The following is a 104,792-nucleotide window of genomic DNA, read 5'->3' as shown; positions in this document are numbered from 1 at the left end:
GGAAATCCAAATTCATTTTTAATTTATAAAGAAGGATTGATTTGCTAATTGTATATATCTCCCATGAATATATTATAAGAATAAGTTGTAATTGATGTCCCTCTTCCACTTGTGTGCTATAGATCCTGAATTCTATAACACAAGAAGTCCTTGATCACACGGGTACCTTCCGCAGTGTACTGGACCAGCTGGACTGGATAACAAACAAATTTAAAGAAGGTAATAGGAAGTAAATTTGTCTATTTTTAGGGTGAAGCTAGGCATACACTTCTACTTCTTCATTTATTAGTTTATACAAAATTGAGGATTGCTTTAATAATGGCAACTCTCTCAGTGCTGATTTGGATTTCTCCAAAATAATTTGTCCTTTCTTTTTCTATGAGCTTTTTCTGTGAACCTCACTTACCTAGCAGGAATTACTCCTACTGCCTTGAATTTGTGTAGCCAAAAGCCTCTTATTTCAGAATAATTTCAGGTTTTGTGCGGTCAGTGTGAAGTGCCTCTGGTTGATTGATAGATCTTTGTCTGATATTTTTATATTGTTTAATATTTTTATAAAACGTTCTTATTTCTTTATTCTGAGTAGAGATCACTGTATGTGAATAATTTCATATACTAAAATCTGTGGAGTGGGAAAAAAACATTTTTGTTATTGTTTAATGTGATTGTTTTGGTTATGTGAGCATTTCAGAAAATTAGAAATAAAATTATTTAGGTTCTAACAATTGTCATTTAGTCATTGCTTAAGAATTAAAGGGAGTAACTGGTTATGCTTAACTGATTTGATGGATAATTTCAAATTTTTTTGTATACTCATTAAAATAGATGTCTACGTGGTTATATATATATTTATATATACTATATATAATATACTTATATACATTATATGCAGGCATACCTCGAAGTTATTGTGGGTTTGGTTCCAGAGTACCACAATAAAGCAAATATCACAATACAATTAGTCATACGAATTTTTTGGTTTCCCAGTGCATATAAATGTTATGTTTACACTACACTGTAGTCTATTAAGTGTGCAATAGCACTATGTCTAAAAAAAAACAATGTATATCCCTTAGTTGAAAAATACTTTATTTGTTGAAAAAGAAATGCTAAGCATCATCTGAGCCTTCGGTGAGTTGTAATCTTTTTGCTGGTGGAGAGTCCTGCCTCGGTGTTGGTGGCTGCTGACTGATCATGATCAGGGTGGTGCTTGCTGAAGGCTGGGGTGGCTGTGGCAATTTCTTAATATAAGACAGTGAAGTTTGCTGTGTCGTTGACTCTTCCTTTCCCAAACAATTTCTCTGTAGCCTGCGATGCTGTCTGACAACATTTTACCCACAGTGGAGCTTCTTTCAAAATTGGGAGTCAGTCCTCTCAAACCCTGCCGCTGCTTTATCAACTAAGTTTATGTAACATTCTAAATCCTTCGTTGTCATTCAACAGTCTTCACAGCATCTTCACCAGGAGTAGATTCCATCTCAAGAAACCACTTTCTTTGCTCACCCATAAGAAGCAACTCCTCATTCATTAAAGTTTTATCATGAGATTTCAGCAATTCAGTCATATCTTCAGGCTCCACTTCTAATTTTATTTATTTATTTATTTATTTTAAAGATTGGCACCTGAGCTAAAACTGTTGCCAGTCTTCCTTTTTCTTTTTTCCTGCTTTTTTCTCCCCCAATTCCCCCAGTACATAGTTGTATATTTTACTTGTGGGTCCTTCTAGTTGTGGCATGTGGGACATTGCCTCAACATAGCCTTGTAAGCAGTGCCATGTCCACACCCAGGATCCAAACCAGCGAAACCCTGGGCCACTGAAGCGGAGCGTGTGAACTTAACCACTCGGCCACGGGGCCAGCCCCTCCGTTTCTAATTTTAGTTCACTTGCTGTTTCCACCACATCTGCACTTACTTCCTCCACTGAAGTCTTGAACCCCTTAAAGTCATCCATGAGGGTTGGAATCAGCTTCTTCCAAATTCCTGGTAATGTTGATATTTTGACCTCTTCCCATGAATCACGCATGTTCTTAATGGCGTCTAGAATGGTGAATCCTTTCCGGAAGGTTTTCAGTTTACTTTGCCCAGACCCACCGGAGGAATCACTATCTATGGCGGCTATAGCGTCTGTGTTCCTCGGGTGGTAAGACTTGAAAGTCAGAATGACTCCTCGATCCATCCATGCAGAATGGATGTTGTGTTAGCAGGCAGGAAAACATTAGTCTCATTGCACAACTCCATCAGAGCTCCTGGGTGACCAGGTACATTGTCAATGAGCAGTTATATTTTGAAAGGAATCCTTTTTTCTGAGCAGTGGGTCTCAACAATGGCCTTAAACTATTAAGTAAACCAGGTTATAAACAGATGAGCTGTCATCCAGGCTTTGTTGTTCCATTTATAGAGCACATACAGAGTAGATTTAGCATAGTTCTTAAGGGCCCTAGGATTTTTGGAATGGTGAATGAGCATTGGCTTCAACTTAAGGAAACCAGCTGCATTAGCCCCTTGTTAGGGGCTCCTTTGAAGCCTTGAAGCCAGCCATCGACTTCTCCTTTCTAGCTGTGAAAGTCCTAGATGGCATCTTCCAGTCTAAAGCTGTTTCGTCTACATTGAAAATCTGCTGTTTGGTGTGGCCCCTTCATTACTGATCTCAGCTAGATCTTCTGGATAACGTGCTGCAGCGTCTACGTCAGCACCTGCTGTGTCCTCTTGCACTTTTATGTTATGGACACAGCTTCTTTCCTTAAACCTCATGAACCAGCCTCTGCTGGCTTCAGACTCTTCTGCGGCTTCCTCCACTCTCTCAACCTTCAGAGAATTGAGGAGAGTTAGGGCTTTGCTCTGGATTAGGCTTTGGCTTAAGGGATTGTTGTGGCTGGTTTGATCTTCTAACCAGACGACTAAAACTTTCTCCGTATCAGCAATAAGGCTGTTTCACTTTCTTATCATTCGTTTGTCCACTGGAGTAGCACTTTTAATTTCCTTCAAGAACGTTTCCTTTGCATCCACAGCTTGGCTAACTGGTGCAAGAGGCCTAGCTTTCAGCCTGTCTTGGCTTTCGACTTGCCTTAATAAGCTGAATTGTTTCCAGCTTTTGATTCACACTGAGAGGTGTGCAGCTTTCCTTTTCACTGGAACACTCAGAGGCCGTGTAGGGTTACTAACTGGCCTAGTTTCAGTGTTGTGTCTCAGGGAAGAGGGAGGCCGCGGGAGGGAGCGAGATGGGGAATGGCAGGTCCGGCCGGCTGGTGGGGCAGTAACACACAACGTTTATCGATTAAGTCTGACATCTTGTATGGGCATGGTTCGTGGTGCCCAAAACAGTTACAATAGTAACATCAAAGATCACTGATCACAGATTACCATAGCAAATATAATAACAGTGAAAAAGTTTGACATATTGTGAGAATTGCCAAAATGTGACACAGACACAAAGTGAGCAAATGCTCTTGGAAAAATGGTGCTGATAGACTTGCTCAGCATGGGGTTGCCGCAGACCTTCAATTTGTAAAAAAAAAAAACGAAACAGTATCTGTGAAGCACAATAAAGTGAGCTATGCCTGTATATAGTATATATTATACATATTATATATAATATTGTAATAGAATATATTTATACAAAATTTATAGTTATATAAGAATATTTTATGTAGACGTAGATAATATAAATATGTAATTATGAACTATATAATTTTATATTTTTATAATTAAATGTAAATAATATAAATAAAACATGAAATAATGTAAAATATGTATATATTTATAATATAAAACATTTTATATATTTATATGTCATTTAAATTTTTATATATAATTTAAATACTGTTGGCTGTGATAGCTTCTAGAATTGAAGGAACCTTGAACTTGCAAAATGCATCATCTCAGAATCTTTGTCACTTTATTATCGTTCTGCTTCTACCCTCCAGTGGAAGAGCAATATAGTTGTTCTCTCTACAAGGCTCATCCTCGATCATAGATTCCAAAGGTCCCCTTTCTTACCAACTCCTGAGAGACTACCAATGGCTTTTTAACACGTATAGGACTTCTTCCATCTTAAGAAAAAAAACTTACCTGATTCCACTGCCTTTCCACACTGTTTTATTTTCCTGTTTCAATGTGATTTCAGAGTTTTTGAAGACATGTCCTGCCTTCTACTTTTTACCTATTTCCTTCTTAATTTCTTGCTTTTGTGCTTTCTGAACTGCGTGCTTGAGGATCACCTGTAATTTCCTTTTTACTAATAACCTCATTGACCTTGGCTTATCCTTTATCTTGATCTCTGCAGTATTTGATGGTGTTGATAACTCCATCCTCCAAATTCTTTCTTCATTGACTTTTATGATATTTTACTTCTCTGACCTTCCTGATGCCTTGAGCAATATCCCAAACACCTCCCCTCCCTTTTTTTTTGTCTACTTTAGCTTTGTGATAATCAGGATTTTCTATATTATTTCTTAATTTGAGCTCTTTTGTTTTGTTTTTGTGTCCTCCCCCCTTTCCTCCCTCCTTGTAATTCAACATGCACAGATTCACCTCCAGTCCAATATGCATCTTGGCTTATTTTCTATGCCTTATTAAAACTACTTTCTTGGGGCTGGCCCAGTGGCACAGTGGTTAAGTTTGCACGTTCCGCTTCAGCAGCCCGGGGTTTGCTGGTTCAGATCCCAGGTACAGACATGTCACCGCTTGTCAGGCCATGCTGAGGCGGCGTCCCACATATAAAGTAGAGGAAGATGGGCACGGATGTTAGCTCAGGGCCAGTCTTCCTCAGCAAAGAGAGGAGGATTGGCAGCAGATGTTAACTCAGGGCTCATCTTCCTTAAAAAAAACAAAAACTGCTTTCTTTGTGATCTGATTCAAGTGCTAACCATTCCAGTTAAGTCTCTAGCCATGGTCTCTAGTGCCTGCTGATTCCAATGAAGTTCTTTTATTTTAGGACTTTAATAGTGTCTTACTTATTTTGTGAATGACTGCGTTATCTTCTTAGATAAACTGCATTCCTCTAAGCAATGGTTGTTTTGTCCTATAATACTTTGACATATTCTTTAATACTTAGCATTGTGTGTGCTAGGGACTTCACAAATACTGAAAATAATAATTGAATTCTCTTTCTTTTTAGATTCTTCATTAGAACTCTTCCTTCTCATCCACAATTTGGATAGTCAAATGTTGAGAGGAGACAAAAGCCAGCAAATTATCGGCCAGTTGTCATCTTTACATAACATATACCTCATAGCATCTATTGATCACCTCAATGCTCCTCTCAGTGAGTTAAATGTTACTATTTTTCTTTCTCAAGATATCAGTCTTACAAAATTAATTTTCTTAATGTTGTAAGTCACATTTTTATTCTTTTTCAGTACACTTTTCCTTTGTTTCATGTTTGAGGACACAGGTTACCAAAAATATAGGTGTTCTCAATCTGATTTAGAACATAAATAACAATTCAGGTTGTAAAGGGAGTGTTTTACACCTGAAGTTTCATGAAGGAGAGGAGACTCCTGATTTTGGTCTCTTTCTACTCTTCGTGCTATTGCAGCAGTTTTTTTATTCATTTAATTCAGAGACATTGGATAATCCTATAAAACAAAATGTTAAATTATTAAATTTTTTTAAAAGAGACTTGGTAGCACTAATATATTTTAATTTGTATTTAATATACATGTAAAGATTCAGATGTTGATTGACAGTGAAATTAGATTGTGAGGTACTGATTTGGATGGGGATATGGCAAAAATGAACAATTTCAGAATTCATTTTTTATTTAATGCTTTCTGATTCTTTCCTAAAGTGGAATGTAGTAACATGACAACAATTGGTAATTCTTGGTTTTCTTTGATCCTGTGCTCTAGTGTGGGACCACGCAAAGCAGAGTCTTTATAACTGGCTCTGGTATGAAACTACTACATATAGTCCTTATACTGAAGAAACCTCCTATGAGAATTCGCTTCTGGTTAAACAGTCGGGATCACTACCACTTAGTTCCCTAACTCATGTCTTACGAAGCCTTACCCCTAACGCAAGGTAAGAGGGAAACTGTAGTTTCTGTCTTCAAAAACTCTGTACATTTTAAGATATGCACTCTTAGGTTTTAATGGCAATACTAAAGTGCCTACTTAGTTTGAAAGATTAGGAGAAATAGTAGTAATAATGTTGCAGTACTGGGTATACAGTAGGCAGACTAGTCAGTTGCCCAGTAATAAAGCAGGAGTACTAGCATTCTTTTTCTTAATAGATTTTTATATTTCTGAATAAGAACAACTCGGGGATCATTGTGGAGGAAAAAGCAGAATTTTGATGAATTTTGCTTAAATTCGATGGTTATTTTTTTCTTTTTTTATACCTTTATTGAGGTATAGTTAAGAGACAAAGAACTGCACATATTTAATGTGCATAATTTGATGAGTTTGGACATATGCAAACATCCATGATGTATTTGATGATTATTTTTAATTAATATTGAACATTTTGATTCAAACATGGGATGCTTTACATGAAATAGCTCGTTTGATACTCATAACCACTCTAAGGTAGATGGAAAAAGGCATAGAGATGTTGGTCCAAATCTACCTGGCTCAAAAGCGCACGCTCCTAAACATCTTTGTCTGATGTCTCCAGGGAAGCCCTTTCAGCAGCCTAACCAGGAGGCATGTCTGAATTAATAAAAGCTCTGAAAAGCTGAATATAGCATAGGCCTGAAAAAAATAAATTTTGCGTGATAATTAACCTGTTGAAAGAGGCTTTTAGTAGCAAACTTCCCCTCCCCCAAAGCATAGAATGCTAGAACTATTTTTAGCAAGACGATGTGTTAGAAAACAACAAACCGGGCACTGGCCCCATGGCTGAGTGGTTAAGTCTGCGCGCTCCGCTGCGGCAGCCCAGGGTTTCGCCAGTTCGGATCCCAGGCGTGGACATGGCACCACTCATCAAGCCATGCTGAGGTGGCATCCCACGTGCCACAACTAGAAGGACCCACAACTAAAAGTATACAACTATCTACTGAGGGGATTTGGGGAGAAAAAGAAAAAAAAAAAAGATTGGCAAGTTATTAGCTCAGCTGCCAATCTTTAAAAAAGCAAACAAAAAAACACAACAAACCTTGTTGAGAATAGATAAGATTCCAGTAGATGAAGAGAAATATTGTGTTCTTGCATGAGTGAGCTGAATGTTATAAAGATAGCAATTTCTCCCAAGTTAGAAATGTATTAGACCTATAAATTAATCAAAACATAAACGATATTTTTACGTTATAAATTTGACAGAAAATTCAAAGTTTCTTAAAGAATAAACAGGTGAGACTAGCAAAGACTTTTTTTTCTTTAAAGCGCAATGAGAGGACACTTCTGGTCAAGATGGCATAGTACTTTCACACTTTAATTCATCCTTTTTTGTTCCAAACATCCAGCATAAAAGATAAAATGTGAAACAACAAAAATAAAAAGATATAGCCTGGCTCCAAAATATGAACATCTCGGTGGAACAGACTCGTAAAGCAGTGAGAGAGTTGAAACCACAGCCTCGCTGTGTTCTGGATCTAGAAGCAGCATTGGCAGCCACGAGTGTGACTTATGTGGGGTAACAGCAGTGTGACAACATCACTTAGTGTCCAAAACAGGGCAAATGCTAAACCAGACAGGATGGTAGATGGAAAAACAAAAAGCATGTAAAACAATACTATATAGTGTTGAAATTTTATTATTTTATTATTTTTTTCCCCTTTTTTTGGTGAGGAAGATTCGCTCTGAGCTAACATCTTTTGCTAGTCTTCCTCTTTTTTTGCTTAAGGAAGGCTAGCCCTGAGCTAACCTCTGTGCCAGTCTTCCTCTATTTTTGTATGTGGGATACTGCCACAGCATGGCTGATGAGTGGTGTGGGTCCACAGGCAGGATCTGATCACATGAACCTGGGCCGCCAAAGCAGAGCGTGCTGGACTTAACCACTAAGCCACGAGCCCAGCCCCTGAATAAAATTTTTAAATGTACATGGAAACAAAAAGTACCTAATTCAGGATAGTACTGACCCTGGAAAAGAAGGGAAGGGAGGGTCAGCCCTGGTGGCCTAGTGGTTAAGTTCAGCACGTTCTGCTTTGGCATCCTGGGTTTGGCTTCCTGGCTCGGACCTGCACCACTCTGTTAGCAGCTGTGCTGTGCTGGCGCCCCACATACTAAAGAATAGAGGAAGATTGACACAGATTTAAGCTCAGGAGGAATCTTCCTCAGCAAAAGAAGAAGAAGAAGGGAGGGGAATAGGTGGAGGACGGGGTACACAGGAACTTTCAAATAGATCTTTCTCTTTTCTTTTGCTAGCACTTTCTTTTCCATTTAGTTACTTTTATTTTATGTGTATCTGGTTTTTTAAAACCTTTTTGTTTTGAAATAATTACAGATTCACAGGAGGTTACAAAGAAACGCGCAAGGAGGTCCTGGGCACCCCTCTCCCAGCCGGCCTCCGTGCCAGCGTCTCCCGCCAAGCGCCAAGTGCAGTCCTGAAGCAGGCAGCTGGCGCTGGCACAGTCGCAGGGCCCAGTCAGGTCCCGCTGTGGGTACCTGCACTCACTCGTGTGAGCGTGAGCGCTAGCTCTGCGCACTTCTGTCACGTGCAGCCTTGCGTAACTACCACCACAGTCGAGATGCTCAGTTGTATCATGATAAGACTCCCTCGTGTTAACCCCCAGATGTTCACTTTAATGAGTTTTGTCACTCTATAAAGTTGTTTTTGTACACTTTAAGCTAAGCATTGCATTAAACTGAAATATGCATCAAATAGGTATCTAATCAGAATTTTTGATGGAACTGGGAACAGAAAAAGTCTTCGTTCAATTTTACTGTTACACTTACTGCTAATGGACCGTCGCAGGTCGTTACATGTGAAGCTGGGCATCCACGCAGTAGGAGCACTCATGGCGTTGAATGTGACGCTGACTGCTCTAACGCAGGTGTTTCTCAGTTTGGCATACCTGTGTGTCTGCGTGGTAGCCTCCAATGCTTTTTGTTTTTTAATTTAAACTACTTTGAAATTTTTCTTCGTTTTGCAACGTTCAGTATCGTTTAGTCTTTACTTGGTGTGAATGTGACTGATCAAAAATCTCTTTTTTTTGAGGAAGATTAGCCCTGAGCTAACATCTGCCAATCCTCCTCTTTTTGTTGAGGAAGACTGGCCCTGAGCTAACATCCGTGCCCATCTTCCTCTGCTTTCTATGTGGGATGCCTACCACAGCATGGCGTGCCAAGCAGTGCCATGTCCGCACCCGGGATCCTAACCGGTGAACCCCGGGCCGCCAAAGCGGAACGTGCGCACTTAACCGCTGCACCACCGGGCCGGCCCCTGATCAAAAATCTTAACCGAAATGTAGCTGTAGATTCAGAGGGAGTACTTAATTATAAAGTGGTCGTTCAGATGATCTGAAATGTTTACAGTAATTATTCTAGATGATTGTAAAAATGAAAATGCAAAGGTTTAAAATTTTTGCCACACCCAGGGATTCCTGGGAATCTTAGTTTGTGTAACACTGCTTCCAACCCCATAATGCCACTTAGCACACTCCCCTACAGAAATAATTCCAGACATGAAAGAATATTTGTGTACAGTTTTCTTTAATGTGGAGTTATTTTTAATAGTTAAAATTGGCAGTACTGTAAGCATCAAAGCCAGTAGGGAAATGGGAAGTTTACGATACAGTAGATGAGCAGCCATTAAAAATGATCTGGGAAGAGTTTTTAAAGACATGGAGAAATCAGTAAGTGAAAGGGTGAGGTGTACACGGTGTGAACCATATAGAAATGCATGAACTCGTGTGTCTCCACCTGCCTCCGAGAGAGCGGCACAGGCGGATAGAATCTCCACGTCAGATGTTAGTGGCTGTTATTTTAGGGTTATGGGATTGATATTTTCCTCTTTAGATTTTATTATGTATTCCAAGTTTCCTATAGTAAACTAACCTTAATTAAATTCAACTTAATTGAAAAAAGTACTAGATTTTCCTTAAAAGGAAATTAAAAAGCTTCTTTTTAAGAAGGCCAGGATATGATGTTCCTTGGAGAAAGGAACAGAAGATAATGTAGACAGGCCAAGTATTTCACACTCTTTTTGTGTGTCTTTTGATGTTAGCAATTTGGATTTGAATTCCTGTTTGTTTTTTTCCTTAGGGGAATTTTTAGGCTCCTAAGCAAGTATCAGCTGGACAACCAGGAGAGCCCGTCTTACGCTGGTACCCAATCTTTGTGATATTCAGTTGTCTGACTTTTGTTTTACCCCACAGATTGCTTTTTCTGGAATCTAGTAACAGCACTGCAGTTTTTCATAGTAGTGAATAGAAGGTTTGCTCTGTGCTCACTGTGTCTGCCACGTGGCACATCTCCTGGCGGCCCTGTAGAGACACTGCTGAGCAGGCTGTTTGCCAATGTGAATCGAAAGGCAAACCTAGCTTACCTTTTAACTTTCCTATGCCAACTATGGATGGGTCTACCAATTACATATATTTCATATGGGCATCTTAGGAGATTTCCTTCCCCTTGAGTAAAAATAGTGTGTTAATTTAAACAAACATTTTAATAATCATTCAGTTCTCATGACTTACTAGTTCCCTCTTTAAAAGTCAACTTTATTCGCACTGTTTAAAACTGCCCACAGGATTATGTTATACTTGGTCACAGTTGACTACTTTGAACCAGTCAGTTCTCTTTAAAAAATATAAGCCACAGGGTATAACACCTAAGTATTCTTCCAGAGGTATCTCCTTTTTTAGACCGATGCTTACTGTCTGCCTTGACATACTATGGCAACAGCATTTTTTTCTGTGTTGCTTGGTGTGGGTATCCATATACTGGGGTCATGTCTTAAATGGTGACTTATGTTCACTTAAATGAAATTCTGTCTCCTTTTGAACTCTCCAGGACTGTCTTTTCAAGATTTTTATCAGCAGTGTCGGGAGGCCTTCCTTGTCAATAGTGATCTGACACTTCGGGCCCAGTTAACTGAATTTAGGGACCACAAGCTTATAAGAACAAAGAAGGTGAGACTTTGCTGTTGTGGCAAAGGTATAGTGTATTGCATTTACTCAGGGACAAGTATGCCTTTGACCCAGATCTGATTATGAAACTGAAGTTCCGTGATGGGTCACAGGCATCTCCTTAGGCAGTGTGCCGCTTGAGTTCTGTAGAAACAGAGAGGGTGGAAGTACTCTGCCGCGGAGCCGAGCAGGAAACTTAAAGTTCTAGTCCAGATCCTAGGCCATTAGAAGTCTGTGGTGAGTTAAATAGTTCTGTTCCCTCTCCCTCTCTTCCTTCCACCCCATTCATTAATCTGATCTATGCTTATTGAGCACTAACTATGTCAGATATCACACGAAGTATTAGGATACAGTAGTAAGCAAAAACCTAAGTCCTTTTCTCAGAGAGCTTAAAGTCTAATGGAGGAGACGCACATTGGTTGAATAATCACACACACGTAAAATTTTAACTGTCGTAAGTCCTATGATTGGAAGATACATGGTTCTGAAAGAGCACATTAAGGTAAGTAGATTTGACCTCGTTATGGTTATCACAAGAGACCACTGAACTGAGATCTGAAGGAAGACTAGGAGATAACTAGTTAGAGAGGGAAGGGAAGAGCGTTCCCAGCAGAAACAGCAGGTAAAGAGACCCTGGAACACAAAGAGGACCAGCATGGCGCACGATGAGGCTGAAAGAGTAGTGATGTAAGGGCTAGACCATGCGCGACTTTTAGGCCAAGGAAAGGACTTTAATCTTTGTTCTAAAATAATGGCAAGCATTAGAAAAATTGTTCTGACTCTGGTATGGAGAGTGGAATGGGGTGGAGTGGGATGTGGATTGTCAACACTCGATGCAGAGGGACCAGCTAGGAAGGCGTTAGTAGTCTGGGTGAGATGATGGTAACCTGGACTAGGGTGAAGAGAGGAAAGGGTTGGATTCAAGAGGTACTTGAGGCTAAACTGACAACAATTGTTGATGGTTTGGATATGGGAACCAAGGGAAAGGAAAGTGTCGAGTAATTCCCGGTTTGTGGCTTGCACAACCAGAGAGATGTGGGATCATTGGATGAGAAACTGGAAGAGAAACATTTTTGGGGAGACAGATCATGAGTTCATGATCTCAGGGTGTTTGGATTTATCATGAACTCACTCTCAGCTTCCTTTGAGATTCCTCAGAGATGTCAACGAGGCGGTTGGATTCCTGGACGAGAAACCAGAGCAAAGATCTGGGCTAGAGATACAAGAGTTTTGATTCCTACGTATTTAGCTTGCAACTGAAACCAGGCATTGGTGCGACTACCTAGAGAGGACATATATTGAGATTAGTGGGCCGGGAACTAAGTGTAACATTTACTGGCCAAGTAGAAGATAAGGCTCCAGAGGTGAGAGAAATAGCCAGAGCCAAGAAGAAATGCTGTGATGTCAGCCAGGGTATGATGTCATAGAAGCCAAGAGAAGCATGTTTTAAGAAAAAGTCAGGTGCTGCCAAGAGACCAAAAAAGATGAAGAGTGAAAATACCTATTGGATTTAGGAACGTGAAATTCCTCGGTGGTCTAAGCAGAGTCTCTTTTGGTGACATGATAATGGTGGCAGTGGCTAGGTTGGACTGGGTTGAGTGAAAAGTGAGGAAAAGGAGACCACCCTTTACAGACAGCTCCCCTGGGAAGGTGAAGAGGTTGCGTGACAGTTGGAGAGGAATGAGGAGCCTGGTGAGGCTTACTTTAAAATGGGAGGTACGTGAAAGGACTTAAAAGCCAATGGGAGCGATCCAGTCGAAAGGGGGATAAAAGAACCAAGAGATCAATCGTGTAAGATTCTAGGAAGAGCAGGCAGGGTGAAGAAAATAAATACCCACCCACTCACCCTCTAGTCTCCTTTTCCACTATAAAGTGGTTTAACTATAAGCTCAGTGTATTTAAGTAGATATATATGCCTGTGTGCCCTTTTGCCTTTTTATACTTGTGTATTTATATAACATACTGAGGAAACCAAATCCATTTTTTGTTTGAACCTACAAGAGGATTCACATATCTCTCTTCCAGATGACTAACACCCAGGGTCTCCTTGCATCTTTCAGGGAGCTGATGGAGTGGAATATTTATTAATTCCTGTTGACAGTGGAACGTTGACTGATTTCCTGGAAAAGGAGGAAGAGGAGTCTTGAAGCTGTCCTTCCTCTTGAGTCTTCTGCGAAGGGTCGATGTACTCCAGCTGCCACTCCTCTCGTCTGAAGTGTTGTGTTGCCATCCAATGTTACTTTTTCCAGTGTACGAGATTGAAAATTGGGAGGGGGAGTGTCCTCGGTTAGAACCTTGGTTAGCCTGGCTGCTGGACTATCGCTAGTACTATGCACGGTCCTCAAGTTGGAGAAAATGTGCCTTTCATTCATTACCTCTCTGGAGACATCTTGCTGGAATGAACAGTATGCTCAGGGACTATTTGGAACTGGATGTTTTTGAATTCTTTTATACTAGAGATGATATTATTCCTAATTTTTTGAGGGCCTTTTAACACTTCTGGAGCTGGTTGTTTGCAAGTGTGCTTGTTCCAGAGTGTGGAAGTACAAAGACGTTGGCATCACGTCAGTCTGCTTTATTTGCTGTTGTGTGTCAGGACTGACGAGTGTCATGGAGAGGGCAGACCATCTCTTGGTGTTCCTGAAATGGCTTAACGAAAGGTGGAAGACTGGGAAGACGCAGGTGACTCGGCTTTCTCCTTTGGGGTTTAGGCTACATACTGGGGCGGGGAGAGGGAGCTTGACACCATTCAGTTGGGATGGTGGGAAAAGCCTAACGAGTGTACACGGTGTGCACCCAGCGTAGCAAGCACACGAACAGTCACAGACCATGGCGTTCGGCACAGTTCAGGTCTGTGCCGTCACCTTTTGATACAAGTGAGAAGCCAGGCTAGAAAAAGACAATCCTGAATTACATTTTAGTCATTGTTTTCAAGACAACAGAAAATAAAAATTTAATTATTCTTGTATATCAACATATTTTTGTTTTAACATGCAAGCGAGTAGCATATTAATGGCTGGCTTTAAATTTATCTTGATTTTTCTATGAAGAAGACCTAAAACTCACTGTAAGACATTTCAGTTTTTTTCTTTATTTACAGAAGCCTTTTTTCTTAGGAAAGGAAAATTGGCTAGCCTTGGCCAGTGTGTCCGCTCAGTCTTCACATACTCCCTGATCGGTTTCCAAGTGTGAAACTGTTTGTTTAAACATCACTGTAATAAAGTATGTACTCCATCAGCATTTTTCACTCATCTCTTCTCTTATAAAGCTCTTTCATGAAAATATTTCCCAAAATGCTCAGAATTTTTTAAATCATTTGTTTGTGGCATATAATTTTGTTAAATCCATATACTAAGTCTTTAGTCTTAAATATAATTACTAATCAAAATATTTAATCAGACTGTACACAAATATGATTCTAAAAAATTTTAATTGTATCAAAGGATATTCAGTGAAGCATGAGTCAGCTTCCCTCCCCTGCTCGAGTGCCCAGGCAACCCTGCTGGCGGTTAGTGCTCCTGCAGAGGCAGCCTGTGCTCGAGTAAGGCACCTGTCTCTCCTTTCAAAACACAAGTGGCAGCACATGATACTTGCTGGTTTGCACCTTGCTTTTTTTGCTTAATATATTTAGTTTATAATAATTTACAGTATAAAAGAGTATACAAAATCTTTAATGACATAATTTGCAAACTGCATGTGCCCTTAAGTATCTGGTTTATTTTTATAATTTTTGTGTCTATACTATACTATTTGCAGGCAGTGTCAATAGTCTTTACTACTAAATAAAAAGCCAATTTAGATAAAATCACTTTTTTTAAATTATAGTACTGGTTTTTTACTAAAAATATCTTGAAGTGTTTCCAAACTTTCCTGAGTACGTCTTCCAGACCTGAGGCAGCCCTTGCCGCGTTGTGAGCTGCTCCTCACTGGCCTGCTGCAGCGTCGGTGTGCGCTCTGTCAGTGAGACTCGGCCGCTGAGGCTGCATCTTCCGCTGCTCCTCCCTTCTGGCAAGATGGAACAGACCTGAAACCTTGAAAGATTTCTCTGGCTGCTCTTTTAATAAAATGGCTAAATAAATAAATAGGCCCCAAAAAGGCACTGGGTATGCAGACAGACGTTTGCAGACTCGGCACAGTGCTGAATCCTCGTGCAGCGAGTGCTGCGTCAGTTCTCGATACTCCGGAAACTGCACTTTCTCAGCATCACGGTTGTCACTCTAATGTACGGACACTTCATTCTTATACAAGATCAGTGAGTTCGGGGGATTGGTAAGAGATTTTGCTTAACTTTTTAAAACAACACAACTTCAGAAGTCTTTTTTTCCCCAGCTAACTCAAATGCACAGCCAGGAGCATGGTTCAGAATGTATTTTCCTACATTCTAGGAGGTGAGAGGACTCGTGCAGCCTAGTCCTGAGAAGCCATCAGCGATGACCGTGAGTCATGAGGGTCTGCCCTGTCACAGACTCTGGCTCCAAAAACCCAAGGGACGAATAAACTGTCACATAAATGGCTCTGTCCTCAGGCTTTCACACTGCTGTTAAGCCATTTTAATTCATGTTTATTGAGCTCTTATTAGAAGGCTCTGTGCCATACAGGAGTTGTGTGGATATGAAGATGAAATCTGAAATATCTATTTAAAGGTTTTAATAGCATTAATTGTCACAGTATCCTTAATGTGCTGAATAAAGTAAATTTGAAATAACTGATGCTATGGAAAATACAATTTTAAATGTGAGTATAACAAAGCTCATTAGCAAATTTTCTTAGCAATTTTGGCATATATCACCTTGGGCCCAAGCATTCCCAAGTATTTAGGTCACCATCTTTACTTTTGCTACTCAAAATGTGGTCCTCAAAATGGCAGCATCTCTTGGGAGCTTAGAAATGCTTAGGCCCTACTGGAGCATCTGAATCAATCCGCATCTTAACTACAGCTCCAGATGTTCTTGTGCACGTTGAAGTTTGAAAGCAATGATATATACAACTAAGCAACACCTTAAAGTTAACAGTTCAGAGAACTTGACAAGTGCAAGTAAAGAATAATCTTCAGCAATACTTTAAGAAACTACAAAGGATGTGTTTGGGGGTATTTTTAGTTATTTAGAAATGCTAGCGTGCCAGTAAAGAAACTTTAAAAATTTATTATAGGGCCGGCCCGGCAGCACAGCAATTAAGTGCACACGTTCCGCTTCGGTGGCCCGGGGTTCGCCAGTTCGGATCCCGGGTGCAGACATGGCACTGCTTGGCACGCCATGCCATGGTAGGCATATAAAGTGGAGGAAGATGGGCACAGATGTTAGCTCAGGGCCAGTCTTCCTCAGCAAAAAGAGGAGGATTGGCAGCAGATGTTAGCTCAGGGCTAATCTTCCTCAAAAAAGTAAATAAAAATAAACATTTATTATAGAAACAATGTCATCCTTTAAAAGAACACAAAACCTTAACAATAAGTATGTCCAATCATAAAAAAATCCTTTAATCCATTAGCCCTTCTGGACCTCTATCCAAAGGAATTAATCTACAACCTTCAACTCCACAAGCTCCTTGCTGCCATCGTCACTGTTACAGATGAAATCACCTCACACCTTAAGTGACCTAAAGAAAAGGTTTGAGAGTCACTGGCCCCAGGCTCGCTCTTCAGCATCATTTCTGATCACATCTTTCCTGCTTCCTGCCTTCCACCCTGACAATAAAGAATTAATTCCTTCAATGTATTATGCTGTTTCTTTACTTAGTGCATTTGTTCAAGCTGTCCCTGTTGGCTGAGTTCTACCCCCTTTTCCTAGAAAACTTTCCCCGTAAACCCTATGCCTATTCTTAGCGTAGTTACTTAAGAGTTTATTGTAATTATCATCCACATTTCTGTCCTATTCTCCCATCTCTATGGGCCCCACATACAGAAAGCGAACGATAAATGACTGAAGCAAATGCCATTACGATGGTCTCTAGAGCTGTCTGCTAGCTCATTCTCTACTTGACGCTGCTGGCCACCGTCATCACAACTTTCTACTTCTTGGCTTCTGACACTTTGCTGATTCTCCTCCCCTTTCCTTCCTTGGCTCCTCGTCCAACTACCTGGGGGCATTTCATAAGGCTCAGTCCTACTGGTTATTTCTGTAGTGAAGCAATATTACAGGTGAACCACCAAGAATAATTTGAAAGTTGGGATCCCAAATCCTCCAGGAGGTAAGATTGATAGAACAGCATCCTACAAAAGAAATGTAAAATTCTGTGCTTTCTCATACTAGTATTTTACCAAAGTAACAAGCTCAGAAGAGAAATTGGAAATATGTATTAAAAGTATTTAAAAAAGCATAACCTCCCATCACATCACCCAAAGAAGATCACAGTTAAAATGGGTTTCTTTTCCTTCAGGATTTCTTCCATACCTCTTCCATCAGTTTTATCAACATATTTGATTAAGAAGTAGGTAAGCACAAGGCCTGGAGCCAGACTGCCTCGAGCTGTGTCCTAACTCCAGCATGTTTTAGCTATGTGGCCTGGGGCCAGCTCCTAAACCTGTTTCAGTTTGCTGTCTGTAAAATGGGAAAGGACTCACGGTGTTCCTAATGCACCTAGCAGGGTGCCTGGCACAAAACTAATACTGTGTAAGTAATCACTAGTATTTTGAAGGCTAACCATCTTTACATATTACTAGTAAGATTACAGGCGAGCTACCTAAAAAGCAATAAAACAATAGTTGTATGAATAACGATCATGCATACTAAAAAAAGAAAAACCTCATCCTGAAAAATCTCATCCTGATTCTGAAATGTAGGTGGGACATTAGTGACCCAGGAACAGGACAGACAGACCTTATCACTGCTGGAGGCTACCACCCAGAAAGAAATGCTCTAATCCCAAGTTTTTAAAGTGTGTGTTTAAACTAATCCAGGGCATGGAGCTCGAGAATGGCACATCCCATCTATAATTAAACTAAGGAGAGGATTATAAGCATGTTAAGTAAAAAGATTTTAGTCGATCTTTCCTCGAGTTTATAATGAATATATACTTTATACATCAATATTATTCTTGAGTTTGTCCTTTATAATGAACACTTGTTCTTTAATGGTAGTTATGGTGCAGTTTTCACCTTATGAGCTACAGAACATTTGGTGAAGCAGGTTAACAGACCAGAAATGATAATGTACATTCTTTTTTTTTTTTTAAGATTTTATTTTTCCTTTTTCTCCCAAAGCCCCCCTGGTACATAGTTGTCTATTTTCAGTTGTGGATCATTCTAGATGTGGCGTGTGGGATGCTGCCTCAGCATGGCTTGATGAGCAGTGCCATGTCCGCGCCCAGGACTCGAACCAGCGAAACCCTGGGCCGCCGAAGCAGAACGTGCAAACTTGACCACTCGGCCATGGGGCCGGCCCTGATAATGTACATTCTAAGACATTCTTCCGAAGGATACCAAACCAACTCCACTGATTCATATTATGCATTCGAGCTGGGTGCCAATCAATTTGCGGACTGTGTCATCCTGTTGTTCCTGTATGCATTATACCACATGAAGAGGGTCCCTGTCTGTCTCTGACAGGATAATATTAATCTTCTTCTCCAAGTGAGCACCCAGCATATCTCGAAGATCAGAAAGAAAGCCTCGTTCAGTGTTGCTGTGTTCACAGAGGATGACGTTTATTCCCTGGGAAGCAGCATCCAGAATATCGTGATGGGACATCTCACCTGCCAACACAGGAAAGAGCAAATACATGTTAGAGTCTGTGGAATGCTGAACTGTAACAGGAGAAATGCCAAGTTTGCATTCTGTATGAAGCAAACAGAATACAGCAGAACTTCTCCTATAAATCCAGTCATTCTAGACTTAGTAGACATCTAACATGTCCTCCAATTTAAAAAGGACAGAGGCCATCCTACTGAAAATCCTTCTCTTTGGGAGACCCCACTATCCAAACTCCCACATCCAACAGTATCTAACACTGCAAACAGACCTGTAAAAAACACCCATTCAAAATGTTTCCGTAACAAAATGACCACTGCTAAGTAAAATGGGGCTTTCAGCAAGTTTCCTTCTTACTTAAGTATTAAATAACAAATGTGTCAAGAAAATCCTCGGTATGCGTCCAGAAGACTCCTTCATGCTTTGTGAACACCAAAACTTTCAGCACCGACCCTCGTCTGATTCCTAAGGGTGAAATGAACTTAAAGTTCTTTCTAAATTAAAAACAAGGTATTTTCCTTTGACTTAGGCAAAATTCCTAGACATTCTGAAGTTACTGGTAGAAGAGGATCTCATCTTTTGGGAAAAGATTTTGGGAAAACTCAAATGTTTTCAATTTTTAAAATCTGATGACTTCTAATTTAAGAGCAAAAATATATTGTGCACAATTTGGCTTATTCATAACGAAGCATAATTTTGAGATATATTTAGAGACATAAGGCATAAAAACTAAGGGAAAAAATGTTTCTAGGAACAAAAGGGTTTTTCCCCCCCAAAATTTTCAGGTCCCCCTCCCCACAATATGTGCCACTTCATTGCCATCTGTAACAGTAAGGGAAAGTAAAGGAGACACTAAGGTGGCCTGGCTGGAAGCCACGCCTTAGGAGAGCGCCACGCACTGGCGGGGAAAGGCATGACAGTGGGGAAACCCAGGAAGACCCCGCAGTAAGAGCCGAAGGCAAAGGAAAGAAGGCTCGCTCACGATGGCGGCTGTGGGAAAGAAAAGGCAAATGAGAGAGAATTTATATCTGCAAGGAGCAAGCTCCCTGTCTGCTGATCTTTCGAGACATGACCTTTAACGACCTAATACCATGCCAAGCTCCAAGGAATGAGGGCAAACGTCAGCAGAGGCCTGTACTTGGTCTTTCGGCTGTTGCTTCCCATCCCTGAAGTTATATTCAAAATGATGCCTCACTGATCAGAGACATCTAAAGTTAGCCAGATAAAAAGGTATTTTCGGGGCTAGCCTCATGGCGTAGTGGTTAAGTTTGGCACTCTCCACTTTGGCAGCCCAGGTTTGCATGTTCAGATCCCAGGCGCAGACTTGCACCACTTGTCAGCCACGCTGTGGCAGCATCCCACATATAAAGTGGAGGAAGACTGGCACAGATGTTAGCTCAGGGCTAATCTTCCTCAGCAAAAAAAAAGAAACAAAAAACGAAAGATATTTCCTGTTTCCCCAAGTAACCAGATTGGAAGGACATTTTAACATTTTGGAATTGTGTGAATTTAATTATGCACATATTGCTTTATAATTAAAAAAAGTTAAAAAAAACTCATTATTTATGAGGAAACAATCTGACACTCCAAACTGAGAGATATACTACAAAGCAAATGGCCTATACTCTTCAAAAATGTCAATGCTCTGAACACAAAGCTGAGGAACAACTCCAGGTGCAGTGTGTGATCACAGATTGGATATCGATCAGAAAAAGAAATACTACAAACTTTGACCAATTGGCAAAAGTTGAATACAGACTATGTACTAAATAAGTGTTTTAACAATATTAAATTCCTGAATTTGATCACTGTTCCCATGGTCATATAAGAGAATGGCCTTGTTCTTAGGAGATATATGCTGATGTATTTTGGGGTAAAAGGTCATCATGTCTGCAAGTTATTACAAAATGGTTTTGGGAGTTAATACATAAATATTGATATTTATATACACACATATATAATATGAACAGAGAGAGAGAGAATGTACAAATGTGGCAAAATAGAACCATCAGTAATCTGGGTGAAGGGCATCCAGGAGTTCACTGTACTGTTCTTGCAACTTTTCTATAGGCCTGAAATTCCTTCAAAGTAAAATGCTAATTAGGTTTAAAATAGTCACGCACCACGCTGTAAGATATTCCCTCAAATTGCCTACACATTGAAAGTTTATTTCAATCTGGTACAAGTTTGAGGGCTTATAAAAATCCTACATCTTCAGAAGGATAGAAAAGAAAGAGGTAACACTCACGTACATTTTCGGTTGGTCAGAGCAAGGACTCCGGCTTGCTCAGATGCTGCACCAATCCTTCAGGATGTGACAATGTTTCAAGTGCAGCAGCCTTTCTAAGAGTGTGCGCTAGACAACGAGGCACAGGTGTGGGGGCAGGAGAGGCACAGAAGTAGCCAAGGAAACGGCCAGAGGGTTAAGACCCCTGCACCTGGTCCTAGAAGTGGGAAAGCAATCTTCAAGTCCCTCTCTCCCAAACCTGGGGAGGAGCAGGAGTGGAAGTGCAGCTGGTAGCAAGTGTACACAGGGTCTCCAGCTCCTATGTAGGAATGATGGGCCATGTACCTATCAGGTACTGTCCTTGGGGACACAGTTACTGTGCCCAGCCTGGAAGCCAGTTACTGTCCAGTGGAAAGGCCTACAGGAGGGTAAGGACGCAGTGACAGGGTTGGAGGAAGGCACGTCCATCGGGGCAGGCCGGCCAGTGTCAGCAAACGCTTCTTGGTGGAGAGATGTTTGAGCTCATCAGGAGAAGCACAAAGGGGCCAGGAAAAGGCATTCTAGCCAGAGGGTCAGCATCCACAGAGGCTGCAAGACAGGGTGAAGTCTGGGCTCCTCCAGGACAGATAAGGGACTCACTGAAGGCTTTTAGCCAGAATAATATTATACACCATCAATCTGTACTTGTGAAAGGTAGTTTGGGGAGAGTGTGTGGAAGATTGAGAGGCTGATAAAGTACTTCAAGTAGAAGATGATGCTGGATGGGCATAAGGGAGAAGGTTCTAGAAAGATTTTAGAGCTAGAACTGATAGGAACTGATGAAGTTTAGGGCTGAGTAAAAGGAACCATCTTTTAGCTAAGGTGACCAGGTAGAGAGTGTTCCATAAGTGACATATGAAATCTGAGGAGTCATGTTTAGGAAGAAGGCAGGTTAAATAAATGCTGAACATCAGTTTTTCAGATAAGCTAATAACAAATTGTTAAATGATTTTTTTTCCTCCACAAAGAATATGGTTTGTCCCCAATTTTGGTGTAGTTCCTGTTTAGTTCAGTTCAAAACACATTTGGGTGGAAAAGAGATCGCAAGGCTGTCCTACCTGTGAGGTAAAGGTCGGCCTCCGCCCCCTGCAGGACTCTGCTCCCAGAACCAGCGCACAGGGCCACGACTTTGACCTGGGACTCTTCAAGACAAGGAAACAGGAGACCAACTCTTTCTAATTCCCCTTCATTTTAACATTGTAATTTGTACCAAGAAGCCTAAATGTAATGCAGATTTCACTCCAGGTTTCAGAACCAGTGTATGAATTCTGCTTACCAAATTTTAAAAAATAACAAAACATGTCCTCATATAGACAGATTATCCCTTGGTACTGCACAGCTAACTCAAGGCAGGGCTATGACTCCTTCGGGCGTACGTGGCTGCACAAGCCCACGTAAGGCACACCAGAGAGTGCAGACAGCGCAGCTCTGCGCCTCCCTCGACGCTGCCAGGGAAGCGACCGCACCAGGGCTCCAGGCAACAGGGAGAGGCAGGCAGCTACCACCTGTGTTCTCAGGTAAGGAAGCTGTGGAACTAAAAGGGCTAGTCAGAGGAGGGCTGCAAATGGATCTGACACACACTTTTAATACTGTATTTATCCTAACAGCGCATCTTCTGCAGAGTGAAATAGAAACTTTCAAGCCAAAATCCAACAAGTACTTGGCAACTAGTTTCTTGAATGGATACTCCATTAGTGGTCACTCCATTACCGGCATTTCAAAAGGGGGGCTCTGAAGTCGGATCAGAAGCCACATCTCATCTCTGCCATCCATTTTCTTTGGATGCTAACTCCCATGAGTTGTTTGATCCAACTGTGGACTTTGGGAAAGTTACTTATCTCTCTGAACCTCAATTTCTTACCTGTACAATGGTAATAATAACTCCAACCACAGAGCTAACAATAGCTCGCATTTACTGCACGTGAGGTGTGCTAGTCACTGGGCCCCGTCATGTGGATTATACCACCACCTTGATGAGTCAGGTTTTATTATTCCCGCAGTTTTTACACATGAGGCTACCAGGACGCAGAGGGGTTAAATAACTTGTCAAAGTCATGCAGCAAATGGGACTGAAAGATTTGAACCCAAGGCATTTAGAATCCACACTCATAACAACTGCGTTCCACTCCCACCTTTGCAGTGAGAACTCATGTACTCAGGACACTCAATATAGCGCTGGGCTCACCGCAGGGGTCCAACGAATGTTCCCGTCATCCCTTTTGTCCTGAAAGTATGGGGGAAAAGCTACAAGACTCATAAACTGCAGTGCATCGCTTCACTTAGTAGCACCTCATGTAAAATATCACCAGTATTGTAAAATGCAAGACCACATTGTAATCGGAGCCATGATAATTTCCAGCTTTCTTCCTGGCACATGGTAGGACTGCACATCGTGCCCTCCCTGGGTCGTGTTGGGCAATGTGACTAATTCTGGACAATAAGTTGAACAGAAGTAATAGACGTCATTTCTAGGCTAGAATGTCTAACTGATGGCTGAAGACCCTCCAAAACTCTGCCTCTGCAACAGCAACGAGTCTACAATGGGCAGCCTTCCCCTGCTGACTCAAGATGAATGTGGACAGTGACTGAGAAGTAAACCTCGTTTAAGCCAGTGAGGTTAGAGCATGGCATAAGCTAGCCCACCCGGACTGATGGAAGCTGCTAACGTGATTCCCATCACTTACAGTAACACAACCAAGAGTTTCAACTTTTGCCCAACATTATCCGTAGGTAGACCGGACAAATAAAGGAGACACATTTACCTAAGGTTCTCCCCACACCAAGAGCAAGGCGGACATGAGACAGTTTTAGGTGCCTTTTGATTCGCTCAACCATGGTGGCCAAGGAGACAGATTCTTCCAGTGTGCATAACCGTCCCATTCCAGTATGCAGAAGCAGAGGCTGAAGAGAAACAGAAGTTAGAAAACTACCTCTGAAATTAGAAAATTATTTCTGAAATAATGTGCTTTTTTTTTTTTCCACTGTTTATATTAATACCCACTAATATGGGGTATTAGGAAGGAAAAAAAAAAAAGCATTCTGAGCCAGCGCCAGAAAGTAAAGATAAAGGGACCATCAACAGAATGGCTATCAAGCTAAAAGAAGTGAATCAAATGGTCCAAGCAGAGAGTATATAAAATAAGAGACAGACCCTGTAACCCTATAACCGAGTCTCTAACCCTGAAGTACTGGTAAGTTTGAATGTTTGTGTCCCCCAAATTCATATGTTGAAATCTTAACCCCTAAAGGTGACGGGATCAGGAGGTGGAGCTTAAGTCACAGGGAGGAGCCCACGTGAACAGGATGGGCGCTCTATAAAAGGCTCCAGAGAGCCCTCGTCCTTCCAGTGAGAACACAGGCAGGGGCACCGTCTGTGTGCCCACCCAGGAAGCGGGCTCTCACCAAACACCACCCCAAATTTGGCAGTGCCATGATCTTGGAATTCCCAGGCTCCAAAACCGTGAAAACTACATTTCTGTTGTTGATGAGCTACCCAGACTGTGGTACAGCAGTCTAAAGGGACTAGGACAAGTGCATTTCTTTCTTCCTGGAATAGCTCCCTTTCTCCATATACTTCCCAAGGCATATTATGGCCTCATCACCGCCTTGTGCTTCTTTAGGTAACAGTTAATAGACTGCTGATCTAAGAATTTACAAATGAATTTGCCAAACAAAAATGCACAATATACGACATTTTGATTACCTTCTCCAGTGACACAATTTCAGTCTTCTGATAAAGCTGTGTGTTCTGGGACAGAAAAGCCACAACCTCCATCAAAGCCTGCTGAGTACAATTCAGACTGATCCGTGTCTGGTCTTCATCCTCAGTCCTAGAAGCAAAGTCACTTGTTGGTTTAGGATAAATATAAACAAAATGTATTTTAATAATCCACAGTTTACAACCTCCTATCATAGATTAGATTTATATGGAATTTAGGATTTAACCTAAACCAATCTATTTTCTAAAATAATGTTTCTCAGACTTTAGTATGCCTCAAAATCACCTCATGGACTTACTGAAACAGATTGCTGGGCCCCACCCCTAGGGTTTCTGATCAGCAGGTCTCAGCAGGGTCTGAGAACTTAGCTGGTCCAGGGATTTCTCTTTGAAACTGCTGTTTTGGAACTGTTCTTAATCCAGTTGTGCAAAAGAAATCTCCTACTAGCTTCTTAAAATGACAGCTGCTGGACCCTTCTACAGATCCAGTGAAAGTGAAGATCTATGAAGGGGGCTGGGGCAAAGCGAATTTTCTTAAAACCCAGAGAAGTTAATTTTCAAACATCATTGAATACAAGAATCTCCCAAACAGATTCTCAGACAAAGCCCATTCTAATTACATAGATCCAGGATGAAGCCAAAACTCTGCATTTTTCATAAGCACCCCATTAACAATGATGCAGAGAGTCCTCAAATCACCCTTTGAGAAGCAATGCCCTGGAGCCTCTCCAAAGACTGGCAGCAAGAAAGTTTTGTATTTAACTATAAACTCTATTTATAATCATAGAATTCTAGAACTAAAAGACACCTTAAAAGATAATCTGGAAGTGTAGGTGTCAACATTGGGATCATCTGCGTGGCTCTGAAAAGAAAAAACAACACCTGGACCCCAATCTAATGGTAAATCCCACACATTATCTGGAAAAACTGGAACCAAACTAACTGTGCATGAGTTGAAACAAAAAAGTCCCTCAGTGAGGAAGAGGAACGCTCGAAGGAACTGCAGTACATCCCTACCACTACGGAGCAGGTGAGAAGGAAGAGGTCTGATACACCTACAACTCTGTAAGACCTCTGAGACACTCTAGGTAAAAAAAGGCAAATACAGCACACCATTTAATTAAGAAAACAAGTAATAAAACAAAACTATACATTTCTTCGTGTGCCTGTATGTTTGGAAAGATATCCACTTCTCTGAAAACAAAGGAAACGATGACTTGACTTGAGGACACTGGGACTGAGGAGAGGGGACAAGGAGGACTTTTGTACTGTTTGAATTTTTCATGCTTTATTTGTGTGATTTTCTTTTAATTTCAGTTTGTACAAAGTATTTCAGTATGGTAAAAGACATCCATGACTGGAATCTACGCCAAGTGCTATAAATAATTTTTCTTGAGATTCTTGAAATTCCCCAATACTATTAAAGGACATTTGCAATGACTTTACGGTCTCTATAATCCTTACTTTAAAATCACTCATCAAAGAGCCACTCTTTGGCGTAGGCTGACATAGATTTCCATTTTATTAAAAAGTCATTATATTTATCCTTGTTTTTAAAATAATTATTAAATCCCAGCTTTGTATAACTTGTCGTTTATGATGCTTCAACAGGTATTAGGACAAATTAGCCTAAAAGAAAATCTCCAATGAGGCAACATTTTGGTACCTCTGCCCTAAATAAATAAATGACCTCCTAAGAGGCACTTTCATGTATTTTTCCTTTAAAGTGCTTGGGACTCACCGCCTTGCTGGGAACTGATCAGTGTAAACCGATGTTCTCTGTGTATCACTAGGGTTTATCTATATGCCCTAAAGTAAAACAACGCCCTGTCAACACTGCCAGAGGATTAGCAACACTGCATGTAAAACGTGTGGCATCATCCCTCCCACACGGAAAATAGTCAATAAATGTTACTTATCATTTTTACTGTTTTGAAAAGATCCCATAGTTCTCCTTCTTGAGGACCCACATGCAAATGAGAGGCGTGCTGCTTTGCAAACTCGCCCCGGGAAAACAATTTGTTTCAAACCTGAAGACCAAGCTTACAGAATTTGTAAGATCCTTACAATAAATACACACAAAAAAGAGAAAGATATACTGTACCTAACAGAAAAAGAAGTGACAGAAACACCTGCAATTCCTTTCACTGCAGAAATGACTTTGCCCAGGTCTTGGGTGTGGCTAACGCTGAATTCTACTCTGTGCGTTCCCTCCGTGAGGCAGCTGGCAGCTTTGGAAGGATGTATGGGCCTGGAGGTGCAAGCTCCTGGAAAAAAAATTGTGGGGAAATGGAGATTTTGTGGTAGTTGCTTTTTTTTTTAAATTAAAAAGACAAACTATTATGGGCAAAACTTAAATCAGTATTTTTTTAAAAATTAATTCTCGGATGCTTATATAATATACACACATATACATCCAACAGTTCCCATAATGTAGGGATTTATTATGGATATACAAAATCAAAATTATTTTCAGAATTATAAAGTAGAGGAAGATGGGCACAGATGTTAGCTCAGGCCCAATCTTCCTCAGCAAAAAGAGGAGGATTGGTGGTGGATGTTAGTTCAGGGCTAATCTTCCTCAAAGTAAAAAAAACAACCACATACAATGAATTCCCTCATTGTGCTGGGTGTAAGTAAGCTTTCAATAAAACTCTGATGTCTATTTGACTGACATGTGAAGCATATTCTGGAGAGGCCTGGGCTTTCGATTCAATTTAACAAGCATTTCTGGAGTGCCTGGGTGCTAGGCACTGTGCCACATGAGAGAGGAACCACAAAGCTCAGTCCAGCAATGAGGATTTCCTATGTTCTCCTCATTCATTATGGATAAAAATGTCATTTTTAAAATGCAATTTAACTGCCAGATTTCAGCAACATGATTTTTTTTTTTTGGTAAGGAAGACTGTCCCTGAGCTAACATCTGTGCCAATCTTCCTCTATTTTGTATGTGGGATGCTGCCACAGCATGCCTTGATGAGCGGTGTGTAGGTCTGCGCCCAGGATCTGAACCCACGAACCCCGGGCCACGAAAGAGAGCGTGTGAACTTAACCATTACGCCACTGGGCCAGCCCCAACATTTTTCTTGTTGTTGAGAAAGATTCAACCTGAGCTATCATCTGCTGTCCATCTTTTTTTTGTTTCCTTTTGCTTGAGGAAGATTAGCCCTGAGCTAATATCTGTGCCAATCTTCCTCCACTTTGTATGTGGGACACCTGCTACAGCATGGCTGACAAGTGGGGGAGGTCTGCGCCTGGGATGCAAACCCATGAACCCAGGCTGTGGAAGCAGAGCGCACCAAACTTAAGCACTACACCAAGAGGCTGGCCCCCCAATGTTATTTTTAAATAAATAAAAATAGAATAATGGTCCCCTCCCCCACAGCAGTTCAAGCTCTATTGGAAAGACATTCTAAAATTTCAAAGCATCTGTAGGGAAAATATTAAACATGAAAGAAGAGTCTTCTCACCAAGCCCTTTTGCCAACCAGCTGTTGACTCCCTGGGGTGCAGCATCATAGGCTGTGTGAGGAGAGTAAATACCAACTCTATTCTCCAGAGCCTGGATCACCAGGCGCTCCTTCCAGGTTTTCCAGGTTATGCGCTTCATGGGTCGGAAAATAGGTGGATGGTAAGAGAGAATGAGATCCGCCTTCTTTTGCAGCGCCTCCTCCATCACTTCCTCGGTCAAGTCATTGGTCAGGAAGAGTGTGTTTACAGTGTGTGGTGGGCTTGGTTCCACCAGTAATCCAACATTGTCCCAACTCTCAGCAAATGAGAGGGATGCAAAGTCATTCAAGGAGGAAAGGAGAGCCTTCAAATCCATGAAGGAACGGGAAGAAGTGCTGATCAGGGAACGGACCAGCTGAACCGTTGTGGGGAGCAGGTGTACACGAGATGACAACATACAGAAATGAGGTAAAACTGAGTATCTGGAGTCAAAACACAGAAAATGGTACACATGCACACCTCAGGCCTGGACCTTTGAGGTAGCAAAGCAAATGGGCAAAAGAGCTATAGTCATACATACCTGGGCTCAAATACTGGCTCTGCCACTTACCAGCAAATGGTATCTTAGGTAAGTAATTTAATCTCTCTGAGCTTGTTTTCTCATCTACAGAATGGAGATAGCATAACCTACCTCACAGGCCATCAGAGGAGCAAATGGATTAATATACGTAAGTCACCGAGCACAAGCCTGGTACATAACACACAAGTTCATCCCCGCCTCCCCAGCCCCACCCTTGCTTCAACCACCCTCCTCCCGTCTCCATTTCTCTAAATATTACCCTTTTTCCAAGTCCCCTTCAACCTCCTAAATAAAGCTTTTCTTGACAAACCTTCCTTTCCAGTGTCTCCCACTCCAGGCCTCCCCGGTCTCTGCCCTGGTGCTCTCAGAACGTTACACTCCTGTGTGTCTATGCCACGGCTGCCAGAGAACAGGAACTCTCTTTCATACATCTCAGTATCACCAACAGAGGATAGCACTACTCGCTTACTAAACAGACTGACACAGTCCCCTCCGCCCACCACAGCAGACTTTGGAGCTGGGGTGGCATATACTGGCATTAAAGTGTTTTACAAAAAAAATAAAATATTTTTAAAAAGTTAAGTGCTTTACCAGCAGCCAGAGTCATGGGATGTACTGATGAGTCATGCTACGGATGGGCAGCAGGGCAGGAAAAGGCAGGAGCTGCTGCCCCCGGAACCAACACCTGCTACACAAAGGCCAGGCTCAGGAGGTGGGAGAGGGGGCGGTCCGGTGGGGGGCACTCTGCCCACACAGTCTGTAACCCCTGAGACAGCCATACCCAACACAAAAAATAACACTGTCAATGCCATTCTCACGTTTACTATCCATGAGCATTTCTGTTTTTGAAGAAAAGCATTTCACAGTATGCATGATAACTAGCAAGAAAGCATAGCCAATTGTAAATTTAATGAAATATTCATAACCCAATGATTTCAAAAGCAGATTTTTTTCAACAGTTCTACAGCAAAAATACTTAATACGAGGTGTGAGTACTTATTCAACACATGATTTGTGATGCGGTGCCTCCAAAAACCACTGGAGCCCGGGGCCTGGAAGGTCTTCTAAGGGTCCTTATAACACGTCTACTCTCCAGATTCCACGCCCTGATACTACTCTACTCTCCAGAGTCTTCTAAATCTGGCAAGCACGAAAATGAAGCTCCAGTGGGTACCACGCCAGTTCTGAGTTATCTAGTGTCCTATCTGAAAGGGCACTTGGCGACAACAGAACACCCACCATTTCAGAGATTAGGAACCCGGGATGCCGCGTAGCTTGAAGCCAGAATTAACAACAGGAGGCGGCAGAGCCTGGCGGGTAAGAGCACCGACTCCCAAACCAGACTGCCGCCCAGGGCCCCAGCTGCGCAGCCAATCACTTAAGCTCCGCGGTTTCCGCCGCTCCAGAATGGAGAGGCCAGCCCACAGCACCGTCGGGGGAGCGTCCCTACGGCTGCGAACGATGCCTGGCCTGGAGACGGCACTGATGGTTACTGTTAAGTAACGTTAGCGGGGCCCACTTTACAGCCTGCGAACTGCATCCTCTTACCTCATCCACTTTCACTGCAGTCCCACTTCAGGCCTCTTCCAGGACAATGAAAAGCCCGACTCAGGACCCCTGCCCCACCGTGCCCTACGCTCTCGCGCGGAGGCCAGTTTTCCTCCCCTGTCTCCTCTCCTGCCTCCTGTCGCTGCAGCACCCCCATGACAGCCGCAACCTGCACGGACCACGCCGGCCGCGAAGGCCTCACCTTCCCACGCGGGAACTCAGATCGCCTAACACTCACCAGTCCCAGGCGCGCTCCTTGGGCGCCACTTCCGGTGCTGCGCGGAACCTCCTGGCGTTGTGGCAATGGACCTGGCGGAAGTGGTCCTTCCCATTTCACATCTGAACCCCCGAGGCACTTGTAGAGGTTGCCCAGAATAGTTCCGGGTTACTCTTGTTGTCCTAGTGTAATTATTAAAAGAATTCCCTTTCACGGTCAAAAGTGTTCCAGGTGGGGATAAATGACACTTCTCTCTACTTCTAGTCCTTTTAGTTTGAGAGAAGGAGACGGGGGGAGGTAGAAGGAGGCGAGCAGGTGAGGGGCGTTCTCTCTAATGGGTGCCGTACTCGACTTCCGGTGGCCCGAAGAAACTAATTTCAAACCTACAGACCCGTGGGCGCACCTGCGATTGCATCTTTTCTGTTTTAACAATTGTGCTGATCGAAGTGGCTAAGTAAGTACGAGGTAACGTCACTCATTCTTCCATTCACTTATTCAAATACTTGCTGAGCGCTGCGTGTTTTAGTTCTTCGGCTGCTTTGAGTGAGCATTCTGGGCGGGGAGGGTATTGTTGAAACAAGAGACTTAATAAATTAGTCAAGGATATAGTATATTAGTGGCAAGTGCTAGGGTAAAGGGAAATAGGGCAGGTACTAGGTTGAAGGCAATTTTGAATAGAGTTATCAGGTCAATGAGACCTGACTCCTGAGCAGACTTGGAGGTGAGGAAAGCAGCGGTAGACCTGTCTGCGTGTCAAGGTTCCCGGCAAAGGGAACGCCCAGCGCCCAGACCAGGGCGGGCATGTACCTGACTTGTGGGGATCCAAGGAGGACCTGAAGAAGAGGAAGCAGGAGCAGTACGAGATTGAGGGGCGTGAGTCTGGTAGCATCTCCTCATCACTTCCATAACCGTATTTTTATTACTTTGGGGGGTTCTCTTTGAGACTTTTTCTTTTTAACATGTAGTGAAGTTGTGCACATGTGAGTTAAGAGAGGAAAATGAAAATTCTTCTTCTTTTGGGAATAGACTCATTTTTGAACTTCTCTTGATAAGACTGAGAAATTAAGAGTACTTCCTGAAACCATCAAAAAAAAATGGTAAGTTTTATAGAATTCTTATGAATGTCTTTCATTATAAGTAATTTTTAGAAATTTAGTCAAAAGAAATAAAACTGCATGGAAATTTCAATGGCAAGACAGAAAAATGATAAGCTGTAGAAGCATCCAGTGTAAAATGATTCTAAACAACACAAATAAGCAAAATTACTTTTTGTTTTAAAGATTGACACCTGAGCTAACAAGTATTGCCAATCTTCTTTTTTTACCCCCTGCTTTTTCTCCCCAAATCCCCCCAGTACATAGTTGTATATTTTAGTTGTGGGTCCTTCTAGTTGTGGCAAAATTACTTTTAAATTCTTTGTTTTCACCTAAAACACAGAATTTACCTTTTATGGAAAAAGACATTACAAGATAGAGATGGAAAGGGCGAGTTGGAAGAGGAAGAGTATAGCCAGGCATGATCATTTTAATTGAATCCTTTTGGTCTGGATCTAAGGTGGGCAACTAGAGCTTACAGTAGAAGAAAAGCAACGAGAATAATGCCCTACTCCCACCCGCAACACACACACACTCCTGTCCTCTGCCTGGCCATACTCTCTGTTAGATATTACTGTAAGAAGAAAAGAAATGACAAAGGAAGCCTCAGAATGGCTTTTCCCCCCTGTGAAATGGGGAAACAAAAGGAGTAGTTAAGCTACCAAAACAATAGATTCAAAAAAAAAAGCAGGCAAGAAAGAGTACTCGTTACTGCTGTACATTTAGGATCTAGAAGCACTGATGCTTTTTATGTCTCTTGTCTTTAGTCAAGAAAGGAACTGTTTCTTAACCGTGTCTCACACAATTAAATTACATAAAGAGGGCCAGCCCCAGTGGCCTAGTAGTTAAGTTTGGCACCCTCCACTTTGGTGGCAAACATGTGTTGCCAGTCTTCCTCTATTTTGTATGTGAGTCACGGTCACAGCATGGCCACTGATAAATGTGGGGTGCAGGTCCAGGCCCAGGAACTGAACCCTGGCCACCAAAGTGGAGGGTAGCAAATCTTCCTCAGCCAAAAAAAAAAAAAAGGTACATAAGGGAAATGGTGGAAACTATGTTTTGAAAAATCATTTTCTTATTTTTCAATAAAAATGATGTTGGTGAATTGCCATTTAATCAATAATACTAACATAATTTTTATTTTTATTGATGAAAAATTCAAACTTAAAATAATTATTTCCATCACAATGTTTGCTCCCAAATTTTTAGCAGAAATACCATTGTACCTTAATATTTATATTTGTCTTCTGGCGTTTTTTTCTACTGCTGATATAAATTTTGAAGAAGTACAACTTATCTCTCAGACCTGCTATGTGGGTGGGTCATCTCTGAAATGGTGTTTCTTCCTGTCTGTTTTTATTCAGTTTGTCATCTTTAATATCTAGTTAGGGAAATAATACAGTGCATAAAGTCACCTGAGGAAATTTCATTTGTTCTCTCATCTTCTCTTTCTAGTCTGTGACACTGCATACAGATGTAGGTGATATTAAAATAGAAGTCTTCTGTGAAAGGACACCTAAAACATGTGAAGTGAGTACCATTATGTACATAAAAAAGTGAGTTAATATAACAGGATGACCATTTGAAATTGAATCATCTAACCTAAAAAAACAACATCAAAAAAAACTTTTCTATAAAACCATCGTCAGGAAAAACCAGCCATCTTAATTTCTGGCCTAATTTCCACTTACCTTTCCTGATGTCAAAGGTGGATCAAAGAAAGGGTAGATAATTTTCCTCTAACCATAGAGTGACTGGTATCTTTCTTTTGGCTCATTTTCCTCAGGAAACCTAAATAATCATTAGGTATTACATAAGAGAACTATTCCATCCATTATTTCACTTGTTTAAATCAGCTACAGTCATTCCCTCAACAATTGTAGGTTATAGGCCAGCATCTGGGAATATAGTGATGAACAAGAGACATCGTGAAGTTTGGACATTGTGAGCATTGCCTTCATGTAGCTAATATTTTGGCTGAGAAAATAGGTAGGGGCGAAAATTCATTATAGAAAAAAAGTAATTCTAGAGGGTGATAATGCCTTGAAGGAAATAAAGTGTTGAGATCAAGAATAATGGGAAAGGAATTATTTAAAAGCAGGTGAGGGCAGGCCTAGCCAAGAAAGTGATACTTAAACTTAGTGTGAAAGGTAATGCAGGCATCTCCGTGGAAAAAGATACAAAAAGAACATTCCAGATAGAGAGATGGCAGGTGCAACGGCCTCCAGGTGGGGAAGCCTGCCTATTTGGGTGAATTTTCAGAAGGCTGGTGGGGTTAGCATGGTTAGCAACAGGGAAGGGGTTATCCCAGGAGATGCAGAGCTGGATCAGGTCATGCAGGGCTTGTTAGGATCGCTGAGGATTTTGTGTTTTATTCCAAGAACAGAAGGAAGCCATTCAAGTGTTTTAGGAGGGGAGTGACATCATCCAAAGTAATGTCTAAAAGACATAGTTTAAATATGCTATTATAGTGTTTTCAGTAAAGTCAATTGGTTCTTTATCTTAAATGCATTTCTGTTATATCATTTCTCAATGATTATTTTTACTCTCTTCAGAATTTCTTGGCTCTTTGTGCCAGTAACTACTACAATGGCTGTATATTTCATAGAAATATCAAGGGTTTCATGGTTCAAACAGGAGATCCAACAGGTAAGTTATTCCATTCATATCTAGGGAATTGGGTATATAGTGTGAAAAAGAAGGTAGACAAAGAATAGAAAAATAAAAGCATGCAGAGTTTTTATAACTGGGCTACCTTACCACAGCAAGAAACTTTTAAGCAGAAGCTACTGGCACCTAGCCCGAAAATATGACAGCTATTGATAAGGAGGGTTTTAGTTTCTGTAGAGATATTTTATTTTTTTGGCCTGTAGAGTAAAATTTTGGGAAGGAAGAGAGGCCATATCAAATTTTATTTGTATATAAAGAGTTATACTATAAACTAGCCCTTAAGTTTTAGAAAATGAACACTTTTCAACTTTAATTAGAGACTTCTTTTGTTTGTCTTGTAATATAGGGACTGGAAGAGGAGGTAACAGTATCTGGGGCAAGAAATTTGAGGATGAATACAGTGAATATCTTAAGGTATAACCCTAGTGCTTCAAAATCGATTTTCTCATGCCTTATTTACGCTTGGAAACTTTGATATATGTATTGTAGTAACACAAGTTAATGTCATCAGTAAACAAATATACTTTTTTGTAGTTTTTGCACACTTGATAAATGATGTCAGGGAGAAAATACAAATTATCAGTTCTAGCCTAAAATATATAATGGAATCTCACCATTACATGGATCTTCATATTACGTGAGCTAATCTTTGGGTCCAACCTGAAATGTTTAATCAGTAATGCATCAGAGGAGCTTAATGTCTCACATAAAATTCATGTTTTATATGAATCATTGGCCTTTTCTGAGAGTGGGGAGGAAAGACTGTCAGACCTTCTGGTTGCAGTATTATCCATTATCAGTTTCCAACTTTTATCATCTTCTGTTAGATGTTTGAATATTCCTCTATTAACTTTACCTAATGCCTGTGGTACATCTCAACTAGGTGAAAGAGATGTGTGTATAAATAAATCTTCAGCATGGTAAAATTAGGGATTTTTATTTCCTTTTCATATTTTTTCTGTATTTTTCAAACTTTCTAAACAATCTTCTTTTTGTCTAAAATTGAAAAACTAATGCATGCCAGTTTAAAAAGAAAATCAGTTCCACTTCCCAGAGATGACATCAGTTAATTTATCATATGGTCTTTTAAATTTTGTATCTGCATAGAATGATAACTTTATAATTAGAAAAAAAGAGAGAAATTCTCCTCAATCAGAATATGTAATTTAGTATATTGTATTTCAGTTACGTTAAAATATACCCAGCAGGGCCAGCCCTGGTGGCCTAGAGGTTCAGTTCAGTGTGCTCCGTTTTGGTGGTCCAGATTCAGTTCCCAGGTGCAGACCTACACCACTCGTCTGTCAGTGGCTGTGTTGTGGTGGCAGCTCACATACAAAAACAGGAAGATTGGCAGCAGATGTTAGCTCAGGGCAAATCTTCCTCAGCAAATAAATAAATAAATAATAAAATATACCCAGCAAAAGTTCTGAAAAAAATTAATTACAGTGTTTATCTCTGGATGGTGGGACTAGGAGTAATTTATGTTCTTTTTGCTTTTCTATCATAAAGCGATATTACTTTTGTTATATTGGAGTTGGAGTTTGGGAGGTGATAAATTGTTTTTAAAAACTCCTTTTCCTGAATTAGAAAAGAAATAATTTCTTAGGCATTAATTAATGACTGCCTCCATAACACTAATCTGTCATCCTATACCAGTGGTTTTCAATCTTGGCTGTTAGAGACTCATCTGTGGAAGTTTTAAAAATACAAAAGATTAGAGCCTTACCCCACTAAATCTAGAGAAAAAGTCAGTAGGACTGATTAGAACCTTCATTATATTCTAAGGTTCCCTGGTGATTCCTACACAGCCAGGAGCCATTATTTTACATACCAGAGTTGAGAATGTATGTTGAATATTCATGTACTCTGACCCAATGTTACATTCCCAAATGCTTAGCCTAGAGAAACTCTTGTACATGTGTACCAGGAGACATGTACAAGAGTGTTCCTAGAGTACTACTTGTAATAGCAAAAATCTAAATCAACCCAAATGTCCACTGATCATAGAGTGGACAAATTGTAGTATATTCAGTAGTAGAATATTATACAGCAGTAAACAATCAGAACCACAGCTACATATACATGTGTGAATCTAAGAAACATAATGTTAAGTGTAGAAAGCATTTCTCAGAAGACTATAGATAGTATGATACTATTTTATAGACCTCAGAAACAAGCAAAAGGAAACAATATATTGTTTAAGCATGTATAAAGATATTAGAACAGTGGTTACCTCTTGGAGAGGCTGAAGTAATAGCTGAGAGGAGCACACAGGCTTATTCAACAATTCGTAAATTTTCAGTCTTAAAGTTTGGAAATTGGTTAATGGGTGCTTATTTTATTAATCATAAGTAGTACATATATTCTTATGTATGTATGAAATACTCTATTTGATGGAGGTCACCTTTTAGGCACACAATAAAGCATTAATATCTTGATGTGACTGCATCTCTATGGATTGTCTCATTGGTGGTGTCCCCTGATGAATAGCTAAGATAGTAATCATTGGAGTTACTTGTAGTGTATTTTATATCTGGGCACCTCCCTATACTATGGTTGTGTCATGTCTTCAAGCTTATCAGTAAAGTCCTTTTAATTCCTGTACACAGTCCCTTACGTAACAAATAGAATCATGAACATTAGAGCTAGACAAGACCTGCCTTAGATCATCCAGTCATGGGCTTATAAACTGACCACTCGTGGGTGGAAGACCTACGCATGCATTCTCTGTGGCCACTGGTTAAAAAAATTTGTAAAGGTCAGGAGGCAAGAGATACACTATTCCTTTTGCCAGACTCCACCACTCCGTGATGTTTACATTCTCCCCAAGTGTCAATTTATTATCTGCTGACACTTGTGAGCATTTGGATTACAAATAAACCCCTGAACTAGTCCAACCTCGCTTGTTTTACAGATAAAGAAACTAGCCAGAGTCCAGTGTATGTGTGATGAGATTATGCGGATTTTGGTTTTGTTATCTGCCTGATCGTTTCATGCCAGCACAATGTTCCTTAATATAAATGTAAGGATTATTTCCATTACACATTGGTATTGCTAAAAGTGTTGGTGGCTGTACTTCTCGCAAAATGAAAATGAAATTAATTGGGGAATATGATTTGATGTATAAACAATTTATATACAGAGATACAGATAATACAGAAACTGAACATTTGGGTTAGCCCTAATAGAGAGAAGCTGATGAAATGTTTCCTTGCTTCCTCAAATAGTGGGAAGGTAAAGAGCGCATGTCTTGTGTCAGTCCTATATTCGGAATATTTATATAAAAAGTTAAATTAATACTTTGGTCTGTCTTTTTCAGCACAATGTTAGAGGTGTTGTATCCATGGCTAATAATGGCCCAAACACCAATGGATCTCAGTTCTTCATCACCTATGGCAAGCAGCCACATTTGGACATGAAATACACGGTATTTGGGAAGTGAGTATTCTGGTTATGGTTTTCTTCCTTGGAATTTCAATGCAAAGGATGTATATGAGTGGCTGTGACAGTAGCATAACTAATATTGAAAGAGCAGTATGAGAGCTAAAAATATCTGGAATTTAAGTCCACCACTCACCAGCACTGTGACCTTGGGAAACTTACAGCCTCTCTGAGCCTCACTTTCCTTATTTTGTAAAAGAAGGGCATGTACTGTTTTTTCAGGATTGTTATGCAAGTTAATAGTAACATATCTGTTTTCATTAAGAATAGCATCTTGCAGTAACATCTGAAAAACAGTGGCTTAAACAAGATGGACTGGGATGGTGGTTCCATTATGTCACCAATGTTCCAGGTGCCTTTGTCTTTCTTCTTGATCATCTTTAGCTTCCATCCTCAGGCTCACCTCATGGTAATAATATGGGCGGCACAGCTCCAGTTGGAACATCTGTGTTCCAGGCAGAAAGGAGGAGGAAAGGCAGAAGGTCCTTGCCAGCTGAGTCAGCCACTTTCTAAAGAGCTTTCCTGGAAGACCCAGAAGTTAGCAGTGTGGCTTCCTCTTACCTCCAAGGGAGGGCAGGAGATGTTTTCCAGCTGGATGTACTGGCCCTCTCCATAAAATCAGGTTTCTGTGAGAAACGGGGAGACTGGATCCTAGGGAGCGTTTAGCAGTCTCTGCCAGAATATCCATTACAAGCACTATACCTGGGAATTGCTTTTATAAACCAAGAGGAGGTCAGTTTGTCAACAAATATTTACTATGCTCAGTAAACCAAGGCACAGTTCTTGAGTTTTATTTAACAGTTTGGATGCCAAGTTAGGTTAATTAAAAACAGAAGATGCCACAATTTTTTTCATTCGATATACTTATGTCTAATTTATAGAATAATCATCAATGACATTAATGAAATAGTACAGCCTTTATGTGAATAATCCTGGTTCTCTTCCTTTTATTTTCTTCCTTAACCCACCATTCAGAATTATCAATCAGTAATTACTAGGACTTATTTTATAGGATCTGTAACAAAACTGTAGCGTTTAGAACAAGGATTTAACCTTAGGTCATTAACTCCCTGAAATTGTGTGTTTTTTGTATATGCACACACATTTTTCTAGGAAGATGGTACATAGCTTTCCACTGGTTCTCACAGGGGCCTGTGTCCCAGATGCCTGGCTAGACTGACTTGCCTCAGTTCTACATGCCCTTTTTTGCCTGAGATCTGTTTCCTGTATCCTCTGTTTCTTGCTCTTACTGACCCAGATGGTGAGAAAGTCTTTAAAACTTAGAATTTAAAGACCTTAACTGTCCTACATTTAGGAGTAAAATCAAAAGGTTTTGACTGTAGTGCCATTTTAGTGGAAATGCTAAATAAAATGTAAATCTGTTATCTTTTTTTTTTAAGTGCATACGATAAGTCTTGGGAATTGATTTGAGTTGCACTAAGAGGTATAATCTAAAAAGCCACCTTTTCTTAGCAAATGCTTTAGACTAACTTTCCAGAACATATTTAAAGAATAGCTCTCAATGTGGTTTCCCTTGGTGGAAACATGAAGTGGGCTTGCTGGAAGTAGGCTCAACTGTCTATCCTCTCTTCTCCTATTTTTATTATTATCGCTTTTCGATGTCATCCAGAAGCAAAAAGTCAAAACACCATATTTAAACAATAAAGCACAAAGTGGCCACCCTCTTCAAGACGTTCCGTGTAGGGCAGTACTGATAATAGTGTCATCCTTACACACTTTCTCTGGGTATTTCCTATAGCAAAGAAAATCTTACTACTGGTTGTATTGGCCCCATTTGTAGCTATGCTGTGTGAATGGGGCAGAACACAACCTTTAGATACTTAGGTGGAATATTCCTATCTATTGCTACGGTTGTCTAAAGGCATAAAAATGAATTTTTGTTTCTGAATTTTGGCCCATATCTATGGCAGAAAATCAAATCGGTAGTTTATTGTACACTCAGGCAATTCAAAGAACTATGAAACATGGTCCTTTTCTCTTAAGGAGACTATAATTGATATAGACATTTGGATATTATGTTTCAATCTGAGGAAATTTTCATACATTCTGTCATTTCTCTTTCAGGGTAATAGATGGTCTGGAGACTCTAGATGAACTGGAGAAGTTACCAGTAAATGAGAAGACATATCGACCTCTTAATGATGTACACATTAAGGACATAACTATTCACGCCAACCCATTTGCTCAATAGCTATAATAGACCTGGACAAATATTTGGCAAACTATTCAAGCAACACACCCATTGTGGTTTACCCAGTTTTAATTATGTCACAGATTGCATCATCTTTCTGCTTGTTTACAACAAAGATCTTCTATGAGTGGGTCATACCAAGGGGAGCCAAACAACTTTTACTCCCATTCTTAGAGCATATGTTTTACTATAACTATTATCCAATGTATTTCCTTAAGTTAAAAAAAAAAACCCTCCTGTTTAATTTTTATTACATGTAAACATTCATTTTTAAATGCTGAACCTCAAATCCAGGCATTTTTGAACACCTTAATTACATACTCCTACCATATCTAGTCCACATCCTGGAAGTATTATTTTCCATTAATTATTTACTTTCTGCAGGTGGAAAGAGGAAGGAAAAGATAAAGAAATGATCTAGAAAGGCCAGCTACTCCATTTGTTATTTTCTCTGGTCTTTAGATTTACAGTAAAGGCTGAGAGAAGTCCTGGAGTACAGTAAACACTCAACTTTCCATGGAACATTTTTGTAAAGCATATCTTTTAAAATATTGCAGGACAGAGTTCTAAAGATGATCCATTTGAAAAATGCAAGGAGTTGGTTAAGAGCAGAAGTTGTAGGGTCCTGGTCTGTGTTTGAATTATAGTTCTGCCCCCTACTAGTAACTTTAGACAAGTTAACATCTCCAAGCTTTATTTTTCTCATCTATAAATAATATTCCCGGGGCCCGCCTGGTGGCACAGTGGTTAAGTTCGCATGTTCCACTTCTCGGCAGCCCGGGGTTCGCTGGTTCGGATCCCGGGTGTGGACATGGCACCACTTGGCACGCCATGCTGTGGTAGGCGTCCCACATATAAAAGTAGAGGAAGATGGGCATGGATGTTGGCTAGGGCCAGGTTTCCTCAGCAAAAAAGAGGAGGACTGGCAGTAGTTAGCTCAGGGCTAATCTTCCTCAAAAATAATAATAATAATAATAATAATAATAATATTCCCTCATGACACTATTGTGAGGATTAAATGAAATCATGTGTAAAGCTTCTGGATGTAGTAAGGGATCTGTAGTGAGTAAACGGAAGCTGCTCTCCTGCATTATTTCTACCATAGGGCTCTCACCTAATCAGGCCATTTATCAGACCCTACCATTGATTTCATCAAGAACCATGTTCCTCTCACTGCCTAGATCACCTTGATTAGATTTAGGGTATTCCTAAAACTGATAACAAACATTTCTTGGTTTGTCTCATTTCTGCAGATGGCTGGTCTAATTAATGTTTTGATTCTTAACTGTAGTTTGGGAGTTAGCTTGCAGCTGTCCTCTTGTTACAAGCATCTATACCTCCCACTAAACTGAAGTGCCAGTTCTACTAATGCCCTCATGCTTTGTTTCACCCTTTTAACTTAATCATTTAGTTTCTAGAAATATTAAAGCCTCTTTTTTGGCCAGTTTGTTTTGCCACTTCTTATACCTGATCTCTTCCTTCTCCAAACATTGAATTTTTTTTGTCATCACTCTTGAGAGGCTTTTACTGATGGTCAAGATGTTTTTGTACTGATGGGCATTCTCTCAAATTTTATTCTAAACTTGGCCATTTTTTTTTCAGTGGTGCCAATATGGTGACTTTTTGGTTCTTAGAGCTCATTCTAATAATGTGTGCTCAGTTATAGCCATAAAGATCTCATAGATAGGGAGGTATACTGGCTGCCCACCTTGGGCCTATGGTAGGCACCAGGAGAATCAAGATCCAAACACTGATTTCTGTCCACTCCCAGTGGGTTGACTGGTTCACATTAATCACATCAGCAGTTGGGTGACTGATATTCTGTTCCATGTATTAATTGGCAGTAAGTATAAACCACTAAGACTGGAATATTGCAGATCAACCCAAATTCTCTTTACAAAGAAAGTAATATGGTTTCCCATCTAGACCCGAGGTTGGCAATATACAGCCCTCAGACTGACCACCTATTTTTGTAAATAACATCTTGGAACTCAGCCATTCCATTTATTTATGTATTGTCTCTGGCCGTTTTGTGCTAAAACAGCAGTATTAATTATCTGTGATAGAGACCAAATGGCCAACAAGCCTAAAATATTTACTGTCTGGCCTTTTAAGAAAAAGTTTGCCAACCCTTGATCCAGAAGTTGCCAGATAATCATGATTTCACAGCAAAGGAAGGTGGATGAGCTTAAGGGATAGTATAGTCAAACGATGCCTGAAACCTTCACCAGTCTAGAATTGTACCTGCACTTAGGCATTAGAATATTTGGATCCTGTTAGACCTTGGTTTGGAGCTCTCTGTTGCGTAGACGGCTTGAAGACTTTTTGGTTAATGGCAAATTGAACAGTTAACAATTTATACCCTGGTTGAACTTGGGAATTTCCAAATCCACTTAGCAACACATTTATAAGCTCTCTCTGTTGGGTATTTCTGAAGACATGTATTCTCATCTATTTTTGAACAACTAAAACTAGTCCAGGCATACCTTGCTTTATTGTGCTTTGCAGATAGTAATTAATTTATTGAGGTTCTTCCAGGCTTGGATACAAAGGTGCTTTGGACACTGCCTGCTCTGCAGGAGCACAGTCTAAGGAAATAACAGACATGTAATTAGATAAATTAGAATACACAGAACTTTTCATCAGTTCAGCAAAGTGGTTAGATTAGTTACTATTTCACTAGTGAATTGAAAAGAAAACTGATCATTCTTTTCCATTAAATCCTATTTGTACCAATTGTGGTAGTAGAGGTAGGGATGAGACTTGATATAATACTTCTAAAGCAAATCTAGAAGAATAAATGATAATGGTAACCATGAAAAAGGGATTAGCCCCAATCTTTATAATGCTGCAAATATTAAAACTATGATGGTGTGGGGGATAAGGCTAGAATAATAGAACAAGAGTAGAAACGGTATTATTTATATAGGAGGTTAATATATAATTAAAGCAGCATCCAAAAACATTAAAAAATAGAAGGATTACTCCATAAATTGTGTTAGGGTAAGTGGTAAATGATATGGAGAAAAATAGCAAAAGAATTTCATTTCACACATCACAAAATTCCAGATAAGTTTCCTTTTTAAAGAAAACACAGGAAAACTTAAAAACATTTTAGAGAATTCCTCTGAAAAGAATTTTTCAGTTTACAAACATGACAGAAGTAAAGATGGAACAGCTTTAACTACATGAAAATTGAAAACTTTACAATTAAAAAACAAAAGGACAAAGAACTGTACATTCAAAAAAGTAATGAGGTGTGAATGTGTCAAGTCACAAGAGAAGAGGAAATGTTCAAATTCATTAATTAGAAAATAAAGTTTCAAGTTTCGTTTCCACCACGATAACTTTTTTTTAGAGTTATACACTATATTTGTTAGGGCTGTAATAACAGTACCAGACACTGGGTGGTTTATACAACAGGAAATTCCTTCACGCTTCTCGAGACCGGAAGTTGGGAAATCAAGGTGTGGGCAGGGTTGTTTACTTAGAGACCTCGCTCCTTGGCTTGCAGATGACCATCTTCTGTCTTTAGATGGTCTTTGCTCTGTACACGTCTGTATTTTAATCCCTTTTTATAAAGAAACACCAGTTACTGGATTAGGGCCCACCCTAATTACCACATTTAATCTAATTCTCTCTGTTAAGGCCCTATTTACAAAGTCACATTCTGAGCTAGTGGGAGTTAGTACTTACACATGAATTTGGGGGGTTATAGCCCTCCAAACAGCCCATAACACGCACAGAAGGACACACTAAAATAGTTGATTTCATAAATGAGACTTTGGGTATATCCCAAGTTAACGATTGGCTGGATTTGGGCTTTGCTAATTTTAAAACCAGTCTGGAAAGCAATTTTGGCAATATGTACAACGTTTTTTCAACGTTCATTGTCACTCATCCTGTAATTTTAGTGTGGGGATCTCTCCTAAAGAAATTATTTAAACCCCCTAAATTGCTCTGCACACAGTCGTCCCTCGCGGCCTTTACCTGTAACAGCAGAAGACGCGCGATGCCCATCTCGTGCACCGTAGTTAGGGTCCCTGAGAACCTATGCACAGGGCTGCGAGGTGACGGTCAGTAGCTTCGTCCTCCTGAGACCGGGATTCCGTAGGTTTGCTTAATTAAACGTGCTGCTAACTGCATCCTGAACAGCTATCCATTTCCCGGGTTACTGTGACGAATTTCTCCCTTTTTACCTTATATTTAGTGGTCCTGGCCTCGATGTAAGGATTTAGGTATTAATGGTTTCAAGCACTTTCAAATCCTTTAAGGGGCTTAAGAAATGCAAACCACCATAGGAATTTGGGGAACGTGTTTTCCTCATCACGTTACCCCACAATCGTTGTGCATCTGTACAGGGCAGGTTATCTGCGTTGTTCTCCTGTGCAAACATGACCAGTAAAATTATGCTTTATCGTAATAGGTGATAATTTTATGTGCTTCCGACTAAGTCTGGAACGAGTGAGGATGTTTTTCAAGTGACAAAACGGAGGCGGGCGGGGCGCGGGGGTCAGGATCGGCACCTCGTTCCGTCAAACCGCAGGCGGACGACTGTCGTCGTTCAAAGGCTGTTCCCCGACGCTCGTCTTGTCCTCGCGCCCTCCGCTCCTCCGGGCGCAGTTATTCGGCCTGAACACTCAGGCCCCCCAGGGAGGGAACGTCGTCTGACTTCCTGAGTCCAGCTCCTGCTCACTCATTAAACTTTTAATTCAAACTTTCGGAAAATCTTTCCAAACCAACGTCAGTGCGTGTGGGTCCCAGCCAAGAATGACTTAACTAAGTTTAAATACGTCTCAGACCCTTAGCGAACGCCCAAATCCAGACAAGTACTACGTGGGGCTATTTGACGCAGGTAATTTTTTTAAGCATCCTTTTAGTAGTTACAATCCGGGCGCAGGCTATTTTGCACCCTGCTTCCCTCGCTGTTCTTGTTTCTGGCGTCCACAAATACGGCTTTTAATGGGCAGGGACGAGGCTGCCCCCCACTACCTGACGTGTTTTCTCAGAGCGAGCCAACATGGCCGCCGTGAGGCCCTTCCTCGGTCCTCCTCCAGGCTGCCAGCTCCCGACGCGGCGCCTGCGCACTCGGCGCCCACACGCGCCGTCCCAGCCCCTCCCGCGGGGACGCGCTGTTCGCCCCGCCCCTCGGCGGAGACGCGCTCGCAGCGTCACCGGTGTTTTCGAGCAGAGTCTCGACGCTGCGGCTGTCAGCTCCATTTTGTTGTCGGAGCTCGTCGCGGGTGGCCACGTCTTCTCCGTGGTCGCGTTGCAAATTTTGTCGCTTTCGGCTTGGACTCTCTAGCCAAGACGGTAAGACGCAGGAGGAAGCCGGATAGGTGTCGGGGCCGTTTTTCTGTGGCTCGAGAGCGCACGGAGATGCCCGTCTCCGGGCTTGTTTGCCCCCCGCTGTCTCCGGCCTGACGGCGCCTTCCCCGTTCCCCCGGGCTGCACGGAGGCGGCCGGCTGGTCCTCCCTGCTCCGCTGTGCCTTCGCCGCGGCGCCCTGGCGGAGGACGGTGGCAGTGCTGGCTGGGCGGGGAGCTTCCCGACCTTCGCCTGCCTGGGGGCGGGGAGGCCCACGGCAGTCCGTGGGCGCCATGTTGTCGGCGGCGGCCTCGGCCGCGCTGTAAGATGGCGGCGGGGGGCGGTGTTTGCTTGGGTTCTGGAATGTGCGTGAGTCACGCTCGTGAGGAACGGTGTTCGCTGCAGAGACAGAGGAGGGCGGAGCGCGTTGGTCGGGTGGAAGGCCGTGTCGTCTGTCGTGTGGTGGAGCCTCAGGAGTGGAGGGAAATTGGCGGTGTCTCCCCTGGTGGTGCTGAGCGGGCGCGCGGGCGGGGTCGGGCGGCCGGCGGTTGTGTGGAGGAGCTGCGCGCCCGGGGTGGGGCGGCTGGGGAGCCGCTGGAACGCTTTGACTCCTCCGAGTGTGGGCGCGGGCGGCGAGGCGCCGCGTCTGTGTAACGTCCTTCCCAAGTTGGGCGTTTGTGTTCGAAGCCTTTCTGAGAGGAAGGTGGCTCGCCCTCCCCCGAACTGCGTCAGCCTGCCCTTAGCGGGGCTCGGTGTCCCGCGGTCCGCGCTGGGGCCTGGTACGCACAGGCCGGGGTGCCGTAGTTGTGTTTCTGCTGCTTCGTCGCTTGCTGTGTGCAGTGGAAGGCTCTGGCAGTTGGATCGATTGACCTCCTTTACAGAAATGTAGTGTTGGTTGTGTTGCGGAGAACATCTGTGATTGCTTATGAGTTGGAGGCCGGTTTCTGAGACACATTTAAATGGGGAGAGTTACGGGGACCTGTAGTAAATTTGTGCTGCTGGCAGGAAAGGAGTAAGATTTTGCCAAAATTGATAAATTGGGATTTCCACCCCCACTCCTTTTTTACTTTTCCCGAGTTCTTGCAATAAATCCGAGCATGACGTGGAAAGTGCGGAATGTCTGTGACGAAAGGTCAGGCTCACGTTATGGGGCAACCCAATCCTGGGTTTATCAGTGACTTCAGATAGGGTACCATTGACTTTTGGACTTCGATTTGAAAGAAGAATTTAAAACTTCACAACTAGAGAGAATTTGCAAAGAAGAGTGTAATTAGGCTGCTCAGTGTTGACACGTGGGGCAGCATTTAACTGAGAAAAATGTCTTTTGTGTAGATGAGACACTCGAAAAGAACTTATTGTCCTGATTGGGATGAAAAAGATTGGGATTGTGGAAAATGGAGGAGCAGTAGCAGTCATAAAAGAAGGAAGAGATCACACAGCAGTGCCCGGGAGAACAAGCGCTGCAAATATAATCACTCTAAAACATCTGATAGGTAAGGAGCATAAAGTGTCTCAGTATAAAAATAGGTTTTCACTACAATGCTTTGTGTCGATTATATCTCAGTAAAACTAGGGAACAATACATTTTCATGATTAAAACTAGTATTAAAATTTAGCCTGATCACCGTTCCCTTTTCCAATGATGGCTTGTAATGGTTGATAAAAATCGTGTGGGGTTTGTTTGTGTTTTGGTGGAGAAAGCATAAAATGTTACTAGGATTACTGTCTTGAGAGGTTTACTGAGAATTTGAGGCTATTTGGTATTAACATAGAGCATTGAGAAAATATTTAATTTTTCTAGCTATTATTTGGAAAGCAGATCCTTAAATGAGAAAGATTATCACAGTCGACGCTACATTGATGAATACAGAAATGACTACAATCAAGGATGTGAACCTGGACATCGCCATAGAGACCATGAAAGCAGATATCAGAATCATAGTAGCAAGTCCTCTGGTAGAAGTGGAAGAAGTAGTTATAAAAGCAAACACAGGATTCACCACAGTACTTCACGTCATCATTCACATGGGGTATGAGCTCTTTTAAAACATCTTGAAAATTTTATTTCCCATGTGGAACAGGAAAACTGTTGAATTTGTGCTTGATCATTTGAGAAAGTTTTGTTTAAGATGAAGTCATGCTAATTTTAACTTGCAGGATTTTTCAGTGTTTGTGCATTTGATAGGAAATTCCTGAAATAGAATACATGTTTAGCTATGTAATAACAGATTTTATTACTAGTTGGCAGCTAATTGTCATTCCAGTGAAAGAGTGAAAGTAATTAATTTAGGTTAGTTTAGAGCAGTGATTACAAAATATTCTGAAAGATTTTTTTGTGGTACTTCCAGAGTTCTGATTTGTTTTGATAAATTGAAGCTCTTATCACAAAAATAGAATAGACATTTTATTTTTGTATGATTGAGGATTAGGCATGCCTGTGTTCTCGCAAAGCATGCTCTAATCCTTTTTTCACTAAACAAACCACTTAACATATTTGAACATTATGGGTTATGTGTTAATTTGCAGATCAGCTCAGATGACATTTAAAATGCCACAGTGTTATTAAATGCCGAAACTTTTTCTCCCTAAAATTAGGACTTTAATTTTATTTACTGTTTTGATAATTTGTTTTCGTAGATTAGCTAGGAAATCTTAATTTGGCCACTTTGACAAGTAAATACTACATCCTACAATTTTGCAACATTAAATTAGGACACTAGAAACTTAAAATTATGTTTCAGTGAATACAACTAAGCATTTTTTTAAAAAAGAAAAACAATTGTATTATGTTTGTTGCCTTGCCACTTTGAGTATCTTATCTGAAAATCTGTTCCTTGCCATGTTTTTCTCCTGTTAACATAAACTATGTGCCCTGTGAATTTCTGGGGACTGAATTTGAAATTGCTCCTGCCAACCGTTTGTGGCCTGGCGTGTATCTGAATGCCTGAATATCTCCCCGCTGAATGAATTTCGTATTCTGCCCTGAATTCACTCGGGTATATTGATTGGCTGGATGATCTTGGTGCCGCCCACTTGACGTTTCCAGAAGAGTCACCGAAGGAAAAGAACCAGGAGTGTAGAGGATGATGAGGAGGGTCACCTGATCTGTCAGAGTGGAGACGTACTAAGTGCAAGATGTATAGAATATTTTTCAACACTTATTAACTTTTCAGATAACATAATCTATATATAGATTAAGATTTCAGGGATTTGGAAATCTTTTTCTTTCTCTGTTTTTTCTGTTCTGTTTTATTTTGTTTTTTCCATTTCTTTTGGTGGGGGGGGATTGTGTTTTTGCTTTCTTTAGAAGTTTAATGTTTGTTATGCAAAACTTCCAAAACAGTAAATCAAGTTAATGAAATTAGCTTAAGAATGAAATTAGACCTAAACATAGTTATATATGTTTTTTGATGGTGTTCACCGATAAAATATCTAGTGATAAAGAAATTTGTAGCATCGAATAGAATAATCTGCATTGATAGCATTTATTATGATAAGTAAACTGTTTCCACTTCTTGGTATGACTGAGATTTATTTCTCTCTTTTAGATGAAATTGTTGATACTTTAGGTGAAGGAGCTTTTGGAAAAGTCGTGGAGTGCATTGATCATAAAGCGTAAGTTTTCTGGCGCAGGATTGCACTTGGGAGGTCAACAATATAGAAAATTTATTTAGCTTTAGATTATGTTCTGGCTATGAGTTAGATAAATTGTTATACAGTCATGTGTCACTTACCAACGAGGATATGTTCCGAGAAATGTGTTAAGCGATTTTATCATTGTGTGAACTTTATATAGTGTACTGACACAAAGCTAGATGATGTAGCCTTCTACGCACACAGGCTACGTGGTACTAATCTTATGGGGCCACCATCATATATACTGTCCATCATTGACCAAATCGTCATTATGCAATGCATGACCATACCATTTTAGCTTGAGATTTTCACTTGGATGTAGGAAACTCCCAGTAAAAGGTACTAGCCCTTTGTATTTTTAAGCAGTAGCTATTAATAGTGTGTGTAGCCTGTCATACCAGTTTTCAGCTGAGAACAGATTATCTTGTTTCAGAAAGTATTCTTTCATTGTCCTACTGGGCAGGAGCTGTGGCCATCAATTTTTTCCTAGTTCAGTGATTCTCAGCCTTGGTTTTATATTAGGAGTCTTTGGAGTTTTGCTTATCCCAGACATATTGAAGCAGTCTTCACGGTAGTTTATGTGTGACCTTCAAACTACTGATTGAAATTTAAAATAGTACAAGAAATTTTGCCTTTCCCTTTTTTGCCCTGTTGAATTTTTTTTTCCTTTGTAATGGCAAAGCTTTTCTAAATGACTTATTAGAGAGTGCTTCCTACTCTTGATTGATAAAGTTCTGAGAGCTTGAGTTCTTTATTATGACCCCATCATATCCCAATTTTCTTGGTAACCTGGACCAAAGGAAGATTTGGTAGAATATTTGCTAGTGACAGGAAGAAACTGCTTTACGTACATTTGTTTTGCATCTTACTTGGAATGCAAATTGGGGTGGTGATATCCCAGTATTCTTTTTAAGTTAGAACGGTTGATACGTAGTTTACTTGAAGGACCAAAAAATAATACATGTGAGTGGTGGTCTGATGAAAGAAATTTGTGTCATTCAACGTGTATGTGTATTACCAACCCTTACCATGTGCCCAAAGGTCATTCTAGTTGCTTACATAGAGTTGCATTTAGAAGAGAGTACTTCTATGTGATCAAACTGAGTACTAGACTGTAAATTCAAGAAAACAACCATGATGGGTCAATGTAGAAGTAGTACATTTTGAAGAGTGCTGGAAAAGTGGAATTGGATGTCTTTTTTTTTTCTTTTTAACTTGGATTTATTCTCTGTAACAGGGGAGGTAGACATGTAGCAGTAAAAATAGTTAAAAATGTGGATAGATATTGTGAAGCTGCTCGCTCAGAAATACAAGTTCTGGAACACTTAAATACTACAGACCCCAGCAGTACATTGTAAGTATCACAATAGAGCTTAGAAAATGGCCTCAGGTAGATTTGAATTGTGAAAAGCTGTACTCAGTTACTTTTCATATGTTTCTAGCCGCTGTGTCCAGATGTTGGAGTGGTTTGAGCATCATGGTCACATTTGCATTGTGTTTGAACTGCTAGGACTTAGTACCTATGATTTCATTAAAGAAAATGGTTTTGTGCCATTTCGACTGGACCATATTAGGAAGATGGCCTATCAGATATGCAAGTCTGTGAATTGTAAGTACTTAGCCTATCTTTCAGAAATTTCAGTTTAAGGCTAATTTTTTTCTCCCTCTTCCCAAAGCCCCTCAGTACCTAGTTGTATATTTTAGTTTTGGGTCCTTCTAGTTGTGCATGTGGGATGCCGCCTCAGCATTGCTCAAAGAGCAGTGCTATGTCCACGCCCAGGATCCAGACTGGCGAAACCCTGGGCCACCAAAGCAGTGTGTGCAACTTAACCACTCAGCCACAGGGCTGGCCCCCTATTGAGACTAAGTGAACGCCATACTGACAGGGATCTTTCAGGAAAAGAAGGAATCTAAAATAATAGGACTTGGAAGCCTGACTTTAGGCATGAGGAAGATGTAGCTGATTACAGGCTATTGGTCAGTTTACTGCATTTTATTAAGTAAATAATATGTTGTCCAGCATATAATAATATATTGTCATGTGGAAGACCTATAGCCTTTTTTCGTTTGTTTTTTTTTTTTTTTTTTTTTTTTGGAGGAAGATTAGCCCTGAGCTAACTGCCACCAATCCTCTTTTTGCTGAGGAAGACTGGCCCTGAGCTAAAATCCGGGCCTCTACTTTGTATGTGGGACGCCTGCCACAGCATGGCTTGCTAAGTGGTGCCATGTCCAAACCCGGGAATCGAACTGGCGAACCCTGGGCTGCGAAGCAGAACGTGCACACTTAACTGCTGCGCCACCGGGCTGGCCCCAACTATAGCCTTTCTGATTCCTAAAATTATTAACCCAGAACCACTGGGTTAAAATTAAGGAATGGCAATTTTTAGCTTCATAAGAGAAAGGTATTTCTTTCTTCAGTTTTTAAGCAATAGCTGTCATTGGACTAATTTTTTTAAGGAGGGTATTGGATTTTAGTACCTGGTGGTTTTCTAGCAGGCTATTTGAATGTTGACCACTTACTTGGACATGTGGAAAAGGCATCAGAGAGGCTTTTTATTATAGGGCTTTTGGGTTTGGTTAAGTTTTTGGCTTTTGATTTTCAGATTACAGCAATTTTTTCTGTTTCATTCTCAGTTCTGCACAGTAATAAGTTGACTCACACAGACTTAAAGCCTGAAAACATCTTATTTGTGCAATCTGATTACACAGAGGCTTATAATCCCAAAATGGTATGTCTTTGATGTATTATCTTCATAATTTCAAATGAATATTTCATATCATCTTAATATTATGCCTAATTAACCATCATTTATAATTTTCAGAAACGTGATGAACGTACCTTAATAAATCCAGATATTAAAGTTGTAGATTTCGGCAGTGCAACATATGATGATGAACATCACAGTACCTTGGTCTCTACAAGACATTATAGGGCACCTGAAGTTATTTTAGGTAAGTATTTCTTAGTTGTGCTTGGGAAACCTGTATATCTTTATTGAAGCTGACTTGAAAATTTATTTGTAGTTTTAAGTCTTATTTGTGGGACCTTTTGTCTTTTTCCTCTTAATGGGTTAGTGTAAAACACATTAAAGATTTTAAGCTTTTATTCCAGATAGCTCTGGGACTTTGAGTAGGTGGTAGTATGACCTTTCTGGGGGTTTTTTTTGTTTGTTTTTGGTTTTTGTTTTTGTTTTTTTGAGGAAGATTAGCCCTGAGCTAACTGCTGCCAATCCTCCTCTTTTTGCTGAGGAAGACTGGTCCTGAGCTAACATCCATGCCAATTTCCTCTACTTTATATGTGGGATGCTTACCACAGCATGGCTTTTGCCAAGCAGTGCCATGTCCGCACCTGGGATCCGAACCGGCACACCCTGGGCCGCCAAGAAGCGGAATGTGCGAGCTTAACCGCTGCGCCACCAGGCCGGCCCAACCTTTCTGGAATTCAGTTTGCACGTTTGTAATATGTAGTGGGGTTTTAAAGATTTTATTTTTCCTTTTTCTCCCCAAAGCCCCCTGGTATATAGTTGTGTATTTTTAGTTGTGGGTCCTTCTAGTTGTGGCATGTGGGACACCGCCTCAGCATGGGTTGATGAGCAGTGTCATGTCTGTGCCCAGGATGTGAACCAGCGAAACCCTGGGCCACCAAAGCAGAGCGTGCAAACTTAACCACTCGGCCACAGGGCCGGCCCCTCTGGTGGGGTGTTAAAACAAATGTTTAGTGTTTTTTATATCCCAGACACTTTCCATGTCAGTCAGTCCTTGCATGGTGTAGATAGCTCCTGTTTTGCAGGTTAGAAAATTGAGGCTCATGAAAAACAAATGTTTTTGCCCAAATCATTAGTGAGGAAAGAGGTGAGCCAGAGTTGGAACTCTAAACTAGATGTCATCAGAGCCCTAACTGTTACATACTCTGCTATTATATTACTTTTAATCTTGGATTGAGTGATTCCTTCAGGATCTTCCTAGCTCAAACTTCAAATTATATATTTTTTTTAAATGTCTTTAAGAAATATTGAGGATTTTTTTCCCCTAACAGTTTGTTTTGTTTTGCAGCCCTAGGATGGTCCCAACCATGTGATGTCTGGAGTATTGGATGTATTCTTATAGAATACTACCTTGGGTTTACAGTATTTCCAGTAAGTGACAGTGATCTGTTTCAGTGGTGTTATGAATGCTTTTAATGCAAAGTGTCCGCATTTGGGTAGTTTCGCCCCCTTCCCCCCATGATACACTGTTAGTTGTAGATAAGTCTAAAGCAATAAGTATATTATCCTTGTTCATTCAAGGAAATCATTAGTGAGCTTCTGTAGGCCTTAGCATTCTTCATTGTAGCTGTAGTGTGCTGAAAGTATGCCTTTTTTTGTGATCATTTTCCTTGTGACCTCTCATCATCTATGGACTAGAAATCTAGCAGCTATGTTACATGAGTACAAGGCATAATGTGCAAGTAAAGTTGGTTAATAAGTTTTCTTTATTATTTTAGACACATGATAGTAAGGAGCACTTAGCAATGATGGAAAGGATTCTTGGACCTTTACCAAAACATATGATACAGAAAACCAGGTATGTGTTATTTAAGAATAAGTGCCATCCTTAGTACCACTTGATCACGTCTTCTGATTAGAACTTTATAAAATGAAGTCAGTCAGGCTAAGCTTAAGTAGCACATTACCTTGCTGGGAACCCAGTAACTATCTCTAGGCTGCCTTTTAAATCTCTAAAAACGTGTTTATCTTTGAGCTTTAAAAGTATAATTGGTGAAGCCATTCACCTTTGCTAGATGTTTAAGTTTGTATTGTCAACATTATAAACATGAGTGGATATTGACTTACTCTTAGGAAACGTAAATATTTCCATCATGACCGATTGGACTGGGATGAACATAGTTCTGCTGGGAGATATGTTTCAAGGCGCTGTAAGCCTCTGAAGGTAAGCCTGGGTCATTGCTTAAATGATCAAAACTTTGAGCTACCCGTCTTTGCATGGTGGAGAAATAGAATTATAATTGTGGTAGTAGAAAAGGCTGATGACTATTTCTTTTCTTTTCAGGAATTTATGCTTTCTCAAGATGCTGAACATGAGCTGCTCTTTGACCTCATTGAGCAAATGTTGGAATATGATCCAGCTAAAAGGATTACTCTCAAAGAAGCCTTAAAGCATCCTTTCTTTTATCCTCTAAAAAAAACTATATAGATGTATAATTGTACAGCTCTTGAAGAGATCTTATAGACTGTATCAGTCTAGTTTTTAAGTATTAAGTTATTTTGTACAGCTTTTGTAAATTTAGCATTTTTGTATTGCCGTGTTTGTTTTGCTTAAATCATTTGATTTGTTAAGTAAATAGCTAAGTAAAGTAATGAACATTTTTCAGTAATTAATGTATAAAATGATTTCTTCAGAATAAATTTTTTGTGTTTATGAAATTAACATGAATCTGCAGTTTGATTTTAGCACCATTTTTCTTTGTACCTCTGTCACTTTAAAAAATGAAAATATATTTCTCCTCTTGGAGGTTTCCTTATGGCTTTGGAAATACTGTGGCATTTCCATTTTAGGGATTGCCAACTTTGGGACTTAGGCCTTCCTTCTCTAAACCAAGTCTAATGAAACTGATTTACAGGATACAAAGAAGTAGAGATAAGTCAAGATGATTTCGTTCTCCCTGTATTCCTGTTCATAGTTAATACTGCTGCTTTCTTGTCTCCACCATGAATGGGATTCTGCATATGGCTTAAGGTCCTGTGTTCCTTCAGGACTGATAATGAGTGAGTGACAGAGAAGCTTCTAGAATCCTCTGCAGCCAAGTCTGAATTATTAAGTAGTATAGTAAGTCAGTTTTTTGTCTATGGTTTCATCTATAGGTTAATCCATTTATGACTATATAGTCTGGTTTTTGTTTTTTTTTTAAGGTTTTGCTTAGTTGTAAGTTCCCTGCAAAATTGAGAGGAAGGTGCAAAGATTTCTGATAGGCAGTCATATGCTGCATAATGACATTTTGGTCAACGATAGACTGCGTATACAGTGGTGGTCCGAGAGATTTAAAGTTATGCTATCTAGATGGCATAGCCTGCTACACAACTAGGCTATGTAGTATTGATCTTCTGGGACCACCGTTGTATATGTGGTTCGTCGTTGACTGAAATGTCCTTACATGTGACACATGACTAACAGCATAAAGCCTAGGTGTGTAGTACGCTGTACCATCTAGGTTTGTCAAAGTACACTCTGATGTTTGCATGATGACAAAATTGCCTAGCAATGCATTTCTCAGAATGTGTCCCCGTTGTGAGGCATGACTCCTCCTTGCCCTGACACATGCATAGCCTGTCCCATTATTAATATTCCTTACCAGAGGGTACATTTGTTAAAATTGATGAACCTGAACCTGTGTTGATGTAATTACCCCAAGTCCCTAGACTACGTTCGGCTTCACTTTTGGTGTTTTGTATTCAATGGGTTTGGATAAGTGAATAATGACATGAATCCATCATTCTAGAATACTGTTTTCAATGCCCCCAAAAAACTGCGTTACGTATTCATCCTTCTGCCCCCAACCTCTGGCAACTGCTGTGACTTTCTTTGGCCAATGGAATGTTAGCAAATTGGCTCTAGGACACCACTTAAGAGGATAAGCCTCAAAGCCTGGAACACACTTTTTTTTTTTAAAGATTTTATTTTTTCCTTTTTTTCCTCCCCAAAGCCCCCCCGGTACATAGTTGTATATTCTTCGTTGTGGGTCCTTCTAGTTGTGGCATGTGGGACACTGCCTCAGCGTGGTTTGATGAGCAGTGCCATGTCCGCACCCAGGATTCGAACCAACGAAACACTGGGCCGCCTGCAGCGGAGCGCGCAAACTTAACCACTCGGCCACGGGGCCAGCCCCTGGAACAGTCTCTTTTAAGTCTAAGAAAATACAGGCCCTTTAAGGTTTATGTAATCCAATCTAATGCCTTGTCCGGAATGTCGTATAATTGGAATCATACCCTGTGTATCCTGTTCAGATTGGCTTATTAAATAATGTGTGTTTAAGGTTTCTCCGTGTCTTCTTAACTTTCTAGCTCGTTTCTCTTAGTGGTGAGTCACTATTGCGTTGTCTGGATATCCCACAGTTTATCCACTCACCTACTAAAGGATGACTTGATTGCTTCCCAGTTTTGACAATTAGGAATAAAGCTGCTGTAAACATCCGTGTGCAGGTTTTTGTGTGGACATGTTTCTGGTTCCTTTGGGTAGATGCTGAGACGCCTGATTGCCGCACCGAGAGGTAAGAGTATGTTGACTTTCGTGAGAGACCATGAAGCTGCCTTTTGAAGTGGTGGTACCATTTTGCGTTTCCACCAGCAGTAAGTAAGGGTTCCTGTTGCTCCACACACCACCAGCATTTGATTGGGTGGTTTTCTTGTTGAGTTCTAAGAATTATTTGTATATTTTGGATAACAGTAGTTTGTCAGATGTATGTATCTTAAGTATTTTCTTCCAGTCTGAAGCTTGCCTTCTCAATATTGTCTTTTACAGAGCAAAAGTTAATTTTTAGGAAGTCCAGTTTATCACTTCTTTCATGGATTCTGCCCTTGGTGTTAGTAGAAGTCCTCACCATGCCAGGATCATCCAGGTGCTCTCGTGTTACTTTCTGGGAGACACGTAACATATAGCTGTGTGTTTTATGTTTGAGTCTGTGATCCATTTTCAGTTAATTTTTGTGAAGGATACATGGTCTTTCTAGACACATGGACATCTAGTTCCTGAACCATTTGTTGAAATGAGGGGTTTTGTGTTGCAGTTCTTTTTTTTATTGTAAGTTTAAAAGTACAATTAAAGCTGAGAAATTTTAAGCAGATTTGTAGCCTATACTATAAATTCTTCCTTGTTGGCAGGATAAGGATCCCAACTCCAGAGCCAGACTGCCGAGGTTCGTATCTATCCCTTACTAACTGCATGACCTTGGAATGTCACTAAATCTTTGTGCTTACCTGTATTATCTGTAAAACTAAGGAAGATTATAGTATTTACCTCAGAGTTATGAGTACCAATTAGTTGAATATATGAAAAGGACAATTGGAATAGTGGTCTAGATTCTATGTTAGCTGTTCTGGTAGGAGGGGCATGTGTGTCTTGACGTATTTTGCGTGTTCCTTTGGTTCCATGCATTAGTCATTTGAATTTAATTAACTTCCCACTCAAAAATTATGTAAAGATTCTCTGTGCAGAGGATTTCTCTGAATCTTTTTCTCAAGAGTAAATTGTTAGATTTTAAATGACTTAACCTTAGATGTCTTAAATTATGTACTATATTGTAATCCTAAGTTTTGAGTTATGTAAATTTTGCCATTGCAGATGGTGACATGGACATTCAGTTGTACTAATTCCTAGGCTAAGATCTCAAAGTCAACTGCATTGGTTACATGTTTGATTGAAAGTAGCGTGCATTAGATTGGATTACATAAACCTTAAAGGCCTGTATTTTCTTACATTTAAAAGAGAGGTAGTTCCAGGCATTGAGGCTTATCCTGCCTCTTTAGAAGTGGTGTCCCAGAGCCAATTTGCTAACATCCCATTGGTCAAAGAAAGTCACGTGGTTGGGCCAGACTCTACATGGAAGGGCATTACAAAGTTACAGGGCAAAAGGTGTGGACAAAGACAGAAGTGGAGAATTTCGGACCATCAGTGGAATTAGTCACCCCCCCTGTCTACCCCCAGACTAAACAGAAGCCAGAGTGAGCCTGTTAAAACTAAGTATCAAGTCACTCATCTCAAAATCCTCTATCAGTATTATCAAAGTCCTTATAATCACCTTTGTAATGTATCTGCTGTGGCATTCCATCTTTCTGACTACACTGCCAGCTACTTTCTCCTCTAATGCAGTGTTCTGGCCTCACTGGCCACCTATTCCTCAAGCATACTGAGTACAGTCCTTCTAGATAGGCACGTCTCTTTGTCCCCCTTCAGGTGTTTATCTCAGGGAGGCCTTCCCTGACCACATGACTTAAAATTGCCACAACCCTTATCAACACCATCCACATGTCCCTTTTTCTGCTTTATTTTTCTCTATAGGAGTTTATTTTTACACCTCTGAAAGGTAAGCTCCATGACGTCAGATTTTAATTTGTTCTCTGCATATTCCAAGAACCTATAACAATGTCAGGTAGATAGAAGGTGCTCAATAAATATTTGTTGAATGAATGGATGATGATTTTTGGGGAGAGCAGTTCTTAGGAGGTTAGGAAGAGATCCATGTAAATAACCCAGGGAAGATTGTGCAGGCGGAGGAAGCAGTAACTGTCCCTGAGGCAGAAGCATCCTTAGTATGTTTAGTGAACAGCAAGGAGACCAGTGTGTTGAAGCTGAACGGGTGTTGGAAGGAGTGTTAGGAGATTAGATTAGAGACAGATCCAGGGCATCAGATCACATAGGGCTTTGCAGATGATTGTAAAGACTAGATTTTGTTCTGCATGAGATAGGAAGTCACTAGAAGGTTCCACATGGCTACAAGAATGGTTACGTGCAGCCCCTGGCTTATATTCTCCCAGTAGAGGAGAGAAAATTGCCTCCCTTTCAATAGTCAGAAAAGGATTCCCAGAAGAGTTATAGTTTCTTGATTTTGTGTCACAGAAATCCAGGTGGGTTGGTGGATGCAGATGGGGGCAAAATAAGATTGCCCATGAGATAATCATAGTTGAAACTGGATGATGGATCAACGAGTGTTCACTGTATTTTTTTTCTTGTATATTTTTTTGTTCTCCATGAAAAAATTTTTAAAAAGCTTTCCTTGGAACTGGACCCTATTAGCTAGAAGGCATATGTATTCATTATACATTGATTGGCATTCTTATTGATGCAGCCATATTGTGCAGACTAAATCAGGTTTTTGAACCTGAAGAGGTCAGACTGGATCAGAGGTTAGCAAATTTTTCTGTAAAGGGATGGATAGTGAATACCCTGGTCACTGCAGGCTGTACTCAACTTTGCTGTTGTAGTGAGAAAGCAGCTGTAGGTAATACATAAATGAATGGGTGTCACTATATTCCAATGACTTGATTTACAAAAATAAGGCAATGGCGGCTGGATTCACAAGTTTGGCTGTGATGTGTCTTCTTGTGTTTCTTTGGGTGTTAGCCTTTTTGGAGGTGCATTCAGATTTTTGAATCTTTACGTTTTATCTTTTACCAAATTTAGGAAGTTTTCAGCCATATTTCTTTGAATACTTTTTCAGCCCTGTTCTCTTTCTCTTTACTTTCTGGGACTCCAATGACATGGATACTAGGTCTTTTGTTGTAATTCCACAGGTGCCTGACCTCTGGTCTTTTTTTTTTTTCCCACTTATTTTCTCTATTACTCAGATAATTTCTGTTATTCAAGAGTATTAATTCTTTCCTCAGTTCCTTCCTTTCTGCTGTCTAGCCCCTCCATTGAGGACTTTTTACCTCCAGTTATGTTTTTCAGTTATAAAATTTCCATCTGCTTCCTCCTTATGTCTCCTGTTTATTTGCTGAGACTTTCTAGTTTTCCATTTGTTTCGAGTGTTTGTAATTGCTCATTGCAGTGTTTTTATGATGACTGCTTTAAAATCATTGTTGGGTAATTCCAAGATCTGTGTTATCTTGGCATCTGTTGTTTACCTTTCCTTACTCAGGTGGAGGTTATCCTGGTTCTTGGTATGACAAGTGATTTTTTAAATTGAAACTTGGACATTTTTAGGGGCTGCCCTGGTGGCATAGTGGTTAAGTTTGTGCACTGTGCTTCGGTGGCTCAGATCTTGAGTGTGGACCTACACACTGCTCATCAAGCCATGTTGTGGTGGCATCCCATATACAAAATAGAGGAAGATTGGCACAAATGTTAGCTCAGGGACAATCTTCCTCACCGAAAAAAAGAAAAAAGAAAGTTGGACATTTTTGGCATTTTATGTTACGAGACTCTGGGTCTTATTTAAATATTCTGTTTTACCAGGCCTCCTCTGACACCACCCTCATGGGAAAAGAGGGGGCACACCTTGTGACTGCCAGGTGGGGGTGAAAGTCCAGGATCTCCACTCAGCTTCTGTTAACACCCAGGGTCAGGGAGTGCTTCCTCATCACTGCTGGGCAGAGTTGGGAGTTCTGGCTCCCCGCTAGGCCTCTGCCATCACCCCGGCTGGGAGGGGTGGGATTGCATCCCTATTACCTCATAGGGCCTCCACTGACACTGGGTGGAGTGGTGTCACTCCATGTTATCCCTGGACAGTGGTGAAACTTCTGACTCTCCACCTGGCCTCCTCAAATGCCACACCAGCAGGGAGAGAGAGGGCTAGCTTGTTAGCACTGATGGGGATGGAAGTCCAGGCTCTCCAAGTGGACACCACAGTGAATAGGGAGGAGAGTTATAACTCAGCAGGGATAAGCCCCAGCTCCCTACTCAGCCTTCTCTGACACCACCGAGTCAGGGGTTGAGGAGTCTTCTTAGAACCTGACGAAGGTGGAAATCTGGAATCCTCTCTCAGTGTTTACTGGCAGGGGTGGACGCTGGGCCGTGGTTTTCCTTGTGGTATTTGACTGAGTAGAGCAATCATTGTCTAAAAGTATTCTGTCTTGATAGGCTGCGCTATTCCTGGACCTTTGGCTAGAGAGAGCAGACTTTTATTGAGGCTTTTTCTTCTGTACTTGGTATTTCCAGGTTGCCAGCTTCTCCAGCATCAAGTCTGGGATAGATGAGCAAAAAGAGAACCCAGGGAGAACTCACCACCATGTCATTCCTCAGATCCAGCCGGGTCCCCAGCTGTTCTGTGTACTCTGCTTCTCTCAGACCCTCCTTTTATTTTTATTTGATATATAATGCTCAGGGATTTTAACTGTATTTAGTGGGAGGAGTAGGGAAAAGTCCTTCATTTCTGTCTTTCTGGAAGTGTCTCTCATGTTCTTTTTATATTTCCCATCTTCTCCAGGTTTCCAGTTTGTGGATTTTCTTATTGTCCGTTTTCCCGTTCGCCAATCCTGTTTTGTTTGTCCACTCTGCTGTTAAATTCATCTGTTGAAGTCTTAAATTCAGATATATTTTGGCTCTATGGGTGGGGGTGTGTGTGTGTGTGTGTGTGCGTGTGTGTGTGTTTTCTTTTTGAGGAAGATTAGCCCTGAGCTAACATCTGCCGCCAATCCTCCTCGTTTTGCTGAGGAAGACTGGCCCTGAGCTAACATCCGTGCCCAGCTTCCTCTACTTTATATGTGGGATGCCTACCACAGCATGGCTTGCCAAGTGGTGTCACGTCCTCAACTGGGATCTGAACTGGTGAACCCCAGGCCACTGAAGTGGAACGTGCGCACTTAACTGCCACACCACTGGGCCGACCCCTCGGCTCTGTGGTTTTTATAATGATTCTAGTTTATAGCTTCTAGTTTTCTGCTGAAGTCCTTCATTGTTAGTATCTTGAACATATTAGTTATAGTTATTTGAAAATCCATGTCTGATAATAGTAAAATCTGGATTGCCTGTGAGTCTGTTCCTCTTGTCTATTTTGCCTCTTGATTTTCAGTCGTTTTTGTCTTTTTGTTTGCCTAGCTATTTTTATTTAAATGCCAGGCATCCTGTATGAAATTGTAAAGATAATTTGCAGCCCAGGATGATATCTTTCTCCAGGGAGGATTTCCAAATGTAAATAGAGGAAAGGCAAATTATCCTCATCCACTCAGGGACTGAGCTGAATTGAAACTGGGCTTCAGTCTCTTCCAGGGCTAGTCTATTTCCAGTCTGCTCTTACTCCTAAGTTATGCACTCAGGTCGTCTCTGTTAGTTTGGGTTCCCCTAAGGGCGGACCCTAAGACAAAAATTTGACTGCAAGTAGTTTATTTGAGAGATGGTCCCATGAAATATCAATTGAGTGAGACACGGAAGGAAGAGCAGCTAATAGAGGATACACTATCAAGCCAGATCCCACTGTGGGCGGCTGGAGTGTGCCACCACCGAGGAAGTCCAGGAACCAGTGGACTTAAAGTTACATGTCTTGAAGTTATCCCACCTGAGGGGCAGAGACAGAGAGATTTATACACCAACTCCTGTCAGTCGCTGATTTAGGCTGCTCTGAATAAACACCACAGGGTGTTAATTCTTGGCACTTCTGGACTCTGCATTCAGGCAGAGTGGCCTCTGGCTCAGGCAAAGCCCTTAGGCAAAAAGAAGCAAGTGTTGGTAGGAGAGGTGGGACCTGTCTGTACTGTCCTGGTAAGGCCTGAGGGGGTAAGGGAGGACAGCAACAATATCTACAGATCAGACCGTACATTTATTCAGGCCATACATTAAGTTTACTCTGTCCTGTCACTGCTTCCTCCAGGTGTTGGTTGGTCATATTTTTTTTTTTTTAAAAAAAGGAACTTGGAAGGTTGATTAGAAGAGGCTATAAAGTCCACACTGCTACAGCATTGGTGCTGAGACCAATACTGATATTTATTGCCTCTCTCCTCTACCATACCTTCTAGGTTTGCACTCTGCTGGTCTACAATGGGCTGCCCAGACCTTCATCCCTTCTGAGGCACTGAGTCCCTGCCTACCTTGCCCTTGTAAGGCCATGGCTGCTGCAGTTGCCCTCCTGTCATTACCAACTCAGAGATGTACCAAGAGCAAGTCCTTTAAGTTCCAGACATGTTCTGCTCTGCCCCTGTAGCAGCGACCTTATCTTTCTTAATAATCAGGCCAATTTCCCTGCCAGTGTACTAACACCTTTATTTGGCTGATGGTCAACCAGCATAAAAAGCTCCAAATAACTAGACAGCACTTGGTGTCCCTTTGTGGAAGTTTCCTCCTATCCTTGAACAGAACCTCTAGTTGAGGAGTGTTCCCAAGCGGGTTGCTGGAGTGAGAGAAGCCACTGTCCCTCCCCTTACTGTTTTCTAGAGCCGTGCATTCTATCCAGTGGGGACACAGTGGTGGTCATTGTTTCAAAGTATTACCCACGTGTTGAAGGACAGTGCTCCAGTCTCCTAGATTGTTACCCCTAAGTTGGTGTCCTGGCCACACTTTCAAGAGGCTCGTCCAGTATTCTGTCTGATCAGCAGCTTGTGAGTGAGGTGGTGTAGGAAGACTGCTGAATCCCGCGGCCATGCGCCCACTGTAGCACCTCCTCTGTCAAAGTGTTTCCAGTGCGATTTTGAAGCAAGATCCCATTATGATAAAGCAGACATTCTGTAAATCCTTGGATAGGACAAGGAAGGCAAACCCATATTTGGAATATGTGTCAAATTCCACTTAGGAGGAATTGCTGTCCCCTCCGGAGTGGGAGCAGTCTGATATAATTAATTTGCCACCAAATGGCTGGCTGGTATTCTCAAGGCAAAGTACCATATTGAGAGGCTGTACCGTCACAGTACCATCAATTTCTGCTGCTGACAGGTCAGACATATAGCAATGGAGAAGATGTATCAGTCTTAATGAGGGGAAGCCCATAATCTTGGGCTCATTTATAGTCTCCATCCCTCTCATCATAGTTTCCAGGGCCCATTGTGCAGGAGATGGGGTGGCTGACCTTTAATAGATGGATCATCCTAACCACCTGGTTGTTCCATGCCTGTTCTCCCTTCCAGCCCACTCCCATAGGTCTCTCCACATGCTTTTTCTCCAGACCTTTTTGTCTGCCATCTTTCAATTTTATTCTTTTCAGGCCCGTGACTTACAACACTAATTTATTTGCCCCTGATGCTCAGGAGTCCATATATATTCTTACATCAGGCCACTTTTCCCTAAAACGTGTTAATGACCAGGCATACTGCTCAAAGCTCTGCCCACTAGGAGATTTTTCTCTCACCACTATCAGAGCCACCCCTGAGTGGGACTATAATGCAAAAGCAGTCCATTTTCAGCTACACCAACCCACTGAGCTGACCCATCCACAAAAGGTCTGGGACACCCACTTGCCCCCCTCCCTCCACGGCACCAAAGCCAAAGTTTTGCGATGAAGGAGACGAGCTGGTGCAACATAAGTCCACGAAGTGAGCTACTTGTGCCCTCTGGACCTGCTTGAAATGGATCCCCTCAATAGACTGTGTTGGAAGACAGTGCTGCATGGGTACTTTCATGTTTCTGTACAGTCAGAGCTTCCTGAGCAAAAACAACTGTCATTCTAGGTTAAAGAATGATTGAGTGACAAACATATCTTGGAAATTAGAGATAGTGAATTACTCCAAAAGTTGTTAAGGCTCATCTGCCCTGGAGCCATTTGCTTATATTGTAAGAGTAATAAAAACCTAAGGACCTTCCATAGTTTCAGGGTTCCTCTCCTGTGGGTGCAGTCCTGGCATGTGGATATACATCTGGCCCTTACTGCATCGCTGTATGGGGAATTGGCACTGCCGGGATGCTCTCTGAGTAAATGTTCTCCTCTCTAATTCAGAGGTGGGGTGTGTGTGTGTATAAAACTGTGACAGGGTGGGAGGCTCACTAGATTATCCAGGAAGGATAATATCTTAGACCCTTCACAGTTCCAGACTTAACAGATGGCTGTTGCCCACCTGACCTCATGGCTGTGTGTGTGTCTGAGAATACCCAGCCCAGGGTGGGCAGCTCTGGTGTTCCATGGTCAGACACTCACTCTCTGTTGGAGCTCAGTTGCATGCCAGAAGCTACTTTTCAGGTGGTGAACAGTTCTCTGCTACAGACGGCAGAGCCTTGCTGCAGAGCCTGAGAGATCTGTGCTGCGACACTCCTGTGGAGGCTTTGCCACAACAGCCTTCTCTACGTGGAAACTTCCAGTACCATGCCATATGCCCTGGCCCAGGAGACAGGGCTGCTCATACTGCTCATACCACAGCCTGACTTCCTGCAAAGCCCTGTCTTGCTCTGGGCCCCACTTATAACTGACAGCCTTCTCAGTCACCTGATAAACAATTTACAGCAGTATTCCTCAGTGGGATACATGCTATCTCCAAAAACATGAAGGGGTCTACCGGGCACTGCTCCTCGCTTTTAGTGGTAGAGAGGGCAGTGTGTCCTTTACTTTGCAGACAATGTGCTGGCATGCCCTAGACTACTATTTTCCCGAAAACTTCACTGATGGGGCAGACCCTGAATCTTTGTAGGATTTATTTTCCACCCTCTGACCTGTGTGTCTTTCCAGAGCATCCAGAGTCCTTGCTACCACCCCAGGTTTGGTTTAAATGATGTCATTGATAAAGCGGGCTGGTGTGTTGTCCCCTGGCATGTGCAGATACTGTGGCAGAGAGCAGGAGCACTAATATTGCCCTAGGACAAGACCATGGACAGGTATTGTTGGCCGTTCAAGTGAATGTGACTTGCTTCTGATCCTCTATCTTTATGGGATTAGAAAGACTGAGCTTGCCAGATCAATAGCTGCATACTATGCCAGAGGCTGTGTTGATCTGTTCTAATAAAGATACTAAACCTGATATAGCAGCTAAAATTGAGGCTACCACTTGGTTAAATTTAGAGTAACCCACTGTTATCCACCATGATCCTTTTGCAGATGCCAAACGGGAGATAAAACCATCCCCACATTTTTAAAGACTTTGAGGGTATCGTTGATCTTGGGTATTCTACCTGAGATGCAGTCTTGCTTCTGAGTCACTCTCTTGGCTGGGGTGGGGAAGCAGTTTCAGAGGCTTCCACTCGGCCTTTTCTACTTCAGTATCTCATACTACAGCTGAGGGATCAATGTGAAGATTCTGTGACCTGTTAAATGTGTCCATCCTTATTTCAAAGAATGGGGAAGTGACTGCAGAGCACGATCTTGGGACCCATTGGACTCACTGTGAGATAGACCTGGGCCGGGACTCCATTTATCACCTACCTGGCCTCCGCCTGCCTTCACTCACTCTAACAGGAAAGCCATGATGGTATTTTGGTTTCCCTAGGACCAGTATCAGCCCAGACCCTGTCTTCGCCAGTTTGGGCTGTTGTAACAAATATACCATTGACTGGGTGGCTTAAACAACAGAAATTTATTCCTCGAAGTTCTGAAGGTTGGGAAGTCCAAAATCAAGGTGCCGATCAGTTCGCTTCCTGGTGAGAGCCCTTTGCCTGCTTGGCGGATACCTTCTTGCTGTATCCTCACATGGCAGAGAGAGAGAGAGAGCTTCTTACAAGGGCACTAATCCCATCATGCAGGCTCCACCCTCATGACCTAATTACCTCCCAAAGGCCCCGTCTCTAAATGCCATCACATTGGGATTAAACATGAATTTGGGGGGATCCAAGCTTTCACTCTATAGCAGACCCTGACTCAAAAGGCCCTCGAAAGTGCTAGGGATTCCAGTTTCCCCAGTTTACATTTACTTTGGTAAAGGCCTTTGAGGGAAGAATAGAGAAATTGGCACAGTTTACACTTGCTGAGATGTTGCAGGGTTCTTCCTCAAGGGACCCCAGCCTTCCCTTCAATCTGTGGGCTCTTGGTGTGAGAGCCAGCTCAGATCTGGCGGCTGAGGAGGGGTTGTGATTTTCCATTATGGTGGCTGACATCAGCCTTCTGCTCATTTGTCTTGAACGTTTTTGGTTATGATATACATCAAGCAACACCCTCACTGTTGTCTCAGCTCTCAGGAGGGTGAGATAGTTGTCACAGATCCCCACAGGTCAGGGCTCCCCTAGCTGCCAAAGTGAATTTGCTGCCTGTTACAGTAATTACATGCGCTTTGCCTTTGATGGTGACATATTGCATCCTGCCCTCTGCTATTCTAGAACCCGTTCGTTCCAATTGACGCTAAAAAAACCAGTGCCATACTAGCATCTCCTACTGATAATCCTGGCCACAGGGGAGAGCCATCTCTTAAGCTTCTCAGAGATGCTGGGTCTCATGTTCCTTATTAATTTAGTGAAGAGTGTCCTGTGGCCCTCCTGTGGAGCATGGCCAGCAGATGGGTTCTCTCATCTAACATAAATTCATTTTAGCATGCCTGTTATCACTCTGAGACTTTTGGCCCTTTTCTCAATATTCTGCCAAGGCAGTTCCAGCATCTCCCCCTCATTTTACGGTAGGCCATCAGTTTTTCAAAGTTTCAAGGTATCATCCTAGCAGCATATTAGGACAAGCTACAGATGCCCTTGGAGTTAAGTCCTGAGCCAAGAGAAAATTCCCCCGTATCAAAAACTCTCCCTTATCCGTCTTGTGTTCCGCCCCTCCCCAACCCCTGGTCCAACACCTTCAAGTTCACTTCCAGCCATTCTTTCCCAGCTCCTCCTGTATGTATTAGCCAGGTCCTGCAGGGCTTTTGGTAAATACCTTTCTTCCCAAAGCAGAAATAGTACTTCTCCAAATAGGCCATGCTAAAAATCCTGGTTTTGGTCTAGAAGCAAAGGCAAGGACAGATCTTCAGGAGGAAGTGAATCATGTTGTGAGGCATCTGCTTTAAGTGAGGCCTTTTAATGGTCATCAGGAAAATCGGAGGCACTATCCGAGCAAGGGGGAGTGGGCCACTGCTGCTATGTCAGAAGGTTCAGGGAATCTAGGGGTTCAGGGTTCTCAAGCACACCCCATCTTAGGTCACAGTCCCACTCTCCTACAAGGGTCCAGATTTTAGCATTGAAGGGCTGTAAATGTAGCTGTCTTTAGAATGATGTTACTCTCACAATTGAGTACTGGTCCTGATTTCTAGCACAGTCACTGGCTGCAAGAGATGAAGTTCTCTTTAAATGCTGCCATGGGTACCTTTCTGGTTTTTCTACTTCTGGCAATGAATTGATAGAAGCTGACCCAAACCTGTAATTTTCTTCCTTCGGTTCATCTATGGCACTTAACAACAACAGAACAAACCTCAGTCCTTATAATTACCGTTGTTGCCATCTCTGAAATGTCAGTGATGGTGTATAAGCACATCGTCCTTCCACTCGCATGCTATCCCAGTTCACCACAGGTGAGAGCTAATGGAGGTGCTATGGTATTTAGGGATTATCAGCATCCCATATATGATCCTTGTTACCATCTGGTCAGTGAGTGACCCAATCAGGCATCCCATCTTGAGGACCCCATCTTGGAGGACCATTTCTTTGCCCAACTGCTTTAGTTTGGGATTTTCCCCGAAGCAGAAACTCTGAAACATAAATTCAAATGCAAGTAGTTTATTTGGGAGGTGATTCCAGAAACCTCCAGTAAGAGAGTGAAGAGGTGAGACAAAGAAGGGAAGGTAGCCAGAATAGGATGCATTATCAAGCAAGTGCTTATTGTGGGTACCTGGAGGTTAATCCCTTCATGGAACTCTGGGAACCAGTGTAGAACATGGACCTCAGAATATTCTACCCAAGGGGCAATGTTGAGGACTGCTGGGGTGGGGAGAAGAAGCTCTTGGCACTTCAGTCTGCCAAACACAGTCAGAGTGGGCTCTGACAGCCAAAAGAAGCCCTCAGACAAAGAAATGCAAATGAGATACGGGGGGCTGGAAGTTAACCTCCATTCACTATAATGGGAAGACCCAAGGGGGATGGGCAAGGGCACCAGTGGCGTATGCTACAAGGTCCCAAGTGAAAAATCTAGGGTCCTCTTTGACAGGCCTTCAACATCTATTTTCCTCCCTAGTCCCATGCAACTACCTAAAATCCTGCTCAACCTCTCAGCCACCGTTGGTGAATTCCCTAATACTCGGAGGGGTTACCTCTTTGGACTTCGCTTTTCTTTTTTCAAGGAAGTTAGCTCCTCAAGTCATCACTGCCTTGGTAACGTCCCAATGTTTTCAAACTGACGTATTTTACATTTTGCTCAGGGTTTCTCATTATTTTTAGAAAGAGATTTTGTTTGGAATAAGTTATCCTGCCATTGCCAGAAGCAGAAATCCCAACTACACAATATTGAAGGAGAGAAAAATGAGTGTGGGAAGGGTCCCTCAGACTTTGTTTAGATAACCAACAAACAAAAACCTTTGAGCCTTATCCTAAGTGGCAAAACTTGGGAGTTTCATTTTGCCTGTGGATTAGCAACCAAAACATTTGTAAATCTATATTGCCCTCCATAAATTCTTAGTTTTCCTGCATCTTGTGAAATTTACTCTACGGCTAGATTTATAAATTTGGTAAGTGCCAAGTATGGAATAATTCCCGTTGTTCTGCCTTCACAAAGAACTTTGAATTGTAGGTTCTAAAAAAATCTCCCCTCAAAAGTCTCACGTCTCTCTGAAAATCCCTGTGTTTCTAATCCCTGAGGCTTACTCAGTGGCATTATGTTGTGTCATATACATGTTGTCTTAAATTAGTCTTTTGTCCCGTAAATTGAAGGCATCTGTAGATTATATCATTTATTAAAAAATATTTTCAACATTTACATTATATTACTGAAGTAATTAATAGTTCTCATTGTAAAAGATTCCAACAATACAAAATAAGGTAGAGCAAAATATATGAAAGTCCTGTTTCATCCATCTTCGCCATTCCCCTCCCAGAGATAGACGTCCCGTTCCCTTCTAGTTCTCTCTCTATGCATTTGCATCTGTACATACGTACGCATTTTTAAACTTTATAGATAACATCCTGCCTCTTGCTATTTTCACTTAAGAAATGCAAGTATTTCTGTAAGATAGGTGTGGCATATTTTTTCCAAAAATATCTACATCTCCCACCTCGCATACTCTTTGGAATTGATAACTGCTTCAAGTAAGAGACGACAGCGGAAAGCACGTTAGGTTATAAAAGCTCATGCAGCTTCCATCTTGTTTTCTTTGAACGCCTGCTCTCGGCTGCTCTCTTGGGGGACTACCTTTGGAATCCAGCTACCATGTTTTGCGAAGCTCAATTCACAGAGAGGGGTCACATGGAAGTGCTCCAGTCAATAGCCCTGGTCTCTAAGTCATCCCAGACCAGCCCCCAGATGTTTCCAGGCTACTGTCATTTGAGTTACTTACCTCTCCAACTGTTTGAATTTCCCAGATTAGGCCCCAGACATTATGCAACAGAGGCAATCCATCTTCACTCTGTTCTACCCGAATTACTGAACCACAGAATCTGTGAGCAGAATAAAATGGTGGTTGTTTTATGCCACTAAATTTTGGACGGATTTGTTATATAGCAATATATAATGGAAATAAATTCCTGGGATTGGATTACTAAATCAAAAGATATGCTCATTTAGGGGCAGGCCCCGTGGTGTAGTGATTAAGTTCGGTGCACTCCACTTCAACGCCCCAGGTTCACAGGTTCAGATCCCAGGTGCAGACCTACACCACTTGTCAGCCATGCTGAGGCAGTGACCCACTTATAAAATAGAGGAAGACTGGCACAGATGTTAGCTCAGGGCTAATCTTCCTCAAGCAAAAAAAAGAGGAAGGTTGGGAATGGATGTTAGCCCAGGGTGAATCTTCCTCAGTAAAAAAAAATAAAAGATATGCTCATTTAAAATTTTGACTCATAATGCCAAATTGCCTTTCAAATTTGCCAAATTGAGTCAACAACTGATTCAAGAAGCAATACAGAATCTGGATAGACTTATAACAAGAGATTGAATTAGTAATCAAAAAACTTTGCACGAAGAAAAGCCCAGTTATAGATAGCTTCACTGGTGAATGCTACTGAATGTTTAAAGGAGAATTACCATCAATCCTTCACAAACTCTTTGCAAACACAGAAGGGGAACACATCCCAGCTCATTTTGTGAGGCCAATATTAACCTCATACCCAAACCAGACAAAGATGTTACAAGAAAAGAAAACTAAACACCAATATCCTTTTTGAATACAGATGAAAAAACTCTCAACAAAATACTAGAAAACCAAAGAGAGCAACATAGAAGGATTGTACACCATGACTAAGTGGGGTTTATTCCAGGAATGCAAGGAATATGGTTCAACATATGAAAATCAATCAACGTAATGCACCAAATTAATAAATTAAAGGACAAAAACCAAATGATAATCTCAATAGTTTCAGAAAAGTCATTTGACAAAATTCAACATGCTTTCATGATAGAAACAATAATTTGGAATAGAAGGGAAATTCCTATAATATTATTCAACCAGATAAAAGAAAGTAATGCTGCCATTTGCGGCAACATGGATGAAGTTGGAGGATGTTATGTTAAGTGAGATAAGCCAGACACAGAAAGACAAATACTGTAGATCTCACTTATATGTGGAATGTAAGAGTTGAATTCATAGAACAAGAGAGTAGAATGGTAGTTGCCAGGGGATGGGGGAAATGGGAGATGTTGGTTACGGGATACAAACTTTCAGTCATAAGATGGATAAGTTCTGGGGATCTAATATACAGCATGGTGACTATACTTAATATCACATATTGAATACTTGAAATTTTTTAGAGAGTAAATCTTAAGTATTCTTACCACACACAAACACACACACACACAAATGGTAATTATGTGAGGTGATGGATGTGTTAATTAACTTGATTATGGTAATTATTTCACAATGTATACATATATTAAATTATCACTTTGTACACCCTGAACATGTACAATTTTATTTGTCAATTATATCTCAATAAAGCTAAACCAAAAACAAAGGAAAAATTCTCAATATGATAAAGGGCATCTACGGAAAAACCCACAGCTAACATCATCCTGAATGATAAAAAGACTGAAAACTTCCCCCTTAAGGTCAGGAAAAAGAAAAGGATGTCTGATGTTGGCACTTTCATTCAGTAATGCACTGCAGATTCTTTTTTTTTTCCAAGGAAGGTTGGCCCTGAGCTAACCTCTGCTGCCAATCTTCCTCTTTTTGCTGAAGAAGGCTGGCCCTGAGCTAACATCTGTGGCCATCTTCCTCTACTTTATATGTGGGACGCCTGCCACAGCCTGGCTTGCCAAGCGGTGCCATCTCTGCACCCAGGATCCGAACCAGTGAACCCCGGGCCACTGAAGCAGAACGTGTGCACTTAACCACTGCGCCACCAGGCCGGCCCCTGGAAATTCTATCCAAGGCAAATAGGCAAGACTTCCTTGGAAAGAAGTAAAATTCTCTATTTGCAAATGATGTGAATTTAGTAAGTGTCAAGAAATATCTTAAGGAATCCACTAACAAAAAAAGGTCTTAGAACTAATAAATGAGTTCAGGAAGGTTGTAGGATACAAGACCAAAAAGCAAAAATCAATTCTATTTCTATACACTAGCAATGAACAATTTGAAACTGAATTAAAACAATTTCATTTACGATAGCCTCAAGAAAAATAAAATATTTAGGAATAAAGTTAACCAAAAGGAGGCAAGACTTGTATACTGCAAACTACTAAACATCACTGAAAGAAATTTTAAAAGACCTGAATAAGTGGAAAGACATCTCATGTTCATGGGTTGGAAGACTGAATATTGTTAGCATGGCAATTCTTGCAAATTGGTCTAAGATATAAAAATTCTTATCAAAATCTCCGCCTCCTTTTTTGCAGAAATGGATATGCTAATCCTAAAATTCATATAGAAATATAAAGAACCCAAAATAGCCAAGATGATCTTAGAACAAAGTCGGAGGATTCACACTTCTCAATTTCAAAACTTACTACAAAGCTACAGTGATAATCCAGACTGTGTGGGACTGTCATGAGGATAGACATATAGATCAATAGAGCAGAAATGAGCATCCAGAAATTGGGCAATTGAGTTTTGACAAGGGTGCCAAGACAATTCAAAGGGGAAAGAAATGTCTTAGCAAGAAATGTTGCTAAGACAACTGGATATCCACATGCACAAGTTGAATCTTTACTTCACACCGTATATAAAAACTAACTCAAAATGGATCATATACCTAAATTTCAGAGCTAAAACTATAATACTCCTACAAGTAAACATAGGAGTAAATCTTCAAGAACTTAGATTAGGCAATGGTTCCTTGGTATGACAACAAAAGCACAAGGGATAAAAGAAAAAAATAGATAAATGGGACTTCATACAAATTTAAAACTTTTTTGCTTCAAAGGACAGCATCAAAGAAATGAAAAGAGGAGCCAGCCCCCTAGCCTAGTGGTTAAGTTTGGCGTGATCCACTTTGGTGGCCCAGGTTTGCTTCCCAGGCACAGACCTTCACCACTTGTTGGTGCCCATGCTGCAGTGGCTACCCACATACAAAACAGAGGAAGATTGGCATGGATGTTAGCTCATGGCAAATCTTCTGCAAGCAAAAAGAGGAAGATTGGTAACAGATGTTAGCTCAGGGCAAATCCTCCTCAACAAAAAAAAAAAAAAGAAAGAAAGAAAGAAAAGAAAAGAAAACCCACAGACTAAAATAAAATATTTATAAGCCATATATCTGACAAGGGAATCATGTCCTTGTGCCCAGAATATGTAAAGAAACCTTATAACTCAATGATAAAAAGACAAACAACTCAATTTAAGAATGGGCAGAAGATTTGAACAGACATATCTCCAAGGAAGATATACAAATGTCCAATAAGCACATGAAAAGATAAGCAACATCACCACTGATTAGGGAAATACAAATAAAAACTGAAATGAGATAACACTTCAGATCCACTAGGATGGCTATAATCAAATAGGCAGACAATAATAAGTGTTGATGAGGATGTGGAGAAATATGCTAGTGGGTATGTAAAAATGGTGCAGCCACTCTGGAAAACAGGTCCTTCCTCAAAAAGTTAAATGTAGAGTTACCATATGACCCAGCAATTTCATTCTAGGTGCATTCTTAATAGAAGTGAAAACGTATGTTCACACAAAACATTGGACACAGATGTTCATAGCATTATTATTCATAATAGCCAAACAGTGGCATCATCCCAAATGTCCATCAACAGAAGAATGGATAAATAAAATGTGTTGTAGCCATACAATGGAATATTTGGCCTTTTATATAAAGGAATGAAGTACTGATGCATGGTACAACATGGATGAACCTTGAAAATTTTATGCTAAGTAAAGGAAACCAGACACAAAAGGCCACATACTGTATGATTCTATTTATTTATTTTTAAAGATTGGCACCTGAGCTAACAACTGTTGCCTATCTTTTTTTTTTTTTTTTGCTTTTTCTCCCCAAATTCCCCCAGTACACAGTTGTATATTTTAGCTGTGGGTCCTTCTAGTTGTGGCATGTGGGACACCACCTCAGTGTGGTCTGATGAGTGGTGCCATGTCCACACCCAGGATCCAAACCGGTGAAACCCTGGGCCACCAAAGCAGAGCACGAGAACTTAAACACTCGGCCAGGGGGCTGGCCCCCTGTATGATTCTATTTATATGAAATGTCCAGAATAGGAAAATCCATAGAGATAGAAAGTAGCTTAGTGGTTAGGAGAGGCTGATGGGAAGAGGAGTTGGGGAGTGACTACTAATGGGTATGGGGTTTCTTTTGGGGAGGATGAAATGTTTTGGAGTTAGGTACTGGTGATGGTTGCACAATTTTGTGAATAAACTAAAACCAATGAATTGTACACTTAAAAAATACACTAGGTCTAAAAAAATTAAATAAGTTTTTCCCCCCAGCCATTTGCACATGCTGTTCCCTCTTTCAGGAATAATCTCCATATCTTTCCCTATCCCCAATCCTATGTTTAAAAATTGTCTTTCTTTGACTCCACTAACAATATTTGTCTTAAAGCTACTTTTCTGCTGTGGGTATAGTCCCCTATGTTTTGGTTACTATTTGTATAGTATATCTTTTTCCATCTTTTCACTTTCAATCTATTGGTGTCTTTGAATCTAAAGCATATTTCTTGTAAATTGTTTTAAAAAATCTTTTCTGCCAATCTCTGCCTTTTGTTTGGAGTGTTTAAAGCATTTACACTTAATGTAATTACTGACAAGGTGGGATTTATGTCTGCCATTTTGCTACTTGTTTTCTATACACCTTTTGTCTTTTTTTTGCTTCACTACTGCCTTCTTTCATGTTAGAGATTGTCTGTGGTATCATTTTAATTCTATAATTTTGAAATTATTTTCTTAGTGGCTGCCTTGGCATTATCATTAGCATCTTAATTTATAATCTAGTTTGGAATAACACCAACCTAATCTCAATAGCATGCAAAAACTTTGCTCCTACATAGCTCTGCTCTGTCCCTCCTTCTTTGTGCTATTATTGTCACACAAATTACATCATTATACATTATGTGCATTAACACAGTTTTATTGTTATTGCTTTATGTACTTGTATTTTAAATCTGAAGAGAAAAAAGAATTACAAACAAAAGAATGTGTTTACACTATCTTTTATATTCACCTATGTAGTGGCCTTTACCAGTGCTTTTTATTTCTTCATGTGGGTTTGAGTTACTGTCTAGTGTCCTTTCACTTCAGCCTGAAGCATTCTCTTTAGTGTTTCTTGTAGAGTAGATCTGCTAGTGACAAATTTTCTCAGCTTTTTTTTTCTGGGAATGTCTTAATTTTTCCTTCATTTTTGAAGATAGATTTGCTGGATGCAGAATTCTTAGTTGGCATTCTGTTTGTTGTTTTTTTTTTTTAAACATTTTGTATCATCTCATTGCCTCTGGCCTTCATGGTGTCTCATGCCTTCAAACTCAACCATTCTAAGCCACTGTCCTTGCAGTAATCATTACTGCAGTAGTGGCCAAAATGCAGCAGCCACTGGCCTCCCAAACACTTAATTCATTTATTAGGCACTTTATCAATAATTTGATTAACTATTTGATGCTATTCTTTCCCATGCATTTCTAGAATTCCACTTCCCACTGGCAAAAAGCTCAGCGGTGTATTCAAGTACAAACCAAACCCCAGATACCCTCTTTCAGAGACTGTGTTTTCTACCACCACTCCTGGTACCAATTCTTTCCAGTTAGATAAGAAATATCTAAGAAAGGAGATAAGAAAATTCTAATTGTTTTAACAGAGAGATTTAATATAAAAGTATTTTAAAGCAGGAACTAGAGAATTGAAAAGGCAAAGAGGGGATTCTGCTTTATCACAGAGGTAGTAAATGCAAGAAGTGGCAACCAGCTCTACGGCTGGGAGTAAAAAGGGAGGATGTTAGGATTATTAAAATGTAAAGGTTTGGGAGAGAGCCCAAAGAGCTGGAATTTAGCTTGGAGAGGGGCCCTTACTTGGCTGGTACTTCAGCCTTGGACTCAGAGAATGAACCTCACAGAGCTAGGGGCAAACCTTTGAGAGGGAAATGCCAGCTGGTTGGTGCTGCTGTTTCTGAGAATGACTGTAACAAGCTTGATTCTAGTTGTGTGGGAAAACTGCGAACTGGAACCAAGTGCCACTGCCAGGGTGAAGGACCGTTGCTGTGGTGACACTGACAGGAACAGGAAGCAGACAGGAAGGAGCAAGTCCTTCTTCCTCCATCATTCTAGTCTTCCTCTAGAACCTCCTGTGAGCAAAGCCTAACTGGGAACCAGCTGACATATAAGAACTGTAGTCTGCAGAGTTGCAGCCCCAGCATTGCATAGGGCAAAAGGGTGTGTTTGAAGCTGAGAGATAACAGCTTACTAGCCAGCACACTACCACTTGATGTTTCCTATGATGATTGAGCGATTCAGATTTTCTCCTTCAGTCTATTTTGGCTGTTTCTTTTGCTATTTCTCTTTATAGTTTCTAAATAACCATTCGGTATTACATCAGCTGCATGCAAGGAGACCTAAAATAAAAACAACTTAAACAAGATATTTTCTTTCTTTATCATCTGAAAGAAGTCCAGATGTAGGTTGCCTAGGGATCAAATGCTGAATGTTTGTGTCAGGAAATCAGGCTTTCTATTTTGTTGCTCTGCAATTCTCAGCAAAACGTTCTTCATCGTCATGGTTCAAGAACCCTGTTTGAACTCCAGTCGTCACGCCCATTTTCCAGCTAGCAGGAAGGAGAACAGGAAGGAAGAAGACGTGGTCCTCCTTTAAGGGCACCAGAAATAGCCCATCCCACCATCTAGAGCTTAATCTATGCCCACACTTGCTTACAAGGGAGGCTGGGAGATGTTTTTTGAGCAGTCATGTGTCCAGTTAAAAGTTGGGGACTCTAAGAAAAAAAGGAATAAATATTGGGGATCACTGTTAGCATTTGCCACACAGGCATACAGTGCTAGGGATCTGCCCATTTTATTAATTTTTGTTTTGCTTTGAATTTTAATTTGGTGTTCTTACTCTCAGCTGTGTCTGGTCTCCACCAGTCGATAGCCCTCACATTTTCCCCAAACTTCTCCAGACGGTAAACTTTGTTTTCTGCTGAATTCCTGGAAGGGCAGTCACCTGGTGGTAGAGGTTAAGGGGAGAGGATAGGGAAGGTGCCTACTCCTCTTAAAGACTCCAATAAACTCATCTGTTTTCAGCTGCACTCCTTACCCTCACCCTTAGAAGAAATTAGTGCCCCCAACTCCTGAGACTTTCCTGGGTCCTGCAGTATCAGGATTTGTTGTTAGCTCTCTGCTGTACCACAGGGGCTTAGCAGAACAGAGAAAGCTAAAGCCAAGCCAGCTGGTCATCTATTGCTTTCCTTCCAACAGCTGGATATTGTTCATCTGCCATTAACTCTTCTCTCGTTGTCTTTGTGGGTTTATAACTTTTGTTATTAGCAATGGCGTCGTGGGAGGACACTGACTCTAAATACTTGACCACACTCCCACAAAACACGATTTTCATTCTTACTACTGGGCCATGAGGATTTCAGTTATCTTACATCTCTTTCTACAATTGCTAAAGCAGGCATCATGATGGTTGTTGGGACTTCCATTACCTTCAACCAGTTCAAATCAAACAAGAAACCTGTGTCCAGGGCTTATGGCAGTCACTAGCTCTTTGCTCTCCCATGAACATATCCTTGGCAAATGTAACAGCCACTGTTCATTGAGTGATTATTGTCTAACAGGTATTGTGTTAAGTACCTTTAAGTAGATCATTTCATTGTAAATTTCTCAACCACTCCGTGAGGCAGGCATCATTTGATATTCTAATTATTATTTTACAGATGCAGAAAACAAGGCTCAGAGGTTGAATTATTTGCCCAATCACACAGCTAGTAGATGGATGAGACATCTTTCTCCAAGACTATGTTTCAGGTAGGCACGCACTGTTTATTTTGTTCAACGTCAGGGGCTTGCAAACCATATTTTAAGTATAATTTGTCTCTCGTGGTTTTTTTTTTTTTTTGAGGAAGATTAATCCCGAGCTAACATCTGCTGCCAATCTTTTTTTTTTTTTTTAACTGAGGAAGACTGGCCCTGAGCTAACATCCGTGCCCATCTTCCTCTACTTTCTATGTGGGACGCCTGCCACCGCATGGCTTGATAAGCAGTGCTAGGTCCACACCCAGGATCCCAACTGGTGAACCCTGGGGCGCCAAAGTGGAACATGTGAACTTAACCACTGTGCCACCGGGCCGGCCCCTCTCATGGTTTTTTAAAGATTTACAATATAGCCCTTGAACCTGGACTCTCTAACTTGCCAGTACCTACCATGTCCTGAGTTTGCACTCAGGTCCCTCTGATTACCTTCCTCCTCCTGGAGGCCTGAATTTTGGCGTCTAGTCCTGTTCACCACCATAGCCCTAAAGCTCAGCAGACCGCCTGACAACATGCATTTACTATTTGTGGACTGACAGCTTCTCATTCCATCTTGGTCCCATCAGCTTGAGCAACCCTACCAAAAGCACAGAAATCTTGGATTTAATCTTGTCTAAGAAAAGCTGCTTCTATCGAAGTATTTGTAATTCACCGAACAGAGCTTTCATTCTACTTGTAAACATCTCTCCCAGCTCATTTTCACATCCTCTACTTCAGTATTCTGACTAATCCAGGAGATGGTATCAACGTGCCTATTCTCACTTCTTCACTTACTCAACTAATACTTAATCCTTACTACCTAAGTACTACTGGATACTGCGCATATAGTGGAGAGGGAAAGGCAGATTAAGCTAAAGAATCATGCAGGGCCCTCCAAGCAAAGGTAAAGGTCTTGAACTGTTCAATTACACTTGCATTTAAAAACACTACCTTAGCTGTTGGAAGATGGCAGCCTGAATTAGGGTGGTGGCAGTGGAGAGAACTTATTTTGGAGTTGGGATGGACAGGACTTGATCATTACATGTGAGGGCTGAAAGGCAAGGGACCTGAAGTTTTCTGGAGGGTGGAAGCGAAACACTGACATTTTTTGGACACGTACATGTTGGGATATGAGATTGAAGTACATGTAAACCAAAGAAAAGCAAAAGTGGTCTGGAGAAAAAAGAAATTCTGGAGGCACAGGCCTTAAAACAGAGGCAAAATGGAAAGGACCAGGCCAAGGACTGAGCCTTAACCAACTCCAGCACTTAAAAGGTTATTATCATACAAGAGTCATTGCTTTTCTCTTTACATTAACAAGGAGTCTCATGAAATTTTATTAAATTTCAAGGGTACAGACAAGAAGCAAATTTCAGTTAAACACAGAAAAATGCAGCAATGTAATTACTGGCTGGGATGGCTGTACTTGAGGTTGTTCAGAGTACCAAGAACTATCTGGATTGTCAGCTACCCACTTTTCTCTGTTCTTCAACTGTGTGCCATGCTGGGATCCATTACTCCTAACTAGAATGGAAATGAGGTGTATTTACAGAGGAAATACTTTATTCTTAAGATGCCAGAGAATGCAGAACATCTCTTTGAAGTAATGGCTGCTTCAGTCTATAAATGGGTCACTTATTTCCCCAATACGTTTACCTCTAAGTCAACTTTTAAGCACAGCCTTCAGGGATTTCAGCTTTAGAAAATGGTTAAAACTATTTTTGTCCTTAGATATTTTAAAATGGTTACACTGACTGGGAATTCCCTGAAATGGAGCAGCTCAATTATATTTGATAATTTGGTAGCACCCCAAATTCATTATACACATTTAATGCATTGTTGCCAACCTGCATGAATACAACCATCAACATTCTCAACATAACATATCATACATAACAAGACATTGGTCCCTCTGCATGAAGTCTATAAAGCAAAGGATTTGTCCGATTTTGATCCCTGTCTCCTCTAGAGTACCCTAGGAGGCCCCACAAGCAGTCACGCTTTTAACTACAGTTCTTTATTAAGAGTTACTAAACAGACAGTAAGTAAGTATATTTGTAATACATCCTCATCCTCTTTTCAATTCATTGAGAGGTGCGACTATAATCCTAGAATAAGGATAAAAGGATTATAAATGCATTAAAATGATTAGAACTGATAAAGCTGCTAATTGCCCATAGTTAAATAGGGGGGAAATGTGGCAAAGGGAGGAGAGTTGGCAAGCCTTTCTAACCCACACCAAGTTCCATACAATTATGTGTAAGATTGTGTTTAGGTACAAACCCACTGCGATTCACGTATTTATACAGACGCCAATTATAAATTCATTATTTTGAAGTTAAAAGCACTTATCTTGTAGATTCCACTTAAATAAAGCCTACTGAAAAACTTTATTTCTTAATAGTTATATTTTAAACCTTTAGGCCTCAGTAGGCTGGTGAATAGAAATACTTTATAGCAATACTAGAGGACTAATACTTTACATGAAAAATCACAGCAAGGCAATCTACCATAATTCTCACAGAAATCCTTATTAAACTATTTTACACGGCACCTGTAAATAGCATCCAAGGAAAATTTTTGCAAAGGTAATTCAGTAGTCTAAGCAATAATGTACTCTAAAACTTTGGCATCTGTTACATTTGAAGCCAACCAATAGTTCTGTCAGTTCCTCCAAGCAGCCTACTTGAGTATGACAGTAGACATTTGTCAGTAAAATTTCAATACCATTTATCAAAACCCAACAACTTTAAAATAAATCATTCACCTAAGCTTTTAATTGATTTTTATAGATTATGCATGAAGATATGGCTGCTGATGCAAATGTCTGTCACTAGGTCCATTCCTCTTTAAAAAAAGATATATTAGGGCATGCATTCTCAACAGGGGTGCTATCGCCCCCAATAAAAAAAACCTTACTCTTTCCACGTATAATGTAGATACTATATATATATGTATATATATATATGTATACACACACAGCATATCTGTGATATTAAAATTTATCGGGGTGCTATTAAAAAAAAGTCTATGAATGAGCTAGCCCTGATGGCCTAGTGGTTAAAGCTTGGCATGTTCCGCTTCGGTGACCCACGTTTGGTACCTGGGCATGCAACCACAACACTTGTCTGTCAGTAGCCATGCTGTGGTGGCAGCTCACACAGAAGAACCAGAAGAACTTACAACTAAATACAACTATGTACTGGGGCTTTTGGGGGAAAAGGGAGAAAAAAGGAGGAAGACTGGTAACAGACGTTAGCTTAGGGAGAATCTTCCCCTGCAAAAAAAAAAAAAAAGATAAAAAGTCTAAAAAGCCTTCTTGGGAGGGTTGATAACGAGGAAGAGTTTTGAGAAACACTGAATTAGAAGTAAATCTCTCAGTCACATGCATTTCCTCTCACCACCATCATTATGCTATGTCAAAATATCCTGTGGCATTTTTGATATTTGGAGTTTTCATAAGAACACAACAATAAATATCTCTAGGACAATACTCCCAGAATAATTAAGATTAAGAAACTTATGATCAGCTCTACACACACATTTAATTATGGCATCTAAGAGAAGACTTATCCTTAGAAACTGACAGCAAGTTGGGGAAAATCAATTAACATTTATCCAATCATAATTACAAGTACAATTTTAACATATTAAGAATTACATATTTGAGGCCATAGGTTGGCACTGGCAGCTGAGTTTCATAATTACCACTTAAAATTCAAAAGGAAAATCTGCAAAGTCTTTTTAGAGCATTCTCTTTCTTTATACTGTACTGTCACAGGTGACTTTTCCATTTACTATAACATTGTAGTAAGTAAACACTACTTTCTCATTATGAAGAAAAAAACTCTATGATCAGACAAAGATCATAATGTAGTTCTGGAAGACTACACACTCTTTCACTATACACAGTATATAATAATACAGGGTAGACTTTGTACGGCAGTAACATGCAATGATTTGGTTGTAGAAATGTTAATGTAGTTACCACTACATCAGAATTCTGTGTAGGTGTTTACAGTTTGGGAGTCATAAGGATGAAAAGAGCAATTATTCAATGATTACACAGTAGAGACATCTGAATGTGTAACATACAGTTACCACTTGGTATTAATATGGAATTTACAAAGAATAAAAAATTAAAAAAGAAGACTGACCTATGTAACCTAAGGATGGACTTTATTTTTTAAACAAAGTCTTTTGAGGACTACAAATTACAAAGTAAAAGCAGATCACTATGTAGAAACCTAGTGAATACATTTTGTCTGTGCATGAAAACTTTATCAAAAGTTATTCATTTAACAATTTCACCCCATTCACAATGATATCAGTTATAATGCTCTTCTTCATAAGGATACTATACCTTTATTTCAAATTATATTACACATCATTCCCACAAGATGAATTTTTAAACACCAATTTCTTCGCTCACAAGAATGGCACCTTTGAAACGGGCAATTTCCACTCAGTCTTCAGTGGCATTATTCCAAGCTAATTTCTTTCACTCATCAAAGAAACTTTCAAAATGTTCACTTTTAACATGAAGTCTTTCCACCAAAAAGTGTGGCCACATTTCGTTTTCTAATGACTACGTCTATACGATGGGTAGCAGCAAGAAAAGAAAGATAGAAATGAAAAGGCAGCCATTAAAATAAATGGGCCAACCGTATAGAAGAGATATTTGGCTCATGGCAATTTAAAAAAAGGGCAACTAGGTTTATGTTAGCAGCCAGATGCTTGTGTTCTAAGTGAATGTGTTAAGAGAATGAAGCTGGTCCAGTATGACCAAGTGGGAATATATCATTATCGTTGCACTTCATTCTTTACAACAAATACTCCATGCCAATAGGAAGTATGAGTTATATTTAGAGTCCCAATTAGAACATGCCGACCACTTTACTTTCTCAACAATTTACTGGGTTTAGTACAGTCATTTCCTTTACTCACACTATTTCGTGAATCCTTTCCTATCAGTCTAAGTGTATGACAAGTGTAAAATACTTTAAATGACAAGACTTTCCTAATGTACATTTGAAACGGTTATATGAAAAGAATACCCATTTGTTTTGCCTAGAAAGATTCAAACTGAATGCAGAAGTTTCTCAATGGGAAAAAGCTCAACTTTCTTTTTCCCACCACCTCTGCCACATACAATTTCCCAAAGACCTACTTTCAAGCTTGTTCTCCACGGCTTCACTAAGGAATGAAAATCAGAGAGCAAACAATTGAGCTCAAGGACATCTGGGGCTAAAAATGCAACAAAATATTAACATGCAAGCAATGGTCCAAATATTCAAGATTCACGTTAATGAATTCAATTACTGTATATGAGATTTTTCATTGATGAGCAGGGTTCTGGGCATACCAAATTATCACACAAATCATTGGTTTTTGAGACTTTGGATACTTTTACAGTTTAATTTGCAAACAGAATTTTTATAACAAATTATTTTTAACCAAATCATATCTTGAAAACTATTTATATAGAAAACCCAGGGAATAAAGTGAACTGTTCATTGTGGAAGGCCTTAAATTACATTATTACAGTAGAAAATACAGGAGGTAGAAGATAACTGAAAAGACTAATGCAACATTAGATTCAAATCTATAGCTCCTGTAGCTACTTAAAACATGGTTTTAGAAACTAAACCCAACATTTCCAGTAACCATAGAAACAGTTAAAATAAAATTTGCCATGAAAGCCCTTATATCATGCTTGATATAGGGAGGTAGGAAGATGTAAGAACCAGGACACATGAGACATGACATTTTATCTACAACTCCTGTTTGCTTTACTGAGGGTGTAGTTTCAAAATTCAGTCACCTTCTTCAGCTTCAGACTCAGATTCTAGAAAAGGGGAAAAACGTAGTCAACCATTATAATATCAGAAAGCAAAAGTTTCCACTTATAACTTTGAAAGCATTTTATTATACTTAAGGAATTTTATTAATAATGTCCTACTTAAATGAAGGGGATATTCAAAAGTATTCATTTGTAATTCTCAAAGTTCATAAATATTTATTAGGTATTCTCAGAAATTCTGATTTTCTTCCTAAGAATGTTTAGGATTATGGCTGAGCCATCAAAATACTTCAATAATTAAATTCTAGTTCTCCCTTGCCTTAAAGTAAATAAGTATTTTCAGGTCTGTCATAAATAAAAATCTGTACTTCAGGTACAAAATGGTATCTGAACGAAAGAAGGCAGCATGTGTGGACACATTCTATGACCACATTAAAATCAGTTCTCAGGCTTTACCAAACAAACGGCACAAAGGCAAAGACTTACCTTCTTCAGCATTTTTGAGCCACTCTACAAACTTTTTCATTTGCTCAAGGAAGACACTTTTCCCCTTTGCAACATGTGCATCTTTATACCACTTCAGAATGGGCTCTTCACTCAGGACTTCAGCTATATATAAAGAAGAGAGCAGGCATTACATTCAGGGAGTTTGCATCTACTTCTCTAACTCAGGCAGAGTTAGAACTCACCTAAGGTACAAAGACCTACATGGCAGAAAAGAGCCCACTGAAAGGTTAAGTGAAAACAATCATTATTTTCGTTGCTTACAAAATCAATCTGTATTCAAAACACTCCCTTAACTAGTTTACTCAACAAATTAATTTTTAAAGAAAAACAGAAAAGATCAAAGAAGAGCCCTACATTAAGAAATTTTTATCAATTTACTGCCAATGTTTGAACCTACAGCTAGGAAAAAAACTGCTTAAACCAGTGATTCTCTCAACTGAAGGCAAATTTCCCCCGTCTGACGTTTAGAGACATTCTTGGTGTTACAGTGGGGAGAGGTGCTACTGGCATCTATTGGGCAGATGTCAGGGATGCTGTTAACCACTCTACAACGCACAGGATAGTCAACTACAAAAGAGTTCTCTGGCCCAAAATATCAGTAGTACCAAGGCTGAGAAACCTTGTGATAAATGATCAAGGATATTTGATGGATAATTTGTTAATTTTTTTAGTTGTGAAAATGGTACCATGATTTTATTAAAAAGGAAAAAATGTCCATGTACTTTACAGATCCATACTGGAAAAATTAAGAATTAAATGAAGATTTCTAGGATTTGTTTCTAAAGAATCTGAGTGGGAGGAAGTAAGTGGCAGTATACATACTTTCAAAAAACCTAACTAAAAATTGATAATCTTGAAGCATGGGCACTTAAAGAGTTCACTACCATATACTTAAAAAAATGCTGAGGATGGGGGTAACCTCTAACTGTGGAATACAGGAATCAATAAAATCATTCACAAAAACTAGGGCACAGAAGTTACACATGTGCACACAAACTACACTCACTAGGATTAAGGCTGGTCTGATTTATGCAGAATTAAAAAAACCCTTTATCACAAATGATAGTAAATTAAATACTGCAATGGGCTCTCTTCCAACAGAGGCCTTGTTTGTTAACCACTTTGGATCAATTTTCTGAAATTGGGACCACAGAAAAGGTAACAATAACTGAAACAGGGAGTTCTACAGAAGCACTGTGAACTGGTCTCGAAAGACAAGTGCAAGCCACATTGCGTAGTGGGGCAGGCTGAAGGGATGTCGACTTCTCACAGGCCAAAGACTACAGAGGTGTGACAAGTGTGGCTGGGGAAGAGAGGGTGAATACAGGAGGTGAAGTCTGAGGCTACATCACAAGGCATTAAGTTTTAACTTAGGCTTTAGAGATGTTTTGATATCAATGCACAAAAAAGCATCCAATTAAAACAGAGACAACTCAGTCCTGTGATCACAGTAAAACATTTTAGGGGGCTGATATTCTGACAACTACTCATTGCAATTATTTTGAGTGTTCTAGGACTTTTATTAAATGTATTCACAAAATTCAAATTACCTTTATAAAAGAGCACCACTATTTTCTGGAAGGCTTTCATGAAATGAATGTTGTCATAGCAGTACTCCTGAATCTTCAGTAACAGAGTTAGCTCAGACTGACCTTGAGTAGTAAAGGCAGCAAGTAGAGGGCTGTATTGCTTTTACAGGGAAGGGAGAAAAGTTTCAGTCACTCATTGCAATGACCATCCACTACAGTATTCCTAAAATTCAGAACAGAACTCATTTTGTATAACCACTGTACATTATATTCTATTTAATGGAAATTGAGGGGGGAAAAAAGTAATGCAGAAAAATCTACTAAGCCTCTAAGTCAAAAAAGCAATACTGCACCAAGGATTTCAGATAACTGTCAATACAACGTTAATATTTTAGAGAAAAGAAGGAAAAAAGAAAGAAAAAATGCTTGTATTTTCCAATATTCCCTCAAAAGCAAACACCAAATTGTAGGCTTAAGCTACTTTTAAACATGTATTTGTTTTTAATCTGTGAAACAAAGAAAGCCCAAGTCAGACTTTTTAAAAGGTTACCATCAATAGTTAACCAGTTACCCGTTTACTTACTGGTGGGTTATCCCTCGGAACCACAGGATGTCATAAATCCTCTCAGAAAAGCATACTGACAGTTCACTTATCCCCACTTAAAAGAATGTTTTGCCAAGGCACAGTTCTAATACCTTCAAGTGCTTGATGGCTTGCTCTGCTACAAGCTCCTCTTTTTTGTTCCATTCCACTGTGCTCATTACACTGGACCAGACTATTCCGATGACAACAGGTTCTGGGATGTTGTTTTTTTTCATCTCCTCCTTGACATACAAAATTATCTGCAAAAGAATCCAAACTTAGTTACAGAAATCAGTTTTGATATGTACATACTCCACACATCAAACGTAGACCTTTTACAAAAGCATAAGAACACCTTTTCAGGCAACTGGCAACGACCACCTGTGTACTACATTATGATCAGAGAACTCTGAGAACGGGAAGGGATGGATCTCTAGTTCAAACCTTATTTACACATAGGCAAACTAGCTAGGAGAGGATTGAGATGGAAACGGAGGGTCGGTCCACTGGCTTGCACCCTATGAAATCCCCAAGTGTTATAATTTCTGGGCACCAGTAAGTCACTGAGTATAAAAAAACAGTGAGGCAAAGTCCCAGCATAACATTCTACAGCTACTAATTAAAAAACACTCTGATGAAACACTTAAGTTTCCCAAATGAGTAAAAATTTTCTTTGCCAGAAACTCAGTCATATAAAGATGGTTTAAACAAAAATATCTTACATCCTTAAATGGATCACCACGGGACATCTGTTCCTGCAGTTCTTTTTGGAGTTCCTTACGAGCTCCTATGGTTTGCTGATTCCGAACATATTCTGAAAGCTCTTTCAAGCCTGCCTCAGTAAAATACTTTGTGAAGTGTTCCACGCTTTGTTTATTGGCAGGAAAAAGTTCCTGAAAGGAGAATTTAATCTAGTTAAATGGTCTTTCAATCAGATTAAGAAAAACACTCTTCTTCCTTTCACAGATTAAAAACGAGAAAGTTCTCTTATTACACTTTCCTCAAGTATTGGCAAGAATGGCAAGGAAAAAGGAAGAATGTTACAAACCATCAGTCTGTTATCCATGCTGACTTTCCGCAGACTTGCAGCTACTGCATTGATGTCTTTTTCATTTATCCAGGATTTAAAGAGCTTCACAGCAAAAGCTGCTGAAACCCCTGGAGAACGAAGAGCTTACTTAACAGAAGTACCTTCCGGGATTTCAACCACATCTCCCCAGTTCCTCCCTCCACAGCTCAAGCACACAGGATTACTCTCTTTCTTAACCCTAAACTTCCCTCAGCCATTGCTTACCATTTCACTCCCATTTTTCTTTTCTACCATTTACTAATTGTATATTCTTAGTCAAGTTACTTAAACTGTTTTCTAATGTGTAAAATGAGGGTAACAGTTCTTACTCGACAGGCTTTGTTGTCAGAATTAAAAAAAAAAATTCTTACTCTACATAATAAATTAACTATGGAAATTAGAAAAGGGAATTTATTTTCCTTTTCAGCTTGACGTTTTCCCCAATGTCACTTTCTCTACTAAAGATGTTCCCAAGTCTCCCAACTGGAACTGATGTCTTTCTGGGTTTCCACAGCATTTCTCTTTTTACTTCATAATCACATTTTGTCTGGACCCTGGATATTTGCTGTATGCCTAAAGAAAGTCATTAACCCTGGATGCCAAAGGTATACATTAAATGTCTAGTGAATTTGAATCAACCTATTAAATTTAATAGTAAAAAAACGAACACTATTATACAAGTCAAATCTACATAATCTATACCCTTTAATATCAGATCATCTTTCATGCTCTTCTCTACTCCACCCTCAGCCAATTAGAGACCATCCTTTACTAAAGGTTGATTACCTTCTTTGACCAAATTCTCATTATAAAGGCTATTAAGAATGGATGCATTAAGTGTTCCATTAGCCAGAAGTACACCAGTCAACATAGCCAGCTTGTTCCTCTCCGACTCTGAAAAACCTTTTAAGAACAGCAGCAGCTATAAAAGTAAATAGTTAACGGTTAAAAGAGCAACTGTATTATATAAAGAGTAGTAGCAAAACATACTACATTGGTTAAAAGTGGGGGCTCTGGGGTCTAACCATCCAAGCTTGTATCTCAGTTATAATATTCACTAGCTGAGTGCTCTTGGGCAAATTACTTAACCTCTGTGCCTCATTTCCTCATATGTAACTGTGGATAATAAAACTTGCCTCACAGGGTTTTTGTGAATATTAAATGAGTTAATAATTAGAACAGTGTCTGGTACTTGATAAATGTTGCCATTAACATTACCAGATTTCCTATGCACTATATGTAGAATAACCAAGACTCAAATAGCAAACAATAACTTTCTTTTTCTCAATGTGTTTAGCCCTGATCCTCTACCCTCTATCTTTTGAACAAACTCCACTTTGATTCTTAGCCTTCTGCCACTTGTCTGGACAAGGAGCTAAGAAACACTGTACAGCAAATTATATTAAATGATATACCCCAAAGCCATATTTCAAAGACAGCCTACCTAAATATCCAAAATTATCTCAAATCTGTGGCAGAATGAGGACTTGGCATTGCCCTCTTTGACCCCAACTTTTGTTTTCCACAAACCATACTGCTCCTCATACCTTTTTAACTTCATCTTCAAACCCTTTCTCCAGGTATTTGTAGCGCCTGATTAACTTGTTAAAAACCTATAAAGAATAGTAAAGGAATTTAATAAAGACTTCTTATGTACAAATGCCAGATTCCTAATAAATTTAGGTCCGGGCCATTGAGGTCTCTGCCACAGTATCTCTAGAACAGCAAAGTGAACCTTCCACTGGATAAAACAGTTTTCAAGCCATTTACACCAGCGTGGGAAGAGTCTGTCGACTCCCAAACCCTACAATATACCAATGTTGTCAGCACTTTAATAGACACCCTGCAACAGATTTTTATTGCCAAATACTAAAGCAAGGACGAACTACTGCTTAAATACAAGTCATTTACCCATTTATAGGATATTAACTTAAGATCCCAGAATACAGTTTCACTTTCCTAATGACATAGGTAACATTCTCTAGGTTAGATGCACTTGAATTCTTTGCTTAGAGTAATACAAACATAACTGTGATGAAACCTTCAAATGAGATTGTGATCGATAAGCTAATCTTTAAAAAGTTGTATGTTAGTTCATCTTCACAAAGTTATATAAAGAGTAATTTAATGATGGAAATCACAACAGGGAACTGATCTTCCTTTTCAATTTAATGTTTCTCTTGAAAATGGGTTAATCCCAGAGGGTTAAATATGAAAAGGAGAGCTAATTCAATCTTTTTTTACTTTGTTTTCCTCAACACATCTGAAGTTTCCAATTCATCATATTGCACCAAGAACAGTATCTCAGAATTCTGAGAACATTAAACTGAACAATATTGAACCTTCAGTTCAAATTCCTTCTCTCTTCTACCTGCAACCTCTTAAAAGTACACTTATTCCTTAAACATGAATCAGATGAATAACTGTTAGTAACTGAAATAATTATGCAAAGTTTCACTCACCTGAGCAAATGCTTGCATGGTCTCTAGGTCCTCCTGTGCTGCGAACACACAGACATCTGTACGCATCATGTCATCTGCCAGTGTACCACCTGGGGCTAAGGTATATTTACAAAAAATCTGCAGTGACTTTCATTTACAATTAGTCATTGTTTCAACTGCACTTTCTATAAGGATTCTCATCATGAAATAAAGTGATAAAAATTCTAAGAGAAGATTTGAAAGCAAAGTCAATTTCTCAGGAGGAACACATGGCTAGTTGGTTCAATGTGTGTGAATAAAGTGAAACAATTTACAGGAATAAAGAAAATAACTCACTTTAGCAACCCAATGAAACTCACTGCATTAACTATTCAATAGTGCCAAATCTGTCACTCAAGTGGAGATGTTCACAGCTTGTTTTTGATGTGTAATTTTCCATACAGAAAACAACCCTTCAAGCTTCCAAAGAAGCTGGGCTATAAAAACCCCCAAATTGTAGTCTTCATCTTTTAGATACATTTGTAAGCATTTATGGACAAAATGATATGAGGTATATTTTAAAACTTTGGGGGGGGGTAAAGTCAGTGGGGGCGTAGAGTAAGATTGTTAACAATTGTTGAAGTTGGTAACATCATAAGTTTGTTCTACTTACTATTCTCTGAAAATTTTTAAAAAAATTTCCTTAGTAATAAAAATAGGCTTATTGATAGCAGTACTATAAGTAGAAAACAGGTATCTTTCACATTTCTTACTACAAACTGGTAACACAATGAAAGAAACACTCATTTGACTAGGCATTAGAATGTAGGAACGGAAGTTCCTGGTTCCACTACTGAGCAATTGTTTGCGTGCAAATCACTGAAGCCTTTCTAAGCCTCCATTCTGCATGTATACAAATGCAGCTCTGATTCTACCAGGTTGGCTGTGAGGGTCAATACACTATCACTGTGAAAACTTCTGAAATACTGTAAAGAGCTATGGATATTATATAACCATCATCATTTAAAGATCTATAACTAAGTAGCACATTCTGTTAAGATATGCTAAGTTGCTAAGAGTGGAAGCAGAACAGCACTGTGCAACAGAAATATAATGTGAGCCACACAATGTAATTTCAAATCTTCTAGTAGCCATATTAAAAATAATGGGTGAAATTAATTTTAACATACTTTAACCCAACACATCAGAAATACTATGATTTTAACATTTCAGTATTCAAAATATTATTGAGATGTTTTACATTCTTTTTTTATATTAAGTCTTTAAAACCCAAAGTGTATTTTACATTTACAGCACATCTCAATTAGGACTAGCCACATTCTTAGTGACTGACAGCCACATGTGGCTAGCGGCTAATATGTTGAAGAGCGCAGGACTAGAGTTTTCAGGTATACAGAAGTATTTCATAAAAGACAACAACAGATAGGGGTTTCTTCATTAACTGGGAGTGTTCGAACACAGGTTGGAAAAATCTCTGATTGATGATATTGTAGAGACTTAGGTATCAGAAAGAAAAGTCACCCCCAAATGTTATGGTTTTCTAATAGATTACAAATATAAAGCTAAGCAGAGCAAGACAATCTGTTAAGTTACTAGAATAACATGGAAAATCCGAAGGTGGTAAAAAACACAAAAATAAAGCCACCCCAATTTGACAAGTTTGTCAGAGAGTTCATATTCTGGATTCTCTATAATCTCCATATATCACACTTCCCACAAAACCCAGACACTTACCCAGCATTCCGCCGGCCACCAGAATGTCAAAGAGTGTTTCTGCATATCGGCGGTAATCAAGTTTTGCTCCAGAAGCATCAAGAAACTTTGCTACTGCTTCCAAATCAGTACCAGTCTCAGTTAAGCCTTGAATAATACAGTCTTGAAACTGAGTAGGGTCAAACCTCTCTTTTTCATCTGGGAGGAAAACCCCAAAAGCATTTAGTTTTAAAAGGCTCACCAAATTGCCACAAAACCACCACCTTATGAAGCTTTAACTACCAAGTAAGTTAACCAAATTCATCACAATTTCATTTATTTCAACAGCTGGAAAAAACAAAGACAAGCTAGATTACTCAAGACCTGCAACACAAGCAAACACAACAGGAGACTAAACACGCATCCTTTGGAAGTTTCCCCTCTGCCAAGGGCAAGGCAGGACTGCCTAGTCACAAGGATTGTGTGGCTTTCCTCCCACTATTTTTTCATGGAAGTCTCATAAGTGAGCTAGCTGAGCTGCTGTGTTCCTACTGCCAGGAGACAATTTCTACCTGGAATGCCCTCCTGTTGCCTCTGCACTTTCCTGGAATTTAAGACATCCTCTGAACCTCAGGTAAATTTTATTCCCAACTGAAATTTTATCCAAACACTGAAAGCTCTTGATTCTTTTCTTTATGTTGTTGTTGTTTTCTGAGGAAGACTGCCCTGAGCTAAAATCTGTGGCCAATCTTCCTCGTTTTTGTATGTGGGTCACCACCACAGATGGTGGACGAGTGGTGTAGGTCTGCACCCAGGATCTGAACCTGCAAACCTGGGCTGCTGCACACCAAACTTAACCATTATACCACGGGGCCAGCTGATCTATGGGTGTGTTGTTTTTTTCGGGGGGGGGGGGGGGTGAGGAAGATTGGCTCTGAGCTCTGTTGCCAGTCTTCCTCTTTTTTGCTTGAGGAAGACTGGGCCTGAGCTAATATCTGTGACCATCTTCCTCTATTTTCTATGTGGGACACCAGCACAGCATGGCTTGATGAGCAGTGTGTAGGTCCACGCCCAGGATCTGGACCCAGGAACCCTGGGCCACCAAAGCAGAGCATGTGAACTTAACCACTACACCACCAGGCTGGCCCCTCTGTGGTTTTTTTTTTTTAATCACACACTTGGCACTTATTAAGGTAATCTTTAGAAAGTACATTTACTGCATATCCAATATTTGGCAGTATCTGTAATAGACGCCTTGCTTTAATTAATCCTTATAACAACCTTGTGAGGTAGATCTTTTTGTTCCCATAATTCAAAAGAGAAATCAAAGGTCAGAGGATTACGTAATCAAGACTATACTGTGTAGTAATTAAGACCAAGGGCTCTGGCATCAGGCTGCCTGATCCAAATCCTGATCGCCACTTCCTAAACTGTCTGAATTTGAGCAACTAGCCTCATTCTTCATGCCTGAATTTCCCTACTGTAAAACAGTGATTAAAAGCAGTATCTATCTCATAAAGTTGCTGTGAGTATTAAGTGATACAAATAAAATAGAAAGCACTGAGAACAGTGCCCTGGCTAAGTACCTAGTCTTTACTGAGTTGCTATCACACACAGCATGATGGGGTTTGATTTCTCTACGTAGGTTACATGCTGTTTTAATTTTCGCACAGCACTAGGGTGACCAACTCCTCCCTGTTTGTCCAGGACTTTCTTGTTTTTAACAATGAAAGCTCTATGTCCTGGGAACTCTCTTCAGTCCCAGGCCAAGTGGGATGGTTGTTCACCCTACCCAGGACCTAATCATCCAGAACCAGAAGGCCGGAGTGACTTCAATCTGGAATGGGGAAGTGACATCTCTTCCTGATGCTAACAACAATTAACAAAATTACGCGATACCGTGTTTACTCAAAGGCAATACCAGTAATCCACATACTCAAGACAATCCAGACTTCCCCCCACTACTGCTGAATCGCTTTGGTTTCTAACTTCTGTTCCTCCTCTTGAGAAGATCTGCTGGCTTAAACCTAGACGAATCTGCACACACTAGTCAAGTCACTCTTGGGTCTCCTCACTGCAAGGGGACAGGCTATGGTGAGATTACAAAAGACAGCAGAATCTTATCCCAAAGTGCCTGCTACTCAGGGTAGAAAAAGAGTCTATAACCAGTAGCTGCCCCAGCTCTGTATTTCCTCAAAATCTTCTGGAAAATAAGGTCAAAATGTGCTTTTGAGCAGTAACATTGAAAAGTTGGTTTTCAGAAAATATTAAGCTCAATACAAAATATATGTGAAACTACATCTCATTTAACTGCGTATCACTAGTGCAGTGCCTTCTTCAACATTTCTCTAAGTCCCCGCACATAGAGAAGTAGTTAATTCTACTACTTTTCTCATTAATCTGTGGGAAACAATTTCAAAAGACATTACAATGTGAACTCTGTTCCATAATTAACTTCCATAAGGAAAGTCGTCTTTTTCTCACAAACCTTCAAAGTTCGGGTGAAATTAGTGATTACATTAGGAACTCTCCTGTAATTAACCTTTCCCCTCAAGCAAAAGTTTGCTTAAATGAAATTTAGCCAGTGAAGGTGAAGCCCGTGCTTTTTAAAAAGTACTTTATCATCACAGTAAAAAGACCATCCACAAACCTGTTTACAGATATGTGTTGATACTAAAAAACTACAAGTCTGGAAAAGCGGCAGAAAATCTAAGGGTCCATCTGAAATGGCAAGTTCCTTTGTGGCCCTTCCCCTGAGGTGTGAGTACTCGGCAACCGCCCGGCAGCGGAACCGAGATCCACAAGGCGCTCTGGAGACTTGGAGAGAGAGGGTACGAAAACGTAAACATTTACCTCTTTTTCTGGTTTTAAAACGCTGGCCTGATAGCGTTGGCTTTTGCTGCTTTTGATTATTCATAAAAGACACCCTATGAAAATAAAAACAAGGTCTTAAAAATATCAGCGCCATAGCACTCCCTTCAAAACCAAACCATCGAGCCGGCCCGCCGCACAGAAGTCGGGGCGGGCGCGCAAAGCCACCACCTTCGCGCGAATCAAATGGAGCTTCAGACCCTGCATTTCTCCCTCACAACACCCTCCAGAGACGTCAACAGTACACTTTTAAGCGGCTTTACAGCGCGACAGTGACCGGCGCAAGTCGCCCGGCACAAGCAGAGTTGTCTGGGCTGTTCCTCTTTAAATCCGCCCGCCTCCTCCACTACTTCTCCGCCCCAGCGACGGCCGCGCAGACGACCAGCACCTCCGGGAGGGAGCCGGGCCGCGCGCGCCGCTAAGGCGCCGGCCACAGGCGCCCCCCTCCTCCCCGCCCTCGGGTCGCGCCCCGAGGCGGCGGCCTCCTCCGCGGGCACGTGCCTCCCGCCCTCGCCCAGGACCCCTCGGCCGCGGCGGGGCGCCGTCGGGGCCGCTCAGCTTCTCCACCGACCCGCTGGCCGGTGGCCGCCGCGACGAGCGGACCACAGGCGCCGAGGCGCTCCGCGCCGGGGGCCCCGCCGCCCCGTACATCCGCCCGCCCTCAGCGAAAGGAGCGGCGGAGGCGGCGGCGCGGCGGTGGTGGCGACTGCCCGCCCCGCCCGCCGGAACCCCCCACGCGTACATCACCCAACAGAGGCGGCGGCCGCTTTGTTACCCAGGCCGGCAGCGCGGCCGGGCCGCCTCCGTCCCGCCCCCGGCGCCCACCGGCCACGGCCCGCCCGGCCCCTGCCCCGGCCTCCCCGCTCAGGCGGCCCGGCCCTCGAGTCCAGGCGCCGAGGCGGCCCGGCCTCATGCGGGCCTCCGCCCGGGCCCACCCGAGCCCGGCCGCCCGGGCCTGCCGCCGCCCTCGCCCTCTGCCCGGCGACGACGGGCCGCGCCGTCGGGCCGGGGCGAGCGGGCGCCGCGCCTCACCGAATTTAAGGCGAAGAGAAGAGAGCCAGAAAAGCCCGAGGTGGCGGCAACTGCGGCGGTGTCTCCTCTGCGACCGGAACTAACGCGAGGAGGAGGAGAAGGGGAGAGGTGTCACCCCGCCCCGCCGGCCTCCTCTCGCGAGATTTCTTCTCTGGGCCCTCCCCGCTCGCAGCCTGGAGCTTCGGCCCCTTCCACTCCTGGGGTTCGGGGTGGGGAAGGGGGAAAAGGGACGGAGGGGGATTTTCAAGGCTTCCCATTCCCTCTTTGGACCCCAGTTTCTCGGCCACTCATCCTGGACTTGCCTGCCTTTCTCCCACTCCCCGCGCCATCCGGCCTCTCAGCTCACGGAGGGCTTGGAAGGACGAGTATCCCCCCCCCGCCGGTGTCGAGGAAGGTGGACACGTCCGCCCGAGTCCCTTCCCCCGCGACCCCCGCCTCTGGCGCCGGAAGTCGAAGCCCGCTGCGGGGAGCTGGGCCCTGGGTGGGGGAGCCTGGGGCTGGAGAGCGGTCCACGCCCGGCGTTCTCTCTGGCCGGGGGAGTCCGCGCAGGCCAAGTCCGCGGCGCGGCGACGTTGCCCTGCGCTGCTGGCTGGCTGGCGCCGTGCGCTGCCCTCAGGGAGCAGGTCCAGGCAGAGGGTTCAGAAGGAAGTTCTGCCCTCCGACTGCGGCCGCCCCTCCTCGCCGTGGTCTCTCTTTTCCCTCCTGAGTGTGGTGGTTGTGGGGACTTGAAGAGCTTCGGAATCCCTTAGAGGACTTGTTAAAACACGGATTGCTGGGCCTCCCCCGCAGAGACGATGGAGGTCTGGTGGGCTCAAGAATGTGCGTTTCTAACAAGTCCAGGGGCCACACTTGGGGAACCACGGAGTTAGAGGGTGTATCATCGGAGAACTGGGGGAGGATAACGGAATGCATGCGGAAAACGCTGTGGACATCGTGAAACTGTACGAATGGAGATGCACGGTGTCGCCAGGATCTGCTTTCATGTTTTTATCCCCCGTTTGTACCTTAGTTGTTACCTCTCCATCTGCTTCCTTACTCTCCTATCAGAGAAACCCTAAAAACAGGGTTTGTCCCTAAAATCACTTTCCCTGGACCCTACTTCTGTTTCTTATCAAACACTGGCAAATTCGTCTATTCTAGTTGACTTGTTTTTGCTAACAATCTGACCTCTGCCCTGCCCTTCCCAACTTCATGGAAAATTATTTTCTCAGAATTCTTCCCCAAATTATTGCCAAATCCAGTGATTCTTTCAGCCTTCGTCCTTCTTGCCGCCTCTGAGCATTTCAGGCGTTCCCCGTCTCCTTAAGGCTTGCCCCGACCCGTCCTAGTTCCTTCTCCGATACTCCTGCCGATCCGCCGGTTCCTCTTTGCTGTACTCACACATTTTATCTTCTTTCCTCATACTTTCTTACATGGCAGTCCCATACATTGCCAGGGATTTAACTTTTATCTCCATTTAAAAGAGTTCCAGATTCATCTGTTGAATCGTTAAACAAGTATTTGTTGCGTCCGGGCTCCGTGCTCTTCCAGGCTGAGGGGGCAGCAGGGAGGAAGGTCGTGGGGAAGGAACTCTTCCTTCCCCACCCTCCTGTTGGAGGGACTGAGAGAGGCTGGTGTCACTGGAGCCTGGTGGGAGATGAGAGGGCAGTGGGGAACACAGGGAAGAGGTAAGAGTCAGATCTCTAGGTCCAGTTCTCTCCTTTCTGCCAGGCCCCTAACCCACGCTGTCTGGTTCCTCTATTGGAACGCGAAACGAAACACTTAGTACTATGGATCATTCTTCCCCCAAAACTGCTTTTCTCTCTTCTGAGGTTCTGTAAAACTTATGTTTCACTAATAAAAATAATAGCTGCTTTAATATAGCAGGTATATGTGTCATCCATTTTTCTAAACACTCTATATTAACCTCATTTAACCCTCAAAACTACCCTACAATCTAGAAACTATTAGACCCATTTCGTAGATGGGAAAACTGAGGCATAGAGAGGTCAAGTAATTTACCCAAGGTCATAGAGCTGGTAAATGGAAGAGCTCCAATCAAACTCAAGCAGTCTGGCTCCACCACGGTAATGTCCTGCCTTGCCACCAAGATCTTGTTTATTTATTCATCCAGTCAACAAATATTTATTGAACTAGAGGTCATTAGAGATACAGAGGTGACAAGTTAGACCTGTGCCTTCACAAAGCTTATCTTCTATGTTTGTCACATTTCTCAATTCCATCGTCTTTTTCCAGTACCATCTTGATTTAGGCCTCTATTACCCCTAATTAACTGAGACTTTTGCAATAACTTCCTCACTGTGCTATCCCATTCTCCACCCTTCCAGAGTAATCTTCTCAAATGCACCTAAATCATTTCTCTTCACTGTTTAAATGCCTTGGTTGGTACTCGAGACCACCCAGGGGTAGCTCTGACAAATGTTTTTCACCTTCCCGTTACATGGTGGTTCTTAACCTGTTATTACCATCTGTTGTAGGCTGTGTAGTAAGCAGTTTTTGGCTAAAAACTGCATTAAAGTTAGCAAGTTATTTTCCTTAAAAGTTAAAGCAGATTGGAGGTTATTCTAAGATCATTGTCGCTCATTTGCATTCTGATATATGTTCTTGGAAGAGACAGAGGGAGTGGGGTTACTGGGAACGTACATCGCAGCAGCCCATCTTATCTATGCTTTCGGGAGTGCCCAATGGACTAGAGGCTGTGGGGAATGCGTGTAAACTATACCATGGCAGAAAACGGTTCCTAACAACTGAACTCTGTGCTTTAGTCAGACTGGACACAATGTGCTTTCCCTCTTCTTGGGATGTCCTTCCTTCACTTTCTGTTGTCGAAGTCCTACTTACTGTTTCAAGCCTTATCTCAAATACTGCCCTCTGCTTTCAGCCTTCCTAGTCACTGCAGCTGACGTGAACACATTCCTTTTTGGGACTTCCTTTGCACTTTGTACTTTCTTTCTGTTTGATTTACTTTTGTATTTGCAGTTGTCTTATCTTTTCTCCTAAACTGAAATTCTTGATGGCAGGGGCAATTCCGTACTCATTCTGGTACTGCCTCAATCTGTGGCAAGGAACATGCTTTAATAAATATGGAACGAATTTGATAAAGCCAGTACTTTTATCACAGTCATGGACTTGACCCTGCGGGGGAAGGGTGAGACAAGGAAGTTCCTATAAGTTTCCTTACAGAAATGCTGGAAGATAGACATTTAAAGGAGGATCTAGTCCCTGGCTGTTTTTGTGATTTCACGAGTCATTTAACCTCTGTGTGAAATGTGAGGGACGATGCTTTACATGATAGTTAAGACTCTTCTAACTCTCATAATTTGGGTTCCATATCTTTTTGTGGCATCCTTGAGCTGACTGGAGTTCCCAGCAATATACTGTACCTCTTCTTGCGCAATTCTGTACTAGTGTAACTGATGAGTAAGGACAGGAGGGGTAAACCAGATCTTGGAGGAAATATCTTAGACAAGGCTGAAGGCTGCCTCAAATTGGCTTTTGTTTTGTTAGTGCTGTGCAAGACTTTGTTATTCAGACTTTCAGTGCTCAGTTAAGAATTCTGCAGTGGCTAACCTTGCAACCTTCAGCATGTAAATAATAAACTTTTTGGTAAAATATTAGCAACATTCATGACAATGTCTTATGATAAATGTGTTTCAGAACCTTTCTTCATTATCGATAGGCCAGATTGGCTTCCCTACTTTGAATCAAGATTTATTTCACGAATGAAAATATTTTGTAATCACTCCTGGCAGTCTTCGTAACATTTGTGTAGGGTTGGTATTATTTCTTTTTGAAATATTTGATAGAATTCAGCAGTGGAGCTGTCAGAGTCTGGGCTTTCTTTTGTGGGAAGATTTTTCATTAATAATTCATTCCTTTACTTGTTATAGAGCTGTTCAGATTTTCTGTTTCTTCGTGAGTCAGCTTTGGTAATTTATGTCTTTCTAGGAATTTTTCGTTTCGTCTAAGTTGCCTAATTTGTTGGCATGAAGTTGTTCATAATATTCTCTTATAATCCTCTTAATATCTGTAGGGTTAGGAGTGATACCCCTTGTTTCATTCCTGATTTTGGTAATTTGTGTCTTTTTTTTCTTGGCCAGTATAGCTAAAGGTTTATCAGTTTTGTTGAGTTTTCAAATAAACAAAATCTTTTGGTTTCATTGATTTTTCTCTATTTTTTGTTTTTGTTTTTTATTTCATTGATTTCCTCTCTGATCTTTCTTACTTCCTTCCAGGCAAGAATGCCACAGACCCCTGTTCTTACTGAAATTTGGCAGTTTTTCATGAATAAATACTTTTCAATTCATTGTTGGCCTTTGGTTGATTTCCAGAGTCCTGAAATGGTAGTTTTGGGCAATTTTGCCCAGTTTTCTAGTTGTTTTTAGCTCTGGTGGTCTAGTGGTTAAGATCCAGCGCTCTCACCGCCACGCCCCTGGTTCATTTGCGGTCAGGGAACCACACCACCCGTCTGTCAGGTGTCATACTGTGGTGGCTGTGTGTTGCTGTATGCTGAAAGCTGTGCCACTGGTGTTTCAGATACCAGCAGGGTCACCCATGGTGGGCAGTTTTCAGTGGAGCCTCAGGCTCAGACAGGCCAGCAGGAAGGACTTGGCTTCTCACTTCTGAGAAAAGTGGCCCTGCAAACCCTGTGACTAGCAGGGAGCACTGTCTGATAGAGCGCCAGAAGGGGAGAGGATGGCACAGAAAGACGGAGCAGGGTTTCAGTCTGCTGTCCCCAGGGGCGCTAGGAGTCAGAATCCACTTGAGGACAGTAACAACAAAAAAATAGCTGTTTTTTGAGAGAGGATTTGCTGACCTCTTATTCCCGCTAGTGCTGCAGGTTCCCCATAGTGCTTTGATTTAAAATTTCCACCTACTTACGTGAAAGGTGCTTGGTGCAACATGTGAACTTGATATTACTTTTAACTTTGCGGGTGGAAATAGATAAATGTTTCTTTTTCAAGGGCTAGTGACAATAAGTCTTTATTCCATCAACTAGGAAGATGCGAAGGGCCTGTTTCAAAAAGCACATTGCTTCCCTTGGAAAATGATCTGAGAAAAGTATTTTTTTTTTTACAGACGTTATTTTTCCTTTTTCTCCCAAAGTCCCCCCCCGGTACATAGTTGTGTATGTTTAGTTGTGGGTCCTTCTAGTTGTGGCATGTGGGATGCCACCTCAGCGTGGCCTGATGAGCGATGCCATGTCCGCACCCGGGATTCGAACCAGTGGAACCCTGGGCCGTTGCAGCGGACGTGCAAACTTAACCACTCAGCCACGGGGCCAGCCCCCCTGAGAAAGGTACTTATACTCTTGTGCTTCGATAGAAGATTGTAGAACACTTGATGAACCTGGCTTAAAAACTGTGTCATATATATGTAAGCCACACACGCACGTATGTATGTATGCGTGCGTGTGTGGCTAGAAGTATTTCCATAGTCTCTCCAAGGTTATTACAATGAAAAACCTTTGAGATACAGTGAACTTTCAAATAATTTCATTTTAGGTGAAAATGTGTTAAATAGTTGCTACATATCTCATATATACCATTTCTTTCAGTGGCTGCATAGAATGATTTAAATAGTTGACTATTAATGATATTTACTGTTTATAACGTTTGTTATAATCAAGATAACAAATAAAAAATAAGCATTGCTAATTACCTGAACATTTTAGTAAAATTTTGCAGTAAGTTATTCTAAGAGTCTTATTCTTCCTCTTTTAAACAAACGTACTCTATTATTTAGACTTTTGAGGCTTAGGGAGTCAAGAAACCTGGCATTCACTCCCTCTCTCTTTCTCCACATAGGAATGATGGTAGGTTAAGGTGAAAACTCTTTGCTCCTGTAAAGTGTTGATTCAGAAAATAGTTTGAGGTCACTTGCCAAGTAATATTTGGATGAGTATAATATCTGCATTCTAAGTCATGTAACATTCAAGGCATCCATTAATAAAATCCCAAGAAGGTTAACTGTGACGGCATATGGCATAATTTTTGGCTATGGGATTATTTAGGAGGAACTTTTAATTGCTTCTTAATTCATATCTCTTAATATATTAAAATGCAGGAAAAGAACAAGAAATCTTCTTGATGACCCAGATCTAAACATCTCTGTTTAGAAAATTATCTCAGGGGCCAGCCTCGTGCCTGAGTGGTTAAGTTCTCATGCTCCACTTTGGTAGCCCAGGGTTTCGCCGGTTCGAATCTCGGGCGCTGACATGTCACCGCTCGTCACTCCATGCTGAGGTGGCGTCCCACGTGCCACAACTAGAAGGACCCACAACTAGAAATATACAACTATGTACCGCGGGGCTTTGGGGAGAAAAAGGAAAAATAAAATGTAAAAAAAAAAAAAAGAAAGAAAATCATCTCAATCCTATGTTGCTTGGCATATTTGGATGGCCATCTATCTTGGATGTCTTTTATAAACCCAAATTTCACTTTTTGGGGGCCTCTGTGTGGTGTAAAGTGATTTACCCCAAATGGAAAAGCAACTAAACTCAATAGAACTTAGTCACTGCTTTATTATTATTATTACTGTAGTAGTAGTAGTAGTAGTAGTAGTAGTAGTAATAGCAGCAGCAGCAATACTACTACTAGTAAGTACTACTGCTACTACCTGGTTTATACTATTACTACTTGTAGTAATAGAACGGTCATAGAACACCTTACATTTATATAGGATGTTACTGTTTGCGGAATATTTTCGCGTGCATTTCATATGTGAGTAAGCAGGGCTGTTTTACTTTTAAAGTCAGCTAAGTATAATATAAGTGATGATTATTCTTCCAAAAGAAGGCCATGGACTACCATTAAGTAAATTTAATGTCAATCTATCTGATGAGACAAAGTAGAACCCTTTTTGTTATTATGCATTTCAAGTTCTTCTCTTAAAATGCAGTATTAAAACGGCCTTGGGGCCAGCCCAGTGGTGCAGAAGTTAAGTGTGCAAGTTCTGCTTTGGCGGCCCGGGGTTCGCCGGTTCAGATCCCAGGTGTGGACATGGCGCCGCTTGGCAAACCACGCTGTGGCAGGCATCCCACATAGAAAGTAGAGGAAGATGGGCACGGATGTTAGCTCAGGGCCAGTCTTCCTCAGCAAAAAGAGGAGGATTGGCAGCAGATGTTAGCTCAGGGCTAATCTTCCTCAAAAAAAAGAAAAAAAACTGTCTTGGAGGATTTCCCATGTCTTTCTGGGATAAGAATAGTTTTCTTTTAAATCGCGGCTTCATTTTTTGGACCCTGACCAGGGCAAAAGGCCGTAGCCTCAGAGGGCATTCTGCAGTAAGCCTGGCCCACAGCGGAGCTCCTCAGCAGAGGCGACTTGCTGCAGGAAGTGTGACAGGGAGAGTCTCCGTCAGGTCTCGACATCTCTTACTGTGAATGCAAGTCACTTTTTTTTTTTTTTAAAGATTTTATTTTTCCCTTTTTCTCCCCAAAGCCCCCCAGTACATAGTTGTATATTCTTCGCTGTGGGTCCTACTAGTTGTGGCATGTGGGATGCTGCCTCAGCGTGGTTTGATGAGCAGTGCCATGTCCGCGCCCAGGATCCGGACCAGTGAAACCCTGGGTTCCCGAAGCAGAGCGTATGAAGTTAACCACTTGGCAATGGGGCCAGCCCCTCAAGTCACATTTTTAAATACATAAGTTCCATGAGGAGTTTTTAGAACCCAGGCAAAAATGGCTATGAAATAACATTAAGAACTTTGGTGTTTTGTGCCATTTTGAAAATCAGTTGCCTAGAAAGAACAATATACAAGCAACAGATTTGTATTTGAGAAATGCATTTGCTGGGAACACGATAGGAAGGTGTCTGCTTTTCCTAGGCGGAAAAGAGGTAACAGTGAAATGTTCTAGGACCTTCACTTTTATTTCCTTTATTCAATAAGTATCTACTAAATACCTACTGTGTGTCTGGTGTGCTGTGATGGCGGTGCAAAGACAGTAAATCATGGTGCTTATGATATGCGCTGTCCACTGAGGGACAGACAGTAACAATAAGCGTATCACCACTGTGAGTGTGCAGATGTGGAGGTTTGTACGAGATGCCATTAGAATGTGGGTGAGGGGGGACCAAATCCATGGGGCTGGGAAGGAAGGGGTGCCCAAAGATCCTGTGTGGGAGATATTGGAGGTGGGTCTCGAAGGAAGAGAAGAGGTTGGTCAGATGGAGAAGTGGGGGCAAGAAGTAGCATGTGGAAAGGCTGGAACTGTGACGATGGCTGCCAAATTCTAAGAGCAGGGAGCAGCTTGGTGTGTCTAGTGTAGGGTGTGTGTATATATGTCCGTGTATGTTGGGGGAGGGAAGGCAGAGATGAAGCGGGGGTTAGTTTGAGAAGGACATAAGGGGGCTATGCTAAAGAGTTTGGTCTTAATCTGTGTTCTGTTTTCTGTGTGATAATTTATTTTAAAATACTTTAAAAGTTTAGTATAAATGATGTGATGTATTTAGGCATAAATTAACTGTTATCTATACCCTAGATGTAATGACTTTGCACCCTAGGTGTACTAGTTTGCTTTTGAAGAATCTATATCATGAATCTACACTTCAAAATTGGTCCCCAACCATTTCAAATAATTTTCCAAAACTTTATCTTAAGATTTCATTAACTGGTATAGGGGATGTTAGAAATAAGATGCATGGTTGGCTAGAAAGATTATACTCGCCCTGTGAACCCGCTCTGAAGAAGGTGGAGGAATCCCACAGGCCGTGCCGGGAACAGTGCTCCAGCTCTGGGATGCTATTGGTTCTGAGTGCCTTCTTCCTGGAAGACGCTGTCACTTGCCCAACTAGAAGGTTAGATGATTCTGTCATCAGAGTGTAGTGTCCACTCAAAGTGAACCTACCAGGCAAGATGCTAGACCTAGCTAGTGGAGACTGCCAGTACTTACTAAAAGAACCTGTCAGTTGATGTATTTGTCAGTTGCCTAATGGCCTTAGGTCAGTTTGTGACAACCCAATCAGCAGTGGAGACTACTGGAGATTATCAAGTATGACCCCAGCAGACTGTCAGCATTTTGGAAAGATCCCTCTCGGGAAGGAAGGAGTGGTGGGCTGGAATGGGAGACCCCATTGGATTCTAACCCTCCTACAACCTGTGTTTTGTATACTTGCTTCTCTTCCTCTTCTTCCTGTAGATTTATACCCAGATTCTGCTGATAGCCCTTTGGGGTGGGGTATCAGGATAGCATAGGGGTGGGCAGCTGGATATGGAAGTTCTGAAAAAGCTCCTGAGCTGGTTCTGATCTGTCTACCTCTGCTTCCTCCGGGTGGGATTTGAGGGTGTGGGGAGAAGAATATCAGGGCTAAGGAGAGAGGATAGGGTTTTTTTTTGGGGGGGGGGGTGTATCTATATCATGTCTCCTCAATTTTTATGATTGTGAGCAACTTGAGAATAGAATGTGGAATTTGAAATAATAAGCTCCCAAAGTTTGATTCATCCAACTTTTGGTTAAAAATACAAATAAACTGTTGGTCACAATGGCGTTTGAAAGGCCTGGGGAGAAAAAAATCAAACTCTTTGTATTTTCAATGTACTGGTCTGGATAAACCTGGGAGAACAGTTATATTCCAGCAATTTCTTGAGCACAATGAACAAAGA

At 41.1% G+C, this 104,792-nt stretch overlaps 5 protein-coding genes across 14 annotated transcripts in view; 3 read left to right on the top strand and 2 right to left on the bottom strand.

Moving 5' to 3' along the window:
* Positions 1 to 15,714, top strand: part of ORC2 (origin recognition complex subunit 2) — a 53,613-nt gene extending 37,899 nt beyond the window's left edge. The window contains exons 13-18 of the mRNA XM_046659384.1: positions 123 to 219; positions 5,117 to 5,263; positions 5,850 to 6,021; positions 10,143 to 10,204; positions 10,890 to 11,008; positions 13,066 to 15,714. Coding sequence (XP_046515340.1) covers positions 123 to 219; positions 5,117 to 5,263; positions 5,850 to 6,021; positions 10,143 to 10,204; positions 10,890 to 11,008; positions 13,066 to 13,152 — 684 coding nt within the window. The 3' untranslated portion in view covers positions 13,153 to 15,714. The remainder of the gene's footprint in view (positions 1 to 122; positions 220 to 5,116; positions 5,264 to 5,849; positions 6,022 to 10,142; positions 10,205 to 10,889; positions 11,009 to 13,065) is intronic.
* A 2,548-nt stretch (positions 15,715 to 18,262) lies between these two features.
* On the bottom strand, positions 18,263 to 30,617 carry NIF3L1 (NGG1 interacting factor 3 like 1). Of its 7 annotated transcripts, none has more exons than XM_046659004.1 (8): positions 29,013 to 30,244; positions 28,703 to 28,786; positions 28,144 to 28,604; positions 26,778 to 26,940; positions 24,659 to 24,785; positions 23,718 to 23,856; positions 22,014 to 22,097; positions 18,263 to 18,694 (listed from the first exon to the last, which is right to left on the bottom strand). In XM_046659004.1, exons 3-8 carry the CDS (start codon positions 28,577 to 28,579, stop codon positions 18,510 to 18,512), a joined length of 1,134 nt encoding a protein of 377 aa, XP_046514960.1. In that variant the 5' UTR covers positions 28,580 to 28,604; positions 28,703 to 28,786; positions 29,013 to 30,244; the 3' UTR covers positions 18,263 to 18,509. The 7 variants fall into 7 exon arrangements, 6 of the variants coding, with proteins under 6 accessions (XP_046514960.1, XP_046514963.1, XP_046514964.1 ...); XR_006888269.1 differs by lacking the exons at positions 28,703 to 28,786; positions 29,013 to 30,244 and adding exons at positions 20,942 to 21,133; positions 30,251 to 30,444 and having other exon boundaries at positions 18,559 to 18,694; XM_046659007.1 differs by lacking the exons at positions 28,703 to 28,786; positions 29,013 to 30,244 and adding an exon at positions 30,489 to 30,617.
* Positions 30,618 to 30,682: 65 nt separating this feature from the next.
* On the top strand, positions 30,683 to 40,694 carry PPIL3 (peptidylprolyl isomerase like 3). 4 transcript variants are annotated; one of them, XM_046659012.1, is made up of 7 exons: positions 30,683 to 30,921; positions 31,433 to 31,564; positions 33,017 to 33,091; positions 34,117 to 34,210; positions 34,578 to 34,645; positions 37,551 to 37,669; positions 39,758 to 40,694. In XM_046659012.1, exons 2-7 carry the CDS (start codon positions 31,562 to 31,564, stop codon positions 39,882 to 39,884), a joined length of 486 nt encoding a protein of 161 aa, XP_046514968.1. In that variant the 5' UTR covers positions 30,683 to 30,921; positions 31,433 to 31,561; the 3' UTR covers positions 39,885 to 40,694. The 4 variants fall into 4 exon arrangements, with proteins under 4 accessions (XP_046514968.1, XP_046514967.1, XP_046514966.1 ...); XM_046659011.1 differs by having other exon boundaries at positions 30,683 to 30,932; positions 31,494 to 31,564; XM_046659010.1 differs by having other exon boundaries at positions 30,683 to 30,932.
* A 4,008-nt stretch (positions 40,695 to 44,702) lies between these two features.
* CLK1 (CDC like kinase 1) lies at positions 44,703 to 54,253 on the top strand. The gene is made up of 13 exons (XM_046659001.1): positions 44,703 to 45,197; positions 46,523 to 46,683; positions 46,992 to 47,220; positions 48,237 to 48,327; positions 48,739 to 48,805; positions 50,064 to 50,180; positions 50,269 to 50,435; positions 51,461 to 51,555; positions 51,649 to 51,778; positions 52,880 to 52,962; positions 53,310 to 53,389; positions 53,665 to 53,755; positions 53,876 to 54,253. Exons 1-13 carry the CDS (start codon positions 44,847 to 44,849, stop codon positions 54,017 to 54,019), a joined length of 1,806 nt encoding a protein of 601 aa, XP_046514957.1. The 5' UTR covers positions 44,703 to 44,846; the 3' UTR covers positions 54,020 to 54,253.
* Positions 54,254 to 81,827: 27,574 nt separating this feature from the next.
* Positions 81,828 to 95,307, bottom strand: BZW1 (basic leucine zipper and W2 domains 1). Its single transcript, XM_046658152.1, has 12 exons — positions 95,193 to 95,307; positions 94,143 to 94,216; positions 91,332 to 91,508; positions 89,619 to 89,713; positions 88,704 to 88,769; positions 87,943 to 88,078; positions 87,136 to 87,245; positions 86,810 to 86,980; positions 86,201 to 86,347; positions 85,526 to 85,664; positions 83,955 to 84,077; positions 81,828 to 83,513 (listed from the first exon to the last, which is right to left on the bottom strand). Exons 2-12 carry the CDS (start codon positions 94,204 to 94,206, stop codon positions 83,482 to 83,484), a joined length of 1,260 nt encoding a protein of 419 aa, XP_046514108.1. The 5' UTR covers positions 94,207 to 94,216; positions 95,193 to 95,307; the 3' UTR covers positions 81,828 to 83,481.
* Between the last annotated feature and the right edge of the window lie 9,485 nt (positions 95,308 to 104,792).

Source organism: Equus quagga, chromosome 4 (assembly GCF_021613505.1).
Source record: "Equus quagga isolate Etosha38 chromosome 4, UCLA_HA_Equagga_1.0, whole genome shotgun sequence".
Taxonomy (NCBI): Eukaryota; Metazoa; Chordata; class Mammalia; order Perissodactyla; family Equidae; genus Equus; species Equus quagga.
The sequence above is the reverse complement of the archived record's forward strand: the minus strand, read 5'-3'. Positions and strand labels throughout refer to the sequence as shown.

Bases quoted from the DNA above. Each gene is read 5' to 3' on its own strand.
- CLK1 (XM_046659001.1), top strand. From the start codon at position 44,847: ATGGGCAGGGACGAGGCTGCCCCCCACTACCTGACGTGTTTTCTCAGA. The intron at 48,806-50,063 runs GTAAGTTTTCTG...TCTCTGTAACAG, and splicing joins GAGTGCATTGATCATAAAGC to GGGAGGTAGACATGTAGCAG. The intron at 51,779-52,879 runs GTAAGTATTTCT...TTTGTTTTGCAG, and splicing joins GGCACCTGAAGTTATTTTAG to CCCTAGGATGGTCCCAACCA.
- PPIL3 (XM_046659012.1), top strand. The intron at 33,092-34,116 runs GTGAGTACCATT...TACTCTCTTCAG, and splicing joins GGACACCTAAAACATGTGAA to AATTTCTTGGCTCTTTGTGC. The intron at 34,646-37,550 runs GTATAACCCTAG...TGTCTTTTTCAG, and splicing joins AATACAGTGAATATCTTAAG to CACAATGTTAGAGGTGTTGT.
- NIF3L1 (XM_046659002.1), bottom strand. The intron at 24,786-26,777 runs GTACAGTATATC...CTTTGCTTCTAG, and splicing joins GTCACTTCTTTTTCTGTTAG to GACTGAGGATGAAGACCAGA. The intron at 18,695-22,013 runs GTAGGACAGCCT...CTGTGTTGGCAG, and splicing joins GGCCGACCTTTACCTCACAG to GTGAGATGTCCCATCACGAT.
- BZW1 (XM_046658152.1), bottom strand. From the start codon at position 94,206: ATGAATAATCAAAAGCAGCAAAAGCCAACGCTATCAGGCCAGCGTTTT. The intron at 91,509-94,142 runs GTAAATGTTTAC...TTTTCCTCCCAG, and splicing joins TTTTAAAACCAGAAAAAGAG to ATGAAAAAGAGAGGTTTGAC. The intron at 84,078-85,525 runs GTAATTTGAATT...CTTTATATATAG, and splicing joins AGTGGTGCTCTTTTATAAAG to CTGAAGTCCTGAGTGAAGAG.